Here is a 144179-nt window from a genome sequence, read left to right on the forward strand (position 1 = left end):
GTCTGGCTGGTAACTGCATGTGTCGCATTTCTGCAGGCTAACAGGAAATTGTCCACCTTATGCTGTAGTGGAATTTCATCATCGCACATGGCCTTTTTAAAGGTTTGTACGAACCTCTCAGCCAATCCATTTGTGGCTGGATGATACGGGGCGGATGTGTAATGCCTTACCCCATTCCTTCTCATAAATTTCCGAAACTCTTCGGACACAAACTGTGGTCCATTATCAGAGCAAATCTGCTCTGGCAAGCCGTTCCTGGCAAATATGGTCCGTAGGACTGCAATCGTTTTCTCTGTAGTGGTTGAGGACATTTTTATCACCTCAGGCCATTTCGAGTGAGCATCCACTGCTATTAAGAACATTGAGTCCATGAATGGACCAGCAAAATCAATATGCACCCGTTGCCATGGAGAGGAGGGCCACTCCCATGGGTGTAGAGGGGCATGTGGTGGTGCATTTTGGACCTTCTGGCATCCTGAGCAGCTCTTGGTTAGGTCCTCGATTTGTTGATTGATCCCCAGCCACCACACATAAGCCCTAGCAAGGCTTTTCATTTTCACCCCTCCCAGATGACCTTCGTGAAGCTCATTGAGCACTCTCTCCCTTAACTTGGGTGGAATTACCACTCGGGATCCACACATCACTGTCCCCTGGCATACTGACAGCTGTTCTCTTCTGGATGAGAATGCTGGCAACAGTGAGTCGCCATGTGTTGGCCATCCCCTCACCGTCAAATCATATACCCGAGACAGTGTCGGATCATTGCGGGTCTCCTTCTCTATATTCGCGTTAGTTACTGGCAATCGTTCAATTATTGACGAATAAAATATCTCGATAGGGTCCACTGCTGGTGCTTCCTTCACAGTAGGCAGTGGCAGGCGTGATAGCCCATCAGCATTTCTATGCTGTTTCGTGCCTTTATATTCTATTTCATATTGGTTCGCCCCTAGAAAAAGGGACCATCTTTGTAACCGTTGTGCAGTCATCACCGGAACGCCCTTCTTTGGATTGAAGATGGAGACAAGTGGTTGGTGGTCAGTCAGCAAGGTGAACTTCTGCCCATGCAGATAGTGGTTGAATTTTTTTACTCCCCATACTAGGCTGAGGGCCTCCCTGTCAATCTGGCCGTAGTTGCGCTCGGCTGAGGTTAGTGACCGAGACGCAAAGGCTACTGACCTTTCCAACTCGTCTGGGAATTTGTGCGACAGCACCGCTCCAATACCATAGGGTGATGCATCACATGCCAACTGAATTGGTAGTGCTGGGTTGAAATGGGCCAACACCTCTTTTGATGTGATCAATTCTTTGCACTTCTGGAAAGCTCGTTTACATTCGTCATTCCACTTCCATGGTACCCCCGTTTGCAGTAGGGTGTTCAGTGGGTGTAATACTGTAGACAAATTTGGTAAGAACTTATGGTAGTAGTTTACCAGCCGGAGGAATGACCTCAGTTGTGACACATTTTCCGGTGCTGGAGCCTTGACTACTGCCTCAATCTTTTCAGGGGACTTATGTAACCCCTCTTCATCAATAACGTGGCCACAATACGAGATCTGCTTCTGGAAAAACTCACACTTGTGGCGATTAGCTCGTAGCCCATATTCCTTCAATCTAGTGAGCACCTTCTCCAGGTTGGCGAGGTGATCACTGTCATTTTCGCCCATGACCAGGATGTCGTCCAAATAACACTGGGTCCCTGGAATCCCTTGCAGGACTTGATCCATTGCCCTTTGCCAAATAGCCGGAGCCGATGCTACCCCAAACATCAGCCGGTTGTATTGGTAGAGACCTTTATGAGTGTTGATCGTGAGGTATTGTTTCGAGGCTTCTTCTACCTCCATTTGCAAGTATGCCTGGGCCAGTGCTTTCTTAGCATCTGGCACTTCATTCGCCCTGCAGTACACCTCAATGCGTTCCAAATATGTCGCCCAATCTTCGACTTCATTGTCGAATGCAGCGATACTGCCACTCTTCGGCATCCCTGAGTGTGATTTAACTGTCTAAAATGGCGTCTCCTGCGCTCTCCCTTCTTCTCCGCTGGCACAAAATGGCGTCTCCCATGCTTTCCTTTCTTCCCGCGCTCGCCCTTCTTCTCCGCTGCGGCTTCTAAAATGGCGTCTCCCGCACTCTCCCTTCTTCTCCGCGGCTCAATGGCGTCTCCCGCGCTCTCCCTTCTCCCCGCGGATGCGGTTCAGCCCTTGAGCCCTGGCTGTGCTCTATGCATTCTCCTGTGCGCCTTTCCCGTTGCCATCGCTCGGTCCTGAACCCGGCTGCTGCTTTACCCTCTCTCTCTCTCTTTTGTTTTTCCTCGACGCCGCTCGGTTTTCAACCCCCGGCTGCGCCCTGTGCGCTTCACCCTCTCCCTTACCCCGTCGACGCTGCTCGGCTTTTTCTCTGCCGTCGGTCGGCTCCAGCCGCCGCTGTCCGGGAAGGGTCTGCGCTGTACCTGTTGCCAGTCTGTTGCTGGATCGTCGTGGCTGGGGAACCAAGCCCGGCTCTCAACAGCCTCCCCTGCGATGTTCACTCTCTGCCGGATGACTGGGCGGTTGCTCGTGGTCGACGCCCGTGCTTCTGGCCTTGACTTTCTTCCACCGCCCTCCCGGAGCGAATCCTTGAAGGGAAATGCAGAGTTGCAGGTAGATTCGAATCGACCTCGTCGCCACTGTTGAATCCGTGATTCTTAAAGTATGATGTTTTCCAATAACTAGACGGAGGCTGTAACTTAACAATCAACAGGTGTTTACTGGAGGAGGGTAGTCTAAAGACTGACAGTACAGAGGCATGCTCAAGGCTTATATACAGGTGTGGTCACTGCCGGTACTACAGTATACAGGAGCTGTAAAAGTAGTTCTCTTTTAAAGGTACATGCACTACAATTACCATCGCTGAATCCCCCACCATCAACATCCAGGGGGTAATCATTGACCAGAAACTTAACTGGACCAGCCACATAAATACTGTGGCAACAAGAGCAGGTCAGAGGTTGATATTCTGTGGCGAGTGTCTCAGCTCCTGACTCCCCAAAGACTTTCCACCATCTAGAAGGCACAAGTCAGGAGTGTGATGGAATACTCTCCACTTGCTTGGATGAGTGCAGCTCCAACAACACTCAAGAAGCTCGACACCATCCAGGACAAAGCAGCCCGCTTGATTGGCACCTCATCTACCACCTTAAACATTCACTCCCTCCACCACCGACACACCGTGGCTACAGTGTGTACCATCGACAAGATTCACTGCAGCAACTCGCCAAGGCTTCTTCAACAGCACCTCCCAAACCCGTGACCTCTACTACCTAGAACGACAAGGGCAGCAGGCGCATGGGAACACCACCACCTCCAAGTTCCCCTCCAAGTCACACACCTGACTTGGAATGATTTTGCCATTCCTTCATCGCTGGGTCAAAATCCTGGAACTCCCTCCCTAACAGCGCTGTGGGAGTACCTTCACCACATGACCTGCAGCGGTTCAAGAAGGCAGCTCACCACCACCTTCTCAAGGGCAACTAGGGATGGGCAATAAATGCTGGCCTTGCCAGTGACACCCACATCCCAGGAACGAATAAAATAAATTATAATTTAAGATAAATAGTTCCCTAACTAACAAAGGCTAAAAGTTAACATTACTACAAAATAAAGAAAAATTAATAGCAGTATTGCATTAACACACTTCAAGTCTGTCCGATTAACCCTTTCCTCACAGCATGATACTGTAGAGTAGTGTTACCTAGCCAGTTTCTTATTACAGTTTGTCTTCTTCTACATCTGTTCCTGGGTGCTGCCAAGCATGGTGCACTGCCACCTTGTGAGACTGGTGGCCTGATTGCCAAAAGCCTCTTCGCATCTACCTGATGCAGCAGCTGTTGTGTATGTACCTTTAAGAGAAGAACTGATTCTATACAGCAGTACCGGCAGTGACCACCCCTGTATATAAAGCGATAGCAGGCTTCTGTATTTCAGTCTTGAGTTCCCCTCTGTTCAGTAAATACCTGTTTTATTGTTCTCCTGCAGTCCGAGTATTATTGATACCCAGACACTACACTGGCGACGGGCAGGTTCGAACTCACCTGCCGTACTGCATCACCTCACGGGGATCTTTTCCCTGAAGAGAAGCTTCTTGGAGGTCGAAGTCAGAATGGCGGGCGTCGACCGCAGGCAACCGCCCAGGGATCCATCGGAGAGTTGCAGGGGAGGCTGTGGAGAGCTGGGCCTGGCTCCCCAGTCGAGGTGTTCCAGCAAGTCGTGCTGGTAGCAGGTAGTGCGCTGACCCTTCCGGACTGCGGTGGGCTCGGGCTCGATCGAGCGGCTCTGCAAAGGGGCCACGCAGCGTCGTCGGGAGGAAGAGAGAGAGAGAGGGTGGAGCGCACAGGGCACGGTTGGTGCTCAAGAACAGGGCAGCGTGGAGAGGATAGAATGAGGGGAAGGAAAAGTGATACGCGCCGAAGCCGCGGGTCACCGCCCTTACCCTGTAGAACGCTAGGAGCAGCGTGGCAGCAAGGGGAAGAAGGAAAAGCGCGGGAGGTGCCATTTTATTCCATTGGGGAAGAAGGAAAAGTGCGGGAGGCGCCATTTTATTCCATTGGGGAAGAAGAAAAAGCACGGGAGGCACCATTTTAAATCACTCAAGATGCCGAAGAGTGGCAGTATCACTGCTTTCGACAACGAGGTAGAAGACTGGACCACGTATGTGGAAAGAATTGAAGTGTACTGCAATGCCAATGAGGTGGCCAATGGAAAGAAGGCGTCGGTATTATTAAATTTGATGGGCGCGAGAATGTACGGCCTATTGCGGAATTTAATTACCCCAGCTAAACCAATGGAGAAAAGTTTTGAAGAGATTGTTAATATCTTACAGGAACACCTAAACCCTACACCGCTGCTGATAGCAGAAAGATTCAAGTTCCATAAAAGAAACCAGCATAAAGAGGAGAGCAATGCTGACTATCTTATGGAACTACGCAAGTTATCGAAGCACTGCCAGTTTGGAGCAGGACTGGCAGACACCTTACGGGATAAGTTTGTCTGCGGGCTCCAGAGTGAAGGAACCCAGAAACGACTACTTTCAGAAAAGGACCTGACGCTAGAACAGGCTTTCAGCGTGGCAGTATCCTACGAAGCAGCAGCACGGGGAGCTGCGGAAATACAACAGAAACCACAGGAATACAGCGCTAACAAAATGGCGTATGGAGCAGAAAAGTGCTATCGCTGCGGCAGAACAACCCATGATCAGAAGGACTGCTGGTTTAAGGACAAAGTATGCAGGCAATGTGGGAAAATGGGACACATAGCAAGAGTCTGCAGGTCGGGAAAGAAAACCAACACTACAAGAACTACTAAGGAAAAGTACAAGAAAGTAAAGAAATTGACAGACAGTAGTTCGGAAGAGCAGGAGAGTGATAAGGACTCCGGGAGCAGGAGACTAAGTTGTCTAAAGTTACACAACGTGATCGCAAAGGAGGATCACCGAACCATTTGGGTCACCCTCATGATAGCAGGGTCCCCAGTAAAGATGGAATTGGACACAGGATCAGCCCTAACTGTCATGAATCGACGAGACTATGAGTGGCTATTCTCACACATACCCTTGAAGGACACGTCCATTGTATTGAAGACATACATGGGGCAAAAAGTCTACCCCAGAGGAAAAATAAGGGTGCCAGTTGAATACAACGGCAAGGAAACACAGAAACTGTATCTATATATACTACCAGATGGAGGACCACCATTATTGGGACGTGAATGGATCCGAAAAATACAATTGGATTGGCATTCCATTCAGGCGCTAACTGTGACTGCTAAAAAGGATGATGACATCACACCTGGACGACTGTCAAAACTTCTAACTGACGCGAAAGAAGTGTTCCAACAAGGACTTGGGACTCTAAAAGGAGTAACGGCAATGATAAAAATCGAAGATAACGCAAACCCAAAATTTTTTAAGGCCAGACCGGTACCTTACGCGATCTGCCCAGCCATTGAAGCAGAGCTGGAGAGTCTGGAGCGTTCGGGTGTGCTGTCCAAGGTGGACTGGAGCGAGTGGGCCACACCCATCATTCCTGTAATGAAGAAATCATTGAGCAGCACGCCTGGAGAACCGAAGAAGATTCGCATCTGTGGGGACTTCAAGGTAACTGTGAACCCAGTCCTGCACACAGTACAATATCCACTTCCACGGATAGAAGATATTTTTGCCTCACTATCTGGAGGGAAACACTTTACAAAGATTGATCTGGCCCAAGCGTATCTGCAAATGGAGGTGGAAGAAGCATCTAGGAAATACCTCACGATAAACACTCACAAAGGCCTTTACCAGTACAATCGACTGGTATTCGGGGTAGCATCAGCCCCGGCTATTTGGCAGAGGGCGATGGAACAAGTCCTGCAAGGGATCCCGGGGACCCAGTGTTATTTGGACGACATCCTGGTTACGGGCGAAAATGACAGTGAACACCTTGCCAACCTGGAGCAGGTGCTCACGAGATTACAGGAATATGGGCTACGAGCCAACCGCCCCAAATGCGAGTTCTTCAGGAGACAAATCTCATATTGTGGCCACATGATTGATGAGGAAGGGTTGCATAAGTCGCCGGACAAGATTGAGGCTGTAGTCAAGGCTCCAGCACCGGAAAATGTGTCGCAACTGAGGTCGTTCCTCGGGTTGGTGAACTACTACCATAAGTTCTTGCCGAATTTATCTACAATTCTGCACCCACTGAATGCCCTGCTGCAAACTGGAGTAACATGGAAATGGAGTGATGAGTGTAAGCGTGCCTTTCAGAAATGTAAATGCCTAATCACTTCAAAAGAAGTATTGGCCCACTACAATCCAACACTACCGATTCAGTTACCATGTGATGCGTCTCCCTACAGCATCGGAGTGGTGCTGTCACACAAATTCCTTGACGGTTCAGAGAGGCCAATAGCCTTTGCGTCGCGCTCGTTAACCTCAGCCGAGCGTAACTACGCCCAGATTGACAGGGAGGCCCTCAGCCTTGTGTGGGGGGTGAAGAAGTTCAATCACTATCTGCACAGGCAGAAATTCACCCTACTGACTGATCATCAGCCCCTGGTCTCCATTTTTAACCCAAAGAAGGGCGTTCCGGTGATGACGGCGCAACGGCTGCAAAGATGGTCACTTTTTCTAGGGGCACATCAGTACGACATAGAGTACAAGGGTACGAAACAGCATGGAAACGCTGATGGGCTGTCGCGCCTACCGTTGCCTACGGTAGAGGAAGCACCTGCAGTGGACCCTGTTGAGATATTCCATGCGACCATAGTCGAATGTCTACCTGTTACAAACTCAAGTATAGAGAAGGAAACCCGAAATGACCCGACACTCTCTCGGGTCTATGATTTGACGGTGAAGGGATGGCCAGCACATGGCGACTCACTGTTGCCAGCATTCTCGCCAAGGAGAGAACAGCTGTCAGTGTGCCGGGGGACCTTGATGTGTGGATCCCGAGTGGTAATTCCACCCAAGTTGAGAGATAGAGTGCTCAATGAGCTTCATGAGGGTCATCTGGGAGGGGTAAAAATGAAGAGCCTAGCCAGGGCGTTTGTGTGGTGGTCGGGAATCGATAAAGAAATCGAGAATATGACCAAGAGATGCACAGGATGCCAGAAGGTCCAAAACGCTCCACCACAGGCCCCGCTACATCCATGGGAGTGGCCCTCATCTCCATGGCAACGGGTACACATTGATTTTGCTGGTCCATTTATGGACTCAATGTTCCTAATCGCTGTGGACACCCATTCGAAATGGCCAGAGGTCATCAAAATGTCCTCCACCACCACGGAGAAAGCTATTGCAGTCCTACGGACCATCTTCACCAGGAATGGCTTGCCAGAACAGATTTGCTCCGACAATGGGCCACAGTTTGTGTCCGAGAATTTCCGGAGGTTTCTGAGGAATAATGTGGTGAAACATAACACATCTGCCCCATATCATCCAGCCACAAATGGATTGGCTGAGAGGTTTGTTCAGACCTTTAAAAAGGCAATAAAGGCAATGTATAATGACGACCTACCACACAACACAAGGTGGATAATTTCTTGTTTGCTTACCGGAATGCGACACATGCAGTCACCAACCAAGCTCCAGCCATAATGTTCTTCAACCGAAGGCTAAGATGTCGCCTGGATTTGCTCAAACCAAACATAAGACGCGATGTTGAGGATAAGCAATTCCAGCACGTAAATGAGAAGCCAACCAGGAGCTTCAAGATACGGCAACCAGTCTTGGCCCGCGACTACCGAACAGAAAAATGGCAGCCAGGAACGATATGCAGGGAGGAATTGTTGTGTATGTACCTTTAAGAGAAGAATTGATTCTATACTGCAGTACCGGCAGTGACCACCCCTGTATATAAAGCCATAGCAGGCTTCTGTATTTCAGTCTTGAGTTCCCCTCTGTTCAGTAAATACCTGTTTTATTGTTCTCCTACAGTCCGAGTATTATTGATACCCGGACACTACAGCAGCATCTCCACTTTGCCAGCCATTAAAACAGGATCAGGTGCTGTGCCAATCCACTACTTGTCTGTGGACTCCATTCGTGCCTCGATATTGGGTTTGCCTTCCCTTTTCAACTGATAGTTCTTCCCCCCCTCCCCCTGTACAGCAGACAGATATTTATTTAGAAAGACTGAAACAATTTTTGCCACCATGTGCAGCCACTTACCTTTAAGTTGCTGCATCCTGTAAAAATTTCCCACAGCATATCCCACATCAAGCAAGCTCCCTGAATCTGGGGTAATGTATGCAGGGATCCTATTTTAAATATAAAAAAGAAAAGAAGCTGACTGCAGAAAATCACACGAGGTTACTTCCCTATATTGCTTGCGAGTTGTGGTTCTGTTGGCACTGTGACAGGATTTCATAATTGGCTTTCAGATGCAGTGCAAAACTCTCTGTAATCCCAAATTCAGACTCTTTCTGCACCCCTGTGATGTTTTACATTTCCCACAGCAATCAACATTATGACATTTCTGAATGTGATTGCTAACTCAGACAATAAGGACAGAAAACATATTCATCTTGTCAGTATAGACTGTATTCAAACCTGGATCTTGTAGCTGAAAGATCAATGTTCTAACTCCTGCAACTTCCAGTTCCTGTTTGTGCACCTCTACATTTATTTCCTTTTTACCACTTTTTTCTATAAAGAGAAAAGCTTGCATTTATGTAGCGCCTTTCATGACCTCAGGACATCTCAAAGCGCTTTACAGTCAATGAAGTACTTTTGAAGTCTAGTCACTGTTGTAATGTAGGAAACGTAGAAGCCAATTTGCACACAGCAAGCTCCCTCTAACAGCAATGTGATAATGACCAGATAATCTGTTTTATTAGAGATGTTGTTTGAGGGATTAATATTGTCCAGGTCACCGGGGAGAAGTCCTCTGCTCTTCAAATAGTGCCATGGGATCTTTTACATTCACCTGAGGGGACAGATGGTGAGACGGGGCCTCAGTTTAACATCTCGTCCAAAAGATGGCACCTCCGACAGTGCAGCACTCCTTCAGCACTGCACTGAAGTGTCAGCCTAGCTTATGTGCTCAAGTTTCTGGAGCGAGACTTGAACCCACAACCTTATGACTCAGTTCTGAGAGTGCTACCCACTGAGCCACGGCCAACGCTTAAAGATGCTTAACCCCCCTTCCCTCAACACAACCCTACCCTTGTGCCTTTCGCTTTTCAGATACCTAAGAACTCCAAGCTTCCCAGCCAGTGCAGGAAGAGAAGAGACAGCATAACTCGACCTGACACAGGCACCAGCTCAGAAACTGACACTGTGCATACTTTAGAGTGTAGTATAGAGTTGGGATCTACATGTGCTGAGTCATTGGGCATAAGTGGCCTGCAGCCTGGGCAGGGGGAAGGGGTAGCGCAGGTGCCAGCTCCCCGGAAAATGAAGACGCACACAAGTCCTGCTGCAGATGACTCAGTTGAGGACATCAATGGGGCGGCCTTCAGAAGAAGGGTGATGGGCATGCACGCAGAAACATAGAAACATAGAAGATAGGAGCAGGAGTAGGCCATTCGACCCCTCGAGTCTGCTCTGCCATTCAATGCGATCATGGCTGATCAACCAAATTCAGTACCCTGTCCCTGCTTTCTCCCCATATCCCTTGATCCCTTTAGCCTTAAGAAATATATCCAACTCCTTCTTGAATATATTTAATGAATTGGCCTCAACTGCCTTTTGTGGTAGAGAATTCCACAGGTTCACCACTCTCTGGGTGAAGAAATTCCTCCTCATCTCTGTCCTAAATGGCTTACCCCTTATCCTTAGACTGTGACCCCTGGTTCTGGACGCCCCGACCATCGGGAACATCCTTCCTGCATCTAGTCTGTCCAGTCCTGTTAGAATTTTATAAGTTTCAATGAGATCCCCTCTCATTCTTCTAAACTCCAGCGAGTACAAGCCCAATCGACCCAATCTCCCCTCATACGTCATTCCTGCCATCCCAGGTATCAGCCTGGTGAACCTTCGCCGCACTCCTTCCATGGCAAGAACATCCTTCCTCAGATAAGGTGACCAAAACTGCACACAATACTCAAGGTGTGGTCTCACCAAGGCCCTGTACAACTGCAGCAAGACATCCTTGTTCCTGTACTCGAACCCTCTTGCTATGAAGGCCAACATACCATTTGCCTTCTTAACCACCTGCATGCTTACCTTCAGCAACTGGTGCACAAGGACGCCCAGGTCTCATTGCACTTCCCCTTCTCCCAATCTATTGCCATTCAGATAATAATCTGCCTTCTTGTTTTTGACACCAAAGTGGATAACCTCGCATTTATCCACATTATATTGCATCTGCCATGCTTCTGCCCAATCACCCAACCTGTCCAAATCATACTGGAGTTTCTCGGCATCCTCCTCACAGCACACACGCCCACCCAGCTTTGTGTCGTCTGCAAACTTGGAGATATTACATCTAGTTCCCTCGTCCAGATCATTAATATATATTGTGAATAGCTGGGGTCCAAGGACCGATCCCTGCGGTACCCCACTAATCACTGCCTGCCACTCGGAAAAAGAGCCGTTTATTCCAACTCTTTGCTTTCTGTCTGCCAACCAGTTCTCTCCAAGTCAATACCTTGCCCCCAATTCCATGTGCCTTAACTTTACACGCTAATCTCTTATGCGGGACCTTATCGAAAGCCTTTTTGAAAGTCCAAATACACCACATCCACTGGTTCTCCCTTATCTATTTTACCAGTTACATCCTCAAAAAATTCCCGTAGAAATGCTTGCTGCATTGGCAGACCTGCCAGAGAGCCTGTTGCCACTGTCAAGCAGCATGGAGGAGTCCAGCTCCAACCTTGCACAGGGCTTTGTGCAGAGTTTGGAGCCCATGATTTCCAGGATGGAAGTGATGGGCAACTCCATTAGAGCATTTGTGGACCCAACCATGATGCAGGGTCTGATGGGCGATGTCGCAGCTTCCATTACAGCACAAGCTGAAGCCACCCAATGTCTGAGTGGTGCAAGCTCAGCTTGCTGCCATGCAGGCTCAGATTGCTGCCATCGTGGCTGGGTTTACCAGTGCTGAAAGGCACTTGCAGGGCGTCACAGCATTCCAGCAATCTGTCCTCCAACAGATTACTAGGGTTGCTGAGACACTGCCCCGGGGGAGTGGCAGTGGCTGCATGGACAATGAACCTGCTGTCCTCTCTCAGGATGATAGAATTTGTACTCCCACCACTGCCACTCCACCAGTGCTCTTGCTGTTGCCTGTCTGCCAGCCAGCCCAGACTGCTGCCGCCCATGCTGAGGTGGTGCAGTCTACCAGAGCTGCTCAAGATCGTCCTGCAAGGCCATCTGCTGTAGCCCCCACTGAAAGTCAGCAGCCTTCCACCAGCCATGCTGCATCCACTGAGGTAGCACTTCATAGGAGCACTAGGACAGGCAAAGGCACAATGAAGATAGGCACTAAGGGAATGCACATGGGTAATTAGTTGACTTTCTTATGTAATATTGGATTGAATGATTTATAAATGTGGTTTGGAATGTTCATTTTGTGGTGGCTTTCATTTCAGCATTGTGACCAAGAGGACGCTGTCATGTTCCGTGACAGAGGGATGGTAAGGTGGAGACGTGTTGAGCAACGGGGATCTGGTGTTTCATTCAGGGGAAGCGGAGTCTGATGAAGTGCTCACGGACAGTCCGTCCAGAACGTGGATGTGCAGGTTACTTCCTCTTCCTTCTCCTCCTCCTCCTCCTTCTCCTCCTCCTTCTCCCCCTCTTCCACCTGAGGTGGTCGCGAAACCCCTGGTAACAAGGGCTGTGCCCTCATGATGGCCCAGTTGTGAAGGATGCAGCAGACCACCATGAATTGGGACCGGCGAGTACTGGGGGACTCCTCCTGAGCATTCAAGGCAGCGGAACTGTTGCTTCAGTTTGTATTACTTTGTGTTTTCTTTGAGATTAGATGTGTTACAACTAACATAGTGATGAGGAACCAATCAGAACACACCTGCAATAATGCTACTGAATTAGTTGTTCATCGTTCAAACAGACACATAACCAGTATAACTAACGCGTAGAGGGTCAATCCAGCTGTGGATTGAGAAAACATGAGTGTTCCTGAAGACTGTGAATAGCCTGCTTCATGGCAAGGACTACTGATTATTCTGGATGGCATGAGGGAATGGCACACTGCCCTCAACTAATAAACAGAGGGTCCAGCAGTCATGGGAGGCAATGGCATGGAGGGTGAATGCAGTGTAGCCCACCTGTTGCACATAGAAGGATGCATGCAAGAAGTTGTCTGATTTGAAGAAAAATGTCACGGTAAGCAATGAAAATGTCTGTCTAGCTTATACTACCGTATATGGGTGTTCAAATAAGTTTCAGGTTTCTCACATCCTTACTTGAATAGTTCTACATGAGTATTGTTAATCTGAATTTATCCAGTAACAGTTGAATTTATCCAGTAACAGTGTAACTGGAGTACAAAAGGAAAATAATGAGAATATATTAGAAGCAATAAAACTGGTCAGAAAAGCGAAATGTGCAAAGTTGCACATGAGAAAGACTGATGACTAACTGTTGTTAAGCACAGATAGAACTGCAAATACAAAACGATTGCATCTTCTCTTTGAAGTTCATCTAACCAGGTACTTGATGTCTAGCCACATACACAATGTGCTACAGCCTTCTCTCTGCAAGGTTTTCTCTTTGTTCTTTAATTTGCAAAAGAGGAGAAATTTCAACAATGACAGCACCTGAGAGCTGATGACAGGACTTTACAGATAAAAGACCTTACGAATTACAAGGATGTTATCCTGTATGGCTGAGAGGCTGTACAGGTCTTGGGAAATGTCAAGTGTTTGGAGACGACAATGGTCCTGGTTTGTGCCACGATAACCACGCTTGCCGACTGTAGCAATGATTTTGCCCTTCATCAGATTAAAAGATGTGTTTATACAAACCATGGAACAGCAGTACACCCGTGTGCCCGTCATAGACCATCTTGTCTTTTAAAAGAGAGAGCGAGAGAAAGAACCTGCATTTCACAGAAAGGCACAGACCGAGGAGAATGCTTGTCCCTTGCGCTCTGCATCACCAGCAGTTGAAGCAGGCACCAGATCAGTGAATCCCACTGTTGAGAGCATCCATGTGTGAGAAGGATGAGTCATGGATTATGAGTGCAGATGAACACATTTATATGTTTAAATATAGCCAAATGCTGCTTGGCAAAAGTTCAACATAGATACTTTGGGGGAAAAATTCAGTTGGTTTGCACCTCCCATTAGTGCCTTAAGAGGGCGCTAATGGGGCGCAAAGCAACTAGCACCCGTGCGCGGTGATGTTTGCGCCGCTCATGAAATTAACTAGATATTTTGCGGCAGCGCTAAACACTACCGCCACGATCTCCTGCGCCGGCAGATTGTGATGTCAGTCGAGTGTGCAACGCCCCGGTAGCACCCCGGACCGGATATTGAGTGGCGCCCCCTGCCTTACCGCCTGTCACTAGCAACGACAGGTTGAGGGGAGCCTTTTGCAGCCAGAAAGGGACTGGGGGAGCGCTATTTAAAGGCGACCACTTCCTGCCTTTTTTTGTTGGTGACATTTTTGCACCACGCATTCTGAGAGAAAGAGACTTCTGGAGAGATTCAACGCTGTGTGAAGGAGTTTTGGGTACTGAGCAGCACTTTGCAGGTTCATTTTGATTTGCTCTTCCTTGTATTGATTTAGAAGAGACTGTGGGGGCTGCACTCTGAGCTCTTTCCCTGGGTCTCTTCATTGTTCTTTCCAGCAGATTTGATGTACAGGCCGAGATTCAAGGCTGCAATGAGCAGGATGTGGATGGAAAGCAAGATCAACCCTCCCCTTTAAGAACTGGCCGGTGCCAGTGTGTCTGTGTTCCATTGCTGACTGACATCACATGAGCTCCTCCAGCGCTCTGAGGTAGCGCCTCGCTCCTCGGCCTTTGCGCCTTAAGACAGGTGTGAAGCGTCTGATATAGCGCTCCAATCACTTCCAGGGGCGATAAAAGCCAAGTTTGCAGTTGGAGGCGATAACTAGCGCCAGGCACTAATCTTTGCGCCCAGCCGATAATCGCGCCCCAAACGGGGCAATGCTTAATTTTTCCCCCTTTGTGATTACGACTGAAAAAGACCATTTCAATCCATCTGGCCGAACCCTAAATTTGAAAAACAGAATACACAGTTCAGTACCTGTATCCCTCAATTGATTTTCTCACCATTTGGCTGTACAACACTCTATTAAAATTACTTGTTCAGCCTTAATTGTCTCCCTGGGAAGTCTATTGCAAACATTCAGCACCCTCTGTGAGAAACACTTCATCGACGTGAACAGGTGAATCAGTTTCTTGTCTCTGGGACAGAATGCAAGCTGGTCTTGGGAGTGTTAAGTCTGTGTGTTATAGTGAGAATTACTACACAGACCACAAGAGTAAATTTTAACAGGTCTTTACTAGTCGAAGGTCAGGGCGGAACTGCCCAATAAATCATTACACAGCACTTATATACCGGTGTGGTCACCACCGGTATTACAGTATACAGCAGCCAAGATAAAGTAGTGCAACTCTTAAAATAGTTCTCTTAAAGGTGGAACGGTTACATACGCCACAATCCTCCCTTTTTAGCTTACAGTATATATTCCCCATTAACATAACATAATAACATATATACACAACTTCATGTAAAAACAGTTCACAGATTCAGTCTCTCTGGAGGCTTCCTGACTCGGTCCGGATAACGCCTCGGTGGTGTAGTAGTTTTCGGAGGTGTAGTAGGTTCTTTTGGCAAGGTCGATTCGGCTTGAATGCCAGTGTCGGGTTCATCTGATTCCAGTATCACCGGATCGGAGGTAGATACTATGGGTATCTCTGCTTCATCATTAGGCGTATAGAGTTGTGGAGTAGGTTGTCCCTTTTCGGATGACTCTATGATCTGGTCAACATGGCGCCTTATTATGCTTTCACCAATGTCCACGGTATACATCAGCGGTCCTGGTCGTGTGCAAATAGTTCCAGGCTGCCATTTCTCGGTACGGTAGTCCCGGGCCAAAACTTGTTGACCTATCTGGAAGGTTCTAGTTGGCCTTTCATTCATGCCTTGAAATTGCCGGTTCTCTACGTCCCTTCTGATGTTTGGCTTGATCAAATCCAGCCGGCATCTTAGTCTTCTATTGAAAAACATCATGGCAGGAGTTTGGTTTGTAACCACATGTGTTGCATTCCTGTACGCCAACAAGAAGTTATCTACCTTATGTTGTAGATTTATGTCTTCATTACCCATGGCCTTTATGGCCTTCTTGAAGGTCTGGACAAACCTTTCAGCTAATCCATTGGTGGCGGGATGGTATGGGGCAGACGTGTAGTGCTTAACCCCATTGTTTTTTAAGAACTTCCTGAATTCTTCGGACACAAATTGCGGTCCATTATCAGAACAGATCTGTTCCGGCAGCCCATTCCTGGCAAATATGGTCCTTAATACTGTGATGGTTTTTTCCGTGGTGGTGGAGGACATCTTTATTACCTCTGGCCACTTGGAGGGTGCATCACCGCGATTAAGAACATTGAGTCCATAAATGGACCAGCAAAGTCGATATGTACCCTTTGCCATGGAGATGAGGGCCACTCCCATGGATGTAGAGGGGCTTGTGGTGGGGCGTTTTGGACCTTCTGGCATCCTAGACAGCTCTTGGTCATTTCTTCGATGTCTCCATCGATACCTGGCCACCACACAAATGCTCTGGCTAGGTTCTTCATTTTCACTCCACCCAGATGCCCCTCGTGAAGCTCCTTTAGCACTTCATGCTGGAGTTTGGGTGGAATCACCACTCTGGATCCACACATCAAAGTTCCTCGGCACACTGACAGCTGCTCTCTTCTTTGCGAGAATGCTGGCAACAGTGGTTCGCCATGTGCTGGCCATCCCTTCACCGTTAAATCGTAGACTCGTGAGAGAGTCGGGTCATTTCTCGTTTCCTTTTCGATGGTAGAATTTGTTACTGGTAGACATTCCACTATGGTTGAGTGGAACATCTCCACTGGGTCCACTGTAGGCGCCTCTTCTACCGTTGGCAACGGTAGGCGCGATAAACCGTCAGCATTCCCATGCTGTTTTGATCCTTTGTATTCTATGTCATATTGGTGTGCCCCTAGGAAAAGGGACCACCTCTGTAGCCTTTGCGCTGTCATAATGGAAACGCCCTTTTTAGGGTTGAATATGGATACCAACGGCTGGTGGTCTGTCAGCAGTGTAAACTTCTGGCCCTGCAGGTAGTGATTAAACTTCTTTACTCCCCACACCAGGCTGAGAGCCTCCCTATCTATCTGAGCATAGTTGCGCTCAGTGGAGGTCAATGATCTGGATGCAAATGCGACTGGCCTTTCCAAGCCATTTGGCAACTTGTGTGAGAGTACTGCTCCAATACCATAAGGAGAAGCATCACAAGCTAAACAAATAGGTAGCGTTGGGTTGAAATGAGCCAACACTTCCTCTGAGGTGATCAATGCCTTGCTTTTGCGAAAGGCCTTCTTACAGTCCTCGCTCCACTTCCATGGTACTTCTTTCTGCAAAAGAGCATTCAGCGGGTGCAGCACCGTGGATAGATTTGGCAGAAACTTATGGTAGTAGTTAATCAACCCTAGGAACGACCTCAACTGGGATACATTTTCCGGAGCGGGAGCCTTCACAACAGCTTCGATCTTGTCAGGTGACTTGTGCAGCCCCTCCTGGTCAATGACATGACCACAGTACGAGATCCGTTTCTGAAAGAACTCACATTTCTGGCGATTAACTCGAAGTCCATATTCCTTCAATCTGGTGAGCACCAGTTTCAAATTTGCAAGGTGTTCCTCATCGTCATCTCCTGTAATCAGGATATCGTCCAAGTAACATTGAGTGTTTGGAATTCCCTGTAATACCTGCTCCATGGCCCTCTGCCAAATTGCTGGAGCCGAAGCCACTCCAAAAACCAGTCTATTATATCGATACAAGCCTCTGTGCGTGTTGATTGTGAGATACTGGCGCGACTCTTCCTCAACTTCCATCTGTAAGTACGCTTGCGCCAGGTCTATCTTGGTGAAGTGTTTCCCGCCAGACAATGAAGCAAAGATATCCTCAATCCGCGGAAGCGGATATTGCACCGTGTGAAGCACCGGATTAACTGTGATCTTGAAGTCTCCACAGATGCGGACCTTCCCCGGTTCCCCTGGCTTGTTACTCGATGAACGCTTCATGACGGGAACAATGGGCATGGCCCACTCACTCCAGTCCACCTTAGACAGTACTCCTGAACGTTCTAGCCCTTCCAGCTCAGCTTCCACAGCAGGTTGTATCGCATAAGGTACCGGTCTGGCTTTGAAAAATTTTGGGTTTGCATGTTCTGCAATCTTGATTTTTGCCTTAATTCCTCTTAGTGTTCCCAGTCCCTGTTGGAACACCTCTTTAGCCTCATCCAATATTCTGGACAATCGTTCAGGTTTGACATTTTTTTTTCCGGAATCTACCGTCATTGCTTTTAGGGAGTGCCAGTCCATATTTATTTTCCTGATCCACTCCCGTCCCAGAAGTGGTGGACCTCCCTCAGGTAGTACATATAAGTCCATTCCTTGGTGTTCTTTGCCCTTGTGTATCACCTTGACTTTTATCTTTCCGATGGGGTATACTCTTTGCCCCGTGTATGTCTGCAATACTATCTCCGTATCCCGTAGGGGAATATGTGTGAATAACCTTTTGTAATCTTGCTTATTCATGACCGTCAACGCCGATCCGGTGTCCAATTCCATCTTCACTTGGACTCCTGCTATCTGCAGTGTGACCCAGATAGTTTGTAGGTCAGCTTCCTTACTCACATTGTGAATTCTCAGACTACCCAGTTCCTTGCTGTTGGAGTCTGAATCCGAATTCTGTTCATCCGAACTCTTCTCAGCCACCTTATGTACCTTTCTGCACTTTTCCTGCGGTGACTTTTTGTTGCTGGTCTTCTTTCCTGACCGGCATACTTTAGCTATGTGCCCAAGCTTGCCACATTTTCTACATTCCTGGTTTTTAAACCAGCATTGGTTCTGATCGTGTGTTGTCTTTCCACAACGATAACATTTCGTTGTACCCAAAGCCATTTGATCTACGCTGAGTACCGCTGCCTTCAGCTGCATTTCCGCAGTGCCTCTCGCTGCGGCTTCGTGCGATGCTGCAATAGTGACAGCCTTATCAAGTGTAAGATCATTCTCTTCAAGCAGCCGCTTTTGTGTTCCTTCTTTCGACAATCGACACACGAATTTGTCTCTCAGTGCCTCTGTCAGACTTTCCCCAAACTGACAGTATTTCGCTAGCTTACGCAGTTCAATTAAATACTCCGCGTTGCTTTCCTCTTTCAGTTGCGTTCTCGCATAAAATTTAAATCGTTCCGCTAACATCAGCGGTGTGGGGTTCAGATGATTTTTCAGGACAGCAACAATTTTAGCGAAAGTCTGATCCGCCGGTTTAGCTGGTGATAGAAGATGCTTCAATAGCCCGTATGTCTTCGCACCCATTGAGTTTAGTAAGGTTAGTGCTTTATCTTCATCTGATATTTTATTTGTCTTACAATATATCTCTATGCGTTCTACATACGTGGCCCAATCTTCAACATCGGGATCGAAATCATTGATGTTACCACGCTTAGGCATCCTCGCAATCTTCTTGAGAAACAAAAAGAAATTTTTCTTTTCTTTTTTTTTAAAATGGCGGTTTCCCGCGCTTGTCTTCTTCCCCCGCCTACGAAAATGGCGGCTTCCCGCGTTTGCCTTTCTCCCCCGCTGGCTGTAATGGCGATTGCCGTATTGCTGCGTTCGCCCTCCCCAGCGGTTTTCACATCGTGCCTCCCAGCCCCTCTTGCAGTTCGGTCCTTTCCCCCGGCTGCGGCTGAGTTCTCCGCGTTTTTTTAAAAAATTTTCTCCCGCGCCTTACGCTGACCCGGTCGCTGCGCCTCGCGGCCTCGGTAGCTGCCCGGCCTTTTTCACCGGTCACGGTCGAGCTCTCTCTCGACGCTGTTGCGTCTCCCAGCCCGCTTGCAGCCCGGTCTTTTACACCGGCTGCGTTTGCATTCACCACGGCTCCCATGCCTTATGCTGCCCCAGTCTCAGCGCCTCTGGCCCCGACTTCTGTCCGGCTCTTTTCCCCGGCCGTGGTCGAGTTCTCCGCCCTTATATCCTCCGTTTTTCCCTCCCCTGCTTCACAGCCAACGTGGCCGACTTGCTGCTCGTCGCTGATCGGCTTACCCACCACCGTGATAGAAGGGATGATCACTGCCTGTTGCTGATGGAAGACTACGTGTCAGGATTCTTCCTTCGCTCTTCAGACCTGCGTCTTTTCTCAGCAGGATGATGAGGGCGGATGCCTCCTCTCAACGCCCGTCAACTGCCTTGGATGTATCTCTGCCGCAGGGTAAGATCGTCCTCGTCGCCACTGTTAAGTCTGTGTGTTATAGTGAGAATTACTACACAGACCACAAGAGTAAATTTTAACAGGTCTTTACTAGTCGAAGGTCAGGGCGGAACTGCCCAATAAATCATTACACAGCACTTATATACCGGTGTGGTCACCACCGGTATTACAGTATACAGCAGCCAAGATAAAGTAGTGCAACTCTTAAAATAGTTCTCTTAAAGGTGGAACGGTTACATACACCACAGGGAGTGTTGTGAATTCTGCCACCCAGTTGTTCTGTAGGCTGTAACTGAACAGCAAGTAACATGGGTGGCATTGGCGGTGGAGACCTCAGGCATACAACCAGCTAACACAGTTGGAGTATCATTCGAAAATGCTCCCATTGATGATGTGTGAGTTTTGGGGGTCCAAATCCAAACTATGATTAAAACTGGCTTCAGCATGCTAGAAAACACAGCTAGGACAACCTCATGGAGTGATTCAGAAAGCTCATAGAAATGTGCTGGTCTCTACTCGTAGAGATCAGTGATTGGTAGATAAAGAATATGGGGCGAAAATTTGGTCTCGACCATTTTGGGGCGCTAACATCGGCCGGCCGCAAATTAGCGCCAGCAACCGCAAAATTCATCTGCAGCGCCCTGGCGGTGATTGGAGCACTAAATCAAGCGCTACATACTTCTCTTAGAGCGCTAGCATCGGGGAGCGGGGCAGTACCTCAGAGCGCTACTCAAGCTCAGGCGCTGTCAATCACCTAGTACTCAGACAGACTGGCGCCTTCCAGTTCTTAAAGGGGAGGTTCAATCTTGCTGCACCGCCTCACCCTGATCATTGCTGCTTGTGACCTGGGCCTGCAAGGAGGTGCAATTCTTGAACCAGGAATATCTTGGCTGCTCAGAGGCCCAAGGAGAGAGCTCGCGGGTTCAGCGACCAGGCATTGGGGGCTCTGGTTGTGGCTGTGGAATGCCGACGAGCAGTGCTGTTCCCAGACACTGGCAGGAAGCCATTGCTCCGGGAGTTCATAAGGATGTGGAGGGAGGTGGCCCATTACATCTCGTCCAGAAGCCTGGTCCAAAGGACTCACACTCAATGCCGCAAGAAGTTCAAGGACCTCACTCGGGTGGTCAGGGTGAGTAGATGCTTGAAATACCTCTACATCCCACCATCTCAACCTCACTCTGTGCACAGACGGTATAAACTGACAAATCCCCAACACTCACCCAACAACTATGCCCATCCACAGCTCACACCTTGCAGACGTTAACGGCTCTTCAACTGTGGAAGGCACATGGCTGCACACTCACTCACACGCTGTCCTTTTTCTTGCAGGCCAAGCTGGCTCACAACAGGAGGGAGCAGCAACGCACGGGAGAAGGTCAGGCGGAACTGCACCCCCTCACGCAGCTGGAGGAGCGAGTGCACGTGCACAGAATCATCGCAAGGGAATGGGTGACCAACAGGCGAAGTACTAGGTGCAGGCAGGTAGTGCAGGGGTCCCCTGCAGACATCCCCCTCTCAAACAGTTACACCACTTTGAGTGCTGTTGGGGGGGATGGCTTATCAGAGGAAAGCAGCAGCAGCCAACTTCCTGGCACCAGGGGTGGCTCTGCTGCACAGCACGGGAGGAAAAAGAGTGGGAGAGCTATAGTAATAGGGGATTCTATTGTAAGGGGAATAGATAGGCATTTCTGCGGCCGCAAATGAGACTCCAGGATGGTGTGTTGCCTCCCTGGTGCAAGGGTCAAGGATGTCTCAGAGCGGCTGCAGAACATCTTGGAAGGGGAGGGTGAACAGCCAGCTGTCGTGGTGCATATAGGCACCAACGATATAGGTAAAAAGCGGGATGAGGTCCTAAAAGCGGAATATAGGGAGTTAGGAGGTAAATTAAAAAATAGGACCTCAAAGATAGTAATCTCAGGATTGCTACCAGTGCCACGTGCTAGTCAGAGTAGAAATAGAAGGATATTTCAGATGAATACGTGGCTAGAGGAATGGTGCAAGGGGGAGGGATTCAAGTTCCTGGGACATTGGAACCGGTTCTGGGGGAGGTGGGACCAGTTCAAACCGGACGGTCTGCACCTGGGCAGGGCCGGGACCAATGTCCTAGGGGGAGTGTTTGCTAGTGCTCTGGGGGAGGGTGTAAACTAAAATGGCAGGGGGTTGAGAACCTGAACAGGGAGACAGAGGAAAGGGAAACAAGGATAAAAGCAAAAGATAGGAAGGAGAAAAACAAAAGTGGCAGTCAGAGAAATCAGCGGTTTAAATCAAAAGTGGCCACAGTAAATAATAATTCTAATAGGTCTAAGAGCGTTAAAAAAACAAGCCTGAAGGCTTTGTGTCTTAATGCGAGGAGCATTCGTAATAAGGTGGATGAATTGGCTGTGCAAATAGAGGTAAACGAATATGATTTGGTTGGGATTACGGAAACGTGGCTCAAGGATGGCCAAGGCTGGGAACTCAACATCCAGAGGTATTCGATATTCAGGAAAGATAGGCAAAAAGGAAAGGGAGGTGGGGTAGCATTACTGGTTAAAGAAAGGATTAACACAATTGTAATGAAGGATATTAGCTCTGATGATGTGGAATCTGTATGGGTAGATTTGAGAAATACTAAGGGGAAGAAAACGTTAGTGGGAGTGGTATATAGACCTCCAAACAGTAAGGCGGAGGTTGGGGATGGCATTAAAAGGGAAATTAAAGAAGCGTGCAATAAGGGCACAGCATGGGTGACTTTAATCTACATATAGATTGGGCTAACCAAATTAGTAACAATACTGTGGAGGAGGAATTCCTGGAGTGTTTACGGGATGGTTTCCTGGACCAATAAGTCGAGGAACCAACCAGAGATCAGGCCATCTTAGACTGGGTATTATGTAACGAGAAAGGATTAATTAGCAATCTTGTTGTACGAGGCCCCTTGGGTCAGAGCAATCATAATATGATCAAATTCTTCATTAAGATGGAGAATGAAGTAGTTGACTCAGAGACTAGGGTCCTCAATTTAAATAAAGGAAACTACGATGGTCTGAGGAGCGAATTGGGTGGGATTGATTGGGGAATATCACTCAAAGTGTTGACGGTGGATAGGCAATGGCAAACATTCAAAGACCGAATGGATGAACTACAGAATTTGTTCATCCCAGTTTGGCATAAAAATAAAACAAAAAAGGTGACTCAACCGTGGCTAACAAGGGAAATTAGAGGTAGCATAAGATTCAAGGAGAGGACATATAAATTGGCCAGTAAAAGCAATAATCCTGAGGCTTGGGAGCAGTTTAGGATTCAACAAAGGAGGACAAAAGGATTAATTAAGAAAAGGAAAATAGATTATGAGAGCAAGCTTGCAGGGAACATAAAAACTGACTGTAAAAGCTTTTATAGATATGTGAAGAGAAAAAGATTGGTGAAGTCAAGCATAGGTCCCTTGCAGTCAGAATCAGGGGAATTTATAATGGGGAACAAGGAAATGGCTGACCAACTAAATACATATTTTGGTTCTGTCTTCACAAAGGAGGACACAAATAACCTCCCAGAGATGCTGGGGAACATAGGGTCTGATGAAAGGGTGGAACTGAAAGAAAGCAGTATTTGTAGGGAAATGGTGTTAGGAAAATTGATGGGACTGAAGGCCGATAAATCCCCAGGACCTGATAATCTACATCCTAGGGTACTTAAGGAAGTGGCCCTAGAAATAGTAGATGCATTGCTGGTCATCTTCCAGAACTCGATAGACTCTGGAACAGTACCCATGGATTGGAGGGTAGCTAATGTTACCCCACTATTCAAAAAAGGTGGTAGAGAAAAAGCGGGGAATTATAGACCGGTAAGCCTGACATCGGTCGTGGTGAAAATGCTAGAGACCATTATAAAAGATGTAATAGCAGAGCACTTGGAAAGCAGTGACAGGGTCGGACAAAGTCAACATGGATTTACAAAAGGTAAATCATGCTTGACTAATCTACTGGAATTTTTTGAGGATGTAACTGGTAAAATAGATAAGGGAGAACCAGTGGATGTGGTGTATTTGGACTTTCACAAGGCTTTCGATAAGGTCCCGCATAAGAGATTAGCGTGCAAAATTAAGGCAAATGGGATTGGGGGCAAGGTATTGACTTGGATAGAGAACTGGTTGGCGGACAGAAAGCAAAGAGTTGGAATAAACGGGTCATTTTCCGAGTGGCAGACAGTGACTAGTGGGTACCGCAAGGATCGGTCCTAGGACCCCAGCTGTTCACAATATATATTGATCTGGACGAGGGAATTGGATGTAATATCTCCAAATTTGCAGACGACACAAAGCAGGTTGGGAGGGTATGCTGTGAGGAGGATGTCGTGAAATTCCAGTACGATTTAGACAGGTTGGGTGATTGGGCAGAAACATGGCAAATGCAATATAATGTGGATAAATGTGAGGTTATCCACTTTGGTGGCAAAAACAGGAAGGCAGATTATTTTTTGAATGGCAATAGATTGGGAGAAGGGGAAGTGCAAAGAGACCTGGGTGTTCTTGTGCACCAGTCGCTGAAGGTAAGCATGCAGGTGCAGCAGGCGGTTAAGAAGGCAAATGGTATGTTGGCCTTCGTAACAAGAGGGTTCGAGTACAGGAACAAGGATGTCTTGCTGCAGTTGTACAGGGCCTTGGTGAGACCGCACCTTGAGTATTGTGTGCAGTTTTGGTTGCCTTATCCGAGGAAGGACGTTCTTGCCATGGAAGGAGTGCAGCGAAGATTCACCAGGCTGATACCTGGGATGGCAGGAATGACGTATGAGGAGAGATTGGGTCGATTGGGCTTATACTCACTGGAGTTTAGAAGATTGAGAGGGGATCTCATCGAAACATATAAAATTCTGTCAGGCCTGGACAGACTAGATGCAGGAAGGATGTTTCTGATGGCCGGGGAGTCCAGAACCAGGGGTCCTAGTCAAGGATAAGGGGTAAGCCATTTAGGACTGAAATGAGGAGGAATTTCTTCACCCAGAGAATGGTGAACCTGTGTAATTCTCTACCACAGAAGGCAGTGGAGGCCAGTTCATTAAATATATTCAAGAAGGAGTTGGATATATTTCTTAAGGCTAAAGGGATCAAGGGATATGGGGAGAAGGCAGGGACAGGGTACTGAATTTGGATGATCAGCCATGATCTCATTGAATGGCGGAGCATGCTCGAAGGGCCGAATGGCCTACTCCTGCTCCTATCTTCTATGTTTCTATGTTTCTATGTTAAGCCCTGTCGTGGGCGCTGTGGCAGCCAGAGATGTCAACTCCTTGGGGACAGCAACGGTATGTTCATCATCTCTCCCTCCTCTCTCATACCACTTCCACCTCACAACACGAGCCCTTCCCACTTTCCATCTAAATATACTGTCTCCATTCCTTGCTCCCTTCCTGCCCCCCACCTCTCACGTTAAAGCCACTCTTGTGCATTCCTGCTTTCAGATAGTGATCCACCATCTGAACAGCCTGTCCCTCAGCCTCCCAGTGGCAGCAATGCGGGAGAGAATCAGGAACACCAAGCCGGAGCGTCACTGCCTGCATCTCCTGAGGGCGACACATCGGATACTGGAGCCACGTGGTCACTGGAGGGGAGCAGAGGATTCGGCTCTGATGTTGGTGAAGCTCCTGGACCCAGCGGGCTGCAGCAACGCCACGGGGAAAGGGAAGCTCGGGGGCCATCTCCCTGGAGGGTGAGTGCGTGCACGAGTTCTGCTGCACAGGACTCGAATGAGGACCTCGATATCGCGGCGATGAACATGCATACAGAGCTCATGGGTGCAATGGCAAGGGTGCCCGAGAGCATGGATGCACTGACTAGGAGCGTGGAGGAGTCCGCCTCCAGCATTGCTCACGTCTGTGCACAAACCCTCGAGCCCATCCTTGCCTCTTTGCAAAGGATGGTTGACTTGCAGGGAGACCGTGGAAACCCAGACCCCATGCCGCGTGTAATGGGTGAGGTGGCAGCATCTATTGCAGCACAGGCCGAGGCAGCGCAATGGCTTAGTGCTGGAATCGAGTCATTGGTTGGTGCCATCCAATCTCAGACTGCTCTGATGCAGTCTCAGATTGATGCCATGCAAGCATTAACTGCTGCCATCCTCGCTGGGTCGACCACTGTCCTCCGGGGATCTGATGGTGCCGCAGCAGGCCAGCAATGTGTACTCGAGCAGATTGCTCCGGATGCTGAGGTTCTGTCCCGGGAGAGTGGCGGTGTGTTGGTCGAGCAGGAAGGTGCTGTCCTCTCTCAGGATGGTAACATTCCTGCTCCCACCACTGCCACTCTGCCATTGCACTTGCCGCAGCCTGTAATGCAGCCAGCCCAGACTGCTGCCACCCATGCAAAGTTGGTGCAGTCTGCAGCCGGGCCCACCAGGCCCAGAGCTGATTGAGGGCTTCCTGAAAGGCCATCTGCAGTCCCTGGCTCCCAGCCTTTCACCAGCCTTGCTGCAGCCACTGGGGCCACATTACGGAGGAGCAGTAGGGTTGGAACGGGGGAAGTGCGAGGGGGAGGGAAATCATTGAGGAAGACCCACTAACTAAAAGTTTTTGACCAAATGGGGGAAGTGGTTGTACCAAAGTTGGAAGTGTTTGTAAATATATTGTTCATTTTGTTAAGAATTATTTCAATGTGCTAAGAACCAGTTCTGTTTGTTAATAAATTGTTGTGTTCGTTTGTTATTGGTTGTGCTTAATAAGACACGGTTGTTCATAATAATAATTTTTTTAATTTAAACGTTACAAATTTCCTCATGTTTCTCCATGGAACTTTGGCTGGTCGTCGGGGCTGCGGGTTGGCTGCAATGATGTGGTTGTTGAGCCCAAATGCCATCTACTCTCTCATTCATCGGAAGCGCTGTGTTATGAGGCGATCACGAACGGCCCTTGCAGAAGCAACATTGAGCGCCTCCCTCCCACGTTGTTGTTGCTCCTCCTCTTCATCATCTTCCTCCTCCTCCTCCTCCTCTCCCTCTTCCACCAATCCCTGGTGGCAATTGTTGTGTATGTACCTTTAAGAGAATAACTGATCTCAGACTGCAGTACCGGCAGTGACCACCCCTGTATAAAAGGAGCTAGAGAGCCTCTGTTTGTTAGTTTCACTATTGACTTCCACCAGTAAAGACTTGTTTGTTTTCACTCCTGCTGGTCCGTGTCTCAATCATTCACGGACTTAACACTGGCGACGAGTAAGAAACGAACTTACCTGCAACTCGGCAGCACCTCAGACGACGTTGTTGAAGGTCGGAGCCAGAAGAAAGTAAAAAAAAAATAGAGTCCAAAGAAACTCGGGAAAGGGGCGTCGACCGTCAATCATCGGTTTGAAAACTTGCAGGAGAGACTTTCCAGAGCCAGGTTGGGTTCCTCGGTCTGTGGTTTCCCAGCTAATCGGGCTGGTGGCAGGTAGTGCTCTGATCCTTCCTGGGCTGCGGCGGGCTGAAGCTCGATCGGGTGGCTTTTCAACGGGGCTGGGCAGCGAGTCGGGAGGCAAAGAGAGAGAGAGAGGGTGGAGCACACAGGGCGCGGCCGGTGCTTCGAAGCCGGGCAGCGTTCGGACCTAAGAAGAGGGAGTGAATTGTCCCAGAGGGTCCGCTCCACGACGGGAAAATAATAAAAGAAAAAGAATCAATATTTAACGCGCAAGAAACCGTGGAAAGTAGCGCTAACAACAGCGGGGAAGAAGGCAAAGCGCGGGAGGCGCCATTTTGTTAAATCGGGGAAGAAGCCAAAGCGCGGGAGGTGCCATTTTAGATTTGCAAGATGCCGAAGACTGGCTGTATCACTGCTTTTGATAATACATTAGAGCACTGGACCACGTATGTGGAAAGAGTCGAGGTATATTTCGAGGCAAACGAAATAGCGGAGGGGAAAAAGGTATCGATATTGCTAAACTTAATGGGCACTAGAACGTACGGCCTATTGCGGGACCTGATTACTCCAGCCAAACCGAAGGCAAAGAGTTTTAACAAAATTGTTGCTGTCCTACAGGAACACTTAAACTCTGCACCGCTGTTGATAGCAGAAAGATTTAAATTCCACAGGAGAACTCAGCACAAAGATGAGAGCAATGCTGAGTATCTTACGGAACTACGCAAGCTATCAAAGCACTGCCAGTTCAGAGCAGGACTGGCAGATACCCTACGGGACAAATTTGTCTGTGGACTCCTGAGTGAAGGAACACAGAAGAAGTTACTCGCAGAAAAAGAGCTGACGCTAGATAAGGCTTTCAGCGTGGCAGTATCGTATGAAGCAGCAGCCAGGGGAGCTGTAGAAATTCAACAAAAACCACAGGAATACGGCACCCACGAAATGACACGGGGATTTGCAAAATGTTATCGCTGCGGCAGAACTAACCATGACCAGAAGGACTGCTGGTCCAAAGACAAAATATGCAGACAATGCGGGAAGATTGGACACATTGCATAAGTTTGCAGGTCTGGGAAGAAGACCAGCGACAACAAAAAGGCTACTAAGGAACCGTACAAGAAAGTACAAAAGATGACGGACAGTAGTTCCGAAGACCAGATGAGCGATAGTGAATCCGGAAACAGGAGACTAAGCTGTCTCAAACTTCACAATGTAATCGCAAAAGAGGATCACCGAACCATTTGGGTCACCCTCACGATAGCAGGGTCCCAAGTTAAAATGGAATTGGATACAGGATCAGCGCTAACCATCATGAATCGACGAGACTACAAGCGGCTATTTTCACACATACCCTTGAGAGAGACATCCATTGTCTTGACGACGTATACGGGGCAAAAAGTATACCCCAGAGGAAAAATAAGGGTGCCTGTCGAATACAATGGCAAGAAAATACAGAAATTGTATCTCTACATACTGCCAAATGGTGGACCACCGTTATTGGGATGGGAATGGATCAGGAAGATAAACTTAGATTGGCATTCCATTCATGCAATGACGGTGGATGGTAAAAAAGATGAAGACGTCACTCCTGGACGATTGTCAACAATCTTAGCTAACGCCAAAGAGGTATTTCAACAAGAACTGGGCACGCTTAAAGGCATAACCGCCTCGATAAAAATAGAAGAGAATGCAGTTCCCAAGTTTTTCAAAGCAAGACCGGTACCATATGCAATTCGCCCAGTCGTCGAGGCAGAGCTGGAGAATCTGGAGAAGGCGGGCGTGTTGTCTAAGGTCGACTGGAGCGAGTGGGCGACACCCATCGTTCCTGTCATGAAGAAAACATTAAGCAATAAGTCCGGCGAGCCAAGGAAGATTCGCATCTGTGGGGATTTCAAGGTGACGGTGAACCCTGTCCTTCACACAGTACAATATCCTCTTCCAAGGATAGAAGACATCTTCGCCTCAATGTCTGGAGGGAAGCGTTTTACAAAAATTGACCTAGCACAAGCATATTTGCAGATGGAGGTTGAAGAGTCCTCTAGGAAGTATCTCATGATAAACACTCACAAAGGTCTTTACCAGTATCATCGATTGGTATTCGGAGTAGCATCGGCTCCGGCGATATGGCAAAGAGCGATGGAACAAGTCCTGCAAGGGATTCCGGGGACTCAGTGTTACTTGGACGACATTCTTGTAACAGGTGAAGATGACAGTGAACACCTTAACAACCTAGAACAGGTGCTCACTAGACTATGGGAACATGGGCTGCGAGCCAACTGCCCCAAGTGCGAATTTTTTAAGAAACAGATATCGTATTGTGGCCACGTGATTGATGAAGAGGGGTTACATAAGTCCCCTGACAAAATTGAAGCGGTTGTTAAGGCCCCAGCGCCTGAAAATGTGTCACAACTGAGGTCATTCCTCGGGTTGGTGAATTACGATCATAAGTTTTTGCCGAATTTGTCGACAATTTTGCACCCACTGAACGCCCTGCTACGAATGGGGGTAGCATGGAAATGGAGCGATGATTGTAAGCGTGCTTTTCAGAAGAGTAAGGACTTAATCACTTCAAGGGAAGTATTGGCTCACTACAACCCAGCACTGCCAATCAGGCTGGCGTGTGATGCGCCTCTGTTAAGTCCGTGAATGATTGAGACACGGACTAGCAGGAGTGAAAACAAACTGATCTTTACTGGTGGAAGTTCATAACGAAAATAAACAGAGGCTTTCTAGCGCCTTTTATACAGGGGTGGTCACTGCCGGTACTGCAGTCTGAGACCAGTTATTCTCTTAAAGGTACATACACAACATTTCCTCCCCTTTTAGATAAACAGTACATAACATTCATCTAACAACTAAATGATAACGAATTACAATCACAATTACTGTTACTAGATACAGTGGTTAAGTTTAAGCAATTATAAGTTCAGTCTTTGAGGAGGCTTCCTGATTCTGTCTGGATAACGCCTCTTTGGGGTAACAGGTTCTTCTGGCAATGTTGAGTCGGAATCAATGTCGTTGTTTGGTTCATCTGCTTCCAATATTACCGGTTCTGCGGTAGCTGCAATTGGAACGTCGATTTCATTACCAGGTGTATCAGATCGTGGTGTGGAGTTGACGTTTTCCAGTGACTCTAGAATCTGGCCAGCATGGCGTCTTACAATGCACTGCCCTACGTCCACGGTATACATGAGAGGTCCTTGTCGTGTACAAATCGTTCCTGGCTGCCATTTCTCAGTGCGGTAGTCCCGGGCCAAAACTGGTTGACCTATCTTAAAACTCCTGGTCGGCCTTTCATTCATATTCTGAAACTGCCTGTTCTCCACATCTCTTCGGACGTTTGGCTTAACCAAATCCAAGCGGCATCGTAGTCTTCGATCGAAGAACATCATGGCTGGAGTTTGGTTGGTAACCGCATGTGTCGCATTCCGGTAGGCAAACAAGAAGTTGTCCACCTTGTGTTGTAGGGGTATATCTTCATTACACATTGCCTTGGTAGCCTTCTTGAATGTTTGGACAAACCTCTCGGCCAATCCATTAGTGGCTGGATGATATGGGGCAGATGTGTAATGCTTAACACCATTGTTCTTTAAGAACCTCCGGAACTCTTCAGACACAAACTGTGGTCCATTGTCAGAGCAAATCTGTTCAGGCAGCCCATTCCTGGCGAATATGGTTCGTAAAACTGTGCTAGTTTTTTCCGTGGTGGTTGAGGACATTTTTATTACCTCTGGCCACTTTGAATGTGCATCCACCACAATTAAAAACATCGTGTCCATGAAGGGACCAGCAAAATCAATGTGCACCCTTTGCCATGGAGATGAGGGCCACTCCCATGGATGCAGAGGAGCTTGTGGTGGGGCGTTTTGGACCTTCTGGCATCCTGCACAGCTCTTGGTAATTTCTTCGATTTCTCTATCGATTCCCGGCCACCACACAAACGCTCTGGCTAAGCTCTTCATTTTTACCCCACCCAGATGACCCTCATGAAGCTCATTGAGCACTCTGTCCGTCAACTTAGATGGAATTACTACTCTGGATCCACACATCAAGGTTCCTCTGCACACTGACAGCTGTTCTCTTCTCGGCGAGAATGCTGGCAGCAGTGGTTCGCCATGTGCTGGCCATCCCTTCACCGTTAAATCATAGACCCGTGATAGTGTCGGGTCATTCCGTGTTTCCTTTTCTATGTTTGCATTCGTCACAGGGAGACATTCGACTATGGTCGAGTGGAACAACTCCATTGGATCCACTGCAAGGTCTTCTTCTTCCACCATCGGCAACGGTAGACGTGACAATCCATCAGCATTTCCATGCTGTTTAGTTCCTTTGTACTCGATGTCATATTGGTGTGCCCCTAGGAAAAGGGACCATCTCTGCATCCGTTGTGCTGTCATTATCGGTACGCCCTTCTGAGGGTTGAAAATGGAGACAAGAGGTTGATGATCGGTTAGTAGAGTAAATTTTTGACCGTGCAGATAGTGATTGAACTTCTTCACCCCCCACACTAGGCTGAGGGCCTCTCTGTCAATCTGGGCGTAGTTACGCTCGGCAGAAGCTAACGAGCGTGACGCAAAAGCTATCGGCCTCTCCAAACCATCAAGGAATTTATGTGACAGTACCGCCCCAATGCCGTAGCGAGATGCATCACACGCCAGCCTGATTGGCAGTGCTGGGTTGTAATGAGCCAATACTTCCTTCGAAGTGATTAAGTCCTTACTCTTCTGAAAAGCACGTTTACAATCATCGCTCCATTTCCATGCTACCCCCATTCGTAGCAGGGCGTTCAGTGGGTGCAGAATTGTCGACAAATTCAGCAAAAACTTATGATAGTAATTCACCAACCCGAGGAATAACCTCAGTTGCGACACCTTTTCAGGCGCTGGGGCCTTAACAACCACTTCAATTTTGTCAGGGGACTTATGTAACCCCTCTTCATCAATCACGTGGCCACAATACGATATCTGTTTCTTAAAAAATTCGCACTTGGGGCGGTTGGCTCACAGCCCATGTTCCCGTAGTCTAGTGAGCACCTGTTCTAGGTTGTTAAGATGTTCACTGTCATCTTCACCTGTTACAAGGATGTCGTCCAAGTAACACTAAGTCCCCGGAATCCCTTGCAGGACTTGTTCCATCGCTCTTTGCCATATCGCCGGAGCCGATGCTACTCCGAATACCAATCGATGATACTGGTAAAGACCTTTGTGAGTGTTTATCGTGAGATACTTCCCAGAGGACTCTTCAACCTCCATCTGCAAATATGCTTGTGCTAGGTCAATTTTTGTAAAACGCTTCCCTCCAGACAGTGAGACGAAGATGTCTTCTATCCTTGGAAGAGGATATTGTACTGTGTGAAGGACAGGGTTCACCGTCACCTTGAAATCCCCACAGATGCGAATCTTCCTTGGCTCTCCGTACTTATTGCTTAACGTTTTCTTCATGACAGGAACGATGGGTGTTGCCCACTTGCTCCAGTCGACCTTAGACAACACGCCCGCCTTTTCCAGATTCTCCAGCTCTGCCTCGACGGCTGGGCGAATTGCATATGGTACCGGTCTCGCTTTGAAAAACTTGGGAACTGCATTCTCTTCTATTTTTAACAAGGCGGTTACGCCTTTAAGCGTGCCCAGTTCTTGTTGAAATACCTCTTTGGCGTTAGCTAAGATTGTTGACAATCGTCCAGGAGTGACGTCTTCATCTTTTTTACCATCCACCGTCATTGCATGAATGGAATGCCAATCTAAGTTTATCTTCCTGATCCATTCCCATCCCAATAACGGTGGTCCACCATTTGGCAGTATGTAGAGATACAATTTCCGTATTTTCTTGCCATTGTATTCGACAGGCACCCTTATTTTTCCTTTGGGGTATACTTTTTGCCCCATATACGTCGTCAAGACGATGGATGTCTCTCTCAAGGGTATGTGTGAAAATAGCCACTTGTAGTCTCGTCGATTCATGATGGTTAGCGCTGATCCTGTATCCAATTCCATTTTAACTTGGGACCCTGCTATCGTGAGGGTGACCCAAATGGTTCGGTGATCCTCTTTTGCGATTACATTGTGAAGTTTGAGACAGCTTAATCTCCTGTTCTCGGATTCACTATCGCTCATCTGGTCTTCGGAACTACTGTCCGTCATCTTTTGTACTTTCTTGTACGGTTCCTTCGTAGCCTTTTTGTTGTCGCTGGTCTTCTTCCCAGACCTACAAACTCGTGCAATGTGTCCAATCTTCCCGCATTGTCTGCATATTTTGTCTTTGGACCAGCAGTCCTTCTGGTCATGGTTAGTTCTGCCGCAGCGATAACATTTTGCAAATCCCCGTGTCATTTCGTGGGTGCCGTATTCCTGTGGTTTTTGTTGAATTTCTGCAGCTCCCCTGGCTGCTGCTTCATACGATACTGCCACGCTGAAAGCCTTATCTAGCGTCAGCTCTTTTTCTGCGAGTAACTTCTTCTGTGTTCCTTCACTCAGGAGTCCACAGACAAATTTGTCCCGTAGGGTATCTGCCAGTCCTGCTCTGAACTGGCAGTGCTTTGAAAGCTTGCGTAGTTCTGTAAGATACTCGGCATTGCTCTCATCTTTGTGCTGAGTTCTCCTGTGGAATTTAAATCTTTCTGCTATCAACAGCGGTGCAGGGTTTAAGTGCTCCTGTAGAACAGCCACAATTTCGTTAAAACTCTTCGCCTTCGGTTTGGCTGGAGTAATCAGAACCCGCAATAGGCCGTACGTTCTAGCGGCCATTAAGTTTAGCAATATTGATGCCTTTTTCCCCTCCGCTATTTCATTTGCCTCAAAATATACCTCGACTCTTTCCACATACGTGGTCCAGTCCTCTAATGTATTATCAAAAGCAGTGATACAGCCAGTCTTCGGCATCTTGCAAATCTAAAATGGCGCCTCCCGCGCTTTGCCTTCTTCCCCGATTTAACAAAATGGCGCCTCCCGCGCTTTGTCTTCTTCCCCGCTGTTGTTAGCGCTGCTTTCCACGGTTTCTTGCGCGTATTCTTTTTCTTTTATTATTTTCCCGTCGTGGAGCGGACCCTCTGGGACACTTCCCTCCCTCTTCTTAGGTCCGAACGCTGCCCGGCTTCGAAGCACTGGCCGCGCCCTGTGTGCTCCACCCTCTCTCTCTCTCTCTTTGCTTCCCGACTCGCTGCCCGGCCCCGTTGAAAGGCCACCCGATTGAGCTTCAGCCCGCCGCAGCCCAGGAAGAATCAGAGCACTACCTGCCACCAGCCCGATTAGCTGGGAAACCACGGACCGAGGAACCCAGCCTGGCTCTGGAAAGTCGCTCCTGCAAAGCCTTGAACCCGATGATTGACGGTCGACGCCCGTTTCTCGAGTTTCAATGGACTCTTTTTTTTTTTTCTTTCTTCTGGCTCCGACCTTCAACAACGTCGTCAGAGCTGCTGCCGAGTTGCAGGTAAGTACGTTTCTTACTCGTCGCCAGTGTTAAGTCCGTGAATGATTGAGACACGGACTAGCAGGAGTGAAAACAAACTGATCTTTACTGGTGGAAGTTCATAACGAAACTAAACAACAGTGGCTCTCTAGCGTCTTTTATACAGGGGTGGTCACTGCCGGTACTGCAGTCTGGGACCAGTTATTCTCTTAAAGGTACATACACAACAGTCTCCCTACGGCATTGGGGCAGTACTGTCACATAAATTCCTTGATGGTTTAGAGAGGCCAATAGCTTTTGCGTCACGCTCGTTAACTTCTGCCGAGCGTAACTACGCCCAGATTGACAGAGAGGCCCTCAGCCTAGTGTGGGGGGTGAAGAAGTTCAATCACTATCTGCACGGTCAAAAATTTACTCTACTAACCGATCATCAACCTCTTGTCTCCATTTTCAACCCTCAGAAGGGCGTACCGATAATGACGGCACAATGGCTGCAGAGATGGTCCCTTTTCCTAGGGGCACACCAATATGACATCGAGTACAAAGGAACTAAACAGCATGGAAATGCTGATGGATTGTCACGCCTACCGTTGCTGACGGTGGAAGAAGAAGACCTTGCAGTGGATCCAATGGAGTTATTCCACTCGACCATAGTCGAATGTCTCCCTGTGACGAATGCAAACATAGAAAAGGAAACACGGAATGACCCGACACTATCACGGGTCTATGATTTAACGGTGAAGGGATGGCCAGCACATGGCGAACCACTGCTGCCAGCATTCTCGCCGAGAAGAGAACAGCTGTCAGTGTGCAGAGGAACCTTGATGTGTGGATCCAGAGTAGTAATTCCACCTAAGTTGACGGATAGAGTACTCAATGAGCTCCATGAGGGTCATCTGGGTGGGGTAAAAATGAAGAACTTAGCCAGAACGTTTGTGTGGTGGCCGGGAATCGATAGAGAAATCGAAGAGATGACCAAGAGCTGTGCAGGATGCCAGAAGGTCCAAAACGCCCCACCACAAGCTCCTCTGCATCCATGGGAGTGGCCCTCATCTCCATGGCAACGGGTGCACATTGATTTTGCTGGTCCCTTCATGGACTCGATGTTTTTAATTGCGGTGGATGCACATTCCAAGTGGCCAGAGGTAATAAAAATGTCCTCAACCACCACGGAAAAAACTATCACAGTTTTGCGAACCATATTCGCCAGGAATGGGCTGCCTGAACAGATTTGCTCTGACAATGGCCCACAGTTTGTGTCTGAAGAGTTCCGGAGGTTCTTAAAGAACAATGGCGTTAAGCATTACACATCTGCCCCATATCATCCAGCCACTAATGGATTGGCCGAGAGGTTTGTCCAAACATTCAAGAAGGCTATCAAGGCAATATGTAATGAAGATATACCCCTACAACACAAGGTGGACAACTTCTTGTTTGCCTACCAGAATGCGACACATGCGGTTACCAACCAAACCCCAGCCATGATGTTCTTCAATCGAAGACTACGATGCCGCTTGGATTTGGTTAAGCCAAACGTCCGAAGAGATGTGGAGAACAGGCAGTTTCAGAATATGAATGAAAGGCCGACCAGGAGTTTTAAGATAAGTCAACCAGTTTTGGCCCGGGACTACCGCACTGAGAAATGGCAGCCAGGAACGATTTGTACACGGCAAGGACCTCTAATGTATACCGTGGACGTTGGAGAGAGCATTGTAAGACGCCATGCTGACCAGATTCTAGAGTCACTGGAAAACGTCAACTCCACACCACGATCTGATACACATGGCATTGAAATCGACGTACCAATTGCAGCTACCGCAGAATCGGTGATATTGGAAGCAGATGAACCAAACAACGACATTGATCGCGACTCAACATTGCCAGAAGAACCTGATACCCCAAAGAGGCGTTATCCAGACAGAATCAGGAAGCCTCCTCAAAGACTGAACTTATAATTGCTTAAACTTAACCAATGTATCTAGCAACCGTGATTGTGATTGTAATTAGTTATCATTTAGTTGTTAAATGAATGTTATGTACTTTTTATCTAAAAGGGGAGGGATTGTTGTGTATGTACCTTTAAGAGAACAACTGGTCTCAGACTGCAGTACCGGCAGTGACCACCCCTGTATAAATGGCGCTAGAGAGCCTCTGTTTGTTAGTTTCACTATTGACTTCCACCAGTAAAGACTTGTTTGTTTTCACTCCTGCTGGTCCGTGTCTCAATCATTCACGGACTTAACAGCAATGGCTGGGTCCTCAGAATGGCGAGCTTGTGCAGCATGTAGCACACAACTATGAAAACCAATACTCGGTCGGGGGAGTACTGCAGGGCTCCTCCAGAGTGGTCAACTCACCGGAACCGTTGCTTCAGTACGCCGATAGTCTGCTCGATGAGGTTCCTAGTGGCACTATGTCTGTCATTGTAGGCGAGCTCTACAGGAGTGTTGGGTTTACGGAGCGGTGTCATCAGCCAGGTGCAGAGTGGATAACCCTTGTCACCGAGGAGCCAGCCGCGAGCTTGATGCGGTGGTTGGAACAGGTCTGGGACACCAGCCTGGCACAGGATGAATGAATCGTGGCTGCTGCCAGGATAGCGGGCATTGACGGCGAGGATGCGCTGTCTGTGATCGCACACCAAGTATACGTTCAGAGAGTGGAAGCCTTTGCGGTTGCGGAAAACCTCTGCATTTTGATGAGGTGCCCGTAATGCCACGTGCGTGCAGTCAATGGCGCCCTGAACCCGCTATCCTAGCGAAGCCACATGCACATTCATGATGTTTGATCGGGTCATGGGGAATGAGATGTACTCCCTTCTTCTTCGCTGGCATAGAAATTGAGAGTCACTCTCACCTTCATTGCCACCAACAGTCGTCCTGGTTCTGAGCTGAGGCTGGAGCTCTGGTTGCAGGAGGTGGCAGAGCTCTGCGACCACCTCCTTGCTGAAGCGGAGCCTTCTAATACACTGCTCCTCTGACAGATGGATATATGAGAACTGCTCTCCCAGAATACCCTGCGAGGATAAGGTCTCCTGTGCAGAGCCCTGTTGGCCCTCCTCCCTCTGGTCACATTTTCCACTCTCTCTCTCTGCCTCCGCTGCCTCCGACGGTGAAGCTGGAGGGTGAGGCCCCGTGCTAGTACAGCCCCCATTAACTGTAAATGTGGTACAGTAGTACCAAAGGTAAGAGAAATGGGAACCTGATAAGTTTTGCTGACGACCAAAACTCCTTCAAGTAGGAAACCGTTAAATGTCTCCAAACGCCTCTCTCCCTCTCTCAACCTGTGTAGGCAGAATTGATTGCCAACAGGAAAAAGCAGGAAGCGCACACCTTTAAATAGCGCTCCCCCAGCTCCCAGCTGATTGCAAACTGTCCCGCTCTACCTGTCATTCCTCATGGCCTGAAACAAACAGCATGAACATACATGTGGCTTCGCTAGGATTGCTGAGGCAGGGGGCGAGAATCAATTTCCGGTCCAGGGTACTTCCGGGGTGGTGCGTGCTTGGATGATGTCATGATCTCCGGGCGCAGGACATCATGGCGGTAGTGTATAGCGCCACCGCAAACCGCCAGTTGAATTTCGCAGGTGGTGTTAAAATCGCCGCGCATGGGCGGTAAGTCATTAGCGCCCCGTTAGCGCCACCCGGAGGCGCTAATGGGAGGCGCTAACCAACCGAATTTTTCCCCCTATAAACTTAAAACCTACCTAACAATCATAGTAAGGATGTGATTCCTGCAGGATGTGGGAGCTTTGAGTCGCAGATATTGACCTGGACAAACACGTCTTTAGGAAATGTCTCCAATTGAAATCACTTGAGCTCAAGATGTCAGAACATGAGGCGGAGTTGGAGACAATCCAAAACATCAGGGCGGGAGAGGTTCTGGAGCACGGGTTTCAAAGGATAGTTACCCTGCTGAGAAATGGGGAGCAGGTGGTGGTGACTATCCACAGGCCAATGAAAACAGGGAAGGACAGGCTAGACCAGACCAACTTATCCTCTCCAACAAGTTTGAAAGAACTGGCTTCCTAGAGGGAGGATGATGACTCTGGGCAGGACCCCCAAATACTTTACAGTGGCACCAAAAACATGGGATGGCTCAAGTGGAAGAGGTTAGCAATTCAATTAGGAACACAGGCCTAGAAGTTGGCCTGTGCAGCATCCGTTCTTCGGCTGCTACTCAGACTACTAAGGCCCCAATATGACGGGCAGGAAGTTTGTGCATATTTCTGACAAATAGACAAATAAGGGGCCTAATGGCTGTTGGAGACCCCCTCTCCAAGATTGGTTTGCCCTGAGGCAGCCAGCGCCAGCACCAACCTATGATGCAAGACGGTCTACGGTGCATTATTATGTGTAATAAAAGAGGGCAGGACAGCAACACGTTTCACACATTCCACGTACAAACTCTTACACAAATAAAACCAATGCTCTTCACTGTAAATTTGCTGATGACACAAAGATAGGTAGGAAAGTAAATTGTGAAGAGGACATAAGGAGGCTACAAAGGGATATAGATAAGTTAAGTGAGTGGGCAAAGATCTGGCAAATGGAGTATAATGTGGGAAAATGTGAAGTTGTCCATTTTGGCAGGAAGAATTTTTAAAAAGCATATTATCTAAATAATGAGAAATTGCAGAGCTCTGAGATGCAGAGGGATCTGGATGTCCTAGTGCATGAATCGCAAAAGGTTAGTATGCAGGTACAGCAAGTAATTAGGAAAGCTAACAGAATGTTATCGTTTATTGCGAGGGGAATTGAATACAAAAGTAGGGAGGTTATGCTTCAGTTATACAGGGCATTGGTGAGACCACATCTGGAGTACTGTGTACAGTATTGGTCTCCTTATTTAAGGAAGGATGCAAATGCGTTGGAAGCAGTTCAGAGAAGGTTTATTAGACTAATACCTGGAATGGGCGGGTTGCCTTATGAGGAAAGGTTGGACAGGCTAGGCTTGTATCCGCTGGAGTTTAGAAGAGTAAGCGGTGACTTGATTGAAACATATAAGATCCTGAGGGGTCTGGACAGGGTGGATGTGGAGAGGATGTTTCCTCTTGTGGGAGAATCTAGAACTAGGGGTCACTGTTTAAAAAATAAGGGGTTGCCCATTTAAGACAGAGATGAGGAGAATTTTTTTCTCACAGAGGGTCGTGAATCTTTGGAACTCTCTTCCTCAGAGGGTGGTGGAAGCAGAGTCTTTGAATATTTTTAAGGCAGAGGTAGATAGATTCTTGGTAAGCAAGGGGGTGAAAAGTTATCGGGGGTAGGCAGGAATGTGGTGTAATTGGATCAGCCATGATCTTATTGAGTGGCGGAGCAGGCTCGAAGGGCCGCGTGGCCTACTTCTGCTCCTAATTTGTATGTTCGTATGTAAAGAATGCGCGCATTCCTTTATCGAATTTAACTTTTGATAACTCAAACAACCACGTGGGACCATGCAAAACAAAAAGGTTCATAAAATAGACCAGGTATATTTGTAACATTTTGAAATCTGCCCTTTTGATTGTTATTGAGACCCTGTATGGGACTTAGGGCCACTTTTAATATGGAAATTGGGGTCCTAGGACGTAAATAGGAGCCTGATTGCCATTTTAGGTAGGAACTGGCCAGTGCCTGCGCAGTGCAAGACCTACCTAATGTAATGTTCAGGCAAGGCTGCAAAGGGCCGACCAGCCCGTCCACCTGGTTGCAGCGGGAGGGTGTTTAAATGTGATAATCAGGGCTCCTCGCCAGTTGTAGGACCCTGGTTGCAATTTTCAGCGACAAATGGGCAGTGCAGGGGGATGCACACACTCCGCCCATTTATACCAGGTACTGAGCGGTCTAACCAGCGGGCCATGAGGGGGCCACTCAAAAAACGGGCCAAAGAAATGTTTAATCTTTGTGGAGATCAGGAGAAAGGAGGATAGCTCCACCCGGACGCACAAAAATACCGCGGGGGCACTGCTGGCCCATTCAAGGCTGCTCAGGATCGCCTCCCCAGGCCCAACCGGCTCAGCGTGGGAGGCAGCCAGTTTGCCCCCTCCCACAATCGGTGAGCTGCAGCAACGTGCTCAGTTGGTGCCCACAGCTTGATGGCAGTATTTAAATGAAACCCAAAGCGAAAATGGTTCGGGCTTTCTGATGCAGGCTTTGGGTGGGTGTCCCAGGGACTCAGTAGCATGGGTTATCAATCCTGAGTTCTACTGCTCCACGGCACCGAGAATTGCTGCCTGCAATGCATTCTCCTCAGTTCTCCGGTCAATATTTATCCCTCAACCAGCATCACTAAATCGGATTATCTCGTCATTATCTCATTGCTGTTTGTGGGACCTTGCTGTGTGCAAATTAGCTACCACATTTCCTATAATACAACAGTGACTTCAAAAAGATTTAATTGGTTGTAAAGCACTTTGGGACGTCCTGAGGTCATGAAAGGTCCTATATAAATGCAAGTTGTTTCTTTCTTTCTGTCACTGACCTACATAGATTGGAGTTTCAAAATCATTCCCTTTGACTCCAGCAATGGAATTGAGTTCAGACCTTGCCTATCTAACCTTATGAAGTGCAATGCCTAGGTCAGGTACCAGGTTTGCATCCTGGGAAAGGGGAGACTATAATCCTGACCATCTGCACTGTGCATCGATAGTAATGTGATAGTAATGTGTTACATTGGCCCGGATTTTGCGGTAGAAATAACGGTGAGGCTATCAGCGCTCATAGTTATTAAAGAGTAAATCAGACAGAAACTTCCGACGACCGCATATGTGCAGTTAATCACAGAAATAAGAAAGTTGCTGTCCAAGTTGCCCCACTCCTCCAGAAGCTTCATTAAAACAGTATCTCGCCCAGAGACTCACCATTGAAACACATGGAACGATGTGAAGTTGCTGTACTTACCCACTAAACTCGCCAGAAAAAGTTGGGACTTGTCCAGTCAAGTGTAAGTGAATTTTTAACAGTGTGATAAGTCTTAATTACTGCCAAACAACCTCTCTGGCACTGAAAATTAACTTTTACAAGTGTGGAATCTCATTCCTTCAGATTTTGATTATCGTTGGAGATTTTTAAAATGTTTTTTTTTAATTAACTTGTTCTTTCTGCCTCTTTTATCTCTCTCTCTCTTAATTCCATCTTTCTTTCCCTCTCTTATTTTCACTTTCCGTGCATGGTTTGGCATTGAATTCTAACTTACACTTTCTAGTTTAGACTTTGTGTGCCTCAGGAAGGTCCAAGATTCCCTGTAGAGGGCGCCGCGCTGTTTTGGTTCTCTAATAACTGTAAGTTCCAGTGCAAAAGCCCACAGAAAGTCTGTTTGTTTGCTGCTGACTGCAAAATCCAGGCCAATATATATTAGATGCAGTGTAGTGATCTACACTTATTTGTAAAGTAAGGTTGCATCAGCAAATTATAAACATACAAAGAGAATGCTGAAGTATGTGTTGAATCGGGTAGGACTGTGACCAATGTTCCCTCTTATTTTTATTTTCGCTGCCCTTTAACGGGCTGTGCGGCCTGTTTAAATTTTAGCGCATGTGCGATTTTTCCCATATAAAAGCTGATGAGCGGACCATGCAGGACCTCCAGACCGCCGCGTGGCCACGCAGCTTAACGGGAATGTTGGCTGTGACTACTTGTCATACCTTGCACCGTGTGCACATAAGTAATTGATATGTAACAACATTGTTTAGTCAGAAATTTGGACTTAAGAGAATTTGTCGATTTTACACCCAGTTAAAGGTCTGCCTTAAGTCCCGCCAGAGATATGGGACAGTGTAAGATGCGCCTGCCTTAGCTGCGCTGAGCTGCAGCCATGCAAATTGCATTGGTTCAGATCAGGCTGACGTCATGGGGAAACTTTCAACTGCTGCCCATCCGTTTCACACTTGCAAAATGGATGGGCGTGTAGCAGCAGAAAATCAGGTGGGGTGGAGGGGAGAGGTGGGAGAGGAGGGTGGCAGCATGGCCGTTCCATTGATGCGATATTCAGGTGGGCCTGTAAATGGGCGGGCAGCACTGCCTTGACCAGGTATGAGGCTGCTTAAATATGCAAACTTGCAGTTTTCTGACAGATGGGAGGCCTCAAAAGCTCCCCGAATGATTCTTCAAAGGGATGCATGCAAAGCAGGATTCTCCAGTGACATAATGTGTAATTGTTCCAGCTAAGGAAGTCTGTATAGTTCATTTAGTTCACATACTTATATGTCATTTTGTTACTGCACTTTTAGGATCAATGCTGGTCTGTAGACTGTAGAGTTTAAAATATAGACGATTGACAGCTTGCTATCATCAAATGTACCATTGCTGACCCTCCACTGTCTCAAAATTGTCAGACTGCTTGTCTGACATCCAGTACTGGCTGTGCAGAAATTTCCTCCAACTAAATATTGGGAAGACGGAAGCCATTGGCCGGAAATTTCCGTGGTGTCAGCGGGCAGGATCGGTGGTGGGTCGGGTGGGAAAATGTTTTTTTTGACGGTCGGGAACCCGCTGTCAGCCCGCCGCAACACACCTTTCCCAATGTCGGGTCTGTCAGCGCTGAGCAGACCTGACAGGCAGCGGCGGCGACCCAACTAAACTCATTATAGTGTACTTACCAGACCCTTAACAGGCCTTTTTAACTTTAATTTCATGACCACGGGAACCATGCTGTTCGGGGACCATGGCTGTCAACCTGAGGTGGGAGTTCAGTGGCCATTGCTCCAGCTGATTACTTGACAGCTTCAAATGTACAGTAAAAGCTCCCACCTGACAGAAATCACTTTCCTCAGCCACAAACTGTTTCTCAGTCCATTTCCAGCACAGATTCTGCAGGCTTTCCACTTTCCATCCACTCTCACCTCATTGGAAGAACCTCTCTCACCATTGACAGAATGCTTCTGTCATCTCTACTTCACATGACATCTATTCCATCAACATGGGTGCCCGTTATACTGTCTCACCTAGGTCCTCAGAATCTGAACACGATCAGCCCCAACACCAGCAGCATTAGGCACACCAGCAGGACCAACAACAACACCAACTTTCTCTACAATCACCTGATGCTGCACAGGACAGAGGGCATCAGCACCTGTCCACATTGCTGCCTGGGAGGCCAGGGATGGCCTCACCATGGCCAGATTTACTTCACTTGATGCTGTACACCCTGGCTGCCATATGATGCTCCAGGTTGGCACCACCCCACACCAATACCATAAAGCATCCCTACAATGTCCAAGCCATTCCTTTCACACCACCATTGAGCGGGGGGGGGGGGGGGGTGGCACCGTTATGCCTCACCATTCATTGCAACTCACTAAGCCACTTCCAAAGGTGTACATAAATCTGTCCAAGAACGCAAAGTGTTGAAAATAAAGATTTTTATATTTGACAGCACATTAACAGAAACTTTACATAAACTTTGGATAAAACACCCAAGTGGCAACCCATGTGTGATAGCTGGTGTGATTGCACTAGGATGAGGGTGAGTGGTGGCTAGTGAGATGGGGATGTGATAATATAGATAGAGAGGGATAGATGGAGGTGCAAGGTAAGTTGGTGTGAGTAAGAATGTGCAGGAGTAGGGTAGGGAAGGCAGAATGATGGGGATGTGATGAGAGGCACAGCAGGATGAAGGTGAGTGCGGCTTCGTACTAATGTTTTGTGATCTAATGAGATCATTGAAAGGTTTGTGCCACTGCATCCAGGTCCTCCTGACTACATCCCTGCTTGTGACCTCCTCTGCAATGTGCAACCAGGCTGTGTTGGTCTCCTGGGGCGGTCTTTTTCACCCATGGGAAGAGAAGAGGACATCCCTGCATGCTGCAGATGGAGGGAGTCGTGGGAGAACCTGGGTGCAGCCCTGCACCTCTGTGCAGTGATTGTCAGTGTTTGCAGCACTTCAATGCTGTAGAACACTGACAGCACAAACCTGAAAAGTAAGGTGGCCATGGTCCCTTTAAGGAAACTGGCTGATGACGCGTCATGAATGACATCACCAGACCCGCATCCTCTAATTGGACCGGGAGACTCGCTGAGCGGGCTTAACAAGCCCCATTAACGTAAATTCATTTTAGGCAGCGGGATGGAGCCAGCAGTGGGGCCGCGACCCGCCACCGACATCGCCCGCCCCGGACCCACCGAGGTGAGCAAAATCACGGCCAAAGCCTCTGGTGGTCTCACGTTCTCACAGGCAAGCAAAACAAGTCTAGACTCAAAATCACAAAATTATAAAATTGCTCCACAAAATCATTCCCAGCTGTAGTAATTTTATTTGAAATGATATTACAAGTAACAGCTCAGAAAATCACAATGAGTTAAATGAGTATATCTCATTACAAACACCTTCATCTGATTATGGTGCAAGAAAGCCAGAAAAATTACTGAATCATAAACGTAAATGTTTGTAAGTAAGATAACTTATTGATAATAGTATACATTACACATAAAATATATGTTAATGCAAAATATAAGTTATTAGTATAGGAGTAATCAGTACACAGTATTTTTCGTAATCTATTTGGTTTTTATGTAATGTTTCCTCATCTCGCCAACTCATCATTCAGAATTATCGCCCCCTAGTTGCTTTCTACAAAATTTAATTCTTATTTACTCGCTACTACAATGATAAGTTGAAGAGCAGCCACAAATAATACACAAATGCAGAAGGATACTACCGACTGGCCAAACAGCTGGGCCCTTGTTTTTTTTTTATTGTCAAATTAGCAACCTTAATCAGAAAAAATAATTAAATTCTAGGATCATTGTTTTGGAAAGCATGGTAGGGGTTTATTTGACTGCTATTCAACCACTGATTTTGCATGTAAATTTTCACTGGAGTATTTTTTCCCCTATATGTAAAGTTTACAAGCTTATGACAGTTTAGTAAAAGAAAAGAAAAATTTGCATTTATATAGCGTCTTTCACGATCACCAGATGTCCCAAAGCGCTTTACAGCCAATGAAGTACTTTTGAAGTGTAGTCACTGTTGTAATGTAGGAAAAGAAGCTTTCTCTAACTTTACACGCAGAAGAAAAAATAAATCCCTTTTTTTATTTAGAGTGTGGAACATAGAGGATTCAGTCTGTTCTCAGTGTAAGCCTTAGCACTGAGATATCCACATATATTTGGCCAATGCACTGGTGGTATCAAAACATTTTCATCCTCTAAGTATGTTTTGATATATTATTGCCCTAACTGCTCTTTAGAAAAAACAAACCAGTTTCTTTGTACCCCAGGCAAGCAATTAATAAAACCAATTGGAATTCTCCTTTTCCTTGAATCTAAACACAAACAGCAGCAACAAAATAGATGGAAATGAATGTGATAACAATGGATCTATCGTTTAACCCCTTCACTGCCGGTAACAAGCAGACTTGTTTAAACCAGTAATAAAATGAATGTGGTTTCACTTTACCCATTTAATCCCAGTAAATATATGTATTACTTTATTAATGTTCTAGATTAGAAATGATCAAAACCAAATACTCTTTGAATACGCATTCAACAAAAGTGAAGAACACGTTTTATGGAAATGTGAAATACAAATGAAACCCATCACTTCCTCAAACAGCAGAATTGGCAGTAAAGGAGTTGAACCATGCTTGTCGCAATGCCAGGTTAAAAATATATAGTTATGCTAAACTGGAATACATTCTGAATAATTGGGCATGCTAATTCAAAATTCCAGCTTTGTTAACCAAACAATGCTGTGACTGAAATCCAATGTTTTCACTAAATATTATCACACAGAGGAAAATACATAATTCTGAGTAACTAAAATTAGTTTTAAGACTTTAACCTCCGTTACTAAGCATCCCCAGCAGGTGGCTGGGTTCCATTCCAAGCTGCTGTGCTATTCTTTGAACATCAAAGCCCATGTTCATCAGGAGCTGGATCATGTTAACTTCCTGACCTGTGACCTGATCGCGAAGAGCTGGGCAAGTAGGGTTACAATGGGGCAGCCGACATTGATCAATTAAATGGAAGGAGCAATTTCTCACAGGGGGTCGTGAACTCTTGTTCTCTTGGAGACTTCGGTCCCAGCACTGTAACGCTCTGTTCAAGGAAGTTCCCCTCACCTGAAAATCCAGCCAGTTGCTAAAATAAAATATTGAGGAACCATTATATAAATGCAAATTGTTGCAGTAATTAGACATAAAGGCCTAGAAATTCATCTCGGGTGGTCGCGCAAAACAGATGGTGTCGGATTGGCCGCCCGTTATACGCAGTGCCTGATATTCAGTTCTATTGCAGTCAGTGGGACTGAGTATCAGACGCTGCATATAACAGGACGCCGATCCGATACCGCCCGTTTTGGGCACCGCCCGAGATGAATTTCTAGCCCAGAGTTCTGCTGATCGTTGTGGCTTTAACCATTTTATTAATGGGACAAAATAAAACTACCTTGAAAGTTTCTAATAAACTTTCAACTACAATACACCATTGGTCCAATGGTTCTGCTGCTGGTGTGCACCAATGGTGAAGGGGTACTGGTTTTTTTTGGTTTTCAGGGTACATTCGAATCCAATTGTATCATTTAAGGTAGTTTGATTCATATAGAAAATATAACCAATCTAATTTACAATACAACAATGTTTGGTGACCTTATGTGTAAAATGGTTCTATTATTCTTGATATAATGGTCAACAGTGGATTGAGAGTTTATGCTCATCTTACAGGATTTAAACGAACTGTGTAGTCTTAGACCAATGTGGATTAGGATCCTAATGCCTGCAATTTTTGGATGGTCTCCCAATTGCCCACTGTAAATTCAGCGAAAACCCTAGAGAAACGGCGTAAATGGCCGTTTATCCGGTGTTTCCGCCAATCTTTCACCTAAATTATGGCAGGAGATTGGGAGAGCTCCATGGAAATGCTATGCTCAAGAACAAAGGAACCATGAGATCATTGTAGGATGTCATACAGATCTGAAAAGAGTTAGACACAGATAAATTCCTCCATTAAAATGGCTGGTGTTAAACAACAACAAATTTGTTGTTTAATAAATGAACCTGAACTGTTGAGTTTGCAATTCAGTCCAGTACCCATCCTAGTAAATAGAGGTCTAACCATTATGCTTTTGTATAGTATAAAATACTATTGTATGCATCGATGAAACTATTATTTTCAAAGTATGCACCCACTTCCGTCTTTACATGGATATTTGGGATTGTTTTGGACATTCCCGATGGCAGAGCTGAAATGTGTCAGGCAAACATTTAATTGGAAATGTAAATTTAAAAGTCAAAGATTTAGATAATCTATATCTAATGTCCCCTATTTAAAAATTACTGTTGTGCAAATTTTCATCTTTCTATCTCTGTAACCTCCAACTGCCCTACACCCACCTCCCCCTACTCTCCATTCCTCTGACTCTGGTCCTTTGCCCCACTATTGGCGGCTGTGCCTTCTGCTGCCTAGGCCCAATGCTATGGAATTCCTTTCCTAAACACCTCGACATCTTCAGCTCCCTGTCCTCTTTTAAGACCCTCCTTAATACCAGCCTCTTGCATCAAGCTTTTGACCATCCCCCCTCATACCCAGCTCATTGTTTCGCCATGTATTTTTTGATTATGCCTCTGTGAAATGCCCGGGGATGTTTTTGTACATTAAAGTCGCTATATAAATTCAAGTTTTGTTGTGTTGTTGATCAGCCATAGGGGACTAAGGAGAACATGGTGGACATTCAGGAGATGGGGGCTGGGCAACACGCTCACCATGCCCCCCATCCCCATGTCAGGCATGTGTCGGAGTTTCTGGCCACATGGGGTAGGTGAGCAGCTTAGTGATGCTTGTGCCCGACTGTGCCGTGCTCACAATGACCCCATGGACTCTGGTGGCATCATCGCTGGAGGGTACCAGTGGATACATTCCTAGCGTAACTACCGGGATCGCGTCCCAAGGATTTTCAGACCCTTTGCATTTAACTACTTGGCACCTGTTTCAATGAGCAACCACTTGTCAGCAGTGATGTTCGTTTCACAGCTGTCAGAAAATATAAAAATCAAGATTTGTCAGAGATTTCTTAGGCCAAGAAGGCCTAACCATTATTGCTACGAAAGACAAAGAGCTGAAGTTGCTGGTTGCTGTCCTGCTATTTCACCATTGCCCTGTGTTTTAAGTTATGATAATGAAATGTTAAAACAAGGATGTCAGAACATTTGCCTATTGTTACTTCAGTTGGAATCAATGCTGTGTGATTTGGAGATGATTTTGGAATGAAACGTTAAAAAGGTAAAAATTACTTTTTTGGAGAATGCCTTGTACACTGTAACATTGTTGATGCACATGCCTTCCAATGGAATGCAACTTAATGAATTACATAAAAATTAGATATGCACTATGCTGTTATTTTATCGGTACCGCATGCACTTGACTTTGAAGTTCAAATTTATATTGTATTTCAGTCGCCTTTAAGTTTGCAGTAATATTACACTACTGACGAGAGACTGGTATCTATTGAGTGCAAAGCACAGCCAACAAAACTCAAGTTATACTGTGTAAGCCTGGTTGCTACTCGCATTCTTTATGTCAGGTGACAGCTCTCATTATACATGTTTACACTCACGTGCAGTGCTGCGTTCCCTCATCTAGTTTGAATGTTAGGAAAAAGTGTGGGGGGAGGCGAATGGGAGTAGTATCTGCTTTAACTTAACATTAACTATACTTAGTATTAAGCTAATAAAGTGGTCAGGAGAACCAAAGGACTTCCTGTGCCTTTTCTAAATCTGCCTTCACACCAGACTGGATTTATACTCCACCCAAACAGTTCAAACTGTGTGAAAAATGCCCCTGTCCTCAGGAATCAGGCTCCCAATTTATACTGCATTGACAGGCACCTGAAATCACTTTGCATCAAAGCAAATGTAGCAGTACAATTGCAGACTTAGACTCATTTTATTCGTTTCCTTTGTCTATTATTTGTTTCTGAGTTTGCAAATAAGTTTAAACATTGTTAAATTCATGTAGTGAAGCTTGTGTTTGTGTGCCCGTGTGATTTTAATAAGGATGATTACATTGTGAGGAATGTTGAGCGGAAACTAATCACATTGTCTAAAAATGTATACGTTACGAATGAAACAATTGTGAGTAAGAGTCCTTTAGGCTGATTGCATGACTAGATTGTGAAATACATCTAAAAGTATCATTGTGCTGGCCATGAATGAATCTGATATTTTTCACAGGTTATTACCATCACCTTGTTTAAAGCTTCTTGCAAAAATTATTGATAACCGACTGTAAGTTCCAAAGAGCTGCGGAATACTATTATTTTTGTGGCGTTAAGGAGGAGGAAGGACAACATTGGATGGCATTTTGATTATTCAGCAAGCATATGTGTTTAAATATATTCATGTTCACATACTCTGTATGTTTTAAACTGATAATTACAATAAAAATAAACAATTAAATCTTATCTGATTGTTAACTATCGGCTCTGGCTAAAAACATAATATAACAGAATTTCTTGTTCAAATGCAGTCAACTGGAAAAAATGGAACAGATGTTCATAGAATGAGTTTTTAGTTTTTGTATGCTTAACACAAATATTTGATCAGGTGTAGTTTTTATTCAAGTGGAACTTACTGCACTTAGCACAGCTCTGGACTCCATTAACGCACGGTGGCATAGTGGTTAGCACTGTTGCCTCACAGCGCCAGGGACCCGGGTTCAAATCCAGCCTCGGGTGACTGTCTGTGTGGAGTTTGCACATTCTCCCCGTGTTTGCGTGGGTTTTCTCCGGGTGCTCCGGTTTCCTCCCACAGTCCAAAGATGTGCGGGTTAGGTTGATTGGCTATGATAAATTGACCCTTAGTGTTAGGGGGATTAAATACGTGGGGTTACGGGGATCGGGTGGGATATGTGTCGGTGCAGGCTCGATGGGCCGAAATGGCCTCTATCTGCACTGTGGGGTTTCTGTGATTCTGTGATTCTGTGAACCGCCCCCACCCCCTGACTGCCACGCCAAGCTCAGCCCAGGGGTTTAAGGCCGTGGCATCCTGCTTGACCTCAAGCCGAGTTTCCTTCTCCCCGTCCAATGCATCTTCAAAACTGCTTTTTCCCAGCTCCACAATATTGCCCTCCTCTGCTGCTACCACTCCCCCACTGTTGCTGAGGCCCTAATCTGTTACTTTCATTAATTCATGTTACAATTCCTAGAATGATCCCTTTGTTGACTTCCACTCCCCATAAAGTAGAACTTGTCTGAACGCCACAGCCTGCAGCTTCTTCCGCACCAAGTCCCTCACCACCATCACTCCCATCCTTGTCGGGCTTCACAGGGGGTAATATTCACTTTGGGCTTGAGTGGAATACTGGAAACTAAAATCGGGCAGGGTGAACAACGGGCGGTCGATCCGCAACCACCAGCGTTCTGCCCGTGCCCACACCCACTGACCTCCTGTGCCAAAATATCAATTCTAAGATCATTGCCCTCGAGTTAAAACTTCTTTATGGCCTTGCTTCGTCCTACTTCTGTGTTCTCGTCTAGCTGTATAACCCTGCGCACAAGCTCTGCTCCTTCAACACCAGTTCACTTCTTATTGCTGACTCCTCCATTGGCCACTATGCCCTTGTCCTCTGCAAACTCCTCCCAATATCCCTTCCTGATTGCAAAAAGACTCCCTCCTTAAAACCTTTCTCTCTGACCTGTCCCTAATTCTTTTTCTCTCCTGCTCTGTGTTCACCTTTTCTAAAATGCTCAGAGACTTTACTCAGTGTGTGAGGAGTGCTGCATCAGTATAACTCGTTGTGATCAACAGAATTCATTTTCTAAAAAGCATTTTCAGTATTAAAAAGTACCTTATGTGTTCATCGTAGGTGACTGTATAAAAATGTCTCACATTGGCACAGAGAATTCAAAACTCATGAATTTGGAGGTCCATAACCAATAACCGCCACAGTAAATATTTGCTTGTAGCATTTTTTGTTTGCAAAAGATTGCGGAGTAAGAATATTCCACTATAATTTTGCAAACTTTAGATTAGTTCATTTTCCATGACATCATGTGTTGCCTAATTTTAACGAGGCAATCATTAGTTTAACTGAAATTTTACCCTTATTATAAAACATGATTTAAAAATAGCTACGGCACAGTGCTAATCTCCTGTCTAACAACATCATGAAGGGTATGACTGATACAGTGCAGATGTGTTCTGACAGAATCAGCAGAGGAAATATATGCACTCTATAAATCGTTTAATGAGCTAATTCTCAATAGCAGAATACAAATCCAATAATATTTTATGTAATAGCTTTTCAATTTGTTTACCATCTTAATGTCTTACCTTTTAGAGATCATGGTGTGCGATAGACATGCTGGGGCAAATACAGCTCTAAAATAGAAATGATTAAAATTATGCACAATCTATTGTACAGCAAACATCAGAGCAGTACATACATTTGCAAAACACTAAAACTACACGGTTCCGTTCTGAGGCACCTTAGACCATTTAGAATGAAATGATATATGTGGATTGCACACTGATTGAACGATTTCAGGCACAATACTTTTCACTGCGCTCTCGTAAAACTCAGAAAGGGGCTAACTTATGTTTTTTACTGTTTTCTAGCACTGAGGACCTAAATCTTTTCAAGTCCCAGAAACAGCAAGTAACTACAGTACTTAAAAAGAGACTGCTAATTTTTCGAGTGAATACTTTGTACTCTTTCATGCCAACTTGACTGGGTTGCATTGAGGTCTACATCAGGCTCTGAGCATATAATCTAGGCTGACACTTCACAACAGCACTAGTGCCTCATTGTCGAAGGAGACGCTCTTCAAATGAGAATGTTAATCTGTCCTGATCTGCCTGTTCTCGTGGTTTAAATGGACATAACCAGTCCCACGGTACCATACAAAGAAGGGGCAGGGAGTCCTCCCAGTTTCCTGGATAGCATTCTTCCTAGAAACAGTACCATGTAAAAACAGATTGGCTGATCATTTTCACCATGGGCGTCCAATCCATCTACACCTCCATCCCCCACCAGGATGGCTTGAGGGTTCTCCGTTTCTTTCTTGAACAGAGATGCAACCAGTCCCCATCCACAACCACCCTCCTCCGCCATGCTGAACTTGTTCTTACATTGAACAACTTCTCCTTTGACTCCACTCACTTCTTCCAAATAAAAGGTGTTGCGATGGGAACTCATATGGGTCCTAGCTATGCCTGTCTTTTTGTGGGATAGAAACATAGAAACATAGAAGATAGGAGCAGGAGTAGGCCATTCGGCCCCTCGAGCCTGCTCCGCCATTCAATGAGATCATGGCTGATCATCCAAATTCAGTACCCTGTTCCTGCCTTCTCTCCATATCCCTTGATCCCTTTAGCCTTAAGAAATATATCCAATTCCTTCTTGAATATATTTAGTGAATTGGCCTCAACTGCCTTCTTTGGTAGAGAATTCCACAGGTTCACCACTCTCTGTGTGAAGAAATTCCTCCTCATCTCTGTCCTAAATGGCTTACCCCTTATCCTTAGACTGTGACCCCTGGTTCTGGACTCCCCAACCATCGGGAACATCCTTCCTGCATCTAGTCTGTCTAGTCCTGTTAGAATTTTATAAGTTTTGATGAGTTCCCCTCTCATTCTTCTAAACTCCAGCAAGTACAAGCCCAATCAACCCAATCTCTCCTCATACGTCATTCCTGCCATCCCAGGTATCAGCCTGGTGAATCTTCGCTGCACTCCTTCCATGGCAAGAACATCCTTCCTCAGATAAGGCGACCAAAACTACACACAATACTCAAGATGTGGTCTCACCAAGGCCCTGTACAACTGCAGCAAGATATCCTTGTTCCTGTACTCAAACCCTCTCGCTACGAAGGCCAACATACCATTTGCCTTCTTAACCGCCTGCTGCACCTGCATGCTTACTTTCAGCGACTGGTGCACAAGGACGCCCAGGTCTCGTTGCACTTCCCCTTCTCCCAATCTATTGCCATTCAGATAATAATCTGCCTTCCTGTTTTTGACACCAAAGTGGATAACCTCGCATTTATCCACATTATATTGCATCTGCCATGCTTCTGCCCAATCACCCAACCTGTCCAAATCATACTGGAGTTTCTTGGCATCCTCCTCACAGCACACACGCCCACCCAGCTTTGTGACGTCTGCAAACTTAGAGATATTACATCTAGTTCCCTCGTCCAGATCATTAATATATATTGTGAATAGTTGGGGTCCAAGGACCGATCCCTGCGGTACCCCACTAGTCACTGTCTGCCTCTCAGAAAAAGAGCCGTTTATTCCAACTCTTTGTTTTCTGTCTGCCAACCAGTTCTCTATCCAAGTCAATACCTTGCCCCCAATCCCATGTGCCTTAATTTTACACGCTAATCTCTTATGCGGGACCTTATCGAAAGCCTTTTGAAAATCCAAATACATCACATCCACTGGTTCTCCCTTATCTATTTTACCAGTTACATCCTCAAAGAAATTCCAGTAGATTAGTCAAGCACGATTTACCTTTTGTAAATCCATGTTGACTTTGTCCGACCCGGTCACTTTTTTCCAAGTGCCCTGCTATTACATCCTTTGTAATGGACTCTAGTATTTTCCCTACTACTGATGTCAGGCTTACCGGTCTGTAATTCCCCGTTTTCTCTCTACCACCCTTTTTGAACAGTGGGGTAACATTAGCTACCCGCCAATCCATGGGTACTGTTCCAGAGTCTATCGAATGTTGGAAGATGACCAGCAATGCATCTACTATTTCTAGGGCCACTTCCTTAAGTACCCTAGGATGTAGATTATCAGGCCCTGGGGATTTATCGGCCCTCAATCCCATCAATATCCCTACAAATACTGATTTCTATCAGTTCCTCCCTTTCATTAGACCCTATGTTCCCCGACATCTTTGGGAGGTTATTTGTGTCCTCCTTTGTGAAGACAGAACCAAAGTATGTATTTAATTGGTCTGCCATTTCTTTGTTCCCCATTATAAATTCCCCTGATTCTGACTGCAAGGGACCTATGCTTGACTTCACCAATCTTTTTCTCTTCACATATCTATAAAAGCTTATACAGTCAGTTTTTATGTTCCCTGCAAGCTTACTCTCATACTCTATTTGTGGATATGTGGAACATTCTTTGTTTCAGTCCTACTCAGGTCCCCTCCCTCACCTCTTTTTCCGGTACATCAGTGCCATTTCCTGCTCTCGCCCCGAACTGGAAAATTTCATCAACTTTGCTCCAATTTCCACCCTTCCCTCACATTCACATGATCCATTTCTGACTCTTCCCTTCCCTTCCTCGAATTCTCTGTCTCCATTTCTGGGGATAGGCTATCAACAAATATCTTCTATCAGCTCACTGACTCCCACAGCTACCTTGACTACACTTCCTCCCACCCCGCTTCCTGTAAGGACTCTATTCCATTCTCCCAGTTTCTCCATCTCCATTGCATCAGTTCCAATGATGCCACCTTCCATACCAGTGCTTTTTTTCTTCAACCGAGACTTCCCCTCCACTGAGGTTGACAGGGCCCTTGACCGTGTCCATTTCATTTCCTGCACTTCTACTCTCACCCCTTCTCCTCCCTCCCAGAACCTGTCCTCACCTTCCACTCCACCAGATTCAACGTTCAATGGATCATTTCCCGCCAACCGCAGCATGATCCCACTACCAAACACATCTTCCACTCACCTCCCCTTACAGCATTCTGAAGAGACCGTACCCTCCGCAACACCCTGGTCCACTCCTCTATCACCCCCAACACCCCTTCCCCTTCCCACAGCACCTTCCCGTGCATGCGCAGGAGATGCAACACCTGCCCTTTTACCTCCTCCCTTCCCACCATCCAGGGCCCCAAACACTCCTTCCAGGTGAAACAGCAATTTACTTGTATTTCTTTCAATTTAGTATACTGTATTCACTGCTCATGATGCGGTCTCCTCTACATTGGGGAGACCAAACGCAGATTGGGTGACGGCATTGCGGAACACCTCCGTTCAGTCTGCAAGCATGACCCCGAGCTTCCGGTTGCCTGTTACTTTAATTCTCCAGACCACTCCCACTCTGGCCTCTCTGTCTTCGGCCTCCTACTGTTCCAATGAAGCTCAAGGTAAGCGCCAGGAACAGCACCTCATCTTTCTATTAGGCACTTTACAGCCTTCTGGACTCAACATGAAGTTCAACAATTTCAGATCATAACCTCTGTATCCAGTTTTGGACGGCAGCTGTTGCTGATGATTCTTTCACACCTCCTCTAGACCCATCTTTTGTTTCTTTCCTTGTCCCATTACCACCCCTTTTGCCTTGCACCATCATCCCTTTTGTCTTTTAATCTCTCCTGCCTTCCACCCTATCACAGACCTTCACTTTTGTTCTTTCCCCCACACCCCCCTCCCCGCTGCTGTACTTGCGTAAAACCTGTTCCATCTCTAAACTTCTCTAGTTCTGACGAAGGGTCATCGACCTGAGACGTTAACTCTGTTTCTCTCTCCACAGATGCTGCCTGACCTGCTGAGTGTTTTCAGCATTTTCTGTTTTTACTGTTGGCTGATCATTTGTGTGACACTGCAGGCACACAATGACTGTCATGCTTGCCAAAATAACAACAGTCATTACATTTAAATGTATTTCAATATATGAAGTGCTTTGAGACTTATCAATGTGAAAGGCACTAAGTGAATGTAAGTGTTATAACTACAGGTATTACCCTTAAGTAAATCCATTGGGGAAAAATTCAGTATTGACCATTTTGGGGCGCTAATTAGTGCCGGCGACCGCAAAATTGAGTTTTAGCGCCCCAAGAGGGAAGTGGAGCGTTAAATCACGCGCTCCACTTCCTTCTTAGGGCGCTAACATCAGAGAGCGGGGCGGAGACTTCAGCAGCGCTGCTCACTGGGCCGTGCAGTGCTGCCACGTTCAAAGGCTCCTTCCCTCTCTTAAAGGGAAGGGCCATCGCTGCAGGCTCTGCAATTTAAAAAGTACCTACCTGGACCACCAAGGCAGCCGTGATCCCACGCGATCAGCCCGGCACTCAAGCAGAGTGCCGGGCTGATCGATCGCAGGCAGGAACCTGCGGAAAAAAACAGAACAGGAAAGGTAAGCTTTTTTTCCCACTTACCTTGGCCACCTCACCTTTAATCATCGCCCCCGAAGCAGCCGGCCGTCCGATGCCGCCTCCTGCAGCTGTCAGTGTTTTCGACCGGTGCTGCTGCAGGGGGCGGAAGTCAATTTTGGGTCCGGGGCGGTGTGCATGGCAATGATGTCACGATCTCCGGGCGAAAGAGATCGGGGCGCAAAGACATAGCGCCGCCACAAAACTCCCACCGAATATCACGGGGGTCATTGTCAGCACCTCATCGGCCCCAAATTATTATTTGTTAGCTCAAATTGATGTTTTGAACTCAATATATTTTAGACACCAAATCCCCCTCTACCAGAGCTGATGCTGACGATCAACATTGATAAATTAGTTGTGAATTCTCAACCCATCTTGGAATTTCTTGGCTTTATGTTATGATATCTTAATCCCAAAATCCAGAAGGGATGCGCTCTCCATAAATACTGTAACATTAATTTGCACCATTGTCAACCTTCTCTGAAAGAGATACTTGCTCTGGGATCTCCAGTATCAATGTTGGCAGTATCTCAATCAGTTGTATCATTTTCTAGTTTTTACTCTGATAGTTTAAAACTTCCAATTGGAACTGATCCATTTGGGATTTGCAAACCTACTCTTTCATTCTTCAATAACTCCAACATTTTCAAAGGACTTCTTTCTCAAAGAAAGTTTGAGTTGCCTTTTTCCAGGGAAGAGCCTCGAGGGGAACATGGTCATTCTCACAGCGGACTTGCCACAACGTGTCGTCTACACTCATGCTTGCTCAGGTTTTCAATGTGCTTATGATTAAGCTGTCACTCACACAGCACGTAGTGCTGCGTTAATGTTTTTACATGTTCCATGGATCCCTGATGAGTTCATGCCTGTACAGGATAGAAGCCATCCTTCTGAACAGTGAACCATCAAAAAATATAATTCACTGTAAATACTATTTGAGTTTAACGTAGCATTTGCTCCAAAATTAAAACATACATAGGCCTCGAGCTTCCACATGGCTGTTTTCCCCAATGCTGAGCTGCTGATCCACTCCAGTGCTGATAAAATCATGGGGTTGACTATTTTAAATACCCCCTAGCATTGGCTGAGCACAACTCACACATAGCACAGGAGTACCGTGCTGGGGGAGGGGAGGGGTGGAAATTTAAACTGCAGCCTTTAAAAAAATCTTGAATGGCTGAAGATTTAAGCAGCAGACTGGAGGAGCAGCAGATAAGTAGCATACTTTTTGCATGCCAGAGCTGACTATCAGGTAGCTGTAATAGGTGTTGAATGTGAGATTTAGTAGCACTTTGAAAGAATGCCTTCCATTAGAGGAACAGGTAGAGGCTCCTAAAGAAGAGAGCAGAGCTTTGGAAGGAGGCAGAACAAAAGGGCCCAAGATTGTAATGAGACCAACCTTCAGACACTCCTGGTGAAACACTGCAGAGGAGAGAAAGATTGCCCATGGAAGGAAAGTCCAGAAAAGTGTGCCGTGTGTCATGTGGAAGGAGGTGCAGTGGCACTGTGCCACATTTCTCATCTCCAGGACTACAGACCAGCGCTGGAAAAAGTTCAGTGACCCGATGAGGGCGGGCATGGTAACAGACCGACCACCCGTGCACGATTGTGACAGAAATCGTGAGGAAATGGGGTGGTGAGGCTTACCACCACCTCACCATCCCAACTGGGATTTCCCTCTTCCTGTCCCCATTGGGACCACCACTGCTCTCTCGTTCTTTGTCTGCCACATGTAATTGGCAGTGGGTGGGGGTGACACAGGTCCCGAATGCATTTTCCTTCTTTCTGTCCATGTTACCGCCACTTCCTGGACCATGAGGTTGTGGATCCTGAGAAGCTGTGGTTACAACCCTGAGGTTCCCCCAGGTTGGAAAAGGTTTTGTAATGGCCTTGCCTCCATTCTGTCCCAACAGTTACCTGTTGAAGACCCTGGTCTTAGCCACGGACTTCAGTGGGACATCCTTTCTGATCTTTGGAGCACTTCTGCCCCTTTAAGGTACCTCGTCTGATCTTCTCTGCTGCAGAACTGCCAAGAGTCTCATCCTTTGCATCGGTGGTCCCTCTCGACAGCAGGAATCCAGCAGAACTTTACCCTAAAGAGGAGAATCTCCTCGTCTGGGCATTATGCATTGCCTGAGCAGAGAAATAATGTAGTGGAGAGGCTCATGTCCTGGTAACAGGCAGAAAAAATGAAAATCTACATTGAAAATTCCCCTAACATGAAGTACAGAAAACCTTAAAACACCTTCCGCCACTATAACAGGGTTCTGTTAGCAGATCTATCAGTTCTCTGATGCCACCTGGGAGATATCCATCAAGTGCTAACCTTAACCTAAGTCATGTAATCATGTTACAGGAGAGATTTGCGCACAATGCCCGTGAAAGGCAGGGAGGCATCCCAGACATTAGAGAGCTGGACCACAATGGGAAGCAAGCCAGACAGATGGTGGAGAAGCAATCTGCTCTAGCCATGGGAGATGGCGAAATCGGTGGGACAGTGCAAGATAGTGGGTGTAGACCCAGACAATCACCGTGGCATCCCTGTAACACAACAGACAGGCAGGCACTTCCTCACCCTTCACCCTCACTCCTTCATCTCAGGGTGCTATGCTCACCCATTCTTTCCTGCAGATCCCGCACAGCAACTGGGGAAGGGGCATGGGAACAGGCAATGAGGAAAAAGAGGAAGATGAGGATGAGGAGCAGAAGGGAAGAAAATTATTTCTGGTGTACTGTAACAAGGAGAATGATGAGGACCAGGCCACACAAGAAGTCCCAAAGCAGGACACAACCCCCTCGATGTCACCTCCTGTGTCACTTACTTTTTCACTGCCACGCACTAGCTCAGATACTTTTGGTCGGAGGAGGTAGATCGTATTAGTCAGGATGCAGCACTGGGCGATTCACAGAGCAGGAGGGAGCTGGGGGAATAGAGAGTGGATGAGGATGTGGCACCTTCTCAGTGGAAGCTCTAGAGAAGGCTGCCCTTGGCTTTTGAGTGGTGTGACCAAGATCTCATGGGTACCCACCTGAAAAGAAGGGTGTTCAAGGAAGATCACAATTATGTGCAGGCTCTGCGATCATTCTCCATGGATGTGCACTAACTGACAGGTGTGTCTCAGGAATGTGCATCCCTCGTTTACGGGAACATGATGGAAGAGTTTCTTTCATTGCAGGTATCATTACAGTGTGAGGCACCTTCACTGGAATCTGCAACAGTTACTGTTGTGTATGTACCTTTAAGGGAATAACTGGTCTCAGACTGCAGTACCGGCAGTGGCTACCCCTGTATAAAAGGCCCTAGCAGGCTTCTGTAGTTTCAGTTTCCAGGTTGTCTCCATTCAGTAAAGACTTGTTATAATCAACTCCTGCAGTCCGTGTCTCAATTATACACGGACATAACACTGGCGACGAGTAAGAAACGAACTTACCTGCAACTCGGCAGCACCTCAGACGACATTATTGAAGGTCAAAGCCAGAAGAAAGAAAAAAAATAATCCAAAGAAACTCGAGAAACGGGCGTCGACCGTGGGCAACCGCTCTCCAAATCATCGAATTGAAAAGTGCAGGAGAGACTGTCGAGAGCCAGGCTTGGTTCTCCAGTCTGTGGTTTCCCAGCTAATCGGGCTGGTGGCAGGTAGTGCACTGATCCTTCCTGGGCTGCGGCAGGTTAGAGCTCGATCGGGTGGCTCTGCAATGGGGCCGGGCAGCGAGTCGGGAAGCAAAGAGAGAGAGAGAGGGTGGAGCACACAGGGCGCGGGCGTTGCTTCGAAGCCGGGCAGCGTTCGGACCTAAGAAGAGGGAGGGAAGTGTCCCAGAGGGTCCGCTCCACGACGGGAACGGTTCTTCAATTAACGGAGCAAATATTGAAGCGCGATAGAAAAATAAAAATACCGCGGAGAGTGGCGTGGCAGCAGCGATCGGGGAGGCGCGAAGACCATAGGGCGTCGCCATTACAGGATAGTAAAATAAATATAATCGCCAGCAACAGCGTTGGCAGCAGCGGCGGGAAAGCGCGGGAGGTGCCATCTTAACTCGGCGGGGAAGAAGGAAAAGCGCGGGAGGCGCCATTTTGATCCATCGGGGATGAAGGCAAAGCGCGGGAGGCGCCATCTTAGATTTTCAAGATGCCAAAGACTGGCGATATCACTGCCTTCGATAATGCAATAGAAGACTGGACCACGTATGTGGAAAGAGTCGAGGTATATTGCGAGGCAAACGAAATAGCCGATGAGAAAAAGGCATCGGTATTGCTAAATTTAATGGGCGCAAGAACGTACGGCCTATTGCGGGACCTGATTACTCCAGCCAAACTGAAGGCGAAGAGTTTTAACAAAATTGTTGCTATCCTACAGGAACACCTAAATCCTACACCACTGCTGATAGCAGAAAGATTTAAATTCCACAGGAGAAATCAGCATAAAAATGAGAGCAATGCTGATTACCTTACGGAACTACGCAAGCAATCAAAGCACTGCCAGTTCGGAGCAGGACTGGCAGATACCTTACGGGACAAATTTGTCTGTGGACTCCTGAGTGAAGGAACCCAGAAGAGGTTACTCTCAGAGAAAGAGCTGACGCTAGATAAGGCTTTCAGCGTGGCAGTATCGTACGAAGCAGCAGCAAGGGGAGCTGCGGAAATACAACAAAAGCCACAGGAATATGGCACCCATGAAATGACATGGGGATTTGCAAAATGTTATCGCTGCGGCAGAACAAACCATGACCAGAAGGACTGCTGGTCCAAGGACAAAATATGCAGGCAATGCGGAAAGGTGGGACACATTGCACGAGTTTGCAGGTCTGGGAAGAAGACCAATGACAACAAAAAGGCTACTAAGGAACCGTACAGGAAAGTACAAAAGATGATGGACAGTAGTTCCGAAGACCAGATGAGCGATAGTGAATCCGGGAACAAGAGACTAAGCTGTCTCAAACTTCACAACGTAATCGCAAAAGAGGATCACTGAACCATTTGGGTCACCCTCACGATAGCAGGGTCCCAAGTCAAAATGGAATTGGATACAGGATCAGCTTTAACCGTCATGAATCGACGAGACTACGAGCGGCTATTCTCACACATACCCTTGAGAGAGACATCCATTGTCTTGAGGACGGATACGGGGCAAAAAGTATACCCCAGAGGAAAAATAAGGGTGCCTGTCGAATACAACGGAAAGAAAATATGGAAATTGTATCTCTACATTCTGCAAGATGGTGGACCACCGTTATTGGGACGTGAATGGATCAGAAAGATAAGTTTAGACTGGCACTCCATTCAGGCACTGACGGTGGCTGGTAAAAAGGATGACAACATCACTCCTGGACGATTGTCAACAATCTTAGCTGACGCCAAAGAGGTATTTCAACAAGAACTGGGCATTCTTAAAGGCGTAACCGCCGCGATAAAAATAGAGGAGAATGCAATTCCCAAGTTTTTCAAAGCAAGACCGGTACCATATGCAATTCGCCCAGCCGTCGAGGCAGAGCTGGAGAATCAGGAGAATGCAGGCGTGTTATCTAAGGTAGACTGGAGCGAGTGGGCGACACCCATCATTCCTGTCATGAAGAAAACGTTAAACAATAAGTCTGAGGAGCCAAGGAAGGTTCGCATCTGTGGGGACTTCAAGGTGACGGTGAACCCAGTCCTTCACACAGTACAATATCCTCTTCCAAGGATAGAAGATATCTTCGCCTCACTATCTGGAGGGAAGCGTTTCACAAAAATTGACCTAGCACAAGCATATTTGCAGATGGAGGTTGAAGAATCCTCTAGGAAGTATCTCACGATAAACACTCACAAAGGTCTTTACCAGTATAATCGACTGGTATTCGGAGTAGCATCAGCTCCGGCGACATGGCAAAGAGCGATGGAACAAGTCCTGCAAGGGATTCCGGTGACTCAGTGTTACTTGGACGACATCCTAGTGACAGGTGAAGATGACAGTGAACACCTTGCCAACCTAGAGCAGGTGCTCACTAGACTACGTGAACATGGGCTACGAGCCAATCGCCCTAAGTGCGAGTTTTTTAAGAAACAGATATCGTATTGTGGCCACGTGATTGATGAAGAGGGGTTGCATAAGTCCCCTGACAAAATTGAAGCGGTAGTTAAGGCTCCAGCGCCTGAAAATGTGTCGCAACTGAGGTCATTCCTCGGATTGGTGAATTACTACCATAAGTTTTTGCCGAATTTGTCCACAATTCTGCATCCACTGAACGCCCTACTACGAACGGGAGTAGCATGGAAATGGAGCGATGAATGTAAGCGGGCCTTTCAGAAGAGTAAGGACCTAATCACTTCAAGAGAAGTATTGGCTCACTACAACCCATCACTACCGATAAGACTGACGTGTGATGCGTCTCCCTACGGCATTGGGGCGGTACTGTCACATAAATTCCTTGATGGTTTGGAGAGGCCGATAGCTTTTGCGTCACGCTCGTTAACTTCAGCTGAGCGTAACTACGCCCAGATTGACAGAGAGGCCCTCAGCCTGGTGTGGGGGGTGAAGAAGTTCAATCACTATCTGCACGGTCAGAAATTTACTCTACTAACTGATCATCAACCTCTCGTCTCCATTTTCAACCCTCAGACGGGCGTACCGATAATGACGGCACAACGGCTACAGAGGTGGTCCCTTTTCCTAGGGGCACACCAATATGACATCGAGTACAAAGGAACTAAACAGCATAGGAATGCTGATGGATTGTCGCGCCGACCGTTGCCGACGGTGGAAGAAGAACTGGCAGTGGATCCAGTGGAGTTATTCCACTCAACTATAGTCGAATGTCTCCCGGTGACGAATGCAAACATAGAAAAGGAAACATGAAATGACCCGACACTCTCCTGGGTCTATGAGTTAACGGTGAAGGGATGGCCAGCACATGGCGAACCACTGCTGCCAGCATTCTCGCCGAGAAGAGAACAGCTGTCAATGTGCAAAGGAACCTTGATGTGTGGATCCAGAGTAGTAATTCCACCCAAATTGAAGGATAGAGTGCTCAATGAGCTTCATGAGGGTCATCTGGGAGGGGTAAAAATGAAGAACTTAGCCAGAGCGTTTGTGTGGTGGCCAGGAATCGATAGAGAAATCGAAGAGATGACCAAGAGCTGTACAGGATGCCAGAAGGTCCAAAACGCCCCACCACAAGCCCCTCTACATCCATGGGAGTGGCCCTCATCTCCATGGCAAAGGGTGCACATTGATTTTGCTGGTCCCTTTATGGACTCAATGTTTTTAATTGCGGTGGATGCACATTCAAATTGGCCAGAGGTAATAAAAATGTCCTCAACCACCACAGAAAAAACTATCACAGTCTTACGAACCATATTCACCAGGAATGGGCTGCCTGAACAGATTTTCTCTGACAATGGACCACAGTTTGTGTCTGAAGAGTTCCGGAGGTTCTTAAAGAACAATGGTGTTAAGCATTACACATCCACCCCATATCATCCAGCCACCAATGGATTGGCCGAGAGGTTTGTTCAAACATTCAAGAAGGCTATCAAGGCAATGTGTAATGAAGACATACCCCTACAACACAAGGTGGATAACTTCTTGTTTGCCTACCGGAATGCGACACATGCGGTTACCAACCAAACTCCAGCCATGATGTTCTTCAATCGAAGACTACGATGCCACTTGGATTTGGTTAAGCCAAACGTCAGAAGAGATGTGGAGAACAGGCAGTTTCAGAATATGAATGAAAGGCCGACCAGGAGTTTTAAGATAGGTCAACCAGTTTTGGCCCGGGACTACCGCACAGAGAAATGGCAGCCAGGAACAATCTGTACACGGCAAGGACCTCTAATGTATACCGTGGACGTTGGAGAGAGCATTGTAAGACGCCATTGTGGTGTATGTAACCTGTTCCACCTTAAGAGAACTACTTTAAGAGATGTACTACTTTCTCTTGGCTGCTGTATACTGTAATACCGGTGGTGACCACACCGGTATATAAGTGTTGTGTAAGGATTTGCTGGGCAGTTCAGCCCTGACCTCCGAATAGTAAAGACCTGTTAAAAGTTATTCTTGTTGTCTGTGTCCAGTGATTGATCGTAAACATAACTGGGACACACAGACTCAACAGTGGCGACGAGTCCGATCTTACCCTGCGGCAATTTTACATCCAAGGTAGCTTCGTCCTCAAAACGGGCGTCGAGAAGAGGCATCCGCCCTCATCATCCTGCTGAGCACCATCGCACGGGAGGCATCGAGAACCCGGGTTAAAAAGAAAAAGAATTCTGACCACGAAGCCCTCCATCAGCGACAGGCAGTGATCATCCCTTCTACCACGGTGGTGGGTAAGCCGATCAGTGACACGAGCAGAAAGTCGGCCGCGTTGACTGTGGAGTGGGGGAGGGAAAACGGAGGAATAAGGGCGGAGAGCTCGACCACGGCCGGTAGAAAGGGCCGGGCTGCAATCGAGGCCGAGAGGCGCAGCGACTGGGGCAGCTTAAGGCTCGAGAGCCGCGGAGAACTCAAACGCAGCCAGTGTACAGGACCGGGCTGCAAGCGGGGCTGCGAGGCAAAGCAGCGTCGGGGAGTGAGAACCGCTGGGGAGGCGAGAACGGCAGCAGCAAGGCAATCGCCATTGCAGCCAGCGGGGGAAGAAGGCAAACGCGGGAATCCGCCATTGTAGTCGGCGGGGGAAGAAGACGAGCGCGGGAAAGACCGCCAAGCGCGGGAAGCCGCCATTTTAGTAGGCAGGGGAAGAAGACAAGCGCGGGAAGCCACCATTTTGAGAAAAAGAAAAATTTAAAAACTTGCAAGGATGCCTAAACATGGGAGCATTAATACCTTTGATAGTGATATCGAAGATTGGACCACGTATGTAGAACGCATGGAAGTTTATTGTAAAGCAAATAAGGTACCAGATGATGAGAAAGCACTAACCTTATTAAGCTCAATGGGTGCAAAGACATACGGGCTATTGAAGCACCTTCTATCACCAAATAAACCAGCGGATCAGACTTTCGCGAATATTGTTACTGTCCTGAAAAATCATTTAAACCCCACGCCGCTGATGATAGCGGAACGATTTAAATTTTACAGGAGAACGCAGTTGAAAGACGAAAGCAACGCTGAATTTTTAATTGAACTACGTAAGCTATCGAAGTACTGTCAGTTTGGAACAGGACTAGCAGATGCGCTGAGAGATAAATTTGTGTGTGGATTGTTAAAAGAAGGAACACAAAAGCGACTGCTTGAGGAGAATGATCTTACGCTTGATAAAGCTGTCACTATTGCAGCATCGCAAGAAGCCGCAGCGAGAGGCACTGCAGAAATGCAGCTACGGTCACCGGAACTCTGCACCAATCAAATGGTCTTGAGTACAGTAAAATGTTATCGTTGTGGAAAGACAACGCACGATCAGAACCAGTGCTGGTTCAAAAATCAGGAATGCAGAAAATGTGGCAGGCTTGGTCACATAGCTAAAGTATGCCGGTCAGGAAAGAAGACCAGCAACAAAAAGTCACCGCAGGAAAAGTACAGAAAGGTACACAAGGTGACAGAGAACAGTTCGAACGAACAGAAGTCAGATTCAGACTCCAGCAGTAATGAACTGGGTAGTCTAAGAGTACACAATGTTGGTAAGGAAGCAGACCTCCAAACAATTTGGGTCACACTTCAGATAGCGGGAGTCCAAGTGAAGATGGAATTGGATACTGGATCGGCATTGACGGTCATGAATAAGAAAGATTACAAAAGGTTATTCCCACATATTCCCCTACGGGATACGGAGATTGTATTGAAAACATACACAGGGCAAAGAGTATACCCCATCGGGAAGATAGAGGTAAAGGTGGTCCACAAGGGCAAAGAAAGCCGAGGAATGGACTTATATGTGCTACCTGAGGGAGGTCCACCACTACTGGGACGGGAGTGGATTAGGAAAATAAATATGGACTGGCATTCCTTAAAAGCACTAACGGTAGATTCCGGTACAAAAGATGTCAAACCTAAACGATTGTCCAGAATATTGGACGATGCTAAAGAGGTGTTCCAACAGGGACTGGGAACACTGAGAGGGATTACGGCAAACATCAAGGTTGAAGAACATGCAAACCCGAAATTTTTCAAAGCCAGACCGGTACCTTATGCAATACGACCTGCTGTGGAAGCTGAGCTGGAAGGGCTAGAAAGTTCAGGAGTACTGTCTAAGGTAGACTGGAGTGAGTGGGCCACGCCCATTGTCCCCATCATGAAGCGTTCATCGAGCAACAAGCCGGGGGAACCGGGGAAGGTTCGCATCTGTGGAGATTTCAAGATCACTGTTAATCCGGTGCTTCACACGGTGCAGTATCCGCTTCCGCGGATTGAGGATATCTTCGCTTCGTTGTCTGGCGGGAAACACTTCACCAAGATAGACCTGGCGCAGGCGTACTTACAGATGGAAGTTGAGGAAGAGTCACGCCAGTATCTCACGATCAACACGCACAGAGGCTTGTACCGGTATAATAGACTGGTTTTTGGAGTGGCATCGGCTCCAGCAATTTGGCAGAGGGCCATGGAGCAAGTATTACAGGGAATTCCAGGTACACAATGTTACCTGGACGATATTCTGATTACAGGAGATGATGACGAGGAACACCTTGCAAACTTGGAACTGGTGCTCACCAGATTGAAAGAATATGGTCTTCGAGTTAATCGCCAGAAATTTGAATTCTTTCAGAAGCGGATCTCGTACTGTGGTCATGTCATTGACCAGGAGGGGCTTCATAAGTCTCCTGACAAGATCGAAGCTGTTTGAAGGCTCCCGCTCCGGATAATGGCCTAGAAATTCAGTATAGCCACTTTTGGGGCGGTAAAGTCGGGCGGCCGCTAAAGTTTGCGCCCGGCGCAAAGTGGAGGCCACTTCGCCGATATTCAGTAGCTTTGGCCAAGGAGTTTGCTCGAGCGCTAAAACTGGCGATGCACGGCTATCTTTAGGCGCTAAGCCGGCGGTGCAGAGTGATACCGCCGAAGCCGGGCGCAGCGCAGGTGCGGTCATTTCTTGATTGACAGCAGACACCCTGGCGCCGGCCAGCTCTTAAAGGGGGAAGGGTCGACTTGGTCTGCTGCCACGCCCTGGACACTGCAGCCCTCCAGCTAGGCCTAAACACTGCTGCTGGAGAGAAATAGCGCCAGGAAGGATGCAGAGGGCCCGTGAGCGAGCGCAGCGCTTCTCTGCCCATGATTTAAAGGTGCTGGTTAGGGCTTTGGAGAGGAGACGCCATATCTTGTTCCCGGACAGTGGCAAGAAGCCTGCCACCAGGGTGTACAGGAAAGCCTGGAGGGATGTCGCCCAGAGGGTCACAGCCACCTGCGATGTCCCCAGGACTGGTGTCCAATGCCGGAAAAAGTTTAACGACCTCACTCGGATTGTCAGGGTGAGTACCCTTTCCAGTGTCCTCCTCATCCTTGCATGTGCACCTCACATTATGGGCAAAGGGACCTCAAAGCCCTAATGGCCAGCCCTCATCCAGCAGCTATGGCACTGGCATGAACATCAATTGCACTTTCTGCACTTTACACACTGGCCAAGCTATTCGACCATGGGAGGCAGTGCATACAGCAACAGGGCACCACACTGGCCAAGCTATTCGACCATGGGATGCAGTGCATACAGCAACAGGGCACCACACTGGCCAAGCTATTCGACCATGGGAGGCAGTGCATACAGCAACAGGGCACCACACTGGCCAAGCTATTCGACCATGGGAGGCAGTGCATACAGCAACAGGGCACCACACTGGCCAAGCTATTCGACCATGGGAGGCAGTGCATACAGCAACAGGGCGCCACACTGGCTAAGCTATTCGACCATGGGAGGCAGTGCATACAACAACAGGGCACCACACTGGCCAAGCTATTCGACCATGGGAGGCAGTGCACACAACAACAGGGCACCACACTGTACTTAGAGGCCGTCCTTTCTCTTGCAGGCCAAGCTGGCCCAGAATCTGAGGAGCCGGACTGACACCGGGGGAGGCCGTCCCCAGTTCCAGCAGCTCAGTGACCTGGAGGAGCGCTTGGGTCGACTCATGGGTGGCCGGCTGATTGGCCCCGTTGCATGTGGAGATGCCGACCCTGTGCTGGGCCCCAATGGTAAGGACATCACCTTTTGGACCTCTCTCGTTCCCCTTGCGCTTCAGATCTACATCCTTTGCCCTGTCCGACCAATGCGCTGAATGCCACCACTCATGCCTCCCTCGCTGACGCCCTGTCCTCACTCTAAAGCTACTCTTGTGCCTTCCTGCTTTCAGCTGGTGAGGAGGAGGTCCCTGAAGCTGCCAGTGACAGTCCCTCGGAAGAGGAGGATGAGGAGGAGCAAGAGGAAGGCGGCCCATCGGGGGAACCCTCATCTGCGCCAGGGGATGGCAATGGAGGGGACACGTCTTCCCTGGAGGAGAGCCAGGGGGAAGTGTCGGAGGGGGGTGTAGCTCCTGTGCCCAGTGGCGTCCAGCCACACGGGAAGGGTCGGGCAGCTCGGCGGCCTTCTCCCCAGAGGGGGGAAGTGTTGCAGGGGAGTGTAGTTGCTGGGCCCAGTGGCGTCCAGCCACGCGGGAAGGGTCGGGCAGCTCGGCGGCCTTCTCCCCAGAGGGGGGAAGTGTTGCAGGGGAGTGTAGTTCCTGTGCCCAGTGGCGTCCAGCCACGCGGGAAGGGTCGGGCAGCTCGGCGGCCTTCTCCCCAGAGGGGGGAAGTGTTGCAGGGGAGTGTAGTTGCTGGGCCCAGTGGCGTCCAGCCACGCGGGAAGGGTTGGGCAGCTCGGCGGCCTTCTCCCCAGAGGGAGAGTCCGGCCTCCAGTCCGGAGACGGTCCTCGCCCAGGAGGTGCGCCTCCTCGATCAAATGTCCGCGGACTCGGATCGCCGGCACACCGAGTTCATGGGGGTTGTGGCACAGTTGCCTGAGGCCATCGAGTCCCTGGCTCATAGTGTGTCCGATTTCAGGGCCTCACAGGCCAGGGGTTTCGAGCAACTCGGGGCAGCACAGGCCAGGGGTTTCGAGCAATTCGGGGCAGCACAGGACGCGAGTCGGGCCGAATTCAGGGCAGCACAGGACGCGAGTCGGGACGACTTCAGGGCAGCACAGGCAGCGAGTGGCCAGTTGATCAGTGGTGCCGTGCAGTCACTGGCTGGTCTGATGCGGGCAGAGACCAGGGCAGTACGGGCACTCACTGCTGCCACACTCGCTGTGTCAGCCAGGCATCGCCAGGGCACCCGCCGCGCTGCAGCAGCACAGCGTTCTGGCCTTCAGCAGATTGCTGCGCTTGCTGCAGTGCCAGCCCGGCCGAGTGCCAGTGTCTCAGGCGAGCAGCGAGCACCTGGCATCAGCCAGCTTGCCCCCATTGCTGCAGCCGCCACTGCCACTCCCCCAGTGAAGCTGCCACGAGCTGCTGGAGAGACTGATGCTGCCCAGCCACAGCTGCAGCAGTCAGCAGCCGGCCCCTCGAGGGCCAGAGCTCGTCGAGGCCGACCCCCAAGGGCATCTGCCGTCACACCATGTGCCCCTCAGGAGCCTTCCCCCAGCCTTGCAGCACCCACAGGGCCCAGGTTGAGGCGGAGCAGCAGGTCGGCCAGGGGCTGGAAAAGGCTGGACAAGGACTCGCCCTCTCGGCACACAAAGCAGAGGGTGTTGCCAAATGTTTTTTTATATGGGGGTGGTTGTGTTGTCTATGGGGGTGGTTGTTTTGGTAAGGCCGAGGATGAAGGCCATTTGGATGGAAAAGTTTTGTTATTCCTCCCCAGGTTGTGGGAGTGAGTCATGTGTTTGACTGTTTTTTGGGGGTGTTGTCTGTTTTTGGGTTTCATGTGGGAAGGGCCCTGAGTTTGTTCAATAAAGCTTTTTCTTTATTCAGCTTGTCCATGTTTGATGTTTGAAGTGGTTGTTGCGTTAACCGGCTGAGGGCTTGCGGAGCGGCTGCATTCATGTCCCTTCATTGCCACAAGCCATTCCCTGACAGGGGGCCTAGAAGTGTCGTTCAATAAGCCGCCGACGGACGGCCCTTGGATCTTGTGGCTCCCTCCTGGGCTGGTACTCCTCCTCCTCCTCCTCCTCCTCCTCCTCATGGTCCTCCTGCTCCTCCACCTGAGGTGGTGGTCCAACGTGAGGCGGCAGTGCCTGAGTCCTGCGGATAGCCAGGTTGTGCAGCATGCAGCAAACGACGACGAACTGGGAGACTCTATCCGGCGAATACTGCAGAGATCCGCCGGAGCGATCCAGGCAGCGGAACCGTTGCTTGAGGATGCCAATCGTTTGCTCTATGATGTTCCTTGTGGCTTGATGGCTTTCGTTGTATGCCTCCTCAGCAGGGGTCCTGGGCGCGCGGAGCGGGGTCATGAGCCATGTACACAAAGGATAGCCTTTGTCCCCGATAAGCCATCCTCTTGGGGGAGGCTGTGCCTGGAACATGTCTGCCACAGTCGTCTGGCGCAGGATAAATGCATCGTGGCTGCTGCCTGGAAGCGGGCATTGACAGCTAGGATGCGCTGCCTGTTGTCACACACCAGCTGTACATTGAGGGAATGGTAGCCCTTCTGGTTGCGGTAATCCTCGGCATTGTCGATAGGTGCCCGCAAAGCCACATGCGTGCAGTCAATGGCGCCCTGCACCATGGGGAAGTCCGCGATCCTCGCAAATCCGACTGCACGCTGCTCCTGCCTCTCCAGGGTCATGGGGAAGGAGATGAATTGGTGTCTCCTTGTGAAAAGGGCATCGGTGACCTGCCGGATGCAGCGATGCACGGCGAACTGGGATATGTTAGCTATGTCCCCAGCAGCGGCTTGGAAGGAGCCGCTTGCATAAAAGTTCAGAGCCACCGTGACCTTCACTTCCACCGACAGAGACGTCCTGCACATCAGCTGTGGACGCAGATCTCTGTGAAGCAGCTGGCAGATCTCTGCAACCACCTCCCTTCTGAAGCGCAGCCTCTTAACACACTGCGCGGCAGTCATGGTGAGATAGGACACCTGCTGGCGGTATTCCCTGAGTGGGTAAGGCCTACGTTGCCGACGCCTGATGCCCCCTCTGCATCTAGGCATGGCTGCCCCTCTCACACAGCGTCTGCGAGCCCTTCGCACATAATGCTGGAACTGAGGGTTGGCACCCCATGCAGCCCCCATAATATACTGGCAAACAATGAAATCACAATGAGGCAAATTTCCAAGCTCTGGCCAGAAGCCAAAAATACCTCTCCTATGTTGGGCCAAATCAGTAAGGTCTCTTCCTTGGTCTCTGTCCAGAAATCCGTTGCACAAAAGTCATTGCAGCAAAATGGCTGGCCTTTATAGTTCAGTGTAAGTGCCCTTTAATTAGTGCTCCCCGAGGCCCGCAGGGCCTCTGCTGCGTTCCACTTCACAGTTCTTAGCACCGCCACGCCCACATTGGGCGGGCGCGACTGAAGTTCCAGTTTGGGGCGCACAAAGGGCGTTGCACGACGAAATGACGTCATAAGCTGCGCGCGCAGCTGATCGCGCACAAACACTTTGCGCCGGCGCTAAATGTCTACTGAAGTTGGGCGTAGGCGCAGATCGCGCTGCGCCCGGCCGCTAAGTGCCTAGCGCTCGAAGTCTACTCCTCTTAAGGCGCTAACGGCTGGCGCACGCAACTGAATTTCTAGGCCACTGTATCCCAATTGAGGTCGTTTCTAGGGTTGATTAACTATTACCATAAGTTTCTGCCAAATTTATCCATGGTGCTGCACCTGCTGAATGCTCTTTTGCAGAAGGGAGTACCATGGAAGTGGAGCGAGGACTGTAAGAGGGCCTTTCGCGAAAGCAAGGCATTGATCACCTCAGAGGAAGTGTTGGCTCACTTCAACCCAACGCTGTTTATTCGTTTGGCTTGTGATGCTTCTCCATATGGTATTGGGGCAGTACTCTCACACAAGTTGCCAAATGGCCAGGAGAGGCCAGTTGCGTTCGCATCCAGATCATTGACCTCCGCTGAGCGCAACTATGCTCAGATACATAGGGAGGCTCTCAGCCTTGTGTGGGGAGTAAAGAAGTTTAATCATTACCTGCAGGGCCAAAAGTTTACGCTTCTGACAGACCACCAGCCGTTGGTATCCATTTTTAACCCTAAGAAGGGTGTTTCGGTGATGACAGCACAGAGACTCCAGAGATGGTCCCTTTTCCTAGGGGCACATCAATATCAGATAGAATTCAAAGGTACAAAGCAGCATGGTAATGCTGATGGGCTGTCGCGCCTGCCACTACCTACAGAGGAGGAGGCACCGACGGTTGACCCTGTTGAGTTATTTCACTCGACCATCATCGAATGTTTACCAGTCACCAATGCAAGTATTGAAAGAGAAACCAGGAACAACCCGACACTGTCCAGGGTCTACGAAGTGACAGTGAAGGGATGGCCAGTACATGGTGATCCACTGTTACCGGCATTCTCAGCAAGACGAGAACAGCTGTCCGTCTGTCAAGGAACATTGATGTATGGAACAAGGGTGATTATTCCTCCTAAGTTAAGAGAGAGAGTTCTAAAGGAACTGCATGAAGGTCATCTGGGGGGAGTCAAGATGAAAAGCCTTGCTAGGGCTTATGTGTGGTGGCCGGGTATCGACCAACAGATAGAGGAGCTGACGAAAAGCTGCTCAGGGTGCCAAAAAGTGCAAAATGCACCTCCGATTGCACCGCTGCATCCATGGGAATGGCCTTCAACCCCATGGCAATGTGTACATATTGACTTTGCTGGTCCTTTCATGGACTCCATGTTTTTAATTGCGGTGGACGCACATTCTAAATGGCCAGAAGTGATTAAGATGACTACCACTACCTCGGAAAAGACGATCGCGGTGTTAAGAACGATATTTGCAAGAAATGGATTGCCAGAACAAATATGTTCAGACAACGGACCGCAGTTCGTGTCAGAAGAATTCCAGAGATTCATGAAGAAGAATGGGGTGAAACATTATATCTCTGCCCCATATCATCCGGCTACAAACGGGTTGGCCGAGAGATTTGTACAAACGTTCAAAAAAGCGATAAAGGCCATGAGCGAAGATCAGATTCCACTACAACACAAGGTGGACAAATTCCTACTGGCATATCGAAACACCACCCATGCAGTGACAAACCAAAGTCCTGCCATGATGTTCTATAACAGGAGGTTGCAGTCCAGGTTGGACTTGTTAAAACCAAATGTGCGGAGGGAAGTTGAAAACAAACAGTTCCAGCATATAAATAACAAGACCACTCGGAGTTTCGAAATAGGACAACCAGTGTTAGCCCGGGATTATAAAAATGAGAAATGGCAATCTGGAACAATTCGGGCCAGACAAGGACCCCTGATGTACACGCTAGATGTTGGTGAAAATGTAATACGGCGTCATGCTGACCAACTGGTAGAATCGAGAACAAGGGTCGAACCCATGGTTACGGCAGAGACAACCGTGGAAGAAGTTAGTGAACCTGAAGCATCTACCTCAGAAGTGAATGTACCTGATGATGATGTCCAATCCATAAGAGACCAACTAGATGAGTCACCCCAACAACGAGAATCAGAGACCCCTGAAAGGCGTTATCCAACTCGAATCAGGAGACCTCCTCAGAGACTGAATCTTTGAACTGTTTTGCATGAAGTTGTATATATGTTATTATGTTATGTTAAATGGGGATATAACTGTTAAGCTAAAAAGGGAGGATTGTGGTGTATGTAACCTGTTCCACCTTAAGAGGACTACTTTAAGAGATGTACTACTTTCTCTTGGCTGCTGTATACTGTAATACCGGTGGTGACCACACCGGTATATAAGTGTTGTGTAAGGATTTGCTGGGCAGTTCAGCCCTGACCTCCGAATAGTAAAGACCTGTTAAAAGTTATTCTTGTTGTCTGTGTCCAGTGATTGATCCTAAACATAACTGGGACACACAGACTCAACAGCCATGCTGACCAGATTCTAGAGTCACGGGAAAACGTCAACTCCACACCACGATCTGATACACCTGGCGATGAAACCGAAGTACCAATTGCATCTACCGCAGAATCGGTGATATTGGAAGCAGACGAACCAAACAACGACATTGATCCCGACTCAACCTTGCCAGAAGAACCTGATATCCCAAAGAGGCGTTGTCCAGACAGAATCAGGAAGCCTCCTCAAAGACTGAACTTATAATTGCTTAACTTCAACCAATGTATCTAGCAACCGTAATTGTAATTGTAATTAGTTATTATTTAGTTGTTAAATGAATGTTATGTACTGTTCATCTAAAAGGGGAGGAATTGTTGTGTATGTACCTTTAAGGGAATAACTGGTCTCAGACTGCAGTACCGGCAGTGACCACCCCTGTATAAAAGGCCCTAGCAGGCTTCTGTAGTTTCAGTTTCCAGGTTGTCTCCATTCAGTAAAGACTTGTTATAATCAACTCCTGCAGTCCGTATCTCAATTATACACGGACATAATAGTTACCAACCTGGAAGCCTTCTAGTCACTTAACTATCTTCCTTGAAGAGTTCAGGAAGGACAGAATTCTTCAGGATAAAGGCATCATAGCAACACCCAGCAAATCTGGCATTGACATGGAGGATTCTTTGCATCTGGTCACACTCAACCAGGATAGTCAGTGAGTGGCAGCACTTTCTATTGAGGGGATTTACTGTAGGAGCTGAGAATGCTATGTGTTTTCCATCTATTGCTCTTTGGGGAAGCCAGCACAGTGATGAAACTGGACGGCCCTATCATGCTGCTGCCTTACCGTCATGCCAAACTGGATGAATTCCCCAACTCCCCTGAACAATTTTCAGTTATCTGATCAATGCGTCACAAGACAGCACCCTGTGCTATGCTGCGTAGCTCTCCCTGGCTGCTTGAAATGAGCCTGTGGTATACAAGTTGAGTGCTGGGGTAACGTTCACAGCTACAAGCAGAGCTGTCCAGGCAGATGGCCCTGGCTGCAGGTCTACATGCAGAAGCTGGCACAGTTCTCCAACAGCCTCTTTGATGACGTGCGCTCTTCTCACACAGAGGTCTTCAGTGAGATCTTCCTAACATCTGTGTGGCTTGTGAATTCTTTGGGGGCAGATAATATCTTGTAGGGTCTTGCTCCTCAAGCACTGCCTCGATCCCCTTTCCTCCATCCTGTACTGCTCCTCCTCCATTAAAATAAAGAACGGGGGACACCCTTTGGCATCCTATGACTTTAACTGAGAACCTCTTACTACGTTTGGGGGGAAGTAGCTCACAGGCTTTCAGGTTATCATGGTGCACTGGGGACTGAAGTCACTTGATTATGCCATACCTATTCAGGTCTTCCTCACTATCATTTATTATAATGAGCTTCCATGGTGCATGCATTGCAGGAAGGCCCCAAGCCTGATTGTCATTACGCTGTGCAAACCCCGCGTAAAAGCATTCCACCCCAATTTGTGAACCTCAAGATATTAAAGTGCCATTCCAACATCAGCCATGTGTGAGAAATGTTGTGGAAAATTGGGGCCATATATTGTTCAGTTTGTTCTCAAAATAATGCAGATTAGATATTCTGTAGCTCTTATTCTACTGAGTTTATACGTTTGCAATATTTTAAAATCATAGCATTATATTTTGCTACTTTACTTACGATACATCACGCAGTGAATTTCTGAGGTCTCGGCCCAGATTCTGGATATAGTTCCATTGGTTTTCCGTAAGAGAGTGACTTCCTAGTTGAATATTTTCCATTTTCAACTGCTCCTCATCAAACAGCCACTGCACCACAAACACTGGGGCTGAAACAGAACTGCACAAGTTATATTGACTCCCCTATCCATACAGAAATCCATAAATATATTACGTTCAAAGTTCAACTTACATTTTAAGGACGAATACATCCTGTAGCCAAAGAAACACTGCCATTCATCTCCCCGTCTGAACTGCTGTCTGCATCTTTCAGGAATAACGCCATTCCACAACCTGCACAGAATTCTCTCGTTAGCTCATTGTAAAGCTACTTCAGAACAATTGTTGCTGTTTTGCATCATAAGGGCACATAAAGCTAAAAGAAACATTTTTAACCTCACTAAAAATAACGCTTTCCTAAACACAAACAACTAATATTTAATTTGTTTTTTGATTTTGGTCATAAAACTAAAATCCCACAACATTTCTGATGTTGAAATTTTGAGAAAAGTGAAATAAAGAATTTTTGGGGGTGAATTTACTCGGCGCTTCTGCCGCTCCATCGTAACATCGGCGGAAGTCCGGCGCAAACCACTGTTTGTGCGGGTTATGGCGCCGGAGCAGGAGAAGCTCCGAGGAAATTCAAACCCGACAGCTTAGGCTCAATTTGTACTGCAAACTTTGGAAACTCATACTGGCAATAGATGACCTCCCAGCGGAGGGAAGGCCCACACCTTAGGGCTTTTCTGAGTTATACTGCCACTTTTACATTGGTGTGCAGCCTGGCAACATAAATACAGCCTTAATTCAACCAAAGGGACGACTGTGCATACAAGGTAAAAGTTAACTCATATCTGATCTCAGTATATATATGTTGTATTTACCAGAGATGGTATTTGACAGTAGGTTAGACTGCTGGTATATGGTATGCAAAAATATGGTATTCATAAAAACGTCAACTGAAAGCTGAAAATGTTACTGTAGTTATAGTTGTGGTTTTCTTATTGAATACATTTGAATCATTCCCATATTTCAGGAGAGTTCAAATTAACAAACTGGCCTACAAATTGGATCGTGCCTGAATCGGGGCGTGATCTGGGTGCGGCACACACCTGAAGAGGCCGGTGGCAGGACCATGGGAGATTGCTCCGGCGGCCTCAGGTGTTTATTACCGGTGAACTGCAAGCACTAGTCGCAGCCTCAAAGGCAGCTCGCTGGTCCCAGGAGACACCAAGATCGGCCAGCTTGGACGCCAACCGAGGTCATAAGGAGAGTCTGGAAGGGGGGAGGGGGCGAGTGGTGGCCTGCAGTGGCCCGTGGATTTAATGTGGAGCCGGGGGTGAGGTGCTTCTCCTGCCGCACAAAAATAAAAAAATTCCTGCACATCAGGTGGGCCCTGATCGTCAATGGGTTGGCCGAAGGGCCCCCACCCACCTTGATTTTAAACTGCTGGCTGCCTGTTTGTCAGGCACAAAATGGGAGTCGAATTTTTCCCCCTCTTTGTTTTGGGTGCTAGGAAGGGAAAATAGTAATTTTAGCCAGGACAATATTCAGTCCATAAATAGACCAATATCAGAATTTTGCAACACTACATTGTACACATGTGGACTTTTCTGTTTACAAATTCTGATTCTTCATGAAGTTACTGTTATTCAAGCAACTGCATGCTCTATTATAAAGTTAAAATAACACACCATAGTAAATATTTGTTTACATATTTAACAATACATTTCTCTCCCCCCCCCCCACTTAAATTGTTAATGAATTTTGAAAGACAATTAAAATACTTGTAATTTGTTGGTTTACCTGAGTCCTTTTTTAATGACATAGTTTGGACTACAGGAAGTTACATCTGAGCATTCAGTCTGCCGTGGCTGTTTATTGTCCAGGAACCAGCCAGAGTCCACCAAGCCTCGGACCTGAACATCAGCACCCAGCTGTGCGAGAAGATTAGCCACCCGCTCGATGTTCAGCAATACCCCAGTTCCACCAGCACTGCAACCAGATTACATACTTTAGAGCTGGAAAATCCTCAAGAACATTTATGATCATTTCTAACAGGTGTCATCTCTTGTCAATATAACTTTTGTTTGTTAGATCTAGAACTTTTTTTAACGTACTTTTATTCTTGTTGCAAATACATTAAAAATGCTCAGCAACCCATCCTGTGAAGGATCCTCTGTAATAATTGTATCAGGTGAGCAAACTGGAGTCATGAACCCAGCCTTGGCTTCAACTAGCATTTACATTGGTTCCAAAGTTCAAAGCTTAGAGCCACCAACATCACTCCAAATCTGTAAAATGTGATCTTCACGTTTCACTTCACTTCAAATTCAAAGCCTCAAAGTGAATTTACATCGGTTTAAAAAGCCGCAGGTTGCAGCCCTAGAGGCAAAGGGAGTTTATGCGTTCGTGGATTTCCAGAAGATATTCGATAAGGTGCCACATAAAAGGTTACTGCACAAGGTAAGAGCTCACGGAGTTGGGGGTAATATATTAGCATGGATAGAGAATTGGCTAACTAACAGAAAGCAGAGAGTCGGGATAAATGGGTCATTTTCTGGTTGGCAAACAGTAACTAGTGGGTGTACGGATAACCGTAGCTGTCGTAAAGACAGCAGGGTTTGATTGACAGCTGGTTGACGGCTGATGTCATATCCGGGGGCGGGATCCGACGCCATCTTGGCCATGCTTGAAGTACTGTACTACGAGACACAGAGTCAGGACTGAATAAATGGCACTCCACTACAACTGCTTGGGAGACTCGTAATTACGTTATTAAGATAACATTACAGTGGGGTGCCACAAGGATCAGTGCTGGGGCCCCAACTATTTACAATTTACATTAATGACTTGGATGAAGGGATCAAGTGTAATGTAGCCAAGTTTGCAGATGATACAAAGATGGGTGAGAAAGCAAGTTGTGCAGAGGACTCAAAGAATTTGCAAAGGGATATAGACAGGCTAGGTGAGTGGGCAAACATTTGGCAAATGGAGTATAATGTGGGAAAGTACGAGGTTATCCACTTTGGCAGGAAAAATAAAAAAGCAAACTATTATTTAAATGGAGAGAGAATACAAAATGCTACACTTCAGAGGGACCTGGGGTTCTTGTACATGAAACACAAAAAGTTAGCATGCAGGTACAGCAAGTAATCAAAAATGCAAATTGAATGTTGGCCTTTATTTCAAGGGGGTTGGAGTATAAAAGCAGGGAAGTCCTGCTACAACTGTACAAGGTATTGGTGAGACCACACCTTGAGCACTGCGTACAGTTTTGGTCTCCTTATTTAAGGAAGGATATACTTGCATTGGAGGCAGTTCAGAGATGATTCACTAGGTTAATTCCAGAGATGAGGGGTTTGACTTATGATGAAAGGTTGAGCAGGTTGGGTCTATACTCAATGGAATTTAGAAGAATGAGAGGTGATCTTATTGAAACATATAAGATACTGAGGGGGCTCAACAGGGTAGATGCAGAGAGGATGTTTCCCCTCATGGGGAAATCTAGAACTCGGGGGCACAGTCTCAGAATAAAGGGTCGCCCTTTTAGAACTGAGATGAGGAGGAACTTCTTCTCTCAGAGGGTCGTAAATTTGTGGAATTCTCTGCCCCAGAGAGCTGTGGAGGCTGGGTCATTAAATACATTTAAGGCGGAGATAGAAACATTTTTGCAAGATAAGGGAGTGAAGGGTTATGGGGAGTGGGCGGGGAAGTGGCTTTGAGCCCAAGATCAGCCATGATCTTATTGAATGGCAGAGCAGGCTCGAGGGGCCAAGTGGCCTATTCCTGCTCCTATTTCTTATGTTCTTATGTGTTTCAGGCGTCTTTGAAGTTGCGTATTAAAGCTAAACAAGCCAGTTTGTGGGATGTTGTGGCCCACGCTGAGACGATGAGGAGAGATTTGACTCATCCCCAGGCTCATTATCCAAGATGGTGCCTATTTGTTTTCAGAAGAGCAAGGAATGGTCTCTCGAGCTGTACAGCAAGGGGGGAGGAACGTCAGCCGGTCTACTGGCAAATCACTGAGGGGGAAGAAGTTAGAGGGAGCACCTTCCTCTTACAGGAAACACAGACACAAGGAAAAATGAGAAACCTGAACAATCCAGCATTAGAACAAGAAACTGCAAGGTGTGGGCCCTGGGCCTGAAGCTGGCGACTGGGATGCAAAAGGTTATATTTTGCAGTTAGAAATTGTCTTAAAGGAAAAATAATGTCAAAAACAAATGAATTAGCCCACAAAAGGGACAGAGTGCATGTTTTATCATTTTTCAAGAATGGAAAATTGAGTTAAATAAGTGAGGTTTCTTTACAATTGTTACTCTGTGCATTTACTTGCTATTTGTAAAATAAAGCAGTTTAACAATTTGTGCTTGGCCTCATCTCGTTAATGATACCCGTCTGTTGAACGATTGGAGAAGTGGATGTAAGGGCTTGGGCAAAGGACACGGGGTGTAAAATTCAACTTCAGTAGTGGCACAAATAGTAATGCCAACTCCCGCAATTTAATCGTGAGACACGCGATTTCAAATGAAAATTCAGCCCAACTCAGTGCGTCGGCGGGAATCCTGAGCGGCAGAGCGGGGTATAAAAGTCCCCAGAGACCAGGTAAGGTCTCACAGCGTCGGCGGGAAACCTGAGCGGCAGAGCGGGGTATAAAAGTCCCCAGAGACCAGGTAAGGTCTCACAGCGTCGGCGGGAAACCTGAGCGGCAGAGCGGGGTATAAAAGTCCCCAGAGACCAGGTAAGGCCTCACAGCTTCGGCGGGAAACCTGAGCGGCAGAGCGGGGTATAAAAGTCCCCAGAGACCAGGTAAGGCCTCACAGCGTCGGCGGGAAACCTGAGCGGCAGAGCGGGGTATAAAAGTCCCCAGAGACCAGGTAAGGTCTCACAGCGTCGGCGGGAAACCTGAGCGGCAGAGCGGGGTATAAAAGTCCCCAGAGACCAGGTAAGGTCTCACAGCGTCGGCGGGAAACCTGAGCGGCAGAGCGGGGCTATAAAAGTCCCCAGAGACCAGGTAAGGCCTCACAGCGTCGGCGGGAAACCTGAGCGGCAGAGCGGGGTATAAAAGTCCTCCCCAGAGACCAGGTAAGGCCTCAGTGCATCGGCGGGAAACCTGAGCGGCAGAGCGGGGCTATAAAAGTCCCCAGAGACCAGGTAAGGTTTACCAGTCTCTGAACTCGGAGGGAAGGAGAGAGGTAAAAAGTAATCCAAGTGTGACGTCACCAGAAAGCGGGTAAGTGATTGGTTGGTGAGTATTTCTCCCTTTTAAGCTTAAATCTCTTTGGTTTATAGTTTCTAAGGTGTGATATACACCACCTAGAATCGGGGCAGAGGATATTTAAGAATAATATTAATAAATTTAATTAATTACATAGAATGGGAGATCAGGCGATGTGTTGCTGCTGCAATATGTGGGAGCTGGTGAACACCATTGATGCTCACGGTGGTCACATTTGCAGTAAGTGTTGGCTGCTCTTTACAATCTATATTAACAATTTGGAGGAGGGGACCGAGTGTAACACGTCAAAGTTTGCAGATGATACTAAGATGGGAGGGAAAGTAGTGAGTGAGGAGGACATAAAAAACCTGCAAGGGGACATAGACAGGCTAAGTAAGTGGGCAGAGATTTGGCAGATGGAATACAATACTGGAAAGTGTGAGGTTATGCACTTTGGCAGGAAAAATCGTAGAGCAAGTTATTATCTTAATGGCAAGAAACTTGAAAGTACTGAAGTACAAAGGGATCTGGGGGTCCTGGTGCACGAAACTCAAAAGGTTAGTATGCAGGTGCAGCAAGTGATTAAGAAGGCCAATGGAATGTTGGCTTTCATTGCTAGGGGGATAGAATATAAAAATAGGGAGGTATTGCTTCAGTTGTACAAGGTATTGGTGAGACCGCACCTGGAATACTGCATACAGTTTTGGTGTCCATACTTAAGAAAGGACATACTTGCTCTCGAGTCAGTACAAAGAAGGTTCACTCGATTAATCCCGGGGATGAGGGGATGGACATATGAGGAGAGGTTGAGTAGATTGGGACTCTACTCATTGGAGTTCAGAAGAATGAGAGGCGATCTTATTGAAACATATAAGATTATGAAGGGGTTGGATCGGGTGGATGCAGGGAGGATGTTCCAGATGATGGGTGAAACTAGAACTAGGGGGCATAGTCTTAGAATAAGGGGCTGCTCTTTCAAAACTGAGATGAGGAGGAACTACTTCACTCAGAGGGTGGTAGGTCCATGGAATATGCTGTCCCAAAAAGCTGTCATAGCTACATCATTACATAAATTTAAAACAGAAATAGACAGTTTCCTAGTAGAAAAGGGAATTAAGGGTTACGGGGAGCGGGCAGGAATTTGGACATGAGTCTAGGTTCGGATAGGTCATGGCCCTGTGGGTAGCGGAGCGGGCCCAGGGGCCGTGTAGCCTGATCCTGCTCCTGTTTTCGTGTGTCTAATGCTGTTAGATTCAGGAGATAGTCCTGTCATAGTGGATTGGCGGTTAGGATCAGATCAGCCATGATCTTATTGAATGGCGGAGCAGGCTCGAGGGGCCAATTGGTCTACTCCTGCTCCTATTTCTTATGTTCTTATGTTCTTATGCTCGAGGAACTCCGGCTCCGTGTTGAAGAGCTGGAGACCGAGCTTCAAACACTGAGACACATCAGGGAGGGGGAGAGTTACCTGGACTCTGTGTATCACGAGGTAGTCACACCAATTAGATTAATCAATTCAGATGTAGTCCGTGGCCAGGGTCAGGATGGTGTGACTAGAAGTGAGGCAGGTACGGGGATCCAGGAGGTAGTGTTGGAGGAGCCGCAGCCCTTGCACTTGTCCAACAGGTTCGAGGCTCTTACTCCCTGTGGGGACAGGAGCAGGGACTGCAGGGAGGATGAGCAACCTGGCCACAGCACCGTGGAGCAGGGGGCCATTCAAGTGGGGGGGAGTTAAAAGAAATGTTGTAGTGGTAGGGGATAGTATCATTAGGGGGATAGATAGAGTTCTTTGCAGCCGAGAGCGAGAGTCCCGAAGGCTGTGTTGCCTGCACGGTGCCAGGGTTAAGGACATCTCCTCTGGACTGGAGAGAAACTTGGAGTGGGAAGGGGAGGATCCAGTTGTCATGGTCCATGTTGGTACCAACGACATAGATAGGACAAGGAAGGAGGTTCTGCTGAGGGAGTTTGAGCAGCTAGGGGCCAAATTAAAAAGCAGAACCACAAGGGTAATAATCTCTGATTACCTGAGCCACGAGCGAATTTGGCTAGGACAAATAAAATTAGAGAGTTAAATGCGTGGCTCAAAGACTGGTGTGGGAGAAATGGGTTTTGCTTCCTGGGACACTGGCACCAGTACTGGGGCAGGAGGGAGCTGTTCCGTTGGGACGGGCTTCACTTGGCCAGTGCTGGGACTAGAGTCCTGGCGGATCATATAACTAGGGCTGTAGAGAGGGCTTTAAACTAACTAGTGGGGGGGAGGTTCCTAGAGAGCAAATAATAAAAATGACAACAGAGAAGGTAATAGACTTAGGTAGCAGTGGGGAAATTAAAAACCAGAGCGTGTCAGGAAGGGGCAGAAGGTATGGAGCAAAAGGTAAAGTAATAAAAAGGGCAAAAGCAGGAACTAAGTGTCACAAAACATCTTTGAAAGTTCTCTATCTGAATGCACGTAGCATTCGTAACAAAATAGATGAGTTAATGGCACAAATAACTACATATGGGTATGATCTTGTGGCCATTACAGAAACATGGCTGCAGGGTGACAATGCCTGGGAATTAAACATACCAGGTTATTTAACGATCAGGAAGGACAGGCAGGAAGGAAGGGGAGGTGGGGTGGCTATGTTAATAAAGGAAGGCATCACTGTAATACAGAGAAATGATATTGGGTCAAAAGATCAGGATAATGAAACAGTTTGGGTGGAGGTAAGGAATAATAAGGGGAAAAAAACACTAGTGGGCGTAGTCTATAGGCCTCCGAACTCTGTTGGACGGAGTATCAATCAGGAAATAGTTGAGGCTTGTAATAAGGGAACATCTATAATTATGGGGGATTTCAACTATCATATTAATTGGACAAATCAAATTGGGCAGAGCAGCCTTGAGGATGAGTTCATTGAGTGTATTAGGGATGGGTTTCTTGAGCAGTATGTAACTGAACCGACCAGGGGGCAAGCAACCTTAGATCTGGTCCTGTGTAACGAGACGGGATTAATTAAAAATGTCCTAGTAAAGGATCCCCTTGGAATGAGTGACCATAACATGGTTGAATTCCATATTCAATTAGAGGGTGAGAAGGTTGGATCTCAAACAAGCGTGCTAAGCTTGAATAAAGGAGACTATGAAGGTATGAGAGCGGAATTGAGTAGAGTGGATTGGGAAAATAGATTAAAGGGTAAGACGATACATGATCAGTGGTGTACATTCAAGGAGTTATTTTACAACTTCCAAAAAATATATATTCCACTGAGAAGAAAAGGGTGTAAAAGAAAAGACAGCCATCCGTGGCTAAGTAAAGAAATTAAGGATAGTATTCGACTAAAAACAAGGGCATATAAGGTAGCCAAATCTAGTGGGAGGATAGAGGATTGGGAAAACTTTAAAAGACAGCAAAAAATAACAAAAGGACTGATTAAGAAAGGGAAGATAGATTATGAAAGTAAATTAGCAAAAAATATAAAAACAGATAGTAAGAGTTTTTATAGTTATATAAAAAGAAAAAGGGTGACTAAAGTAAATGTTGGTCCCTTAGAGGATGAGACCGGGAAATTAATGGTGGGAAATATGGAGATGGCAAAAACACTGAATGAATATTTTACATCAGTCTTTACAGTAGAAGACACTAAGAATATCCCAACACTGGACAAACAGGGGGCTAAAGGGGGGGAGGAGCTAAACACGATCAAAATCACTAAGGAAGTGGTACTCGGTAAAATAATGGGACTCAAGGCGGATAAATCACCTGGACCAGATGGCTTACATCCTAGGGTCTTGAGGGAAGTGGCGGTAGGGATTGTGGATGCATTGGTAATAATTTTCCAAAACTCCCTGGACTCGGCAAAGGTCCCGGCAGACTGGAAAACTGCTAATGTAACACCCTTATTTAAAAAGGGCAGTAGACAGAAGGCTGGAAACTATAGACCAGTTAGCCTAACATCTGTGGTAGGTAAAATTTTGGAGTCCATTATTAAGGAGACAGTAACAGGACATTTGGATAATCATAATTTAATAGGACAAAGTCAGCATGGTTTTATGAAGGGGAAGTCATGTTTGACAAATTTGCTGGAGTTCTTTGAGGAAGTAACGTATAGGGTGGATAAAGGGGAACCAGTGGACGTAGTGTATTTAGACTTCCAAAAGGCATTTGACAAGGCGCCACACAAAAGATTATTGCTTAAGATAAAAAATCACGGGATTGGGGGTAATATTCTGGCATGGATAGAGGATTGGCTATCTAACAGAAGGCAGAGAGTTGGGATAAATGGTTCATTCTCAGACTGGCAATCAGTAACTAGTGGTGTTCCGCAGGGGTCAGTGCTGGGTCCCCAACTCTTTACAATCTATATTAACGATTTGGAGGAGGGGACCGAGTGTAACATATCAAAGTTTGCAGATGATACTAAGATGGGAGGGAAAGTAGTGAGTGAGGAGGACATAAAAAACCTGCAAGGGAACATCGACAGGCTAAGTAAGTGGGCAGAGATTTGGCAGATGGAATACAATACTGGAAAGTGTGAGGTTATGCACTTTGGCAGGAATAATCGTAGAGCAAGTTATTATCTTAATGGCAAGAAACTGGAAAGTACTGAAGTACAAAGGGATCTGGGGGTCCTGGTGCACGAAACTCAAAAGGTTAGTATGCAGGTGCAGCAAGTGATTAAGAAGGCCAATGGAATGTTGGCTTTCATTGCTAGGGGGATAGAATATAAAAATAGGGAGGTATTGCTTCAGTTGTACAAGGTATTGGTGAGGCCGCACCTGGAATACTGCGTACAGTTTTGGTGTCCATACTTAAGAAAGGACATACTTGCTCTCGAGTCAGTACAAAGAAGGTTCACTCGGTTAATCCCGGGGATGAGGGGATGGACATATGAGGAGAGGTTGAGTAGATTGGGACTCTACTCATTGGAGTTCAGAAGAATGAGAGGCGATCTTATTGAAACATATAAGATTGTGAAGGGGTCGGATCGGGTGGATGCGGGGAAGATGTTCCCGATGATGGGTGAAACTAGAACTAGGGGGCATAGTCTTAGAATAAGGGGCTGCTCTTTCAAAACTGAGATGAGGAGGAACTACTTCACTCAGAGGGTGGTAGGTCCATGGAATATGCTGCCCCAAAAAGCTGTAGAAGCTACATCATTACATAAATTTAAAACAGAAATAGACAGTTTCCTAGAAGTAAAGGGAATTAAGGGTTAAGGGGAGCGGGCAGGAATTTGGACATGAGTCTAGGTTCGGATCGGTCATGGCCCTGTGGGTAGCGGAGCGGGCCCAGGGGCCGTGTAGCCTGATCCTGCTCCTATTTCGTGTGTCTAATTCGGTTAGATTCAGGAGATGGTTCTGTGATAGTGGATTGGCGGTTAGGATCAGATCAGCCATGATCTTATTGAATGGCGGAGCAGGCTCGAGGGGCCAATTGGCCTACTCCTGCTCCTATTTCTTATGTTCCTATGTTCTTAACTCACGATCTTGCGATTCCACTCGGGTAAGTCATGATTTTTTTCCATCTGTCTTCATCTTCATCACTGCCTCCTGCGATTGGCTGCTGGGGACACTTGGGTTGGGTCAGGGGTTCTCAATGTGTCGGGGGGGTCCCGGGTCCCGCAGCCCCTAATGGTCCACAAGAAGATTTCAGGGGTCCCCAGATTGGTTTCTCCGATAGTACTGTCTCCCATTGGATTTCCATCAGAAGTCTCCCCCCCTGCCCCACCTGCTCCCCTGAGTGATTGGAATAGTCTGAGATACAAAGACTGTGCATGCACACATTGGACACCATTGCAACGTGGTTGGGCAAGTTGAAGCTCTACTGCAGTATATCACTGGCTTCTTCGGGATTTATCTTGGTAATAAAGTTTTTTTTTGATTCAGGCACTACTTTTTTATTCTTTTATTGACACGTGGGTTTTTAACTTCTACACGTGGCCGAACCAGCAACAGCACCAGGTGCGGCAATCACGGTGCCAATCGGTTTAGGAAGGTTGGGGTTAGAGATTCATGTGCTGCCTTCTCCGATACTGAAAGCAGGAGCGGTCTGAAAAAGGCAGCATTGGGATGCCCATAGAGATAGGTCGAGCTTTGTCCTACAGTGTAAATGTCGAGCTCTGTGTGTGGAGCCTCAGTTGATGGGGGCACAGATCAGAGATCTGAACGCAGAAGTCAGTGCGGTCCATTGACAACAATTAATTTTAATTACATAGATTGTACAGACAGAAACAGGACATTTGGCCCAACTAGTCCCAGAGCCCATCACTCAGGGCTGGGCCTGAACCCAGTGCCCACCTCTCTGGTTTATAGATTTATGCTCTTCCCACCTCACCCCATCCTTCTATTCCTTTCTCCCTCATGTACTTATTTAGCTTCCCATTGAATTTTAATTATTTGTTCATGGGATGTGGGCGTCGCTGGCAAGGCCAGCATTTATTGCCCATCCCTAGTTGCCCTTGAGAAGGTGATGGTGAGCCGCCTTCTTGAACTGCTGCAGTCCGTGTGGTGAAGGTACTCCCACAGTGCTGTTAGGGAGAGAATTCCAGGATTTTGACCCAGTGACGATGAAGAAACGGCATTATATTTCCAAGTCAGGATGGTGTGTAACTTGGAGGGGAACTTGCAGGCGATGGTGTTCCCATGCGCCTGCTGCCCTGGTCCTTCTAGGTGGTAGAGGGCGCAGGTTTGGGAGGTGCTGCCGAAGAAGCCTTGGCGAGTTGCTGCAGTGCATCTTGTAGATGGTACACACTGCAGCCACGGTATGCCGGTGGTGGAGGGAGTGAATGCTTAAGGTGGTGGATGGGGTGCCAATCAAGCGGGCTGCTTTGTCTTGGATGGTGTCGAGCTTCTTGAGTGTTGTTGGAGCTGCACTCATCCAGGCAAGTGGAGATTATTCCATCACACTCCTTACTTGTGCCTTGTAGATGGTGGAAAGGCTTTGTGGAGTCAGGAGGTGAGTACTTGCCGAAGAATACCCAGCCTCTGACCTGCTGTTGTAGCCACAGTATTTATGTGGCTAGTCCAGTTAAGCTTCTAGTCAATGGTGACCCCCAGGATGTTGATGGTGGGGATTCGGCGATGGTAATGCCATTGAATGTCAAGGAGTGGTGGTTAGACTCTCGTTTGTTGGAGATAGTCATTGCCTGGCATTTGTGTGGTGCGAATGTTACTTGCCACTTATCAGCCCAAGCCTGAATGTCGTCCAGGTCTTGCTGCATGTGAGCATGGACTACTTCGTTACCTGAGGAGTTGCGAATGTCACTGAACACTGTGCAATCATTAGCGAACATCCCCTTATGACCTTATGATGGAGCGAAGATCATTGATGAAGCAGCTGAAGATGATTGGGCCTAGGACATTGCCCTGAGGAACTTGTGCATGCGATATCCTGAGGTTGTGATGATTGACCTCCAACAACCACAACCATCTTCCTTTGTGCTAGGTATGACTCCAGCCAGTGGAGAGTTTTCCCGCCGATTCCCATTGACTTCAGTTTTACTAGGGCTCCTTAATGCCACACTCGGTCAAATGCTGCCTTGATGTCAAGGGCAGTCACTCTCACCTCACCTCTGGCATTCAGCCCTTTTGTCCATGTTTGTACCAAGGCTGTAATGAGGTCTGGAGTTGAGTGGTCCTGGCAGAACCCAAACTGGGCATCAGTGAGCAAGTTATTGGTGAGTAAGTGTTGCTTGATAGCACTGTTGACGACACTTTCCATCACTTTGCTGATGATTGAGAGTAGGCTGAAGGGGTGGTAATTTGCTGGATTGGATTCGTCCTACTTTTTGTGGCTAGGACATACCTGGGCAATTTTCCACATTGTCAGGTAAATGCCAGTGTTGTAGCTGTACTGGAACGGCTTGTCTAGAGGGAAACACTTCAGTCTTTTGCACTCACGTGCTAGGCTCCGCCATCATGGAGATATTCATGGAGCCCCCTCCTCCCATTAGTTGTTCAATTGTCCACCACCATTCACGACTGGATGTGGCAGGACTGCAGAGCTTTGATCTGATCCGTTGATTGTGGGATCGCTTAGCTCTGTCTATATCATGCTGCTTCCACTGTTTAGCATGTAAGTAGTCCTGTGTTGCAGCTTCCCCAGGTTGGCACCTCATTTTTAAGTACACCTGGTGCTGCTCCTGACATGCTCTTCTGCACTCCTCATTGAACCAGGATTGGTCCCCTGGCTTGATGGTAATGGTAGAGTGAGGGATATGCCTTGTAATGAGGTTACAAATTGTGGTGGAATACAATTCTGCTGCTGCTGATGGCCCACAGCGCCTCATGGATGCCCAGTTTTGAGCTGCCAGATCTGTTCTGAAGCTATCCCATTTAGCACGGTGGTAGTGCCACATAACACGATGGAGGGTGTCCTCAGTGTGAAGACAGGACTTCGTCTCCACAAGGACTGTGCGGTGGTCACTGCTACCAATGCTGTCATGGACAGATGCATCTGTGACAGGTAGATTGGTGAGGATGAGGTCAAGTAGGTTTTTCCCTCATGTTGGAAATGCATCTATGCTAGTCGCCTCAACTACTCCATGTGGTAGCAAGTTTCACATTCTCACCACTCTGTGGGTAAAACATTTTTTCCTGAATTCCCTATTGGATTTATTAATGACTATCTTATATTTATGGCTCTACGTCTAAAATAGCAACTCATGATTTCTTACCAAATCTCATGATTTTTAAGAGTTTGTCACATGATTTATGAGATGGTGGGATTGGCATTACTGTGCAAAACAGGTGGTAGCAGATTAGTTTCCCGTTATACACCCCATCGATTTTCCTTTCCATTGACTTTATAACGGGTGGACGATCTGCTACGCCCGTTTTGCGCCCTGTCAAAGTTTAAGTTTATCCCAAAGATATCCAGTCCAAATCGCAAGAGTGTCCTATTGTTGCACCCCAAGGCTGCACCATCATATAGTTCGATATTGGGAAATACAGACATATCCCTAAACATAAGGTGGTCAGACTGCTTATGGGTGTGACCAGCATAGCTGTACCCAAGAGAATATCTACGGCAGAGCTGAAATTTGTAGCAGTCCCTAATGACTAATGTGTCATGCTACTAAAGTTTGTAAAGTTTGATTTTCTGTTAGTAATAAAATGTATTTTTTCATAATATATTGCTCGATTATGTTTTTCCAACAAAGTTTTTCTGACCACTATACGGAAGCTTCCAAGTAGCTTGAAATAAGTTATGTAGGGGATTGGGTAACACAGTGGGTTAGAACACAATCCTTTTATCTCTGAGATATGAGGACAACTGATGTTGCACAGCAAAGTGGTAGGACACAGGTCTGTGTCTGTGATGCCACACGGTGAGTTTCTGATTCAATTTTGCTCTCCTGGGGTGGAGCAAGCAGAGACAAGCCATTCTCTGCGGGGAGGGAAGGAGAATCAGGAGGCCAGTCACTCTCTCACAGCTTATGATGAACAGTTATAAAGCAGCATAGACAGAAGCTTTGGAGCAGGTCTGGCCTTTCCACTCTGACACAGATATTTTCACATTAATAGGCTGAGAAAGAGAAATATGCCTGCCTGCTGTAAAATATGGGCTTTTATAGGAAACACATTTTTTCCAATATGATCACATCGGATATGCTATAGTTTGCACTACGTCACTCAGCTGTACTATAACAAGGCACTGAATCAGAAGCAGTTCCTTATGTCATTTTATATGCACCTGGCACTCAAAAGATTTCAAAATGATTGGGCTGGAATTTGTGGGGGGTCAGCGGGCACGATCGGTGGCAGGTCGGGTGAGAAAGTGTTTTTTTCCCCATGGGTCGGGACCCTGCTGTGACCCCGCCACGCGCCGTTACCAAATGTCGGGTCTGTCAGCGCTGAGCAGACCCGACAGGCAGTGGCAGAGGAGGCAATTAAAATCATTAGTGGTTTGGTTACAGCCACTTATCAATGGGTTTTTCCCCAGCTTTTTTGGATTTGACAGGTTGCCCACTGGTTTCCCGCTGTGCCTAGACCTCGTCTGTGAAGCTGAGGCAGGAGGTCAGTGGCCATTGAATCAGCTAATGAGTTGACAGCTTCAAATGTCAAGTCAAAGCTCCCAGCTGATTAAGATATGTTCCCTTAACCACTAGCTTCTCTAAACTGCATTTCCACTACAGATTCAGGATGCTGCAAGTCTTTACACCAGTCTCCATCCAGTCTGACCTAATTACATTGACAGATTGCTTCTGTCATCTCTACTTCACATGACATCTATTCCAACAGCATGGGTGCACTTTATACTCTCTCAACCTGGTCCTCAGAATCCCACCACGATCAGCCCCAACACCAGCATCACCAGGCACACCAGCAGCACCAACAACACCAACGTTCTCCACAATCAACTGATGCTGCACAGGACACAGGGCATCAGCACCCGAGCATATTGCTGACCGGGAGGCCAGATTTACATCACTTGACACTGTACACCTTGGCTGCCACATGATGCACCAGGTTGGCACCACCCCACACCAACACCATAAAGCATCCCTACAATGCCCAAGCCATTCCTTTCACACTCATCACCATGGCGGGGAGTTACCATTATGTCTCACCATTCACTGCAACTCACTAAGCCACTTCTAAAGGTGCACACAAATCTGTCCAAGAACACAAAGTGTTGAAAATAAAGATTTTTATATTTGACAGCACATTACCAGAAACTTTACATAAACATTGGATAAAATGCCCCAGTGCCTACCCTTGTGTGTTGTTAGTTGGTATGATTGCACGAGGATGAGGGTGAGTGTGAGGGGTGGCTAGTGAGATGGGGATGTGATAATGTAGATAGAGAGGGATGGGTGGAGGTGCAAGGTAAGTTGGTGTGAGTAAGGAAGTGCAGGATTAGTGTAGGGAAGGCAGAGTGATAGGGGCGTGATGAGAGGCACAGCAGGCTGAGGTTGAGTGTGGCTTTGCAGTAACGTTTCGTGATCTACTGAGATCATTGAAATATTTGCGCCACTGCACAGGTCCTCCTGACCACATCCCTGCTTGTGACCTCTGCAGTGTGCAACCAGGCTGCGTTGATCTCCTGGGGAGGTCTCTTCCGCCCATTGGAAGGGAAGAGGACATCTCTGTGTGCTGTGATTCCCTCCTTAAATATATGGGGGGGGAGTCATAGGAGAGCCTAGGTGCAGCCGTGCACCTCTGTGCTGTGCTTGTCAGTGTTTGCAGCACCTCAATGCTGTAGAACATTGACAGCACAAATGTCAAAATAAATTTGGCCATGGTCCCTTTAAGGAAACTGGCTGATGACGGGTCATCAAATGATGTCATCAGACCCATTTCCTCTAATTGGCTGGCAAACACATTGGGCAGGCTTAACAAGCTCCATCGTGGTAAATTAATTTCAGAGGCCGGGTTAGAGCCAGCAGCGGGGTCGGGACCCGCCACAAACGTCGCCTGCCACGGACCCGCCGAAGTTCATAAAATTGCAGCCATTGTATTTACTATCTGTTTAGTCACTTATTATCATTAAGTCCTCCCTGCAATCGGCTAACCCCCCCAACCCCCGCGATCTCTCCCTCTCCGCGATCTCGCCTTCTCCCCAATCTCTCCTTCTCCTCAATCTCTCCTCACAATCTCTCCCTCCCACGATCTCTCCCTCCTCACAATCTCTCCCTCTCCCCAATCTCTCCCTCTCCCCAATCTCTCCCCAATCTCTCCCTCTCCCCAATCTCTCCCTCCTCACAATCTCTCCCTCTCCCCAATCTCTCCCTCTCCCCAATCTCTCCTCACAATCTCTCCCTCCCACGATCTCTCCCTTCCCAATCTCTCCCTCTCCCCAATCTCTCCCTCCTCACAATCTCTCCCTCTCCCCAATCTCTCCCTCCTCACAATCTCTCCCTCTCCCCAATCTCTCCCTCCTCACAATCTCTCCCTCTCCCCAATCTCTCCCTCCCCATCTCTCCCTCTCCCCAATCTCTCCCTCTCCACGATCTCGCCCTCTCCCCAATCTCTCCCTCCTCACAATCTCTCCCTCTCCCCAATCTCTCCCTCTCCACGATCTCTCCCTCTCCCCAATCTCTCCCACCTCACAATCTCTCCCTCTCCCCAATCTCTCCCTCTCCACGATCTCTCCCTCTCCCCAATCTCTCCCACCTCACAATCTCTCCCTCTCCCCAATCTCTCCCTCCCACGAGCTCTCCCTCCCCCAATCTCTCCCTCCCACGATCTCTCCCTCTCCCCAATCTCTCCCTCCCCACGATCTCTCCCTCTCCCTCTCCCAATCTCTTCCTAATCTCTCCCTCACTGCGATCACTCTCTCTCCCAATCTCTCCCTCTCCCCAATCTCTCTCTCCCCACGATCTCTCCCTCTCCCCAATCTCTCCCTCCCAATCGGCTGACCCCACCCCCCACGATCGGACGCTCCCTCCTCGCTACCGCACTCTGATCTTCTCCACCAACCCCCGATCTTCACCGATTGCCGGGGACCGTCCCCCGTGATCCCGGGCTGCTGCCTTGTAGCGCAGACTTTCCAGCCCAGCAGTCGGACAGCCTTCAACCTGGCCAGCGACCGGACGGAATTTGGAGTTAAAAAAATGCTAATGAGATCCTGGCATTAAATTCAGTCGGATCTCCACCTTCCTGGGATTTCGGGGTCTCCCGACCGCAGACACGAGCTGACTTCAATATCGGGGTCAATGATATTTGAACAACGTGAAAGATGGAGTTAGCACCAGAAGGGATAAGTGCATCTCATAAATAAAAGTAAACTTTACAGTATGCTGTAGCGGTGCTGTAGATTTGAAAATCTGCAGGTTTTTGGTTCCATTGTGAGTCAAGCTTTGCCGCAGGGAACATGCACTGCTGACTCCAGCGGAGTATCTGGGGTCAGCGAGAGGTTACCTCATTTCAATAATACTTTTTAGTGCCTCCACCACAGTGGACACATCTTAGGCATCCACCAGAGTGGAGGGGTGCAGGGCAGCTGCTCGCCAGTGCTTCAGCAGCCCTGGCCCAACAAAACATTTTCAAAAGTCCACCAGGTCCCCTTTGCAAGAGGATTGATCTGTTACATGAAGCTTGTGATTTTCTTCAAGGCTCCAGGCCAAGACCCAGACCTAGATCCCACCCCCGGGTGGGATTCACATCCACCGGCTGGGTGGGGGGAGGTGGAAGGCCAGAGTCCTCCAGGTGTGTTTTTTTTAAATTCGTTTATGGGATGTGGGCGTCGCTGGCAAAGCCAGCATTTATTGCCCATCCATAATTGCCCTCGAGAAGGTGGTGGTGAGCCGCCTTCTTGGACCACTGCAGTCCGTGTGCTGCTCGCTGGAACCGGGGATGAGGAAATTCCCAGTCTAGGAGCTCCCTTCCAATGACCACACCCACACTTTTGTAGGGGACCATGAGGAGGTTCGGCCCCACACAAGGAGAAACTTACAGCGGAGACCAGGCATAATTCATGGGCCTTCCACCACACTCCCAGTGGAAAGGCCCACAGAATTCTGTGGCTCCCCCCCCAGGGATCATAGTCAATTGGCCTATCTTCATTTCGCTGCAACAATGCATCAATTTGATTGTATCTTGTTTAATATTTTGGACACAGTATTGCCAAAGTGCCGCTGAGTTAGAAGATTATTTTTGTTTGAGAATTGCAAAAGTGACAAAACTCAGGCTGTCAACCATGTGGAGACACATAGCGCGTTCCAGTCAAGTTTGAACATTAAGAACCTGGGATAATCAAAATTAAAATTTAAAATCAAACACCTTAATGTGTTAAGCACAACTTCCCCCTCATGTAACTCAAGAGCAGTGATGAAAATTGATTAGTTCAATCATTTATGCTGGAACTAAATAAACAACAGCACCTGCAGGTAGTAAATGGAACTATTCTCCTTTAACTCACATTAAAAAATAGTTAATCAATAAAGATAAATAAATCTTGCTTACCTGGTTCCAGCAAGCATGATGACCTTAGCCAATTTAATACCCTTGGGGACCAAATCTTTAATCACCTCCCTGAGAATCAATGAGCCCATAAATGCATAATCAACTGGAAAGAAAATACTTATATTAATGTACAGAAACATATTTACATTTGTTTCTCCAAATAATATGTCAAAGAAAGGCATTAAAATGTACCTTGGCGAGTCTTTGGTGCAGTTCCACTCCATACATCGCTTGAACAATAAGGGACAAAGCTGTTCCATGAAAAATAGAAATGAATGAACAGTTTAACAAGTATATTTCAAATCTTTCGATATCAAAAATATGTACAAGTGCAGGGGCATAAACAGGTGGCAGTGTTGTGTTCCTGGGATATACATTAACATGGTAGATCCAGCCACTTGTTCGACAGGTGCTGGTCATGTCGGATCGAAAGGATCAAAGCTATTCAAATTGGGCGGGCTGTTAATATAATAAAAGTAAAATATTATCCCTAAATGTTCCTAATGCATATCGTATCATATATCAACAAAGCATGCCAGACCCCTATGGTGTGATCAACAATATGGCACTTCTCCCAATTTTTTTGTCTGATTGCACTTCCGTGAAGCACCTTGATTTTCTATATTGACGGTGTTAAAGTTGTTACGGATGTTGCTGACACCTTAAATCAGTATTGGACTATTGAAATCGCAAATCAGAGCTGAGTGGACATCTTTTTTACAGAATGCTCGATCCACCTACGATGATATTGTTCTCATAAAGGCAAGTACGGTATATTCCCTAAAACCGCTGTGGGATTTAATCTCAGCATCAGTTTCTATGGCTTAAAGACACTCTGGGAGGAACTTTCAAGCTCGACGGGGGACGTAAACCGACGGTATCCGATCGGCCGCCCGTTATACAACACGCCTGATTTTCTTTCCCAATGACTTAAACGGAAAGGAAAATCAAGCGAGTTGTGTAACGGGCGGCAGATCCGATACCGCCGGTTCACCTCTCCCACCGAGGTCGAAAGTTCATCCCCACTGAAAATTGGCTGGTGAGAGATTATTGGCTGGTGAGAATAAATCAGACTTTTGCGCATGTTTGGGGTGTTTCTTTGAGGTTGGTGTTAAGATATAAAAGCCAATTTTCCTCCTCCCCCGGCCTGGGAACAAGTCAATAAGAATACAACAACAACCTATATTTCTATGGCACCTTTAACATAGTAAAACGTCCCAAGGCACTTCACAGGAGTATTAAAAGACAAAAAGAATTTGACACCGAGCCACACAAGGAGAAATTCGGGCAGGTGACCAAAAGCTTGGTCAAAGAGGTAGGTTTTAAGGAGTGTCTTAAAGGAGAAAAGAGAGGTAGCGAGGCAGAGAGGTTTAGGGAGGGAATTCCAGAGCTTAGGGCCTAGGCAGCTGAAAGCAGGGCCACCAATGGTTGAGTGATTATAATCAGGGATGCTCAAGAGGGCAGAATTAGAGGAGCGCAGATATCTCAGTGGGGAGGGGGGTTGTGGGGCTGGAGGAGATTACAGAGATATAGAATACACTCTGCATGGCCTGACCCTGCCTGATTCAGATCACTTTCACTGGTCTGAGAGATCTGCAGCAACGGTAATGGCTGCCACCTACAGAGCCTCCTAGCTGCTGTCCAAGAGCAGCAGTCAGAAGGCCTTTAGCCCTGACAGTCATCTTGCTGGCCTGGTAAAAAGAAGAAACCTACATTTTTGCTGCCTCCAGGATTTTGCACCGAGCCCTATCTCAGATCCTCTGACCTGAGAGGGCAGTAAGGCCCACTTGCTGTGGGCACTCATCCATTTGGGCCACCGCCAGTTGATGACCCAAGAAAATGAGGCAAGAGGCGTGGTGATGCCACGACTGCCCCATTACCATATCATTACAATGCTTGCACCTGCTCCGGGTGCAAGTGTTCCAACCCTCCTCGAGGAAACCCTGAAAGTACACAGGCAATGCAAATAGGACAGACCCCCAGCGTCGCAGTCCCTGCTCCTTTCCCCTCTGAGTTGCGCCAGGAAATAAGCATAGCCAGGGTGCAAAGCAGAAGAAAATCAGCCCTATCTTGTTCGGACAAGGAGTTTAACTTAGCACCTGACCTGGAAATGCTTGACACTGGCAACTAAAAGTAGAAACTGCGTTCCGTTCCTCAGTACTGACATCTCTTACCCTGAGCAGTGCGAAGGCCCAAAAAATATAATTAACAAAACAAGTTACTGTGAAATTCCATTAGATAAAAACACTTGGACACCCCCTCAAAGAACATCTGAAGTTGTATATACGAGGATAAGGCAATGTAATCCCATTTAGAAGTGGTGCACATAAAAACAGTTAGCAGATTTTTCATTTAAGCATTTATAAGGGGCCGCCGAGAGCCTACTGTTCAAACCAAACAAGATAACTTCTGTTTCTAGTCTCTGGCCGAATGAGTTCAGTTCCTATTGGCTTTATCTTCAATTTTCTTCATAATTTGGAGGTTTTTAATCCAGGAACCAAGAAGTGTTTTCCACCTATTTCCGCTGACCTTTTCTCAGAATATAACCAATCTTTACTGAATATAACAGTCTCGTTTGTAGAAAAAGGAAATGTTACCAGGATGTCTGACTAACAATCCGTTGCTTGAGCTAATTTGGTGTACAATCATCAAAGGAATCGCAATCAAATTCAAACTGCTCAGCTGACTGCTCATCGCAACCCGCGATTCTCACAATTATGCTAAATTCAATGGATGCCTGTTATTTAGAAATTTTGCTTTAAAAGTCTTTAATGATGTGAAAATAGACTTTTGAAGTCACGTTGAAAAAATGTCAATTAGATATGGAAGTTACTGCAGCTGAGGATAAAAAACAAAGGACTTTGCTTTTTTATATAAAAATATAAACAAAACAATCCAAAGAGCAGATGAACAATAGGCAATTATTTTAAGCAGAGCCCATCTAACCCAGTAATTTGCCTGATAGTAAGTGCAAGAGGAAAATATGTCATATAAAAAGCTACTAATTGACAATTTTGGTAGCTTTGAACTCACATTGGCCCAATACCCACTACTGTGCAATGCCTTTATTCAGCTATGTAATTACTTCCATGCGTACTCAGTAGTCCAGGATGGATATTATTATTTTGCTGATGTATAACCTCCTGTTTGGAGTTCAAAGTTTAATTTAGGAAAATTAGTCTACTGTTATTAGTAAGATAAGTGGTGCCCTGCTCAATTTAAGAGGTAAGATTATTAAATTTATTCATGAATATTAAAATATACCCATCTTTCATTGTAGCATTCACTTCTTGGGATATATTAATAATATTTTAATAAGTTTCTTCTCTTTTTTTCACTCTCTTTGTGAAGTCTCCTGTGCTACTGTCCACCCAAGATGTGCTGGAGCTCTGCTCTATAACTTGTGGCTAGGTGAATGCAAAATTAATCGGGGAGACTCGGCTCCTGTTCTGCCTCTATCCCCATGGAGAAGTGCCTCAATGTTGCGCTTCTGTTTTCAGTCTCATCGAACCGAAATTAGATTACTCCATGATTCTTCACACCGTGGATGATGAGTGGAGGGAGAGTAGGTCAGAGGTTGGGTTAGTGTGTACCTCCTAACAACTGGCTTGAGTGACAGTGGTTGGAGCCCAGAAGTAGGTTGTTTGTTCACTCAGTCTGGGAATTCCGCATGCCATGGGGGGAAACTAAATGCAAAACTGACTAAACCTCGGAAGGACAGGGAATTCTTGTCTTAAATATATAAAATAGGAACACTGATCCTTTTAGTCACAGTTTTCTTTCATGCAATTGAGCAAAAAAATGTCCTGTCCCTTGTTACATTTGAAGTCCTGCCCAGTTTATCTTACTTAATGAGAAACACATTCTTGAAGCACAGAAATTTAAAAAAGCACTTACACCGTGTTAGCATTCCACCATTGTGGGTTTTCTTCAGGCTGTGATGACAGAATTCCGGAACCTGCCACATTGAATAAACAGTGTAGACAAGGTCATTCTTCACAGTTGTCAGAGTTGATATTTCCCTATTGACTGCAATAACTCTTTCTTAACTGCAAAAAAAAACTATTTATACAGGCTTCCCTTGTTTTCGATAAAACAGCATCTAAGGAGATAATGGGTCAGAATTTACTGTCAAAATAACAGTGAGGCTAACAGGGGCTCACCTTTATTTATGCACAAATCGCACAGCAACTTTAGGCGAGGGCAGATGCGTGGTCAAATGTGAAAATCCAGAAGTTGCTGTTCGAGATGTCATTAGCTTTCCAACTCATCATTCAAATGCATTGAACAGCATGAAGTTCCTGTCCTTACATTGTAGATAGAACTAAACTCACCACAGAAAGTTAGGGCTTGTCCATTTCAGTCTAAAAACCCTTTTAAATGGCGTGATAAGTCTTAATTACTGGCAAACAACCACTCTGGCACTGAAATTTAACTTTTACGAGTTTTGGAGTCTTATTCCTTCAGCTTTTAATTGTTGCTGAAGATTTAAAAACAAAACTTAAATTCATTTTTTTAACTTTTTCTTTCTGTCTCTTTTTTTCTTTCTATCTTAATCCAGTCCTTCTTTCCATCTCTTTATTTTGCTTTCTGTACATGATTTGACATTGAATTCACAATTCAAACTTACACTTCCTGGTTCAGATTGCGCGGTGTATTAACAATTCTTCAACCTGATTGGTTAAGGAGATGTGCAGTTGCCTACCCTGTTCATACAGGTTCCAGATGCCCTGTAGCGGGCACCATGCCATTTTAGCCTCCCACTTACAGCAACTTGCTGTGCAAAAACTCATGGAAATTAAACAGGCAAGGGTAACAAACACGGGCAGCACGGTGGCATAGTGGTTAGCACTGTTGCCTCACAGCGCCAGGGACCCGGGTTCGAATCCGGCCTCGGGCGACTGTCTGTGTGGAGTTTGCACATTCTCCCCGTGTTTGCGTGGGTTTCCTCCGGGTGCTCCGGTTTCCTCCCACAGTCCAAAGATGTGCGGGTTAGGTTGATTGGCTATGATAAATTGACCCTTAGTGTTAGGGGGATTAAATACGTGGGGTTATGGGGATAGGGTGGGATATGTGTCGATGCAGGCTCGATGGGTCGAAATGGCCTCTATCTACACTGTGGGGTTCCTGTGATTTCCTGTGATTTCCTGTATGGCTAACGAATGGCGGGCACTGTTCATTCACCAGCTCCAGTAAATTCTGGCCCTATATAATGTAATTACCTTTCTGGGCTTGTGGCCATTCAGAAGAACTCATGAGCCGTGGAATTGATCTGTATCTTGCGTCACAGCTTTCTTTGTTATAACAACACCAGCCACCTATGTTCATTCACAAAAGAAATAGAAGAAAAGTAATGCCACTGGACTCATCATTAGACCAAGACTATTTATCCAAACATTTAGCCAGTTCTGATGAAAGGTCATCGACCTGAAACATTAACTTTGTTTCTCTCTTCACAGATGCTGCCTGACCTGCTGAGTATCTCCAGCGTTTTTCTGTTTTTATTTCAGATTTCCAGCATCTGCAGTATTTTCTTTTTGTATCCAAACAAATTGTTGTTTTAACACAAACGTGGCCTCATGAAATTAATTAGAATTAATCAAGTTTTGATTTTTTTATTGTCAATGATAAAAAGTACTTTTGTTGAAATGAAAAATGTTTTACTTAATTTTTAATAAAAATAAACCTTGGTGTTCTACCACTTACTTTGCTCTATGATTAAAGTTGGTACATAATTCAGATTACCAGATTAAAGATAAAGTACAGCTAAATCCTGATACAACTGGAAATGAGATCAAAAAAATTCTATCATTAATCTCTCAACAAAATATTTTTTTTAAATCCACAATGGCATATCAGGGTGGAAAACTGATACAATTACGTATATAACTTTAGATCACAGTTACATCCTGCATTGACCAAGTAATCTTTTTCAGATTTTTATTGTATTGGTTTTGCCCTGTTATGCAGGAGAAGAAGAACTTGCCTCAGCATGGCCTCAGGATGTCCCAAAACACTTTACAGCCAATGAATTGCTTTTGAAGTGCAGCCATTATTGTAATGTAGGAAATTTGGCAGCCAAACAGTATGAGACAATGACCAGATAATCTGTTTTTGGTGGTGTTGGTTGAGGGATAAATATTGGCCACAACACTGGGGAGAACTCCCCTGTTCTTCCTCGAATAGTCTCATGGGATCTTTTACGTCCACCTTAGGGAGTAGACGAGGCCTCGGTTTAACATCTCGTACGATAGACGGCACCTCTGATAGTGCAGCTCTGCGGGAGCACTGAAGTGTCAGCATAGATTATGTGCTCAAGTCTCTGGAGTGGAACGTGAACACACAACCTTCTGACTCAGAGGCGAGAGCGCTACCCACTGAGCTACGGCTGAAACCTGTCAGCCTGTCATGCACTGTCATGCCTGACATTATCCAGGGAACTTTCCCCCGAAACTTACAATAGTAGTTGCAATTACTACAGGAATAAAACGATCCTTTTCTTTTTGATGTTTCAAAAATCATATGTGCAGAATACCAGCACAGTACAAGTCTGTCCTGGTAGCAAACAGATTGAAGTTGGAGTCTACACTGAGAAAGCTAAAAGTGTTGGTAACAGTGTTACGATTGAATCAGAACTATACTCCACAGGCTCCACTATGCCAGTCACACAGAATGCAGCATACAGCCCCTGTAGAGTAGAAATTCTGATTTGCAAACTTCACATACAAGCACTTAATGTGCTTTCACTACATTCCTGTGTGCACTATTTCCATGCAGGCATTAAATGAGTTAATGCCTGTGTAAAACTAGTACACACAGGAATATAGCACCTGCATTAAGTGATTTTACATGGAACTTCCATTGTTGCTCAAGTGTTTTCAACTAAATATCTGCGCAATAATTAAAAATCTGAAAATTTCATGAATTCATGTTAAATTCTCCTTGCATCATCTAGGGACACAGACAAAGCAACTTATTTTCTAGTTACTGAGACCTATTTTTAATAATTCCATCAATAATTGACATGTTCCATTATAACTTATGTTGATATAACACTCTTCAACTGCATCCATTAGTTTACCATGTTTTACATACCTTCTAAAAATATTAACCATCGCTTGCTCCCTTTTGACTCCCTTATGTAATATCTGCAAATTAACAAGTCACAAATGCAATAAAAATCTCTATAAAATACATAACAAACAATTAATGCAGCCATATGTTGTTTTAATTTGATTCTATATAAAAATATCATAGAGTGAATATATTAATCTTTATGTACACACAATCAAACTTAAGCTATGTATATTTTCTCTAAGTTTAATACATTTAAAATGTGTTTTATACCCAGCTGGAGTTCCATCGTTGCATGTCACTGTTGTGCTCTTCAGGAAGTTGAGTTTCATCTCATCAGTATTAGCTGATTTTGAGCATTGGTACAGGGTCTGAGCTAGAGTCCTGACATGAGACACCAGATTGTCATTGTTGTCTTCAGTAAGATTAGTATGAGGTGGTTCTTCATTAATGACTGGGTGTGCTGATTCCCCACTCGGGTTTGGAGTTCTTCTATTTGGGCTGGAGTTCCTGGATGTAGCCTTTGAATTTGGCCTGTTTTGGGGCACAACTGCTCCCAGCAAGGTGATGAAAATGACTGTGCTGAAGAGGTTCATGGCACAATGGGATCTGTAAAAAAAAAAGACTTGTTAAACAATCAACCTTGTCAATTTGAAAATGAAAGTTTCAAATAATGCATACCTTTGTAAATGTGCTGAAGGAAGTTGCTGCAGTGATGATGTTAGGTTAGATCCAGAAGCTCTTTGGTCTCAACACTATCAAAACTCTTAGAAAGACAGGTAGTGAATGGGTGAGGACTGGTCCTGAAGCCAACCTACTGCGAAGAAAGAAATATTGGATCTACTCAAATCACGGATGTGAATTTGATTTTATATTGTCGCCATATGGATCAAATTTCTTTTTCTTAAATTTTTCTTTGAGCTGGTGCCAAGGAGGTGAAGATGGCATGGATTGGACAGGAAGGATAACACATAGACACGCTACTGTGAAAAATGTAAATCTTGCCTTTGAACTGACACCTACAGTACTGATAGCTATAACCTCCTTGTTTTACTTTTCCAGAGGTGCTCAATTATGGGACTATTTTGGTCAAGTTGCATTCTCATATGGAATTCACTTAGCAGAATCCACAAAAACAAAGTAACAAAGAGAAAGACTGCTGGAAGTATTTCTCAACATTAAAGTTTCTAAATTTTTTCCTATAAACCTCTGTCAACTTCTTCAGCCAGTTGTATTTCTCCTTGTGCTTGAATTCATTGAGCTTTTAGAGCTCTCAGCAGTAACCCAAATTAAGAAAATAACGTGAAACAACCTTCATGTCACAACACATAAATGGCATAAATTAAAGGAAATGTACTTTACAATTTTTCAGTGTTTCATACAGCTCCTTTGAAAGCAAAACAATTCAAACTAAATTCAGCAGGAAAAACTTACAAAGCTTCATTCTATTTCTTTCCAGAATTAAATTAAGAAACATCCTAAAGTAAGTAGAAATAATTGCAACGCGCAGACAACCTGGTAAGATTATATTAAAACAATTAACTCCATGCATAAGACAGAATACTACATAAAACTTGTGGATCCATCCTGTTAAAAAATTAGAATTTATAAATAAAATCAATTCCTAAACACATTTGGAAATACTAGGTCTAGGCACAACACTGAACATTAAAGCAGACTTCATGGCTTTACCTTTGGATTCAGTTGCAGAGTTTGTCTCTCCAGAGAGTCTGAAGTAAATAGTCATCACCAAGTTTCAGTTGAACACTTTGAAAGAACACTGGCTATTTGAACCTGCCCTGCATATCTTTCAGATAGCAGGAGGGTGACGTACTGTTCATTAAAGGGGATCACGAGTGCTGTGCTCTAACCAAACACTCATCAATGAAATGCTGGACATCCACATTCATCAACCATACTAATTGAGCCAGTGCTAAGATCCATCATTAGAACCAGTCCCCTATTACATCAAAGATTGACAGGGTCTGTCATTGCAGGAAAGCAGAGTCTTTTAGGTGTTTATGTGTAGTAACTACATACCAGACTCTCATATCTTTCAAGCAATCATTCAATGTTGGCAGATTGTTTTTTGATGCCAATATGTAGCACAATTTCTCACTGAGTGCTAACCAGCCACTAACGACCTTGAAATTTGCATGCCTTTATAGTTACTGAGATCTTCCTGTCAATCGTAGTGTTTTCGGGCATTTATCTGATTGTCATAATTGAAAGCTAGGAAGTAAGTACATTTTCAAACGCATAAACATTTTTGAAAATTGTCTCATTGTACTTTCAATCGTTATAGAATGGTTCTCTTAAAAATTTTATATTTCTAATTAAGAAGAAGTGCTCCTGAATTAAGGTGCTTTCTAAGTTCCTGGAAAGGCCGGGAATAGCTCACTCTGAAAATTCAGTGGGAAATTGCAATTCCATCTGCCCAGCAGCAAATGCTATATCCCCCACAGCATGAATGTTTGCATTAGGTTTTTTGGGGGCGTGGAAGAGGTCCATTTTACATTAAAGTTTAATAATGTATTGAGGCTGAATTGTGTCATCGCACACATCTTTGTTTGCGTACCCAATAAAGATACTCAGCCAGATGATAATGCTCCACTTATGCAGTGAATTGGTTATCTATAAATAAAATAACTCTGAATACCGAAAGCTGTTAATAACCAATATTATGGTATAGTTAATTCACAGAATTATGACCCGATCAGTTCTTATAGTTTATAATGTGAAACAACATCTTATCTTCTGACAGTTGCACTCCTGAATCAGATGGGCACACAGATAGCACTTGTAGTTTAATTTGCACTCAGAAATTGACCTCCGATGGACAGTTTGATAAGTCACTGGAAAATGTCACCAACACCTTTAGGAAGCTTAACACATCAAGGGGGGTTAATTTCTAGCTAAAATGTCTGCAAAAACTTCAATCAGATTATCTGTGCTAATAGAATACATTCCAAGCGACCACAGACATTAAGGCTTTTTCACTTAAAATAATTGTCGGTATTAGAAAAGGAAAGATATGCACCTACTTTGTGACTTTCTTACTCCTCCATCATCTGTAACACATGGTTTGACGATACCCGCACAAGCTGAAGCTAGATTTCTGTATGTCTGAAGGAACTACTCAAATACTGCCTGTTGTATTCAGTTTTCAATTTGTTCCACGGATGTTTTATGGAATTAATAATGAGATTATCTTTACCCACATAAATATGTGTTTAGTTTTATGACACAAAGGGCTAAATTTCCAACTTGCTGCCCGGGCATCAACCCAAGCATTGTAGATCGGCCGCCCATGACAGAAACCGCCCAATCCTTTCTCCATTTGAAGAGAATGGAAATGTAAAACTGGGCATTTTTTTAAAACGGGTGGCAGAGTCGCAACGCCAGTTTTATGCCTGGGGGGGGGGCAGGTTGAAATCGATCCCAAAATCTTACAAACGTATTCTTAGATGACCATTGAGCAAATAAGGGAAGAGAATTAGACTTTTTCATATTTATCATTTTCAAACATCTTGGCCTGTGGTTTCCGCCAGGGTGCGCTGGTTTTTTCAGCACGATTCGCCCGAAATCAGCGCAAAAGATCGAAGAATTTCAAGCGCAAATTATGTCCAGCGCAAATCGAGTTTCCGCGCTCTTTCGCGCTCGTTTATAAAACATCACACGAGAAGCGGGCCCCGCTCACAAGACTGGCCACGGCCCCCAGATCGAACTAATCACCATGGCGAGTTTCCGCTAATTGTGCCCATTTGCGGGCCTTCGAGGAGGCCCTTAAAATTAAGCTTTATTTCAGGCGCAAAGCATTATCAGGCACATTTTAACAACTTTTAAATATTTTATCCTTAAATTTGCTAAGAAACTGTACACCAATATAACTAGTAAATGGTTCTGTATAGTTTTTTTAAAGTCATTTTCAGTTATTTTAAATGGGGTTACTCACAGGTGGTGGACCAGACACTCTGATTAAAAATGCTTATTTTTTGTGATAAACCCATTTTCAGTTGTATTAATAAAGCTGCACCAGGTTACCAGTCTTACATATAATCAAGGAATATTTTTAATGCAATTTTTTTTAATTACGCTCTAAAACGCTGCCCAATTGCGTTGGTTCATGGAAGATTTTACGTTTGGCGATATGTAAATGAATTTGAGCAGAAACTTGAGCAAAAAAAAACACTTCTTAAATTTGCGCTCGGATTGCCAATTGCGGCCCAAACGGAAACTTTTGCCCCTTAAGTGCCATTGCCTCAATAACGATACATTTCAAACATCTAAAATCATAAAAATGGATTACATAAATTATGTCAGGCTTTGCTCAGAGAACTGAAATGTATCCGGACTTAGGAATGGAGAGTATTTAGGCAGCTGTAGATGATTTACTTTGGAATAAGACATTGAAACATTAACAGACATTATTAAGCATGTAGTTTAAAAGGACATTTTAACAGAGCAACAAGATATTGCAATAATCATTCACCCTCTTGATGGAAATGCTTAACAGTTTTGAAATAGTAATACCCAGCCTAGCCAGAGGAGGGCACACGCCGGCAGCATGGGTTTAACAGCCTCATGCTCGCACCACATTATGATCAGCACCACTACTGTTGTACCCTCAGTGGTTCTGATGTTTTTCTAGGACATTTAATAAGAAATTTAGTGCTTATCTCAATATTTTGAAATAGCATTTCTAACATACCACTTTATATTAGGGAATCCCGTACTGCCAAGAAATCTATGTATTTAGAAATATTAAAATTTCTACAAATAATGATAGCTAGTTACTGCAACTTTGTTCCCTTTGCAAGAATTATGACAAAGGTAATTTATTTCTTCATTTTCTTTTAGTTTCCTGCCTGCATCCTCTTTGTACTCCATATATTTTGAAGATTTATACCCCAATGATTTAATTAATGTTGCCATTTTTAGGCATGGTTAAAAATATAAGAGGAAGCATCTTGAAATCAGTTTCTCTTAACACAAGAAATTCTTAGTGATTAAAAATGCTAGAATATTTACTTCAGAATACCAAAGTAAACAATTAGAACAGATTGCAGATCTTATCAGAGTTCAGTGTGGGGGAAAATGTGAAAATTGGATTAAGTTGCATTTTTGAACAAGACAGGAACAGATACTTAATAACAACAGAAAATGCTGGAAAAACTCAGCAGGCCAGGCAACATCCGTGGAGAGAAAATAGAGTCAACGTTTCGGGTGAACCCTTTGTCAAGACTAAAGAAGCACAGGAAATGAAATAGATTAAGAGGCCAGGCTGGGAGAGAACAAAAGAGAAGTGAAGAGACATTAAGAGGTATTCAAAACGAGACAAGATGGTGATAGGACTAGTGGAGACAAAAGACGGCTCTAGATTAGGTGTGAAATGTGCTGGCAGAATGGGAGACAGCTGCCATGTGGGAGAGAGAAAAAAAGAAGGGGGGGGAAAAGGCCAAAACAAAGGTGTGGATAAAAATAATTAAAAATGTAATAGGGGCTGAGGTTATGATCTGAAATTGTTGAACTCGATATTGAGTCCGGAAGGCTGTAAAGTGCCTAATTGGAAGATGAGGTGCTGTTCCTCAAGTTTACGGTGAGCTTCCGTGGAACAATGCAAGAGGCCGAGGATGGTGAGGTCCGAGTGGGAATGGGGCGGTGAATTAAAATGACAGGGGACCGGAAGCTCGGGGTCACCCTTATGGACTGAACGGAGGTGTTCGGAGGAACAGATACTTCTTCGGTTCCATTAATTATTTTGTTAAAACAATGATGTTTCAAGTAGCTAGGGACACAAGGAACTGGACCACCAGCACGAGTGCCATAAAGTGGTAGGTGGTGGGTTTGCAAGTGTTCCCTAACTCAGCTGTGTCATAGTGGGGAGGTATCTAAGAGTTCCCCCAAGTACTTCGCCACAGCACAGAGGAGGAATTGGATCGAGGATCATCACTCACAATCTTATAGCTGCTTCAGAAAAATATTGGCAGAGGCATCGTTATCTATCTTCTTTCAAAGCCATAGTTTGTGTGTGGCCCAGTAAGGCTGGGCAAAGGGAGGAACATTTGGGGAAAAGGGTGCGAGAACCCTCAAAAAAGTTAGATTGTGTTGTTTTCATAATAGTGGGAATGATGAAGAGAAACTCCTCTCCTCTTGAACTTCTCATGCACAAAAAGGAAAACTTTGACTGTATCCAGGTTATGTAAAATTAATTTAAATTAGTAGCAATGTGTTAATTTCAAAGAGAATGGAGCTTCATTACAGCACCTTGCAGCACCAAGGATACCCCATATATATATCTATACATTAAAATAATAAAGGGGGAGAAATTCGGTACCTTAGTGGCTCCAGTTAGCGCCTGGATGGGGCGTTAACGGGGCACTGAGGCAGTAGCGCCGCGGTGAGGCGAATCCAGCGCTGCACGCCAAATCCGGCCCCCCCCCCGTAGCGCTACCGTTACGAGTTAGTGCTGGGGAATTCAGCACCAGGCAGATCGTGATGTCAGTGAACTCACTGGGCGCCCAATCTGCAAAATTCATTATCGCCCCCTGCCTTAGTGCCTCACCCCAACAGGGACAGGGAGAGGAGGCGTCAAGCAGTCGGTAGCCGGCTCCAGGGGTGCTACTTAAAGGGATCATGAGTAATGAGTCGCAGCTCTCAGGTTAGTGCTGTTTCACTGTTTCCTTGTCAGTTTGACATTGTGCAACAGTTTAATTCAATCATTTAAAGGTTGTTTAGTCTCCGGAGTGTTGTGGCTACAAAAAATGTGTTACATATATTCTCACAACATAGCAAAGTGCTATACTTGGTTACATTAATAGGGGCTGTACTGGCAGTCGACCTCTCCCTCCAGGATCTACGGTGGAGGGAGCGGAGGCAGCGAGAAAGATCGGAGCATGTGGCCAGAGGGAGGAGGAGGGCCATGAGGGCTCTATCAGGAGGACTTACCCTCTGAGGGTATTCCGACAGCACTTCTCTTACCTTCAATTAAGCGAGGAGCAGTGTATCAGAAGGCTCTGCTTCACCATGGAGAGAGTGCAGTGAAAATTCACCAGACTGATACCTGGGATGGTAGGAATGACGTATGAAGAGAGATTGGGTCAATTAGGCTTATATTCGCTAGAGTTTAGAAGAATGAGAGGGGATCTCATTGAAACGTATAAAATTCTGACAGGACTAGACAGACTAAATGCAGGAAAGATATTCCCAATGGCGGGGGAGTCCAGAACCAGGGGTCACAGTCTAAGAATAAGGGGTAAGCCATTTAGGACTGAGATGAGGAGGAATTTCTTCACCCAGAGAGTGGTGAACCTGTGGAATTCTCTACCACTGAAGGCAGTTGAGGCCAATTCATTAAATATATTCAAGAAGGAGTTAGATATATTTCTTAAGGCTAAAGGGATCAAGGGATATGGGGAGAAAGCAGGGACAGGGTACTGAATTTGGATGATCAGCCATGATCTCATTAAATGGCGGAACAAGCTCAAGGGGCTAAATGGCCTACTCCTGCTCCTATCTTCTATGTTTCTATGTTTCTATGTCACAGAACTCTGCCACCTCCTGCAACCAGACCTCCAACCTCAGACCAGGACGAGGATGACTTTCTCAGTGGTCACCATCGCCCTCAATTTCTTCGCCAGCGGATCCTTCCAGTCTGCAACAGGAGACATAGCTAATATCTCACAGTTCGCCATCCATTGCTGCATCCGGGAGGTCAGAGACGCTCTCTACAGTAGGAAAAGGGACTACTTTTTCTTCCCCATCACCAGAGAGAAGCAGGATGAGCGTGCATGTGGCTTTGCCAGGATAGCGGGATTTCCCTTGGTGCAGGGCGCCATTGACTGCACCCACGTGGCTCTGCAGGCACCGCATAACAATCCTGAGACCTTCCATAACCGCAAAGGCTACCACTCACTTAATGTGCAGTTGGTGTGCGACCACACACAGCGAATTCTCAATGTGAATGCCCGCTATTCTGACAGCAGCCACAATGCCTTCATCATAAGAATATAAGAACATAAGAAGTAGGAACAGGAGTAGGCCATTTGGCCCCTCGAGCCTGCTCCGCCATTCAATGAGATCATGGCCGATCTTTTACCTCAACTCCACTTTCCTGCACTATCCCCATATCCCTTGATTCCCTTAATATCCAAAAATCTATCGAACTTTGTCTTGAATATACTCAACGACTGAGCCTCCACAGCCCTCTGGGATAGAGAATTCCAAAGATTCACCACCCTCTGAGTGAAGACATTTCTCCTCATCTCAGCCATAAATGGCCGACCCCTTATTCTGAGACTGTGACCCCTGGTTCTAGACTCCCCAGCCAGGGGAAACATCCTCCCTGTATCTACCCTGTCAAGCCCTGTAAGAATTTTGTATGTTTCAATGAGATCACCCCTCATTCTTCTAAACGTTAGAGAATATAGGCCTAGTCTACTCAATCTCTCCTCATAGGCCAATCCCCCCATCCCAGGAATCAATCGGGTGAACCTTCATTGCACTCTCTCTATGGCAAGTATATCCTTCCTTAGGTAAGGAGGCCAAAACTGTACACAACACTCCAGGTGTGGTCTCACCAGGGCCCTATATAATTGCAGTAAGGCGTCTTTACTCTTATACTCAAATCCTCTTGTAAGCCAACATACCATTTGCTTTCCTGATTGCTTGCTGTACCTGCATGTTAACTTTCAGTGATTCATGTACAAGGACACTCAGGTCCCTCTGAACACCAACATTTCCCAATCTCTCACCATTTAAAAAATACTCTGCTTTTCTATTTTTCCTACCAAAGTGGATAACTTCACATTTCTCCACATTATATTCCATTTGCCATGTTCTTGCCCACTCACTTGCCTATATCCACTTGAAGCCTCTTTGCATCCTCCTCACAACTTACATTCCCACCCAGCTTTGTATCATTAGCAAACTTGGATATATTACATTTGTTCCCCTCATCCAAATCATTGATATAGTTTGTGAATAGCTGAGGCCCAAGCACTGATATTTGCGGTACCCCACTAGTTACAGCTTGCCAACCCAAAAATAACTCACTATTCTCTGTCCATTAACCAATCCTCAATCCATGCTAGTATATTAGCCCCAATCCCATGAGCCCTAACTTTGTTCAATAACCTCTTGTGTGGCACCTTATCGAATGCCTTCTGAAAATCCAAGTACACCACATGCACTGGTTCCCCCTTATCTATTCTTCTAGTTACAATCTCAAAAAACTATAATGGATTTGTCAAACACGATTTCCCTTTCATAAATTCATGTTGACTCTTCCCAATCCTATTATTATTTTCTAAGTGCCCTGTTACCACGTCCTTAATAATAGATTCGAGTGTTTTCCCTACTACTGATGTCAGGCTAACTGGTCTGTAGTTCCCCATTTTCTCTCTCTCTCTTTTCTTAAATAGTGGAGTTACATTTGCTACATTCCAATCCGCGGGAACTGTTCTAGAATATATGGAATTTTGTAAAATGACAACCAATGCATCCACTATCTCTATAGCCACCTCTTTCAAACCCCTAGGATGTAGGCCATCAGGTCCAGGGTATTTATTGGCTTTCAGTCCCATTAACTTCTCCAGTACTATTTTTTTACTAATACAGGAAACTTTGGTTTATCCGGAGGTTGTATGTCCGGAATACTCGATCTAACGGCAAAAATCAGGGGCCGTTTTCTGTAAGTTTTTTTAGATCTCGTTCTTTTTTTTTCCCAGTCAGCCACTGCAAGGTCTGTAGCTATAGCAACAGCTTCAGCTACAGACACTTGCAGCTGCAGCCGACTCTTTAGAAGCTGTTGCTAAGCAACAGTGTTTGTTGTCAGATACGGAGATGAAAACCTCCGTATGCTTCAACATTAACTTTGTATGTATGGCAGTTTTGATAGATCGGCAACACGACGGTCCCGTCAGTGCCGGATATCGCAAAGTTTCCTGTACTCATTTCTTTTAGTTCCTAATTCTCGCTAGAGCCGTGGTTCTCCATTATTTCCAGGAAGTTTTTTGCGTCTTCTCCTGTGAAAACAGACACAGAGGGCTCGATTTTGTCATTGGGGCAGGCTGGGGTTGTGTCATCCGCTTTTCGTGTTATCCACCCGATTCCAAATCGATGTGGGAGAATGATGCGATTTTCACCTAATTGGGCACTTGAGTTCCAACGTGTGGGAACCCATGGCCCAATTAGTTTTTTCAGTCTGAAACTCGCCTCCGATGACATCATCATTGCTGCTGCATTTAAGGTCTGCAAGAAGCTTTGCTTCTTCTGCAGACTGCCAACCTTTTGGCTTTTGCTGTGAGAGGGAGCTGGAGGCAAAATGAGCAGCGGGAGACCTAAGCCTGCTCCCAGATTTGATGACGTCGCCCTGCAAGCTTTGGTGGAGGGAGCAAGAGCTAATAAGGAGGTGCTCTTCCCTTGTTCAGGGAGGAAGAAGCCTCCCCAGCAGATGAAGGCTGTGTGGATCCAGGTGGCCCAGGAGGTCAACTCGTTGTCGCTGATCCGCAGAACCTGGCTTCAGTGCAGAAAGATGTTTCATGACCTTCTGCGCACTGGAAAAGTGAGTATGACTTTCCCATCACCCTCAATCTGATCCCCATTGCCTCTCCTCACCAGCACTCAGCTTTAGCAACCTCTTCCTCCACATCCCACTTGACACGGACATCCCTGCACCCTTATCCATTCCCTCTCTCTCTATGGTCACATTCACCTAACTATTCGACTATGCAGCCCTCACACTCCCTATCACTGTGATGCTATGAAAACAACTTACAACACACAGGGAGGGCCCTTGGTCTTGCCACCTCACTCCATCTTTGTCTCCTTCTAAGCATCTATGCTATGGATTCTCTACACTCACTCCTTCATTCTCACTCAAACTCCACTTGTCTCCCTCATTGCAGGAAAAGAGAGCTCACAATAAGAGGGAAAGAGCGAGGATAGGAGGAGGGCCACCCTCAGTAGCCCACCTCACCCCTTGGGAGGAGGCAGTTCTGGAGATCGTGGGACTCGAGGACGATGCGCAAGTGGGGGACGGACAGACGGGTGCATCAGAGAAAGCTGGTGACAGAATAGTTTTTCATCTCTCTCATTGACATTGCATGAGTCACTGATAATGATTCTGAAGCTCTAACAGATGGACTTATGATCATCTGCAATATGCAATGTGCATGTAACCTTGGCCTCACATCTCTGACTCTTTCCTTTACTCCCCCACAGGACCATCGCAAGCACCCGTCCCCACTATCCAGGAGGAACAGCCTGAGCCTCCAGACTCCTCAGAGGAAGCTGCAACCTCTGAGGGCACAGCGTCAGCAGAATTCAGCCCACCCAGCACCAGCGCAGACACTCACACCTCGGTGGGACCATCGTGAGATAGAGTAGTGTTGTCACCTGGTGTATCACAGCTCACAAGTGAGCATCAGCAGATTGTGGAGACAGGAACAGCAGTGGAGAGTGCTAGTCGGAGGGCGCAGGACTCTCCCAGCTTGGCTCAGCTGCATGTCGACCCTCTGCCTCTGGGTCCATCCAGAAGAAGAGCAGTGCTGGAACTCCAGGAACAGGTGCAGGAGTCTCTGGCAGGTTTTGTCTCCAGGGTCGCTGTGAGCGTGGAGCTAATGGAGGAGTCCATCGCGAACATGAGCAGAGCCTTTGTGGAGTCATTGGCGCATGAACGCAGCACCACGGAAAGGATGGCAACCTCCATGGAAAGGATGGCTACAGTAGATGAGAGGATGGCTACGGCCATGGAGGAGCTAAGTCGCCAGAGTGTAGAAAACATGGTGAATGTTCAGAATAGACTGACATCTCTGGAGGAGCGATTGTCAGCAATTGAACAGAGAAACCAGACCTTCATGGAAGTCCTTCTGAGTAGGACTGCCAGTGCAGAATCAGGTCCCCATGGCCCTCCTGATGTGCAGCAAGGTGCTCTCAAGCCACTTGTAAGCGTTGAGGTGGACCTGACCCATGAGAGGGATGCTGGTGGCAGAAAACAAGGAAGTGGGGGCTCCTCTCCAAGTGCTCACACTTCCATGCCACTGCCCAGTCCTCGGTCAGAGCCCCACCAGAGTCCCCACCTGTAAAGTATGTGTCTATACTTAATCCAATAATGAAGAGACAGCTTGGAGGATTCAACGTAGGTCTTTACTTAATACCAACAGGCGGGGAACTGAGGGGAGATCAGTACCTACAGTACTATTTATACCCCTATGGCCAGGAGTGGTACTACGGTATCACTACGCCCTACAAAGTAGTGCTGCCCTGGCCATAGGTTTAAAGTAACATACTGTGGTAAACCACGTTCACTATCGTATCACTGTTAGTAGTTAGCACTGTTCACCACTGTTCGTTATAACTGTATCACTGACCACTATTGTATCACGGTACGGGGGGGCACGGTGGCATAGTGGTTAGCACTGTTGCCTCACAGCGCCAGGGACCCGGGTTCAAATCTGGCCTCGGGCGACTGTCTGTGTGGAGTTTGCACATTCTCCCTGTGTCTGCGTGGGTTTCCTCCGGGTGCTCCGGTTTCCTCCCACAGTCCAAAGATGTGCAGGTTAGGTTGATTTGGCTATGATAAATTGACCCTTAGTGTTAGGGGATTAAATACGTGGGGTTACGTGGATAGGGTGGGATATGTGTCGGTGCAGGCTCGATGGGCCGAAATGGCCTCTATCTGCACTGTAGATTCTGTGATTCTGTGATTCTGAGGTCGCCTCTTGCCACACTGCTATACCTGGGATGACCACTGCCGACTCCGCCTTGGCTCCACCCACCAGGCCAGGTATAAAGGTGAGCGACTGGCTGGTATTCCTCCTGCTTGGATCGGATCACCCACGAGAGTGGGCTCTGTTATTTAGTCAATAAAAACCTTTAGTCACCTTCGTAACTCTTCGCCTTTTATTGGAGGAATTGATAGGTATATCAATTTTATTGACTAAATTTAATGATGTCCGACAACGAGTCACAACCGGCGGAGGAGCCACCAGCGCAGCTCCCAGGAGCACAGCCACACCAGCCAGCTTGGCTGCGAGCCCTCAGACCGCCGTACCTGGACCTGAACCCACGAGCAGCAAACTCAGCCGTAGACTTTAAACACTGGCTGGTCTGCTTCGAATCATACCTGAGAGAATCCAGCGTCCCTCAGGCATCCAAACTAAGTGTCCTGCAGGCACAACTGAGCCCGAGAGTATACACTCTCATCGAGGACATGACTACCTACGAGACCGCCATCAACATGCTGAAACAGAAGTACCGGACCCCGGTAAACTACATGTACGCTAGGCACCTCCTAAGATCACGGCCGCAACAGCCAGGAGAATCAGTAGCCGAATTCTCACAGGCGCTATATGCACTCGCCAGGAACTGTGACTTTAAATCGGTGTCGGCAGCCGAAAATACTGAAGATAATATCCGCGACGCATTCCTGAAAGGCCTACGGTCCGAGTACTCACGGCAAAGACTGCTGGAAGCTAAAGACCTCAGCATGGAAAAAGCTGAAGCCCTCGCTATCTCCCTGGAAGTGGCCCACCAAGATCAGGAAGCATTCACCAGGTACTGCTCGCGACCCTGGGACTCGGGCCCGACCCCTACCACAGCACCCTTCCCAGCGCCGCCCCCGGGACCTACCTCTGCGTCGGCGTCCCGGACCCGACCGGCCCCGCCACCCCCGGCACCGGCCCCGACATCGGGCATCCGCGATCGGGCCGCCGGCTGTTTTTTTTGTGGCCAGGAGAAGCACCCGAGGTCGCGCTGCCCAGCCAAGAACTCCATATGCAAAACCTGCCTGAAGAAAGGCCACTTCTCCAAGGCCTGCAGGAGCGGATCCTCAGAGACCAGCAGTGCCGCATGCGAACTATGGGGGCGGCCATCTTCGTTTAGGGCAACTGAGGCCAGCATCCCCACACATGAGTCATGGGGGCGGCCATCTTTGTTTAGGGCAACTGAGGCCAGCATCCCCACACATGAGTCATGGGGCGGCCATCTTTGATTAAGGCAACCGACCCCAATAGTGCCTCATGTGAGCTACTGGGGCAGCCATCTTCTCCGTCATTTTGCCCTACCTCGTGGGAGACGCCATTTTACTCACCACGCCCGACCGCCTCGCCCGCAGATGACAACGACTCGCTCAGCTACACACTAGCTTCCGTCACCCTGGACCAAGCCCGCCCGCACCATCTGTCCAAGTCAATGATGGACATCAAAGTGAACGGCCACGCCACGACCTGCCTGTTCGACAGCGGAAGCACGGAGAGCTTCATCCACCCAGACACGGTGAGCCACTACTCCCTCTCTGTCCTACCAACGTGCAGCCGAATCTCGATGGCATCGAGGTCCCACGCCACGGACATCAGCGGCTACTGTGTCGTGACCCTGTCGGTTAAGGGCACGGAGTATAAAAACTTTAAACTCCTCGTCCTCCCCCATCTCTGCGCTGCCGTCCTACTAGGGCTGGACTTCCAATCCCACCTCCAAAGCGTAACCCTAGCATACGGTGGACCCCTCCCCCCACTCACAGTCAACAACCAGCAAACGTTAAACCGCCCACCGCGTAACACCTGCAGCCTCTCCACCCTCAAGGTCCCGCCACCCTCTCTGTTTGCTAACCTTACCCCTGACTGCAAACCCGTCGCTACCAAGAGCAGGCGGTATAGCGCCGGGGACAGAGCCTTCATTAGCTCTGAGGTGCGGCGCCTCCTGAAAGAGGGCATTATCGAGGGGAGCAGCAGCCCCTGGCGTGCCCAGGTCGTAGTCGTAAAGACCGGCGATAAAAACCGCCTGGTCATCGACTACAGCCAGACCATAAACAGATATACCCAGCTGGACGCATACCCACTCCCCCGCATATCTGACATGGTCAATCAGATTGCACAGTATAAAGTATTCTCGACCATCGACCTGAAGTCGGCCTACCACCAACTCCCTATCCACCCTGAGGACCGCCAGTATACCGCCTTCGAGGCGAATGGGCGCCTATACCACTTCCTTAGGGTCCCCTTCGGTGTCACTAATGGGGTCTCGGTCTTCCAAAGGGAGATGGACCAGATGGTTGACCAGAACAAACTGCAGGCTACATTCCCCTACCTAGATAACGTCACTATCTGCGGCCGCGACCGGCAGGAACATGACGCGAATCTGGAGAAATTCCTCCGTACGGCCCAACGGCTGAACCTCACCTACAATAAGGAGAAATGCGTGTTTAACACCACGCGCCTTGCCATCCTCGGCTGCGTAGTGGAGAACGGAATCATCGGCCCCGACCCAGAAAGAATGCGCCCCCTCATGGAGCTACCCCTCCCCCACTGCCCTAAAGCACTTAGGAGAACCCTGGGGCTTTTCGCCTACTATGCCCAATGGGTACCCAATTACGCGGACAAAGCCAGACCCCTCCTGAAAGCCACTTCCTTCCCCCTCACGGAGGAGGCGTGCGCGGCCTTCTCCCTCATTAAGGGAGACATAGCCAAGGCCACGATGCACGCAGTGGACGAGTCCATCCCCTTCCAGGTGGAGAGCGACGCATCCGACTTCGCCTTAGCCGCCACCCTAAACCAGGAGGGGAGGCCAGTGGCCTTCTTCTCAAGGACCCTACAGGGCCCCGAGATCCGACATTCGTCGGTCGAGAAAGAGGCCCAGGCGATCGTGGAGGCAGTACGGCGCTGGAGGCACTACCTGGCAGGCAAACGATTTACCCTCCTCACCGACCAGCGTTCGGTGGCTTTCATGTTTAATAACAAGCTGAAGGGCAAAATCAAGAATGACAAGATTTTGAGATGGAGAATCGAGCTCTCCACCTACGATTATGAGATCTTGTACCGGCCAGGCAAGCTGAACGAATCCCCTGATGCCCTTTCACGAATGACATGCGCCAGCGCGCATATCGATAGGCTTCAGACCCTCCACGACCAGCTCTGCCACCCCGGAGTCACCAGACTCTACCATTTCATTAAGGCCCGCAACCTGACCTACTCCATCGAGGAGGTCAGGACCATGACCAGGAACTGCCAGACCTGTGCGGAGTGCAAACCGCACTTCTATAGGCCGGACCGAGCAAGCCTGATCAAGGCCACCCGCCCCTTCGAGCGCCTGAGCATCGACTTTAAGGGGCCCCTCCCGTCCTCTGACCGTAATGTGTACTTCCTCAACATCGTTGATGAGTACTCCCGTTTCCCCTTTGCCTTCCCCTGCCCCGACATGACCAGTAGCACGGTCATTAAGTGCCTGAATGCCCTCTTCGCCTTGTTCGGGTTCCCGAACTATATACACAGCGACCGGGGCTCCTCCTTCATGAGCGAGGAACTCCGGCAATTCCTCCTAGAGAGAGGTATTGCAGCAAGCAGGACCACCAGCTACAACCCCAGAGGTAACGGTCAGGTGGAAAGAGAGAACGCGACGGTATGGAAGGCCGTCCTCTTAGCCTTAAAGTCTAAGGGCCTCCCAACCTCCCGCTGGCAAGAAGTCCTCCCGACAGCGCTGCACTCCATCCGGTCATTACTTTGCACGGCCACTAACACCACCCCCCATGAACGAATGTTCGTTTTCCCCAGGAAGTCGACTACGGGAACCACTCTACCAACCTGGCTGACCGCCCCGGGGCCGGTCTGGCTGCGGAAACACGTGAGGGCCCATAAAACGGACCCCCTGGTCGAGAGGGTGAACCTCCTGCACGCCAACCCCCAGTACGCCTACGTGGCGTACCCAGACGGGCGGGAGGACACTGTCTCCCTACGAGACCTCGCACCCTCAGCCGATCCGGAAACACCGCCACCACCCCCCCCAACCTCAGCCAAGGTAGACGGCATGCCGGAACCCCACGAGCCCTCGCCGACCACGCAAACACCAGCATCAACACCGGATAAGGCACCAGCACCGGATAAGGCAACACCACCACTGCGGCGATCGGAGAGGCTTACGAAGCCTCCGGACAGACTGACCTACCAGAATTGGTAGTACACTTCACCCCGCCAGACTTAATTCTAAACAAGGGGTGAATGTGGTAAACCACGTTCACTATCGTATCACTGTTAGTAGTTAGCACTGTTCACCACTGTTCGTTATAACTGTATCACTGACCACTATTGTATCACGGTACGAGGTCGCCTCTTGCCACACTGCTATACCTGGGATGACCACTGCCGACTCCGCCTTGGCTCCACCCACCAGGCCAGGTATAAAGGTGAGCGACTGGCTGGTATTCCTCCTGCTTGGATCGGATCACCCACGAGAGTGGGCTCTGTTATTTAGTCAATAAAAACCTTTAGTCACCTTCGTAACTCTTCGCCTTTTATTGGAGGAATTGATAGGTATATCACATACCTATTACATACACAACATTCCTCCCCTTTTAATTAAAACGTACCCGTGCAATTAAGTCAATAGATGCCCCATAACTAGGGCTAATAACATTTGGTAACACAATATATATAACATATTTACATCAAGAGTTGTCTACTTATATATATATACACAGAAACATGTTATAGATTCAGTCTCTGAGGAGGCCTCCTATCTCGACTAGGATAACGTCTTTCTCTAGTTGGTCTCGGTGTAGGCGGCGGTACTTCCGTCACCCCTTCATCGCTGGACTCGTTGGTGTCTGATGGCACATCCTGTGCCGTGGAGATCACTGGAGTGCTGAACTCCTCGCAATCCTGAGCCCTCTGTAACGACGAGCTGGGCCGTGATTCCGCTGTAACAATGTGCTGAGATGTTTGAGGTAGTGAATCAGTTGGGTTTCTGGACTCCACAAGTTGATCAGCATGTCATCTGATTATGCCTTCCCCTGTCTCAACTGTGTACATCAAGGGTCCCTGGTGGGCCTTTATCGTACCAGACCGCCACTTTTCATTCCGATAATCACGGGCCAACACTTCCTGCCCCACCTCGAAGCTCCATGTCTGTCTGTCAGGAGCCCTACGAAATACTCGGTTTTCCACATCTCTCCGAATGTTTGGTCTGAGCAATTCAAGGCGAGACCTTAACCTTCTATTAAAGAACATGACGGCGGGGGCCTGGTTGGTCACCGTATGTGAGCATTACGGTATGCGAATAGGAAGTTGTCCACCTTGTGTTGTAGTGGCAACCTTTCCTCCCCCATCGCCTTGATGGCCTTTTTAAAAGTCTGTACAAAGCGCTCTGCCAGCCCATTTGTAGCCGGACGATATGGTGCGGACGTATAATGTCGCACTCCATTCCTTTTTAGGAATGCTTGAAATTCTTCTGCCACAAATTGTGGCCCATTGTCCGAACAGACTTGCTTGGGCACCCCGTTTCGGGCAAAAATGGTCCTTAAGACTGCGACTGTCTTTTCGGCTGTCGTTGATGACATCTTTATGACCTCCGGCCATTTTGAATGGGCGTCCACTACAATAAGGAACATCGCATCCAGGAAGGGGCCAGCGAAGTCCACGTGGATCCTTTGCCACGGCGTTGAGGGCCACTCCCACGGATGTAGCGGGGCTTGTGGTGGTACGTTCTGTACCATCTGGCACCCTTGGCACGCTTTTGCTACTTCCTCAATGTCCCTGTCAATGCTGGGCCACCAGACGTAGGCTCTGGCGAGGCTTTTCATTTTGACACCCCCCAGATGACCTTCGTGTAAGTCCTGCAACACTTTATGTTGTAATTTTTGAGGGACCACCACCCTGGCTCCGCACATCAATGTGCCCCGGCAGACGGACAACTGGTCCTTCCTTGCCGAAAACGCCGGCAATGATGCGTCACCCTGCGCCGGCCAGCCTTTCACGGTTAACTCGTAAACCCTTGCCAATGTCGGGTCGTTCCGTGTTTCCCGCTCGATACATTGGCTGGTGATGGGCAAGTGTTCCATAACAGCCGTATGATATATTTCCACGGGGTCCTGTACTATCTCTTCGATCTCGGCAGGCAAGGGTAGCCGCGACAGGCCATCCGCATTGCCATGCTGTTTGGTACCCTTATATTCGATAAGGTACTGGTGTGCTCCTAAGAACAGTGACCATCTCTGTAGCCTTTGGGCCGTCATCAGGGGCACACCTTTTGTTGGATTAAATATCGACACCAACGGTTGATGATCCGTCAGTAGTGTGAAACGTTGCCCATGCAGGTAGTGGTGGAATTTTTTTACACCCCACACCAGACTGAGGGCCACCCTGTCGATTTGCGCATTGTTTCTTTCGGCTGTAGTTAACGACCTTGAGGCAAATGCTATTGGCCTCTCCGTCCCGTTGGGAAATTTGTGTGACAACACTGCCCCTATACCGTACGGGGAGGCGTCACATGCCAACCTCATTGGCATTTTTGGGTCAAAGTGTGCGAGCACTTCCTTTGATGTAATGAGTGGTTTACCCTTTTTAAAAGCAGCCTCACACGCTTCGTCCCAATTCCAGGAGACTCCCTTTTGCAGCAATGAATTTAGTGGATGTAAAATGGACGATAAGTTCGGGAGGAACTTATGGTAATAGTTTATAAGGCCTAAGAATGATCGTAACTGAGATACATTCTCAGGGGGCGGGGCCTTCACTACTGCCTCGATCTTTTCCGGGGACTTATGCAGGCCTTCCTTATCTATAATGTGACCACAGTATGAGATACGTTCCTGGAAAAACTCACATTTCTGCTTGTTCGCCCTGAGTCCGTATTGTTGCAACCGCAGAAGTACTCGCTCCAGGTTAGCGAGGTGGTCGTTATCCGTTTGTCCTGTCACCAGGATGTCATCCAGGTAGCACTGCATTCCTGGAATGCCCTGTAGGACCTGTTCCATGGTCCTCTGCCATATTGCCGGGGCGGACGCCACACCAAATATCAGGCGATTGTACTGGTACAATCCCTTGTGTGTGTTAATCGTTAGGAGCTTTTTCGAGTCTTGTTCCACCTCCATCTGTAAATAAGCTTGACAAAGGTCAATCTTCGTAAAGTGTCTACCCCCAGCTAACGATGCGAATATGTCCTCTATCCGCGGCAGCGGATACTGTACCGTGTGCAGGACTGGGTTAATAGTTATCTTAAAATCCCCGCAAATGCGAACCTTCTTTGGTTCCCCCGGTGTGTTATTTGCAGATTTCTTTATAACTGGGATGATGGGCGTGGCCCACTCACTCCACTCAATCTTTGTAAGGACACCTGCACTCTCTAAGGCATCCAGTTCTGCTTCCACAGCTGGCCGAATGGCGTAAGGCACCGGTCTGGCCTTACAAAACTTGGGGTTTGCGTCTTGAGCAATAGTTATTTTTGCTCTAATGTCCTTTAAGGTCCCCAGCCCTTGTTGGAACACCTCTGGCATTTTTGCCAATATTTTCGACAGCCTGCTTGTAATGGTTGTATCATCCTTGGTGGTCTCTACTTTTAACTCGTGTATCGACTTCCAGTCGAAATGGATTTTTTTAATCCATTCCCTACCCAAAAGTGGTGGTCCACCATTTGGTAGGACGTATAAATAAAGTCCTGGCACTTTCCTGCCGTTGTATTTCACTGTTACTTGCATTTTTCCCTTCGGGTAAACTTTTTGTCCCATATATGTTTTTAATTTAATTTCCGTATCCTTTAAGGGAATGCGTTTGAACAGCCTGTTATAATCTTGTTCATTAATTACTGATAGGGCTGAACCCGTGTCCAGCTCCATATTAACTTCGACGCCTGCTACCTTCATTTTAACCCACATGGTGCTGTGGTCCTCCGTTTTGTCTACACCATATAACTTGAGACATCCCAGACCTTTAGGCTCTGCTTTTGTGCCTTCCTGTGACTCGTCTGATCTACTGTCAGACATCTTATGTATTTTTGTCCCTGCCTTGGTACTGCTCGGACTGCCCCCACTATTGGGTTTCATACCCGACCGACAAACTTTCGCTATATGCCCCTTTTTTCCACACTGCCAGCATATTTTATCATGAAACCAACAATTACTTTGGTCGTGGGTGGTTTTGCCACAACGGTAGCATTTACCTTTGTGATATGTCACCTCATGGGTGTCATAGCAGGTTGTGTTTTGTCGCATTTGAGCAGCACCCTGTGCTGCTGCTTCATGGCCCAATGCTATTTCAATCGCCTGATCTAGGCTGAGCTGTTTCTTGGCTAGCAACCGTTTTCGTGTACTCTCATTTAACATGCCACAGACAAATCTGTCTCTGATCGCGTCCGCCAATATGGCTCCAAACTGGCAATGTTTGGACAACCTTCTGAGCTCAGCTAAATAGGCTGCCTGCGACTCATCATTCCTTTGGTCGCATCTGTAGAAGCGGTACCTTTCCACTATAAATGGTGGCTTAGGGTTTAAATGTACCTTTAACGTATCAACAATTTGGGCATACGTTTTGTCTGCTGGCTTTTCTGGAGTAAGAAGATTCCTCAGCAGACCGTATGTTTTTGCCCCCATACAATTTAATAAGGTTGCTACCTTTTTGTCATCTTCCACCTTGTTTACTATGCAATAAAGTTCATGCCTTTCGATATAGGCATCCCACTCTTCTGTGTCCTCAACAAATGCTGACAACCAACCTTCCTTAGACATTTTAAACTGCTGAAGAGCTTTTCCTGCCTTTCTCCACTAGATGGTGTTTTTTAATTTTATTTTAAACTGCTGAAGAGAAAAAAAAACTTTTCCCCTTTTGTTCACTAGATGGCATTTTTCCCGCCTTTTCTCCTGCTGCTGCTAATGACCTCTCTCCAGCGTCGTTATTTTTGGCCCTTGCAGCTCCCGTTATTGCCACTGCCGCTATTGACAAAGACCTTCCCCTCTCGTGGCTTGCTAGTCCTCGTGGCTCCGTTTGTTCCCCAGATCGCCTGCCCGTTCTGGCCCTTGCAGCTCCCATTCCCCGGGAAGGATTTCAGTTTACCTGGCCCTGGGTGGACTTTTGCCCCATGGCTGGAGCGCCCATTCAGCCTCTTCTCTCATCTGCCGCAGCCTCGCTGGAACCCTCTCTCTCTCGCTCCGTTGCTGCCGCTCCTCCTGAACCCGGAGTGCTGGGCGGCCTCCTTCGGTCGATGCTGGACTCTGCAGGCTGGCTGGTAAGAAACCTCTCTCCTTCTCTCTCTGTACTGCTACCGTTCCTTTGTTGCACCGTGTACTGGTGAGTTCGAACCTTACTCGTCGCCAGTGTAAAGTATGTGTCTATACTTAATCCAATAATGAAGAGACAGCTTGGAGGATTCAACGTAGGTCTTTACTTAATACCAACAGGTGGGGAACTGAGGGGAGATCAGTACCCACAGTACTATTTATACCCCTATGGCCAGGAGTGGTACTACGGTATCACTACGCCCTACAAAGTAGTGCTGCCCTGGCCATAGGTTTAAAGTAACATACCTATTACATACACAACACCACCCAACTGAGATTGGCGTCTCAACCCCTGCACAGCCACAGGAGCAGCAGACTGTTGCCGAGCCCTCACAGGTTCGCAACCCCAGAGGACGCCCGCCAAAGGTGTCGAGACACGAGCAGCAAGAAAGTGAGCAAGGGGCCTCCACATCTGCTGATGCCAAGGGGGAACCACCACGTAGGAGCACGAGTAAGAGAAAGATACTGCACAAATAGTCACAAGGGCAGTCACTTGGGTGAAATGTGATGTTTAATGTTGAAAAGCCATCAGTTGGTTATTGTAAATAAAAGTTCTGATGGCAACTGTTGCAGTTGTGGCGTGTGTCATTTCGCTAATGGGACTTTCACATTGAGGGCTTAGGATTACTTGCAATTGTCAGTATGGTGGTCAGAGTGCTAGGAATCCGCTGGTTCTTGGCCATTGTCGATGCTCTGGTAAGAAGCTGCGAGGCAAACGTGCTTGATTGGCTAGGCTAAGCAAATCTGGCCAAGATGAGTGCGTTCCTTGCATCCTGGGCAGCAATGTTCTCGTGTACTGCTGCTGTTGGTTGATGGGCCTCTGCAAGATGTTCGTTTTCGCTCTCCTCCTCATCTGAGGAAGATATGTGAGGAGCCACTTGGTCCTCAGGAATCTGCAAGCCACGTTGCTGTGCCATGTTGTGAAGTGCACAGCAAACCACGACGACTCTGGAGACCCTGGCTGCTGAGTACTGCAGGGCTCCACCTGATCTATCCAGGCATCTGAAGCGCATCTTCAGCAAGCTGATGGTTTGCTCAATTATGGATCTGGTGGAAATGTGGCTGTAGTTGTAGCTCTCCTCAACTTCGTTGGATGGGCTCCTCAACGGCGTCATTAGCCACGTCTTCAGGGGATAGCCCTTGTCTCCAAGTAACCATCCGTTAAGTTGGTCTGGTGGACTGAAGAGCGGAGGCACACTAGACTGATGCAGTATGAAGGAGTCATGGCAACTGCCAGGGTACTTGGCACAAACATGCAAAATTTCCTTCTTGTGTTCACACACCAGCTGCACGTTGAGGGAGTGGAAGCCCTTGCAGTTGACAAAAATACCTGGATTGCGATGGGGTGCCTTAAGGGCCACATGTGTGCAGTCAACGATGCCCTGCACCCTTGGAAAGCCTGCCAGATTAGCTAATCCAACTGCACGCGCCGTGACACTTGCTTGATCCTTGGAGAAATAGATGTGATTATGCGCGATGGCAAAGAGGGCATCGGTTACCTGCATGATGCAAGTATGTGCGACCGCCTGGGAGATGCCGCTGATGTCTGCTGCTGATCCCCGGAATGAGCCTGAGGCAAAAAAGTTGAGTGCGGTGGTGACTTTGACGGCCACTGGTAAGGGGTGTCCACCTGGTCCTCTGGGCTCCAGATCTTGCTGTAGCATTGTGCAGATGTCACCCACTACCTCTCGCGAAAGTCGGAGCCGCCTTTGGCACTGCTGCTCAGTTATGTTGAGGTAGCTGATCCTCTGTCTGTAGATCCTGTTTGGGGGGTATCTCCTGTGCCAACGGGCTTCCATGCACTGGCGCCTTCTGGCCTGTGCAGCTTCAGGTGGGTGAGCAGCAGCTTGGCGCTCCTGTTGTTGCTGCTGCTGTTGGTGCTGCTGTTGTCCATGGTTCTGCTGCTGCCGCAACTGGTCTTCATCCTCATCTGATATCCAGGAGGAAAGGAAATAAATGGCTCCCATGCTTCTGGTATATGCCTCAGTTGAGGAAGCGCTCAGTCAAGGTGGCGAGTGGGGTTTCCCAGGAAGTCACACTGGAGATGGGTGTCAGGCTCCAAACTTCCACAGCTATGGTTATGCCTGCTAAAAGTTCCCCCAGACCTGAGACAACAAAGTCCTGCCACCTGCAAATGATGACTGATCAAATCTCCTATTTAATGGTGGAGTTGCAGCTGATAGTCAGCAATCCAATTGTGCTACCGCCAGGTTTCACCATCGTGTTTCAGAGGAGGTGTGCATCACGTGGGAAAAGTGTTAAAATCAGAAAGGCCTCTCAAAATGGGATTATAGAGGCAATTCAGTGGTTGTTAAGGGCCTTAAGGGCCTATCCCGCTTCTTGGAGGCGGGACGGAGACGGGATCAGAAACCACGCATTTGGGAAAATTGCTTGGAGGCGGGAGGGAGGCGGGGTCAGGCCCGCCCGCCACATTTTGCAATTTTAACACCCCACACGCCTCCATTCCTGCCTCCTCGGGCCTGGCAAAATCGAGCCCAGAGTATTTGTTTAATTTCTCTGCCATTTCCTTATTCCCCATTATATTTTCTCCTGGCTCAGCCTGTAAGGGACCCACATTTACTTTCGCTAATCTTTTCCGTTTTTACATACCTATAGAAGCTTTTACAGTCGGTTTTTATGTCTCTCGCTAGTTTACTCTCATATTCTATTTTCCCTTTCTTTATCAATTTCTTGGTCTCCTTTGCTGAATTCTAAAATCCTCCCAATCCTCAGGCTTACTATTCTTTTTGGCATCATTATAAGCCTCTTCCTTTGATCTAATACTATCTTTAACTTCTCTTGTTAGCCACGGTTGGACCACTTTTCCTGTGGGGTTTTTGTGCCTTAAAGGAATGTATATTTGTTGTAAATTATGTATTAATTCTTTAAATGCTAGCCATTGCTTCTCTACTGTCATAACTTTTAATGTAGTTTCCCAATCTTCCTTAGCCAACTCGCCCCTCATACCTATGTAGTTTGCTTTGTTTAGATTTAAGACCCTAGTTTCAGGTTAACCTAAATCACTTTCAAACTCAATATAAAATTCTATCATCTGCAGCACGGTGGGTAGAAGGCTGCTGAGTGTCCATGCGGGAGACATCAGATGGCCATGCAGGATGCCCTTGACCAGCTCTGGGCCTGGAAGGCCCGGCTGTAGACTACACCACTTCAGCATGGGCGGCAGCAGTCTGGGCTGGTTAGATGACAGGCAACGACAAGGGCAATAGCAGAGTGCCAGCAGTGGGAGCAGGAATGTTGTCATCCTGAGAGAGGTCAGCAGGTTTCTGCTCCACTGAACCACTGCCACTCCCCCGGGGCAGCACCTAAGCATCCCTAGCAATCTGTTGCAGCACAGATTGCTGACCTGCTGCAACACTGTGAAAGCCCCGGTCGACGGTGGTAGACCCAGCCACGATGGCAGCAGTCAGATCTTGCGTGGCATCAAGCTGAGACTGCATGAGAGCAGTCTGAGATTGAATGGCACCAACCATCGACTGCATTACAGCGCTAAGATGTCGCGTGGCTTCTGCCTGTGCTGCAATGGAAGCTGCCAGATTGGCCATCACACACGGCATCAGGTCTGTGTCGCCACGGTCTCTCTGGGAGTCTGCCATCCTTTCCAGACTGGAAATGACGGGCTCCATGGTGCGCTCAGAGCTCTGTGCAATGTTGGAGGCGGACTCCTCCACACTCCTTACCATTGACGACAGGCTCTCGGGCACCCTTGCCATTGCACCTATCATCTCCGTGTGCGTGCCCATCACCCTTCTTCTAAAGGCCTCCCCATCGAGGTCAACGTCTGAGTCCTGTGCAGCAGAACTCGCACATGAACTTACCCCCCGGGGAGCTGGCCCCCGAGCTATCCTTTCCCCCTGGCCTTGCTGCAGCCCACTCGTCCCCAGTGCCTCACCCTGTGCAGATCCCACTACTATACTAGCCTCTAAAGAACGCGTAGTGCCAGTATCTGAGCTGGTGCCTGCGGGTGAGACATGCAGTGACGCCGTGTGTTCTTCCTCCTCCTCTTCTCCCGCCTCGTTCTCAATGTTGCCCTCAAGGACAGGCTGTTCAGGTGCTTGCTCATTACCTAAAAGCATAAAAGCACAAGAGTCAGGTTAAGGTGAGGGGAGGGGGCAGGAAGTGAGAAATGCATGCATACAGCATGATTAGCTGGAAAGTGCGAAAGGATTGTGAGGTGAGGGTGAAGTGGGATGTGAGAAGAAGGAGTAGGGATGAACATACCGTTGTTGTCCCCAAGGGGGTCAACGTCGCCGGTGGCCATGGCGCCCACCACCTGCTGCTCAATGGTCTCCAGCACTCTATTTTCCAGCGCAGACAGTGGTTGGGTGGCGGCTTGTCCCCCACCTGTGCACTCCTGCTCCCTCCTATTGTGAACCACCTTGGCCTGCAAGAGAAAGGAAAGTGTGTGAGTGCGTGTGGAGCAATGTGTTTGGGTGATGTGCCTGCCATAGTTGAATAGCTGCCATTGTGTGCAAGGTGTGAGATGTGGGTGTGAGTGTTGGTAGGTGGAGATTGTTGGTGAGTGAGTGCTGGGGTGCGGTGCTTTGGGCAGTGTGTGCAGACTGTGGTTCAGACAGTGGTATGTAGCATTTGTTGAGGCATTGATTCACCCTGACCACCCGAGTGAGGTCGTTAAGTTTCTTCCTGCACTGTGTATGGGTCCGGGGGACCACAGTGCTACCTGAGACATGCTAGGCAACCTCCCTCCACATGGCACGGAAGACTTGCGGCGAGGGCCTCCTGCCACTTGCCGGGTAGAGCCCTCCGTCTCTCCACAGCAGACACCAACTCCTCTAATGCTTGGTCCGAAAATCTGCGGGTTCTCTTCCTGGGGCTTGGATCTGCCATCGTGACACCTGCTTGAGTCGTCCAGCTCCTTGGGCTTGGCCTGCTCCTGCTTACTGACATAGCTTCACAGCCAGCAATGCTGAGAATGAAGTTTTGCAACATCAATGAACTGGGATGAACTGGAAAGAGCCTGTGGCAATGATGACTTGTGATTAGACTACACCTGATACTGGTCAGCGCTTTGAGTGTAGGGCCACTGAAATAGGCCATTAGCACTTGATTTAGCGCTCCAATCCTTTCTTTATGCAATGAGACTGAATTTTGCGTGCCGCGTGATTTATTAGTGCCTGGCGCTAAATCTCAAACTTTTCTAAAGTTACTGCCCATTCCTGGGCTATAATGAATTTCTCCTCCAAAATGTCTTATTATGATGGAAGATCAGGGCAATAATGGGAGTTATATTTAGATCTGTAGTAAGAAAACATTGCAATGCTTTGATTTCAGTCATTATATAATAAGATGTATGGGAGACACAAAGGACCACTTAAATTCATTTCATTTTGATTTTGTTCCACATCTGGGACTTGAGCTTGAAGCTAATCCAGAGTGATGGAATAAAAACCTCTTCTTTTCTGCCTGCTGTAAGTATCATACATCAAACTACAGTAGTTCGGATAGTCTCAATTCAATTCAATTTCTAGTATAGAAAACGATCAACAATTCACCTCAAATTGGCATTAAATTGCTATCTCATTCAGAGACACAAAATCTCTAGTCTAAAAAAAAATCATATTGATGCATTTGAGGTCCTTCCAAAATTGTTGGTAGAATTAGAAGGATCTTACTCTGCATCAGGTACAAAAGGATTCAGTGGGCATAGAGTAACATTTTCACTCTAACACTCAGGCACCAACCCATCAATCTGTATTCATGCCAGATGCTGAAGCAACAACATATGGATTGTTTCAAGCCTCACCCTGACAGTTACCTTTCTAAGATTTTGTGCACTGCAGTCAAAGTCTATATTTAACAGTTCACTCAGTCAGCTTTAGAGGATCTATTCTGTTGAACTGCAAGCTACATTATTATTTTCCATGCAGATCTGAAATGCTTACCCTTTATTTTATAATGTATCCTCCTTAAATACAGGTCATTTGACTATTCCAATGCACTCCTGGCTGGCCTCCAACGTTCTACCCGACGTAAACTTGAGGTGATCCAAAACTCGGCTGCCTGTGTCCTAACTCACACCAAGTCCCGTTCACCCATCACCCCTGTGCTCACTGACCTACATTGGCTCCTAATTAAGCAACGCCTCGATTTCAAAATTCTCATCCTTGTTTTCAAGTCCCTCCACGGCCTCGTCCCTCCCTATCTCTGTAATCTCCTCCAGCCCCACAACCCCTCGAGGTGTCTGTGCTCCTCTAATTTTACCCTCTTAAGCATCCCTGATTAGAATCGCTCAACCATTGGCGGCCGTGCCTTCTGTTGCCTAGGCCCTAAGCTCTGGAATTCCCTCCCTAAACCTCTCCGCCTCTCTTTCCTCCTTTAAGACGCTCCTTAAAGCCTACCTCTTTTTGACCAAGCTTTTGGTCATCTGCCCTAATTTCTCCTTATGTGGCTTGGTGTCAAATATTTGTCTTATAACACTCCTGTGAAGCGCCTTGGGACGTTTTACTACGTTGTGGTTGTGTCATTTGCACTAGTAAAAATGTAAAAACATATATTTTTATATTAAATTACCATCAGCCTCTATGTATATGAGCAGATGTATTAGTGAAGTAAATGCTTACATAGGCTAACATGAGTTTGACAATATTGGCCCATAATTTGCGGTCAGCAGTGAAGCAAAGGTGCTCGCCGCTGGCCCCGAAGTAAGCTTCCCACAAAGATCTCGTGATCTCTGTGGTGAGAAGTTTGGCTTTCCCGACATGCAATTGAAATCAGCATAAGTTAATGGGGAATCCCTAACGCGAGCTGTTGTAAGCAAGCTGTCTAAGCAGCCAATCAAAATGTAGAATTCTCACAGACTGAGAACCAGGAAGTGAGTAAGCTCCTTTGATTCTAACTTTTTTTAAATGTTATAGAGAGCAAAACAAAGATTGGGGCTCTCACATGAGGAAAACGTAAACCTGAAATAAAGATAAACAAACATTTTTAAAAAATATACATATTTTAAAAAGTTTTTAAAATGTTTTAATTTTTATTAAAATGGATAAATGTGACATTCCACAAAATTAAAATTAGTTTTTCAGGGCCATAACATTTGTTTAGCAGTCAATATGCTATTAAAATCCCAGTTACAGCTAATCCAAAAGGATGCTTCTTTCAATGCAATATTACCACGATATTATCACGGAAGAGCCAAAATTTTCATCACTTTTACTGATTTCACTGATTACACTGATTGCCGGCTATGGTGGTGGGGTGGGGGGGCGGGGAGGGCGCCACAGGGCAGTCAGTGTTGGAGCAATGACTGATCACAACTTCGGGATTTCTGCATTAGGATGCGCATACGCTACATTCTGAAGTTGCGGTCAGTTCAGTTTCAAATGGGTAATAACAGCGAACGCTATTCATTTGCTGTTATTATCCACCACAAATTCCGGACCAATCTTTTTTGTATTTTTACATTGTACTTTCATTAACAGGTGTTTTTACGCAGCTTGGAAGATAAGGGGCTGGAAATTCGATCACACGTGAAAAAGGGCACGCAGGGGGTGGGGCATGCAGGGAAGAGGCATGCGGGGGGTGGGGCGTGCAGGGGGTGGGGCACGCAGGGGGTGGGGCATGCAGGGAAGAGGCATGCGGGGTGGAGCGTGTTATAAATCTCATCATTCATCAAGAAGCTACTCGTGAAATAACGCTGGACGGCCAGCTGGTGGCGCCGTCCAAGGAGTATAAATACTTGGGCGTCGGCCCCAGCTTTTCAGGGACATTTTGTAAGACAAGGAACTAGTGAAGTACAACTAGAGCTCCATGTTCTGAAACAAGTTGATTAAAGCCTTGCTTTATGCTCAAACCAAGTGCGTAGTGAGTTTTATTATGTCAGGGCACGCAGGGGATGGGGCATGCAGGGGGAGTGGCGTGCAATGGGTGGGGTGCGCAGGGGGTGGGGCATGCAGGGGTGGGGCATGCAGGGATGGGGCATGCGGTGGGTGGGGCGCGCAGGGGGTGGGGCATGCAGGGATGGGGCACGCAGGGGGTGGGGCGCCCAGGGGTTGGGGCATGCAGGGATAGGACATGCAGTGGGTGGGGCGCGCAGGGGGTAGGGCACGCAGGGGTGGGGTGCGCAATGGGTGGGGCGCGCAGGGGGTGGGGCCCGCAATGGGTGGGGTGCACAGGGGGTGGGGCACGCAGGGGGTGGGGCATGCAGGGGGTGGGGCGCGCAATGGGTGGGGCACGCAGGGGGTGGGGCGCGCAATGGGTGGGGCATGCGGGGGTGGGGCATGCAGTGGGTGGGGCGCGCAATGGATGGGGCGCTCAGGGGGTGGGGCATGCAGGGGTGGGGCGTGCAGGGGGTGGGGCGCATGGGGGGTGGGGCATGCAGGGATGGGGCGTGCAGGGGGAGGGGCACGCAATGGGTGGGGTGCGCAGGGGGTGGGGCATGCAGGGGGTGGGGCGCGCAGGGGGTGGGGCATGCAGGGATGGGGCGTGCAGGGGGTGGGGCATGCAGGGATGGGGCATGCAGGGGTTGGGGCGCGCAGGGGTTGGGGCATGCAGGGATAGGACATGCAGTGGGTGGGGCGCGCAGGGGGTAGGGCGCGCAGGGGTGTGGTGCGCAATGGGTGGGGCGCGCAGGGGGTTGGGGTGCGCAATGTGTGGGGTGCACAGGGGGTGGGGCATGCAGGGGTGGGGCATGCAGGGGGTGGGGCGCGCAATGGGTGGGGCACGCAGGGGGTGGGGCGCGCAATGGGTGGGGCATGCGGGGGTGGAGCATGCAGTGGGTGGGGCGCGCAATGGATGGGGCGCTCAGGGGGTGGGGCATGCAGGGGTGGGGCGCGCAGGGGGTGGGGCGCGTGGGGGGTGGGGCATGCAGGGGATGAGATGCACAATGGGTGAGGTGCGAAGGGGTGGGGCATGCAGGGTTGGTGCGCGCAGGGGGTGGGGCATGCAGGGGCGGGGCGCGCTCTACATGTGCGTGTTCTGAGGCAACAAATTACATTTCTGCTGGGACCTCATTAAAATGATTCAGGCATACACCCATTGAATGGTGCAATTAGCATTGGCTGCCCGCCTGAATCATTTTGACGTTCTGGAGAGTGGGAAATCGGGCATCTCTGACGTCACTTAAAGACAGCCAGCTCTTCTTAAAAGGGAGGTGCACGCTGGCTGTAGATAGCAGAGAAACTTGCCAGATTGAAGAAGATGGCTGGAAGAGGTACAGACAAAGCACCCAGGTTCTCCGATGCCGTGTTCAAAGCTCTGATCCAGGGAGTGTACAGGCGGAGAGTGATCCAGTTTCCCCCAAGGGAGCAGAAAGCCCTCTAGGCAGCACTTCCACTGCCAGTGGGAATAGGTTGCAGAGGAGGTCAATTCCAGGAGCTTAGCTCCCAAGCTGCAGTGCTGAAAAAAGTTCAATGACCTTATTACCAGTTGTCAAGGTAAGAATACTGCTCTCTTGTTTTCGCCACCAGTGCACCTGCTAGATTAGGCCAATATTCTCTAGAGTTTAGAAGAATGATAGGTGATCTCATTGAAGCATACAAAATTCTTGAAGGACTTGACAGGGTAGATGCAGGGAGGATGTTTCCCCTGGCTGGGGAGTCTAGAACCAGGGGTCAGAGTCTCAGAACAAGGGGTCGGCCATTTAGGACTGAGATGAGGAGAAATGTCTTCACTCAGAGGGTGGTGAATCTTTGGAATTCTCTACCCCAGAGGGCTGTGGAGACACAGTCGTTGAGTATATCCATGGCAGAGATCGATAGATTTTTGAATATTAAGGGAATCAAGGGATATGGGGATAGTGCAGGAAAGTGGAGATGAGGTAGAAGATCGGCCATGATCTTATTGAATGATGGAGCAGGCTCGAAGGGCCAAATGGCCTACTCCTGCTCCTATTTCCTATGTTCTTACATTTTTATATCTGCTCCCTGTGCGCCCTACACCCTGCATGCCCATCCCTCCAGCCTCACTACTCACTTCCTTTCACTCTCCTACAATCACTGCACTCACTTCACTCCACCTCCTTCTCATACCCACCACTATTGTAAGCCTTGTTTCCCCGTACCTCACATTATACACACTGCCTACATGACAGGCACATTCTCCAAACATCTCAAAAGACTGTCACTAGCACACTTCTTTCTTTCTTGCAGGAGAATGCTGCGCACGACCTGAGACAAGAGGCTTCCACCACAGGGGTCGAGCCCGCCTGAACACTCTCTTCCCCCGTGGAGAAAAATGTGCTGGCCATCACGGGCAGGGGGAGAGTCATGGCCACGATGAGTGGCAATGCTGCAGGAGACGTAGCACAGGGTTTCTTCACATCCTTATCCTCTTTTTCCCTTCTTACTTCTATCTCGCCCTACACACTCTGCGTGACAAACTGCAAATGCTTTATCCAGCCAATGCTTCCTTTGCTCTGCCTTCACACTAAAAGCCAACCCTTGATGAGCACGATAAAACATTTTGGTGCAGCTCAATTTTAAATTTAATCTGCTGTAGAGTTTGGTTCCAATTTGAAAATTTAAGGCCAGAGGTTGCGGGCTATCGTTTTCTGTCTTCTTGTGAACTGGAGCAAGGGAGCTCGCTGAGAGAATATCAAGAACACTGAAAAAAATCACTTTAAAGAAGTGAGGAACAACCAGTTTGATTTTGTGTTCTTACTTGCCAGACTGTTGAATAAGCTTTTATTAACACTGCCACAGGTCAACACCATGGATTTTATGAACACCAGTGGAATTCTGTGGGAAACTCTAGAGTCCTGAAATCTTGGAATCCTACAGGATCTTGGTCAGCACCTGTCAAACTACTCTGATGTCAGAGGCAACTATTCATTTCTAGAATAAAGAACTTGCATTTATACAGCACCTCATCACAACTCTCGGGACATCCCAAAACAGTTCACACACAATGGATTACGCTGATTGCATAATCCTGTGTTATTATGTAGCTGTCAATTTGCGCACAGCAAAGTCCCACAACTATCTGTTCATCTGTACAAGATTAGGCTAGATGGGGAAAAGCTGTTCCCACTAGTTGATGGTACAAGGACTAGGGGACACAGATTTAAGGTTTTGGGCAAGAGATACGGGGGACATGAGGAAAAACGTTTTTACACAGCGAGTGGGGATGACCTGGAATTCGCTGCTGACGGAAGTGGTGGAAGCGGACACACTCAGGGCAGGATTTTCATTGAGCCATGGAGTCAGGATTGGAGGTGTGCGGGGGGTTAAAATACTGAAATCAGGGGTCCCGATCCCATCCCGCACCCAAACCCACCTCCATGCCAGTTTCAAAGGAGGCGGGTACCTGCCCCGCACTGGGACCTGCCTACCCAAGGCGGGAAGGGATTAGTGCTAATTAACTGCCTGTTAACAGGTAGTTAACAGGCAGTTTTTAGCCTAATCCCTATTTTTAAGGTTGAAGTGTGGGATTCCCGATGGCTCCAAACCACGCCAAGTTAGAGGAGGTGGGCCGTCGGGTTGAAGGACTTGGAGGGGTCGAGATGTCGGTGTTCAGGTGAGTGATGTGTGCATGAGTGCAAAGGTAAGTGTGTTTGGTGTGTCTAAAGTGATTAAATAAGTTTTACATACCTTTTCTTACCTTTTCAGCCTTCCTTCCTTTAGGTCTCGGGAGTCCCTCATCTCATCGGCACAGAAAACAGAATGGCTGCGAACTGTCAAAAGCGACAGCCTGCAGCTTTCTGTACGGGAGAGATTTCTAACTGAGTCTGTGGAGAAGGACTCATGTTAGAAGTAAGATGGTCAGTGTTTGACAGCTTCAAACAGCTGTGAAACGCTAATATTTCATCTGTCAAAACCTCGTGACAGATGAAATTTCAGTCTGTGACGTCACCTGTTGCCGGGTGGCCCTTAATTGGCCTGCTGAGCCCGCTGGGCGGGCTCAACAAGGTCAATCAAGTTAAAATCATGTGGATTAGCCGCATCTCGATGGAGGCGGGACTACAACCCCGAAAGTTGTAGTCCCGCCTCCAACCTGACTCCTGAATGAAAATCCTGCCCTCAATGTTTTCAAGGGGAGACTGGATAGGCACTTGAAGGAAATAAACTTGCAGGTCTACGGGGATAGAGCGGGGGAATGGAACTGACTGGATTGCTCTACAGAGAGTCGGCACAGACTCGATGGGCCGAATGGCCTCCTTCTGCGCCGTTATGACTCTGTGACCCATCTGTTTTTGGTAATGTTAGTTGAGGAGGATTGTTGGACATCTGGGAGAACTCACTGATCTTCTTCGAAAAGTGCTTTGGGATCTTTAATGTAGGACATTTTTCTACGTTAAAGGTGTTACATAAATGTAAATTGTTGTCCATTTGAAAAGACAGATAGGGTCTCGGTTTAATGTCTCACCCACAATAAGGCATCTCCAACAATGTGGCACTCCCTCAGTAATGTTGTGGAGATTCAGCCTAGATTATATGCTCAAGTGCCATCAACAATATAGAACAATGGCTTTTAATAGAAATATTCTTAGGATTTATTTGATTTTATTTGTAGCTGAACCCTGATTTTGAGATTTCGGACTGTGGTGGGATCCCTAAGGTGCAGGGAAACAATTGGGACCAACAAGCTTAAATTTGTATTATGCTTTTTCTTTCAAATGAATAGCTCAGACAATCAAGCAGAACACAAATGCACTTGTCAAAAACTAACAAAGAGCAATTCCATCAAACACACTGAACAGCAGCATTCTCTCTCCGACAGGAAAACCAAGGCTTTAGTGCCAGGCTGACCGACCGTGGCACGGACCCCGCGCCCAGAGGCGCAAAAAAAAAGTTTTTAATAATCCGACATTTTTTCAGGGCGGGTGGCCACCTCACCTTTAACTTTCGCCCCGCTAGTGGCTGGCCGCCTTGCTCGCGTCCCCTGCAGCAGTCTCTGCCATCGCCCGGCGCTGCTGCAGGGGGCGAAGGGGAATTTTTGTGCCGGGGCGCTACGCCTGGAGATGACGTCACGATCTCCGGGCGCATGAGATCGGGGCGCAACCTAGTAGCACCGCCGCTATCCTCCTGCGGAATTTGGCAGGCGGCGCAGTCAGCACCGCGCCCGGGTGAAAAGGCCTTTGCACCCCATTAGCGCCCCCCATGGGAGGCGCAAACGAGGGGAATTTCTCCCCCTTAGTGTTATTTTTTCAATATTTATCCTTGATATTTTTAGTGCATTAGCGGTGCTGAAACAGTGCAATACATATTTCCCTGTCCGACTGGAAGCCAAACCTTCAATCAGGCTGACTACTAGGCGGGGAACCTGTCAAGGACAAAGACACACACTGTGGAGTACAGCATCGTGTCCAAAACTCCGACCCCCCCGCCGACATAACCTGCCCCTGTTAATATCCAGGCCCAGCTCTTTATTTTCACTCTCTAATAAAAGGAAAAGAAAATCTTGCATTTATATAGCACCTTTCACGACCTCAGGACGTCCCAAAGCGTTTAATAGCCAATTAAATACTTTTGAAGTGTAGTCACTGTTGTACTGTAGGAAACGCATTATGTGGCAAGTGGGTTACTTCCCTGTGTAATTTACATTATTACATCTTAAATTCTACTGGAGGTTTAACTTAGCATTGATGGTAAATTGTCATACAAAAAAAAGACAAAACTGCATTCTAATGCTTGGGCAATAACTCTGCATAATTATCTCATAGTTATAACCAAACAGCAATAATAGACGTGAATTAGATGATTTCAGTCTTGATTTTTAGACAACATTGTGATTCAGAGCATCTCGGTGTTAAGGGGTGGGAGAATGTTGGTTTATTTGCATGTTCCTTCACTGACAACCTCCAGCTCTCAGCTGTGCCTGGTGTTCAGAGAAGGTCAGACACTTCTCCACAGGAAAGAAGAACATCAGCGACTGAGTCACCACACATTACTATGACATGCTTTCAGTAGTTAAATGAATTGGTAGAGGTTTAAGAACATGTCACTTGCCCACCCTTCTGCTCCAGGAATGGTGTGTGGTGCAGAAAGACCTAAAAGATGAATAAATTATATGTTAAAATACACAATATGTAAATAAATAAAGGTAAAATAACAATTTGAATTTATTTGAAAATAATTAAAGATATTTTGTTTCAAATAATAATAATTTCATATTTATTTTTCAGAGAAAGTTGTATTATAACGTGCGGCTAAAACAATCAATCAGCTTTTATGATCCATACACAGAGATAAATCAGGTTGCTACCTTGCTTAATGTGAGTGACATATTTGACACAGGCACAGTGTGTTTCATCTGCATGACTGCAGTTATCTTTGAAGTGCTGCCAAACCCCAACTTGATCTTCACAACTTCCAGTAAGCAACTATACAATTACCCAACCAGAACCGAATCGAATAAGCACATACCATCGTGGAGCTTGGACCCCTCAAAATATTTAACCCTGGCATTGTCATAAATTAGGTTTTCATTTTTCTTAAGTATGAATTTAGATTTCACACAAACATCCCATCCATCTTCCAACAACATTGTCTTGCAATGTGCTTAACAGATTCAAATATCTAAGAAATGAACGAATTGTTGTAAATCGTTTTTGATACTTTTCAAATGTAGACATTGCCAATAATTCACTAGATTTGTGGCTGATGTAGAATACAATAAGAATGCAAAGGAATACTGACAATGATGTGAGGAACCACATGGAAATCATAAATATGAAACCCACTTCAAAACGTGAGCATTGTCTCCTAAAGTATATGAATAAGTAGTTAAAATACATCCTAAAAATGTAAGTAAACTTAACTCTCAAATAAAAGGAACGTATACCATATCCCAAAATAATTTTGAAAATACCTTTATATTATGTTAGATATATTGTTAGACTTTGGTATGTTGCATCTGAATATGTGAGAGAAAGTATGGCCGCCATGGCATTCAATATATTGTAAAACCCTTTTCTCACAGTCAATAATTTCCATGTTTCAAATTTTGAATATATTTACAACTACTGTAGTAATTTTAATTACCATATTTACATTTTTAAATGTGACAGTCTTCTAGCTTAACATGCCCTTATGAATGAACGCTGATTGCACATGGCTGATTACCTATCTTAAACAATAATGATCATGCAGTTTTGCACCAAAGATGAGTCCCTTGCTACATGATGGTGAATTATCTTAGTGCTGGCTGTGCAATAACCTATTATTAGTTCACTGTGGTTGAACAAATAGTGACTACTGCTTGAAGGGCAATTTAATGAGGTTTTCAATATTGTGCTGGAGATTGATGAGGCTTCAGCAAGTTTATTCAGTGAATAGCTGATCCATCTAGACCAAGAAGGTTCCAGGTTTTTGATGTGCTGAATTAGCTGATCTCAGCTGGAGCAACAGCAAGGATTCTGCAATTGGTCTAAGCACCTTTGGGTTAGGGGAAGAAAAATTGGCTCCCATTCCTGGCCCTGATCTCTATTCAAGCAATGCACCTGTGTGGAAATCAGGAATTAACAGGATTGGACTCAATGATTGCTCTTCTGTGATTGAATAGTCTTCTAATACTCTATTTCCAGGCTCGTAATTGTGAAATGGCCGTGTGGGTGAGAGCGGTAGTACACGTAGCAAGCAACCTCTTCAGGAGAGGAGGAAGAAAATTGGTTGTGAAAATTAGCAAGAGGGCTGTAAAGGTCACAAATGACAAAAGACATGTTCGGCTCCCAAGAGAAAATATAGTGGATTAAAGAATATCCTGCTGCTCTTTACGTAGTTAAAATAATTACTATTTTTCTTTTTATAAAAATCCGAGGAATAAAATTAAATTGTGACATCCTATGGAAGGAAATGTAACTTTGTTTGATACTTTGGTTAGATTTGTGGACGAACACTTTCCTCTGCTTGCTTTTTGTAGAAACCTATGAACAAGTTATTTATACAAGTTTACGATTTTACTAGAAATAGCAAACAAAGGGAATCCTCTTTCCCACAATGTCAATTCTATTGTCAAAAAAAACTTCTTAGTGGCATAAAGAACCTGAGTAGACTTCTTTGCACATAGTTAAAATCAATTTTTAATAGCTATAATATTGTTTTATCATACATGGGGGCAGATTTTCCTGTTTATGCACTCGGGCATAAAGAATCGCCGGGGTGAGCAAAGTTCGGCCGGCTCTATTACAGATGCGTGGTCCTCCTCACCCGATTTTTCTCTATGTGATGTACTGAGGCGATCATTTACACCCAAGTGAAGTAACAGGAAAACCTGCTAAATAAGCCCAGTTTTAACCAGGAGTGGGAATTGGGCGAGGACGAGGTGGACGCCAAGCCCCAACCCAACCTCAGTAGCGTGAGGCCAGGCGACTTTAACTCCCAGCCTCATCTGCAGGATACCAGTCAGTTGCAGTTGTTCGGTGGGTGGGGGCAGAATTTTGACCAGCGGGATGCCACCTGCTGGCACCGAAAGAACGGTTGTGAGCACTCAGGTAAGTCGCAGGAAGGGGGTTTAGGGAGCAGCTTCTGCTCCTCCTGGCCCATAAGGAAGTTAATAAACTTACTAGTTTGGGCCACTCTGCGCCACCCCCCCCCCCCCCCCCAATGCTCCAGATCTTCTTCCCACTGTCTTTACCTGGCGGGAAAGCCACAACGGCTTCAGCACTCAGGCCACCAGTTAAAACTGCAGCTGGGGCAAGATGACATATTTGATCCCAAGCTGCATATTTAAAGATGGTGCCCACCAGATTCAGGTGAGTGTCCTTGCCACCTGCTCATCAGAGCAGATTAAAATAGAAGACAGCAGTATCAGTGCAGGATGTCAGCAGGTTAAATCACCCCTATAGCGTGTAGTTTATTTTCTGGTAATCTACTGTGGATAAAACACCTAAACAGTTACGTTTCTCCTGTGATAATTTCACCAAAAACCTTTTCAATAAAATTAATGAAAAGAAAAATTTCAAGCACCTCTTTCCACCATCAGGGGGAAAACGCTCCACTGGCTGGAGTCATACCTAGCACAAAGGAAGATGGTTGTGGTTGTTGGAGGCCAATCATCTCAGCCCAGGACTTTGCTGCAGGAGTTCCTCAGGACAGTGTCTTAGACCCAACAATCTTCAGCGGCTTCATCAATGGCCTTCCCTCCATCATAAGATCAAAAGTGAAGATGTTCACTGATGACTGCACAGTGTTCAGTTCCATTCACAACTTCTCAGATAATAAAGCAGTCCATGCCTGCATGCAGCAAGACCTGGACAACATTCAGGCTTGGGCTGATAAGCGGCAAGCAATATTCACGCCACAGAGGTGCTAGGCAATGACTATCTCCAACAAGAGAGAGTCTAACCAACTCCCCTTGACATTCAACAACATTACCATCACCGAATCCCCCACCATCAACATCCTGGGGTCACCATTGACCAGAAACTTAACTCTCCACTTGCCTGGATGAGTGCAGCTCCAATAACACTCAAGAAGCTCAACATCATAAATTAAATATTCACTCCCTCCACTACTGGCGCACCGTGGCTGCAGTGTGTACCATTTACAAGAAGCACTGCAGCAATTCTTTGTCAGCACCTCCCAAACCCATGACCTCCACCACCTAGAAGGACAAGGGCAGCAGGCGCATAGGAATACCACCACCACCTCTGCATTCCCCTCTGAGTCACACACCATCTTGACTTGGAAATATATCGCCGATCCTTCATCGTCGCTGGGTCAAAATCCTGGAACTCCCTCCCTATCAGCACTGTGGGAGTACCTTTACCACACGGACTGCAGCGGTTCAAGGAGGTGGCTCACCAGCACCTTCTCAAGGGCAACTAGGGATGGGCCAGCGACACCTACATCCTGTGAATGAATTTAAAAAAACTACCAATAATGCTGTTTCTCTGATTCTGTAATAATATTAATTTCCATGTAAATAGTATCTTAAATGTAAAAAAAACTTCCCAATGGGCTTCACAGACTAAGCTTATAGCAAACAGAAAATACATTCCAATCCAGAAAAGAGAGATTAAGAGGGGTTACCAAGAGCTCAGTTGAAGAGATGGGTTTTGAGGAGGTTTTTAAAGGTGCAGTGAGAGACAGAGAGGCAGCGACATTTAGAGTGGATATTCTAGAGAGTAGATCCCAGGCAGCTGAGGTTTCTGCCACTGAGGTGACAAACGTATGGATGAGAGTTTCATTGGAAGAGGGGACCGCGCAAGGAGTGGAGGTGGGGAATGCTGTGGAGGTGGACGTATGCAGTCCCAGTGATGGAGAGGAGTCTGAAGGTCATCGCAGGGTTGAATGGAATGCTAAGGTTGTGAACAGTCTGGCTCAGCTTCAGACAGAATCCTGGAATGGGTGTGGAAACAAAGGAATGACGTTTGTGGCAGGGGCAGAAGATGATGGCTTTTATCTTTCCAATATTTAGCTGAAGAAAACTATGACCCATCCAGGATAAATACTTGAAAAAGCAAAATATTAAAGGGCATGGAGAAAGAGCAAGGAATTGGGGTTACAGTAGTTCGCTCCTCTTGGAGCTAATAAAGATGGAATTGGCCAAATTAACTGCTTATGTATTTAAGTTTCTATAATTCAACTGTACTTATCACACGAGCACGTGCCTTTGAGTCTGTACCTCTTGGAGAAGGGCTTGGCGGTCCTCATCAGAGAAACTTCTTTTGAAGGTTCCTGGGGGGTGTCAGCGAATTACACAGTTTCTACACTCAAGTTACACCAGAGCTACACCAAAAATATTTAAATTAACTTGTCCCAGGAAACCTTTGTGTAACTCCCTCTGCTGATGAACGGTGCAACCTTCCAGCATAACAACAATATAATAATGGCATAACAGATGTCAAGGATAGTCCTCGCATCTCTTCCCCAATTCACGAAAACAGTTTCCCTCTCAAACCACCCATGCCCTCCCTGTGCCAATGTTAACTCATCACCATTAATTTCAAAGTAGGCCCCGTTCTTGATCATAGAATTACGCAATGTGCAACAGACACAATGGGGGTCATTTTAATCTTACTCACCAGGCAGGAAATCTGGCGGAACACCGGCTTTACACCCTGTTCAAAAATCGCCCCCTTAGTCTCTTCATGTTGGTGTGGTACAAAGTATAAAGTGAAACAAACAGAACTTTCTTACAATTTTGCAGAAGAGTCATTTATCTTCTATCCATTCTGAAAGAATGCTGATAGGTACAATGGAATGTTGCTGTCTTCCATGCTGGGCCGTGAAGCATTCAGTTCAGTTGCACGAGCTCTGACCTTGAATTACAACAAATGTGTGAAGGCTCCTTAACTAGTAGAAAACAACAACATAGTTCCATTTAATTAGATCCTCCCGCTATTTAATGGCCGCAGTTGTTGTTTTAAACTTCAATTACACAAACACATTTCAGGAAGCTCCAGAAAAGATGTCAGAAACTGCAATAGCTGACTGTTTCAGCACAGATAGCACCGTATTGTTACATTGCTGACACCCAGAAACTTACCCCCACAATCTCACTATGAAATACTTTACTGTTAATGTTCACCAAAGCCCGTAACAGGTACTTTTTTTGTTAACTGTAAAATACACTGAAATTCAAAATAAATTAGTTCAGTTAGCACATTCCATTACGTGCATCAACAGCTTCAGTTATAAATATTTGTATTTCATTTATACAGTTCTTTTAACAAATACAAATGGCACAAAGAATGAAACTTATGCCCTTGTGCCGAATGATTCTCTGAACTGTGATCATCAGGA

General features: G+C 47.0%; 1 protein-coding gene and 1 long non-coding RNA gene across 3 annotated transcripts; one reads left to right on the forward strand and one right to left on the reverse strand.

Moving 5' to 3' along the window:
* Nucleotides 1-44876: 44876 nt before the first annotated feature.
* Nucleotides 44877-104265, reverse strand: LOC147110638 (carboxylesterase notum2-like). Of its 2 annotated transcripts, XM_086000823.1 has the most exons (13): nt 104175-104265; nt 103164-103299; nt 102756-103091; nt 102504-102556; nt 100631-100726; nt 99306-99366; nt 95601-95659; nt 95409-95511; nt 78104-78292; nt 76491-76591; nt 76260-76407; nt 51915-51962; nt 44877-46728 (listed from the first exon to the last, which is right to left on the reverse strand). In XM_086000823.1, exons 3-13 carry the CDS (start codon nt 103076-103078, stop codon nt 46425-46427), a joined length of 1485 nt encoding a protein of 494 aa, XP_085856949.1. In that variant the 5' UTR covers nt 103079-103091; nt 103164-103299; nt 104175-104265; the 3' UTR covers nt 44877-46424. The 2 variants fall into 2 exon arrangements, with proteins under 2 accessions (XP_085856949.1, XP_085856950.1); XM_086000824.1 differs by lacking the exon at nt 103164-103299.
* Nucleotides 78535-80665, forward strand: LOC147110639 (uncharacterized). Its single transcript, XR_015079962.1, has 2 exons — nt 78535-78763; nt 80121-80665. It is a non-coding gene; the product is annotated as an uncharacterized LOC147110639 (long non-coding RNA).
* Nucleotides 104266-144179: the final 39914 nt, after the last annotated feature.

Source organism: Somniosus microcephalus, chromosome 11 (assembly GCF_052327205.1).
Source record: "Somniosus microcephalus isolate GS21.2 chromosome 11, FLI_Smic_1.0, whole genome shotgun sequence".
Lineage (NCBI taxonomy): Eukaryota > Metazoa > Chordata > Chondrichthyes > Squaliformes > Somniosidae > Somniosus > Somniosus microcephalus.

Bases quoted from the DNA above. Each gene is read 5' to 3' on its own strand.
- LOC147110638 (XM_086000824.1), bottom strand. From the start codon at position 103,078: ATGAACCTCTTCAGCACAGTCATTTTCATCACCTTGCTGGGAGCAGTT. The intron at 100,727-102,503 runs GTATGTAAAACA...GAATGAACATAG, and splicing joins ATGGTTAATATTTTTAGAAG to GTGGCTGGTGTTGTTATAAC. The intron at 95,512-95,600 runs GTACATTTTAAT...TTTTCTTTCCAG, and splicing joins TGCACCAAAGACTCGCCAAG to TTGATTATGCATTTATGGGC.